This window comes from Nicotiana tabacum, chromosome 7 (genome assembly GCF_000715075.1).
Source record: "Nicotiana tabacum cultivar K326 chromosome 7, ASM71507v2, whole genome shotgun sequence".
Classification (NCBI taxonomy): domain Eukaryota; kingdom Viridiplantae; phylum Streptophyta; class Magnoliopsida; order Solanales; family Solanaceae; genus Nicotiana; species Nicotiana tabacum.
The window spans coordinates 163,134,749-163,278,927 of record NC_134086.1 but is presented as its reverse complement, the minus strand read 5'-3'; the positions used below and the strand labels follow the sequence as shown (position 1 = coordinate 163,278,927).

The 144,179-nt window shown below is 37.8% G+C and overlaps 8 protein-coding genes and 1 pseudogene across 14 annotated transcripts; 4 read left to right on the top strand and 5 right to left on the bottom strand.

Annotated features, from left to right (window-relative positions):
* Window positions 1–35,702: 35,702 nt before the first annotated feature.
* Window positions 35,703–37,939, bottom strand: LOC107821532 (L-type lectin-domain containing receptor kinase IX.1-like; annotated as a pseudogene).
* Window positions 37,940–48,972: 11,033 nt separating this feature from the next.
* On the bottom strand, window positions 48,973–52,411 carry LOC107821530 (uncharacterized). The gene is made up of 5 exons (XM_075218749.1): window positions 51,816–52,411; window positions 50,899–51,449; window positions 50,197–50,807; window positions 49,484–49,759; window positions 48,973–49,029 (listed from the first exon to the last, which is right to left on the bottom strand). Exons 1-5 carry the CDS (start codon window positions 52,409–52,411, stop codon window positions 48,973–48,975), a joined length of 2,091 nt encoding a protein of 696 aa, XP_075074850.1.
* Window positions 52,412–53,235: 824 nt separating this feature from the next.
* Window positions 53,236–59,807, bottom strand: LOC107791371 (putative F-box protein PP2-B12). 6 transcript variants are annotated; one of them, XR_012693642.1, is made up of 6 exons: window positions 59,363–59,807; window positions 58,454–58,572; window positions 57,984–58,369; window positions 55,975–56,099; window positions 55,729–55,852; window positions 53,236–54,594 (listed from the first exon to the last, which is right to left on the bottom strand). XR_012693642.1 is itself a non-coding variant. In XM_075217984.1 (5 exons), exons 1-5 carry the CDS (start codon window positions 59,669–59,671, stop codon window positions 55,799–55,801), a joined length of 993 nt encoding a protein of 330 aa, XP_075074085.1. In that variant the 5' UTR covers window positions 59,672–59,807; the 3' UTR covers window positions 53,236–55,798. The 6 variants fall into 6 exon arrangements, 2 of the variants coding, with proteins under 2 accessions (XP_075074085.1, XP_075074086.1); XR_012693643.1 differs by having other exon boundaries at window positions 53,236–53,770; XR_012693644.1 differs by lacking the exon at window positions 55,975–56,099 and having other exon boundaries at window positions 59,363–59,803.
* Window positions 59,808–74,133: 14,326 nt separating this feature from the next.
* On the top strand, window positions 74,134–74,526 carry LOC142162397 (uncharacterized). Its single transcript, XM_075218748.1, has one exon. It carries the CDS (start codon window positions 74,134–74,136, stop codon window positions 74,524–74,526), a length of 393 nt encoding a protein of 130 aa, XP_075074849.1.
* A 1,993-nt stretch (window positions 74,527–76,519) lies between these two features.
* On the top strand, window positions 76,520–77,908 carry LOC107791369 (protein FLOURY 1-like). The gene has a single exon (XM_016613419.2). The coding sequence runs from the start codon at window positions 76,904–76,906 to the stop codon at window positions 77,813–77,815; it is 912 nt and encodes a 303-aa protein (XP_016468905.2). The 5' UTR covers window positions 76,520–76,903; the 3' UTR covers window positions 77,816–77,908.
* Window positions 77,909–79,250: 1,342 nt separating this feature from the next.
* LOC107791372 (psbP domain-containing protein 1, chloroplastic) lies at window positions 79,251–83,590 on the bottom strand. The gene is made up of 4 exons (XM_016613424.2): window positions 83,293–83,590; window positions 81,057–81,160; window positions 80,222–80,653; window positions 79,251–79,592 (listed from the first exon to the last, which is right to left on the bottom strand). The coding sequence occupies exons 1-4, from the start codon at window positions 83,573–83,575 to the stop codon at window positions 79,371–79,373; spliced, it is 1,041 nt and encodes a 346-aa protein (XP_016468910.1). The 5' UTR covers window positions 83,576–83,590; the 3' UTR covers window positions 79,251–79,370.
* Window positions 83,591–86,915: 3,325 nt separating this feature from the next.
* LOC107791373 (methylmalonate-semialdehyde dehydrogenase [acylating], mitochondrial) lies at window positions 86,916–104,488 on the top strand. 2 transcript variants are annotated; one of them, XM_016613426.2, is made up of 21 exons: window positions 86,916–87,087; window positions 90,230–90,294; window positions 91,267–91,837; window positions 93,838–93,935; window positions 94,711–94,770; window positions 94,869–95,030; window positions 95,114–95,192; window positions 95,592–95,746; window positions 96,040–96,103; window positions 97,353–97,432; window positions 97,698–97,763; window positions 98,502–98,555; window positions 99,987–100,138; window positions 101,421–101,511; window positions 101,713–101,793; window positions 102,635–102,712; window positions 102,801–102,836; window positions 102,915–102,958; window positions 103,044–103,125; window positions 103,794–103,884; window positions 103,977–104,488. In XM_016613426.2, the coding sequence occupies exons 3-21, from the start codon at window positions 91,291–91,293 to the stop codon at window positions 104,393–104,395; spliced, it is 2,439 nt and encodes an 812-aa protein (XP_016468912.1). In that variant the 5' UTR covers window positions 86,916–87,087; window positions 90,230–90,294; window positions 91,267–91,290; the 3' UTR covers window positions 104,396–104,488. The 2 variants fall into 2 exon arrangements, with proteins under 2 accessions (XP_016468912.1, XP_016468911.1); XM_016613425.2 differs by having other exon boundaries at window positions 94,711–94,782.
* Window positions 104,489–106,108: 1,620 nt separating this feature from the next.
* On the top strand, window positions 106,109–115,314 carry LOC107791370 (methylmalonate-semialdehyde dehydrogenase [acylating], mitochondrial). Its single transcript, XM_075217983.1, has 19 exons — window positions 106,109–106,425; window positions 106,528–106,592; window positions 106,885–106,956; window positions 107,071–107,232; window positions 107,317–107,395; window positions 107,481–107,635; window positions 107,965–108,028; window positions 111,056–111,135; window positions 111,464–111,529; window positions 112,431–112,481; window positions 112,555–112,706; window positions 112,807–112,897; window positions 112,997–113,077; window positions 114,171–114,248; window positions 114,333–114,368; window positions 114,455–114,498; window positions 114,602–114,680; window positions 114,950–115,040; window positions 115,141–115,314. Exons 1-19 carry the CDS (start codon window positions 106,401–106,403, stop codon window positions 115,248–115,250), a joined length of 1,581 nt encoding a protein of 526 aa, XP_075074084.1. The 5' UTR covers window positions 106,109–106,400; the 3' UTR covers window positions 115,251–115,314.
* A 490-nt stretch (window positions 115,315–115,804) lies between these two features.
* On the bottom strand, window positions 115,805–118,516 carry LOC107791374 (uncharacterized). Its single transcript, XM_016613428.2, has 6 exons — window positions 118,320–118,516; window positions 118,076–118,102; window positions 117,804–117,926; window positions 117,371–117,635; window positions 116,684–116,770; window positions 115,805–116,515 (listed from the first exon to the last, which is right to left on the bottom strand). Exons 1-6 carry the CDS (start codon window positions 118,364–118,366, stop codon window positions 116,159–116,161), a joined length of 906 nt encoding a protein of 301 aa, XP_016468914.1. The 5' UTR covers window positions 118,367–118,516; the 3' UTR covers window positions 115,805–116,158.
* Between the last annotated feature and the right edge of the window lie 25,663 nt (window positions 118,517–144,179).

Genomic DNA, 144,179 nt, shown 5'->3' with positions numbered 1-144,179 from the left:
ATGGCCCTTAAGAGTCTGATTTTGAATTTCCTTTAAAAATTAAATTTGAGGTGCGTCGTGCCGAATAAAATATTAAAATGCATGGCCCTTACTTAATTAGTATTTTAATCCTTAGAATTCGAGGCGCGCCATTTAGCGAATTTTCCATGGCCCTCGCAAAGTTAAAAACGCATAATCGCTTTAGGCGCGTTGTTTTAATAATTAACTTCCTTAAACTCAGGTGTGCATTTCATGTGACCGAAATCCAAATCTTGACAACATTAAATAAAATGTGTTTCGGACTGCGGGTGCATTTTATGTGGTGTGGTCCAAAGACGTATTTTAGATGACGTTGAAATCTTCCTAAAAATGAATTAAAGTGGTTTTAAGCTAAAATGTACATAGACTCAAAAATGTTTTAAAATCATATAATTAGGCCAATAATAACAGTTGAGCGACCGTGCTAGAACCATGAAACCCGGAAATACCTAACACCTTCTCCCGGGTTAACAGAATTCCTTACCCGAATTTCTGTGTTCGCGGACTGTAATACAGAGTCAATCTTTCCTTGATTCGGGATTTGAACCGGTGATTTGGGACACCATAAATTATTCCAAGTGGTGACTCTGAATCTTTAAATAAATAAATCTCGTTTCGATTGTCACTTAAATTGGAAAAACTCCCTTATACCCCATTCCGATGTATAGGAAAAAGGAGGTGTGGCAACAGTGCCTCCACAGGTAAACACAGAACCTATTTGAGATTGAGCCTTGTGTGGGTCAGATAAATACCCAGCATCAGTATAACCAACAAGATTGGGACTGCAATTATTGCCATAAAATAAGCCCATATCGGTAGTCCTTTTTAGATACCGCAATATATGTTTGATTCCATTCCAATGTGTCCTTGTGGGAGTAGAGCTATATCTTGCTAAGACATTAATTGAAAAAGTTATGTTAGGCCTTGTAGTATTAGCAAGATATATTAGTGCACCAATTGCACTAAGATATGGTATTTTAGGACCAAGTAGCTCTTCATTCTCTTCTTGAGGTCGGAATGGATCCTTATTCACATCAAGTGATGGAACAACCATCGGAGTACTTAATGGATGTGCTCCATCCATGTAAAATCGTTTCAATACCTTTTCTATGTAGGCATATTGATAAACAAAAATTCTGTTTGCCAAAGGTTCAATTTGCAAACCAGGACATAATTTTGTCTTTCCGAGATCTTTCATCTCGAATTCCTTCTTAAAATAATCAATTGGCTTTTGGAATTCTATAGGAGTTCCAATAAGGCTTATGTCATCAACATATACGGCAAGTACAATAAATTCCGATGTTGTTTTCTTTATAAAAACACATGGGCAAATGGCATCATTTGTATAGCCTTCCTTTAATAAATACTCACTAAGACGATTATACCACATTAGTCCTGATTTCTTTGGACCATACAAAGATCTTTGCAATTTGATTGAAAATATTTTCTGGGACTTAGAACTATGTGCGTTTGGCATTTTAAATCCATCGGGAATTTTCATGTATATCTCATTATCAAGTGAGCCATAACGGTAGGCGGTAACCACATACATTAAATGCATGTCAAACTTTTCATGGACAATAAAACTAAAGAGATAACGGAACGTTATAGCATCCATAACGGGTGAATATGTATCTTCATAATCGACACCAGGCCTTTGTGAAAATTCTTGTGCAACAAGGCGTGCCTTATATCTTTGTACCTCATTTTTCTCATTCTTCTTGCGTACAAAGACCCATTTATAGCCAACAGGCTTAACACCATCAGGTGTTTGGACTACAGGCCCAAAAATTTCATGTTTTGCAAGTGAATTCAACTCTGATTGGATTGCTTATTGCCATTTTGGTCAATCACGTCTTTGTCGACATTCTCCAATAGATTGAGATTTAAGATCATGACTATCTTGCATAATGCTAGATGCAACATTATATGCAAAGACATAATCCACCACTATATCCAATTGATTCAAATTTGTCTCAATATCGATTGGATTTATTGATAGTTCCTTATTTTCTTGAGTCTCGGGCTCAGTGGTTTTTTTATGAATCTCAGAATTTATAAAATCGTGGATTTCTTCGTGAGACTCTTTCATAGTGTCATTTTGATCATTTGTTTTATTTTTCTAGGATTTCGATCCTTAGAACCTAATGGTCTTCCACGTTTTAGGCATGCTTTTGACTCATTAGCTATGACACTAGAAGATTGTCCAACAGGGACATCAATACGGATGGGAACATTCTCTGCAGGGATATGTGATTTTGTTATCCTTTTCAGATCCGTAAATGCGTTTGGCATTTGATTTGCTATGCTCTGCAAGTGGATAATCTTTTGCACCTCTTTTTCACAAATAGAGGCACGTGGATTAAGATGAGATAATGATGAATTTTTTCACAAAATTTCCCGTTTGGTTTCACCAACTTCTCCCCCTAATTTTGGAAAAAGTGTCTCATCGAATCGACAGTCTGCAAATCGTGCAGTAAACAAATCCTCCGTTAATGTTTCGAGGTAGCGAATAATAGAGGGCGATTCAAACCCAACATATATTCCTAACCTTCTTTGGGGACCCATTTTGCTGTGATATGGCAGTGCTACAGACACATATACTGCGCATCCAAAAATTCTTAAATGGGATATATTAGGTTCATGACCCAAAACTAATTGCAACGGGGAATATTTATGATAATTTATCGGTCTGAGACGAACTAGCATTGCTGCATGTAAAATGGCGTGACCCCAAACAGAAGTGGGCAACTTCGTTTTCATGAGTAACGGTCTTGCTATCAATTGTAGACGTTTAATTAAAGACTCTGCAAAGCCATTTTGAGTGTGAACATGAGCTACAGGATGTTCCACTTTTATCCCAACTGATAAGCAATAATCATTAAATGTTTGGGATGAAAACTCAGCAGCATTATCAAGTCTAATAGACTTAATTGGATTATCGAAAAATTGTGCCCATAATTGCATATTGCGAGATGACAATAGGCACACATGAGACCATCTAGAAGATGCATCTATTAAGACCATAAAATATCTAAACGACCCACTAGATGGGTGAATAGGTCCACAAATGTCCTCTTGTATACGTTTCAAAAACGCAGGGGACTTAATCCCAACCTTTGTTGGTGATGATCTAATAATTAACTTGCCTTGATAACAAAAAGTATAAGAAAATTCATTAGTTAAAAGAATCTTTAAATTCTTTAATGGATGCCCATTTGATTTTTCTATAATTCGTCTCATCATAATTGATCCAGGATGTCCCAATCGATCATGCCACAAAAGTATTGAAATCAGTAACCTTTTGGTTTGCGGTAGAAGATGCCTCAATTGCACTAATTCTTTTCCAATACATGCCACAAGATAAAGATGGGAACTTCTCAATAACCCTCTTTTGGCCAAAGACATTCTTGGTAATGATGAGATATTCAAGATTATTCTCATCTATTGTCTCAATATGATATCCATTTCGGTGGATATCTTTAAAACTCAACAAGTTCCTCTTGGACTTGGAGGAGAACATTGCATTCTCTATGATAAGTATTGTTCCCTTAGGCAGAGTTATAGTAGCTCTTCTAGAGCCTTCAATTAAATTACTACTACCAGAAATTGTAGTAACGTCTGCCTTACACATACTTAAATGAGAGAAATATTTCTTCTCTTTGAATATTGTATGTGTCGTACATGAATCAATTAAACAATTATTTTTACAATTGAACTTTGATATAAGTTTGTTTTGTGGGATATCCAAATTTACTTCCCATGGTTTGACGTAAAAAGAAATATACAAATAAATATTAGTATTTTCAGAGATAAAGAAAAAGAGACAAAGTGAAGTCAATAACTCAATAATGACTTATTCCAAAAGTGTGATGATAATTTTTCGTAAGACACAATCTTTGATTGAACAACTTAACTAAAAAACAAATATTGCATTTTAATAAAAATTTCGTAGTGTCAATTGATTTAAATCAATCCTAACTTATTGAAATGCTTTAGCAAATAGTTTCACACTAGTTTCATCCCTTTCGTTTGCAAGTTATAGTTTCACGCTAGTTTTCGTCCCGTGTATAGTTTCACACTAGTTTTCGTTTGCAAGTTTTCATCCCTTTTATTTTTATTTTTATTTTTTGTAAATTTTTGTAATTTTTTTTTCACGATTCTCAACTCCTAACATAAATTACAACTGATGCTGACTATAAATTTAAACCATTCTCAAACATTATTCAATAACAAATTATACTAATTCAACATACTAATTAAAACTACTACTCATGTAAACTATAATAATTACATGATGTTTATTCACTAACTAATACGGATAAGCAAAATAAAATAAAATCAAACTACTCAATCTTCTTTAACCACAGATCTATCACCGATCAAGTGGTCTATTTTTTCATCAGGGCACTCAAAGAAGTCTGCCACATCTAAGTGGGTGATGTCAAATTCATTGTTATAGACAAAATTAGCTTCAGGGCCTTTATACTTTAGAGATATTTGATAAAGCTCAACCAAATGTCTTGGTACACGATAAATATTTGCCCAATGCCTTTTTCCACCACAACGATAACATTCAGTTTCTGAACCATTCGCCTTTGACTTCTCATCTTTCCCTTTCCATTTTTGGTGGTTATTTTTCTTTGGGGGTGATTAACACTATCACACCTCCTTTTTGCGCGCCCTCCCCGAAGGATAAATGCGCAAGGGAGTTTTTCCAATTTAAGTGATAATATTCGAAATGAGATTATTTATTTAATTCAGAGTCGCCACTTGGAAAAGGTTTGGCTTTTGGTGTCCCAAGTCACCGGTTTATCTTGAATCCCAAATCGAAGAAAATATTCGACTTTCCAAATGAAGTCTGCGAACCAGAAATTCTAAGTAATGAATTTTGTTGATCCGAGGGAAGGTGTTAGGCACCCCCGAATCCCGTGGTTCTAGCACGGTCGCTTAAATTGCTATAATGGCTTAAATATCTGATTTTAATACATGTTATAACGTATGTGTTTTTTTTTATTTAAGTTTAAAACCGCTTTTATTATTATTATTTTTATAGAATTGCAACGTCGTAAAAATGCATCTCGAACCACGTCACAATCAATGCACCCGTGGTTGTTAACACATTCCGACTCCGTTGAGATTTGAATTTGGGTCACATAAATGCGCACCCGATTTTAAGAATGTAATTTAATTAAGTCGCGCCTAAAGAATCTAACGCATTATTATCTTTGGGGAAGGCAGTGAAATTCACTAAACAGTCCATCCCAAATTCTAAGTATTTATTATGATCAATTATTGAGGGCCCCGCAATTTGCATTTTTATTTGGCGAGGCTCGTCTCATTTTTGAAAGGATAAACCTACAGCGACTACATTTTTCTATTATGTTTGTCTCTAAAATGAAAGAAAGAAAAATATACGCTAATTAAATTACGAGCTTGGCAAGTTTGAGCCTTTTATCAATTATTGGGTTACAAAAATGCTAAACGCAAAATCGCAATCGAATTTACTCAAAGAAAATTTTTTCATGCCTTATTCTATAATTGAACATTACTAAAAAAAATGAAATTATAAATAAGATATAGAATTGACAAGCGCCATCGTCAAAACAAACCAATTATTCTTTAACTAATTTAAACCTCACATTATTAGAAAAATTGAACCATTGGAACTAATTTTTATTATTTGAAAATGGGCCAAACTTGACTACCAACATATTCGAAAGTTGTTAAACTTAATCGACACTTTGAAAATCTATTGCCTTTGAAAGAACTCTGACAAACCTGGTTCGAAACCAACCCATGCCTATTAAGTTCATAACCTTAAACCTTCCTACATCAAATCAAACTTCAAATACGGCAGACTTAACGATTCTGCGAAATTACTCGCTTAATATCCTACTAGTCTACGTCAACATTTAAACAGGTTTATTTTTCAAATCAACAACTACGGGATATGACCTTTTAAAACTATCTACATAATTTAAATTTCTGTCACAGAAATCTACACACCTAACAGTATTAATTATACAGTCATGTTTACAGTATTCATACAAAAATATAAAAAAACAGAACTAATATTAGATGAATCTACTTCGTTTGTCATCTATGAAATTGAAGGCGATAAATAACATCCACATGTACAGATTCGCTGCATAATCCTGTTTCAACTTCAATTCAAGTTATATCAAGGTGATTCGAGGTATGTACCTGGATGTTGAAACACAAAAACAAGAAGAAGAAAGCAGAAAAATCAGCAGCAGCAAAATGATGGCAGCAGCAACAGAATGGCAGCAGCAAACAACAAACACCGCAGCAACAACCAGCCAATATAGGAATGTTTCTAACCCAAACAACCAGAAAATTTCGACAAAAAAACCAACCAACAATGGCAAACGAAACAAATAACTCGGATAAACAGCACAATGACTCGAAAATCACCCAAGTGCTTTCAAAACTGAACTTAAATGTTTTGGAAACTTCACCAAGGTAAACTTGACCAGAAAATCAACTCAAACAGACCCAAATCTATTTTTTTTTGTTTTCTAATGTTTTTGTTTTGGATTTTTGAATATCAAACTTCAATATGGAAATCGGAGAGAAAGAGCTGTTTAGAGGGAGTTTTGATGGCTGAAATTTCTTAGTTTTCAGGGGTGTCCTCTTTCTTTTTTTTTGATCTTTTTGTCTGCCCCTTATCAGTGGAAACTTTCTGTTTTTTATAGCCAGGAATCCCCTCCTTTCCAGCCTGTTCGTATCCCATTTTAAAACTGAACTCCCCCATGTTCTCTTTTCTGTTTTTTCCACTCACCAACTAAAGAAAAGTATCCCTCCCATGAGATTCCCCCCTGACAGCCCTTATCTTTAATATTAAAAGTAGTTTTCCTTTTATTAAACTAAACAAAGTATGGGCAGCATGAATATGCCCTGACAGCACATGCTGTCAAGTTAATTTTAATCCATTAAAGGCTCCAATGCACATGCTGTCCACAAAAGTAGATAAACAGGGACAACAATTCTATATCAATTCGAATTGAACTCTGAAATCTATACCAAAACTAACAGCTATAACCAATCCTTAAGTGATTTTGATTCAACTAAACAGGCTAAACACAGTGCAATCAATTCTCAAAAGCCTCAGTAAACAAATCAACAGTACGAGTCAGATTAATACCATTCCAAGCTGAAACTAATTCACGACATGTATCGAATCGACTACGCGAAATACAACACATTCAATCAATACCCAATGAATCAGAATTGAACAGTATTAATATGGGGTGCAACTCGTACTGTCAGAACAAAGTTAAATCTGAAACTAATTAATCGACCAAATTTATTTTCAATCGATTATATAGTTTACACACATACACTCAATCAGTTAATAGAGAAAAACTCGACCAACTAAAAGGTCCGAGCAAGATGGACAGAATAGTCGACACAAAAATACAAAATAAATCAACTAAACATTTGGACACATGAACAAACATTTAACCATAACAAACAACATGAACTGACAAGGAAAAGAAAAAGAAATACCATAAAGAATTGACCCTGTCTCGAATTTTGAATCGAACCTCTTTTGGGAGTTGAACGAACTTTAATCGAAGTGTTCTCAACTGAGAACACTTCGATTAAGGTCTATTAGAACCCAACCTTCTTGTTTAATTGGACAAAAACTCAGTTTCTGGATTTCTAGGGTTCTTTGGACGGATTTGGGACTCGGGATTTTTTGGTTAGATTCGGACCAAACCAAGCTTGGTTTGGTCACGAGGGAGGTCGGGGGGGTACCTGACATGGATTTGGGGTGGTTTGGCATGGGTTGGGGTCCGGTTCGAATCTTCAAATGAAGATTCGAGACGGTGGGGGAATATTCGAGACCCATGGCTTGTGGATCTGTGTTCAGGGGGTCGATATGTACTAGGGGTGTTAGTCTGGGGGTCACCGGTGTTGTTGCCGCCGGGTTTACGGTGAGGGGAAAGGGGGGCGGCGCTAGGATTCTAAGGGGTTTGGGTTTGGTGATGGAGACGAAGAGAGGAGGGGGGGTCTGGCTTAGGGCGCAGGATGAGAGGGGCAGGTTTATATACGGGGTGAGTGAGTGAATCCAAGCCGTTAGATCTAATGAGATCAACAGTTTGGATCACTTTAACTATATGAAACGGGGTCGTTTTGTCTCAGAGGGGACTGGGTCGGTTTTGACTGGAATGGGTCGGGCTAATGAGGTGTGTCGTAGACCGTAGGATTGAACAAGATGGACGGCTCCGATTGAGTGTCGTTTGGTTTAAAATGGGAGTTGAACTGGACCGTTAGATATGTTTGATCAACGGTCCAGATCTGATAGTCCCTAAACGACGTCGTTTGGTGAGGCTATAGAGATCAGGGAAACGGATTGGGTCATGAAATGATTTGGGCCTGATTTTTGGTCTCAAATTTGAGCCCAAATCCGGATTTTCTCCAATTTAAACTCTTTTCTTTTCCTTCTTTTAATTTCTAATTTAAACAAAATTCCTAACTAATTTGTAAAATCAAAATAAAACTTATACGAATATTGATTACTACTTAAACAACAATTATCACACACATTAACCATTTAAATAAAATAAAATCACTTAATGACAACAAATAGAATAAAAGATGCATATTTTTTTTTGTGATTTTCCCTTAAAACCAAATTGTGGTTTGATTAATTCCTAATAGTAGAACGATATCCTAAACTTACACACGACATATATTTTTTAATATTTTTATTTGACAAAACTAAACAATCACAAACAAAACTACAAATAACTACCAAAAATGCCACGTAAATTCCAAAAATTGTACAACAAAACCATTTGTTTTATTTTTCGATTTCTTTTGGAGTAATTGTCGCGTAAACAAAAATCACGTGCTCACAGCTTCCCCTCTTTTTTCGAAAACATGCGAGGTTTTCGTGCAAAGATAAAGTGAGCGGATATGGGCGATTTTTGCCCGTTGGACTACTCCGTGTGAAGCACATTTTGAAATATTTGACCGAATCTTGCTTCAAAGATTTCCTACATATCCTGGGCTGAACAGGAATTAGGTCAAATGTAGTTCGGGAAACTTTGATAGCTGGGACTACCATGGGATTGCAATGCTTGATGTTACTGCTGTCGCTGTTGCCACTACTGCTTTACTGACCTCCTTATTACAACCAAAGGAAATTGAAACTGAACTAACTATTTATGCTTGTCAACCGCTAGTTACAAGATTCCTATCCATAATTCTTTTGCAACTTGATCTTGGGTCTTAGCTAATTCTGCTTGTAGACTTCGATTCAAATCTTGATGCTCGCAAGTTGTAGGCGCTTGTTTATTTCTGCAGTATTGAGTGAAAACGGATTGGCGGAGCTAGGGAATTTGATCAAATTTTGAGCGACCTGCCCTTTGTTTGTTGCAATATTTGGGAACATCTTCTTTTTGTTCTTTTCTTTATTTTGGATTGAGACTCATCCCGTAGGTCGTCTCGATCCATGCGCCTCGAGGTCAGACCTGCTGAGACAAACAAAACAAACGAACGAAATTTTTCTGCCCCAGTTTCACTAGGAAAATTTCGTGAGTTAATTGCCATAATAATCTATAGGATTGATGAGGGAATGGTAAAACTCCAGTCTAAAAAGCGCAACTCAGAGATTGGAGCCCTAATGTCGCAAAAGGTAAAAATGCGCAACTCAGGGATTGGAACCCTAATGCTGGCTAAAGGAAAGTTGCTCAACTCAGGGATTGGAGCCCTAATGTCGGCTAACAACAAACTGCTCAACTCAGGGATTGGAGCCCTAATGCTGGCTAAAGGAAAAACGCTCGACTCAGGGATTGGAACCTTAATGTCGGCTAAACAAGGAAAAACGCTCAACTTAGGGATTTGAGCCCTAATGCTGGCTAAAGAAAACTGCTCAACTCAGGGATTGGAGCCCTAATGTCAGCTAAAGGAAAAACGCTCAACTCAGGGATTGGAGCCCCAATGTCGGCTAAAGGAAAGTTTCTCAACTCAGGGATTGGATCCCTAATGTCGGCTAACAGGAAAAACGCTCAACTCAGGGATTGGAGCCCTAATGCTGGCTAAATGGAAATTGCTCAACTCAGGGATTGGAGCCCTAATGTCAGCTAAAAAGAAAAATGTTCAACTCAGGGATTGGAACCCTAATGTTGGATAAAGGAAAAATGCTCAACTCAGGGATTGGAGCCCTAATGTCGGCTAAAAGCAAATTGCTCAACTCAAGGATTGGAGCCCTAATGCTGGCTAAAGGGAAAAATGCTCAACTCAGGGATTGGAGCCCTAATGTCGTCTAAAAGCAAATCGCTCAGCTCAGGGATTGGAGCCCTAATGCTGGCTAAAGGAAAAATGCTCAACTCAGGGATTGGAGCCCTAATGTCGGCTAAAGGGAAAAACGCTCAACTCAGGGATTGAAGCCCTAATGCTGGCTAAAGGAAAAACGCTCAACTCAGGGATTGGAGCCCTAATGCTGGCTAAAGGAAAGTTGCTCAACTCAGGGATTGGAGCCCTAATGCTGGCTTACAGATAATTGCTCAACTCAGGGATTGGATCCCTAATGCTGGCTTAAGGGAAATTCGCTCAACTCAGGGATTGGATCCCTAATGTCGGCTAACAGGAAAAATGCTCAACTCAGGGATTGGAGCCCTAATGCTGGCTAAATGGAAATTGCTCAACTCAGGGATTGGAGCCCTAATGTCGGCTAAAAAGAAAAATGCTCAACTCAGGGATTGGAGCCCTAATGCTGGCTAAAGGAAAAATGCTCAACTCAGGGATTGGAGCCCTAATGTCGGCTAAAAGCAAATTGCTCAACTCAGGGATTGGAGCCCTAATGCTGGCTAAAGGAAAAATGCTCAACTCAGGGATTGGAGCCCTAATGTCGGCTAAAAGCAAATCGCTCAGCTCAGGGATTGGAGCCCTAATGCTGGCTAAAGGAAAAATGATCAACTCAGGGATTGGAGCCCTAATGTCGGCTAAAGGAAAAAACGCTCAACTCAGGGATTGGAGCCCTAATGCTGGCTAAAGAAAAAACGCTTAACTCAGGGATTGGAGCCCTAATGCTGGCTAAAGGAAAGTTGCTCAACTCAGGGATTGGATCCCTAATGCTGGCTTACAGAAAATTGCTCAACTCAGGGATTAGAGCCCTAATGGTGGCTTACAGAAAATTGCTCAACTCAGGGATTGGAGCCCTAATGTTGGCTTAAGGGAAATTCGCTCAACTCAGGGATTGGAGCCCTAATGTTGGCTAAAGGAAAAATGCTCAACTCAGGGATTGGAGCCCTAATGTCGGCTAAAAGCAAATGTTGGGGATTCTAACTAACCCACTTTTTTTGAATTTTCTCCTCACTTCCTTTTCGTTTTTTTATTATTTATTTATTTTTATTATTTTTTTTAATGAAATGCAGGAGAGAATTTGAGGAAACTCCCCTTTTGGGTTGAATCCCTATTGCAAAGCTGTTTCTTGCATTCACGTATTTCTTTTCTTTTTGGGCGGCACCTGCTTCTTGCACGGTTGCTTTGGATCACACCTGTTTCAATTTTCCAAACAAAGAACAATTGTCAGTTTTTAAATGGTGGTTGGTTCGATGGCCTTGATTGTTCCAATTGCTTTGTCCCGTCCTTATTCCTGTTGAGAAACTCTGCCATTGATTGGATTCACAGGAGAAACCCTTTTAAACTGCTCAGACTCGCATTTCCAGATTTTGTGATGATTTGCCTGTGTAAGGCTTTGGTTCTTCCATTCCATCCGGACTTAATGGGGATTTTTATTGGGGCAGACTCGTTGGGGATTTTTTTTTTACAAGGCAGACTCTGTGGGGATTTGTACAAGGCAGACTCGTTGGGGATTAGCTGGGGCAGACTCTTTGGGGGATTTTTACAAGGGGAGACTCTGTGGGAATTTTTACAAAGGGAGACCCTGTGGGGATTTGTACAAAGGGAGACCATGTGGGGATTTGCCGGGTTTTTTGTGTGTGTGTGGGTGTGTGTGGCTTTACTTCGAAAGCAATCAACATCATGATCAATCGGGACTGAACTGACGTACCGCTGAAGCGGGGTATTTTCTTCGCTTCTTACTAAACGGAGCTCCGTGAAACCGGTCATGCCACCTTTTCTTTCCAACACATCCGGAATTTAGAGTTAAAACGAAAAGGATTTAAGGAAAGGGTAAACAAAGAGCGGAGAAGATGAATTTTAAAAGAGAAGTGTCCCTTTCGGGACAAGAAAAACTTATCTGAGGAAAACATGCTGACTTTAAATTGACATGACATGCTTTTTGGACTGGATGTCCGACCTTCATGAACTTGCATTTCCTCATGAACCAAAACGGATCTATGTTTCCAAACCAGTGGAACCTTGCCAAAACTTTCTGACGTGGAATCATCTTTTCGGCCGACAGCGCCCTTTGCGGGTTTTCGCTAGTCGACCTCTCTCATTTCTCTCCTTGTTGTCGCTTGATAGCACTCTTTGCGAGTTTTTACTAAACAAGCTCTCTCATTTTCGATTTTTCTACTCCCGTCGCCTCACGGTGCCCGAAGGTTTTCACTGGCAAGACTCTCTCGTTTTATTTCTCTCAATTTTGAATGTACCGGCCTCCAATCATGATATCTCTTGGCTTCCCCTGCCCTTGGCAATTGATCCGAAGGACTTGTACTTGGCAAAAGAATTGTGGATGAAATTACAACTTCTGAACCATTTGGTGTACCCTAGTTTCAATTTCAGGGTAAATTGGATTTTTTTGGTGTGACTGAACCCCAAAGAGAGGCTGCCTACGTATCCTTTCGGAATCAAGTCAAACGTAGTTCAGGCCCTAATTTTTTTTTTATGTAAGGTAGCCAAAGAAATGTAACCGGCTCAAAGGGCTTGTAGAGAGAGTTGATAGTGTTTGGGTAGTGGGAATAAAACCTTCATCATCTCAAATGTGCCAAGACCACTGAAGTAAAACTCAGACATAATACCTTTTTGACGGCATCCGCATTCACTGCCGTTTCAGGATCATTTCATTCAATATCACCCAGATACAATGCTCCTCGGCAATATCTTCCTGATGATGTATGGGCCTTTCCAATTAGGAGCAAATTTTCCTTTCGCTTCCTGGTGATGTGGCAGAGTGCGCCTTAATACCAGTTGACCCACTTCAAAATTCCTGGGTCGTACTTTCTTGTTGTAAGCACGGGCCATTCTTTGTTGGTACAACTGCCCGTGACAAACCGCAGCCATTCGTTTCTCGTCAATCAAAGTCAACTGCTCCAATCGAGTCTTAACCCACTCGCTATCTTCAATTCCTGCTTCGACAATGGTTCGGAGCGAAGGAATTTCCACCTCTGCTGGTATCACAGCCTCGGTCCCATAAACCAACAAGTAAGGGGTTGCCCCTACTGATGTGCGTACTGTAGTGCGATATCCCAGCAATGCAAAGAGTAATTGTTCATGCCATTGTCGGGAACTCTAGATCGTCTTCCTCAAAATCTTCTTGATGTTCTTGTTCGCTACTTCAACAGCGCCATTGGCCTTGGGCCGATAAGGAGTGGAGTTCATATGCGTTATTTTGAACTGTTCGCAAACATCCCCCATCAAGTGACTATTCAGGTTTGCCGCGTTATCTGTGATGATAGTTGCAGGAATACCGAAACGACAGATAAGATTTGAATGTACAAAATCCACCACAGCCTTCTTAGTGACTGATTTAAGAGTGACAGCCTCTACCCATTTTGTGAAGTAGTCGATAGCGACCAATATGAACCTGTGCCCATTTGAGGCCTTTGCCTCGATCGGACCAATGACGTCCATGCCCCAAGCAACAAATGGCCAAGGTGCAGACATGGGATGCAGTTCTGTGGGAGGTGCGTGAATCAAATCACCGTGCACCTGACACTGATGACACTTTCGAACGAAGCTAAAACAGTCCTTTTCCATGGTCATCCAGTAATAACCCGCTCGAAGGATTTTCTTTGCTAAAACATACCCATTGATGTGGGGCCCGCATACTCCTGCGTGTACCTCATACATGATTCTTCCTGCCTCCTCAACATCAACACATCTTAACAAGTTGAGGTCCGGGGTTCTTTTATACAATACCTCGCCGCTCAAAAAGAAACCACATGCATGCCGCCTAATAGTCCTTTTTTGATATCCAGTAGCATGTTCGGGGTATTCTTGTGTCTTCAAGAACCTCTTGATATCATGGTACCATGGCTGGGTACACGATCCTGTCTCGATTACATTACAGTAACCGTGTCTTTCCTTGATTTGGATTTCCAAAGGATCGAAATGGGCATTGCCTGGGTAGGGTAACATTGACGCTAAGGTGGCAAGTGCATCCGCTAGTTCATTGTGACACCGCGGGATATACCTGAACTCTATTGATTTGAACCGCTTGCCTAGATCCTCCACGTGTTGTCGGTAAGGAAAGAGCTTGACATCCCGAGTTTCCCATTCACCTTGGGCTTGCCGGATAATCAGGTCAGAATCCCCCATTATCAATAAATCTTCAACATCCTGATCGATCGCCATATGCATGCCCATAATGCAGGCTTCATATTCAGCTGTATTGTTCGTGCAAAAGAAGCGCAGCCTAGCTGTAGCAGGATAGTGCTGACCAGAGGGTGAGATCAAGATTGCCCCAATTCCTACACCTTTGGCGTTTACGGCCCCATCAAAGAACATCTTCCAAACATGAGTGTTTTCCGAGACTACTTCTATGGTGTTTATTTCTTCATCTGGAAAATAAGTACTCAATGGTTGGTATTCCTCATCAATCGGATTTTCGGCCAAATGATCTGCTAACATCTGGGCTTTCATTGTCGTGCGAGTGACATAGACTATGTCAAATTCCGTGAGCAAGATTTGCCACTTGGCCAGTCTGCCAGTAGGCATTGGTTTCTGAAATATGTATTTCAAAGGATCCAACCTGCTTATGAGGTAAGTAGTATGAGCTTGGAGATAATGTCTCAATTTTTGAGCCACCCATGTCAAAGCACAACACGTTCTTTCCAACAAAGTGTACTTGGCCTCATAGCTGGTGAATTTCTTGCTCAAGTAATAGATCGCCTGCTCTTTCTTTCCGGTTATGTCATGTTGCCCGAGGACGCAACCGAAAAAATTTTCCAAGACTGTTAGACACAAGAACAGGGGTCTCTCTGGCTCTGGCGGGACCAAAACTGGAGGATTTGAAAGATATTCTTTGATCTTGTCAAAAGCTTCTTGACACTCAACCGTCCATTTGATCGCTGCATCCTTCCTCAATAGCTTGAATATGGGCTCACATGTGCTAGTCAGCTGGGCAATGAATCGACTGATATAGTTTAACCTGCCCAATAGACTCATTACGTCTTTCTTCGTTCTTGGAGGAGGTAGATCTCGGATAGATTTAATCTTTGTTGGATCTAACTTGATACCTCTCCTGCTCACTATGAACCCAAAAGCTTGCCCGATGGGACTCCGAAGGCGCATTTAGCCGGGTTCAACTTCAAGTAGTACTTTCTCAGTCTCTCAAAGAATTTCCTCAAGTCTTGGACATGATCGTCCTGAGTCCTGGACTTGACTATCACGTCGTCCACATACACCTCTATCTCTTGATGCATCATGTCATGAAAAATGGCAGTCATGGCTCTCATGTAAGTTGCCCCAGCATTCTTTAAACCGAATGGCATAACCCGATGTAGTGAAGGCAGTTTTCTCGGTGTCTTCTTCATCCATCAACACCTGATAATATCCAGCGTAACAATCTACGAAGGACTGTATCTCATGTTTGGCACAATTATCAACAAGGATGTGGATGTTGGGCAATGGGAAATTGTCTTTGGGGCTCGCCCTGTTCAAATCTCAATAATCCATACATACCCGAGTCTTCCCATCTTTTTTCGGCACTGGAACTACATTCGCCAACCAAGTGGTGTACTGGACTACCCGAATTACTCTTGTTTTCAACTGCTTGGTGATTTCTCTTTAATTTTATCACTGACATCAGTTTTGAACTTTCTCTGCTTTTGTTGAACTGGAGGACAATCAGGGTGAATTGGCAATTTATGCACCACTAGATCAACACCTAATCCTGGCATGTCATCGTATGACCAAGCGAACACATCTTTAAATTCAAAAAGGAGTTGAATTATCGCGTCTCGTGTTTTCTCGTCCGCGTGAATGCTTATTTTGGTCTCTCGGATTTCTTCAGGAGTTCCCAAATTAACTGGTTCAGTGTCATTCAGATTCGGCTTAGGTTTATTCTCAAAGTGTTCCAATTCTCGATTTATTTCCCTAAAAGCCTTTTCTTCGTCATATTCCGGTTCTTGGTTTATTATTTCACAATTAAACAGCTCGTTGTGATCTGGGCGTGAAGTCCGCAAGCATGTCATATTATTTAAAGCCGCATTATTATAACTGAAAGGAAAAAATAGCAAAAATCAGAATAAAAGAAAAAGGAGGAAATACTGATTTTATTCCTTGGAATTGGTAAGATAACAAGGTTTATAATTCAGGAATTCAAAACAAGAAACTAAAGAAAAACATCCGAGTTACATCCTAGGATAACTCGTGATGCAGGAAAGGTGGCAGGACAGGTCTACCCGGACTCCTCCCTAGTTGGGAACGGCGTGGCCTCCCAATTCCGAAGCTTGGCATTTGGCCCCACATATAGCATTTCACCGGTGCTTGTGCCTTCTCCCGGTTGAAATATGTGAGTTTCATATAGCATTCCTCTTATTGCCCCACATATCTTTTCGATCTCTTCGGCCGTAAAAACCTCGTCGTTCGATGTATTTCGGTCCGACGAAAGTCTCGTATAAATGTGGCAATGGGCGAGGCAGCTTCCAACCCTCATTTTTCCTCTTCCTTTCCCACTCTTCATCTTTTAGAGTGGGTTGAAAACCTATCCCAAAAAGTTTCTTGGTGGAAGGCAAGGTGATGGGTTCCATTATTCCTTGCAGCGTTCGTCCAAGCCCTTTCCCTGGCCTGAATCCATGTCGGATCATTTCTTTAGCCACCATGATTGAGGCGTTGGACAGGAAAGGTTGGGGGCAAGGTCTTCCTTCTTCATACTGCTCCGCTAGCACAACTTCGAAAGCCTGATAAACCGTGTGCTCGCTCCCTTCCCTTGCTTCAAGATATGGGATGGATGGGTCCCGATAAATAGACTGTTCGTCTTCTCCGTGAACAAAAATTTCCCGATCTTTATATTCAAACTTCACCATTTGGTGAAGAGTGGAAGGTACAGCCCCTGCCGCATGAATCCAAGGTCTGCCGAGGAGAAAATTGTAAGACATATCCATATCAAGCACCTGGAAAGTTATTTCGAACTCCACCGGTCCTATAGTCAACACCAAGTCTATTTCCCCGAGGGTGTCCCTCTTGACGCCATCAAAAGCCCTTACGCAGACATTATTAGGGCGGATTCTTCCAGTCCCAATTTCCATTCTCTACAGCGTGGAGAGCAGACAAATGTCAACACCTGAACCTCCATCCAACATTACCCGCATGACGTAGTAGTCTTCGCACTTAACTGTCAGATGTAAAGCTTTGTTGTGAGCTGCTCCCTCTTGAGGTAAGTCGTTTTTGCTGAAAGAAACCTGATTAACTGCAAAGAACCTTTCCGTCATCCGTTCCAGTTGTTCAACTGAAGTCTCAGCCGGTATGTACGCTTCGTTCAGGGTTTTGAGCAAGATCTTCTGGTGTTCAGCCGACCTCATCAGCAGAGATAGCATAGACACTTGCTCAGGGCACTTGCATAACTGATCCACCACATCGTAGTCGGGCATTTTCATCTTTTGGAAGAAAACTTCCGCTTCTTCAACGCTTACAGGCTTCTTGGGTGGGAAGCGTTTCCGTGTGGCGTTTTTTAACTCTTGAGTGTTTGAATATCTTCCAATGAAAGTATTCTCCGGATGTTCCCCCGTGACTTCTCTGCCTTTGTACGTAACCAATGTTCTTTGATAGTTCCACGGTACTGCGGACGGGTCTGTCATTGGCTTCTGTGGTACGCGTCCGATAACCACTGGCTCATTCAGCCGAGGTGGTTGAATCGTCCCCCGGACCAAATAGGCCTCTTTCGGTACGTACATTGGTTTTGCCCTTTTGACTTCGAATCTCTGCGGCTTCTCTGCTCGACCTCGTGGAACGTAAAGAACTTCATTCCTCGCAGGCACCATCGTTACTGTCTTTGTCTCGACCTTCTCTTCGAGCTCAACCTTGACATAACTAGTCTTATTTTCCCCTTTCTCTAGCTTCGGGGCGGTTTTAGGCTTTTTCCCTGCATCGACGATGGCGATTATAGCTTTTAAGGCAGGATCAAACTCTTTGTCCTCACAAATCATTTCAATCAAAGGCCCGTTATTGTGAGCGGGCAACGAATTGTTAGTCATATTTGGGACCTCCTCGTCCCTCAGTACTATCTTCCCCTGCTCTATTAAGTTCTCAACCACCCTTCTCAAAGTCCAGCAATCATTTGTATCGTTCCCTTCTGCTCCCGAATGATAAGCACACCTAACACCGACTTTGTAAGCAGGTGATGCCGGATTGTGCCTTGTCTGAGGGACTGGTTGCAGGAAACTCATCTGGACTAGCTTTGGGAATAAGGTAGAATATGGTTCGCCGATGGGTGTGAAAGTCCGTATTCTAGGTGGTTCCTAAGGGCGGAAGTTATTTTGAGGTGACTGTGGATTATAGTGGTTCCGGTAAGGAGGCTGATTTCTAGGAGTTGGAGCTTGGCCTCGATTGGCTTGCTGTGGTGGATGGACATAGGGCTGGGTATTCATGACCATGTAGGGTTGAGGAGCATAGGTCACATTTTGGTGGGGGTAGTAATGTTGTGGGGTTCTTTCTGGAAAACGGAGCCTAGGATTACGATATTCCCTCGCTTCTGATGCTGCCATGGACGTTTCTTCCTTTTTCTTTCCTCTTTCCATTCCTCCGGACCCGCTTTGGATGGCTTGGGAGGTTGCCCTTATGGCTGCCTGACTTAAGATTCTACCCATCTTCAAACCATTCTCTACCATCTCCCCGATCTTGATTGCTTCCGCGAAAGGCTTTCCCATGGTTGACATCATATTCTGGAAATAGTCTGATTCTTGAGCCTGGAGGAAAGTAGTGACCATTTCTATCTCGTCCATGGGAGATTTTACCCTTGATGCCTGCTCGCGCCATTTAATAGCATATTCTCTGAAACTTTCCGAGGGTTTCTTCTTCAAGTTTGACAGAGAATTTCTGTCTGGTGCGATTTCAATATTATACTGAAATTGTCTCACAAAATATCTGGCGAGATCATCCCATATATGCCATCGAGATATGTCTTGGTCCATATACCACTCTGAGGTTGTTCCTACCAGACTTTCCCCGAAGTATGCCATCAACAATTCTTCTTTGCCGCCGGCTCCCCGCAATTGGTTGCAATACTTCTTGAAATGAGCAATGGGGTCGTCGTGCCCGTCATACTTTTCAAACTTTGGTGTTTTGAAACCCATGGGTAGGTGCACGTGAGGGAACATACATAGATCGGTATAGGAAACACTCTTCTGCCCGCTTAAACCTTGCATGTTTGTCAAACTCTGCTCGAGGCTCCTAATTCTTTTTACCATCTCATCTTGTTCAGAAGCTTTGGGATTTTGATCTTGCCCAGGTGTAAACTCGTATTGAGGTTGTTGAGGATGAGTGCTGGTGGTGAACCGAGTTGGTTCCAGTGAGAAGGATGATGCTTGAAATGTGAATGAGGACGAGTCAAAATTCGGCCTATGTGTAGCGGGTTGTGCCACGATTGGACAGGGCGGTGCAGTGAATATGTTCGTAGCTACATCTGTTGTTGACATCCGGGGATAAGAATCAGAGGGTGATCCAGCAGACTGGGCTGAAATGGCCGGGTACCCGAATGGGGTAGTTGGATAGCTTATGGGGACGTTGGAAGTCCCACTTGTCCTGGAGAACAACTCAGGGAACCTATGGATTACACTCGGTGGCTCTTTCCCGTTATTCTAGTCATCCAACATTTCCAACATGCGGAGCCTCAGGATTCTATTTTCCTCAGTAGTTGCTGACACGGGAGTCGGGACGGGCGAGATTGAACTCTCTTCGGAGACAGGAATTGTCGGCAAAGGAATTTATGAAGACATCTCAATACTTCCCTTTGATCTTGTGAAGTAAGTGTGGATACTCCCTCTCGACTTAACAACGGGCAACTGAACACTTCCTTTCGACCTCGTGAAGTATGAATGTGAGGCCAGACCTCCACCAAACCAATCCACCTTTTCTAAAAACCTGGAACTTAGCAGCAAGCAAACGGTTAGTTTGAAACAAATAACAGATAGGTAATCTCACGTTGGGGCGTGATGCACCTATACAGTTAAGTGAATTTCTACATGTTTGCAACGAAGACATGCGTCATTCCGGCTTCTCTTTAGGCTTCCCTTTATTTATCATGTATATTTTTTTTTTATTATTTTATTATTTCCTATTATTATTTTCATTATTTGCAGTTAACAATGTGACCGGATCCGATGAGGATTGCCTACGTATCACGATGTCGCGTGAATCAAATCATTACGTAGTTCAAAACAAATGAGTGTAAAAGAAGCACACATTTTATTACTGAAACAATCTATTACAAACTAACATTTTTGAAAAAGGGGAAAATAACAAGCCTAAGTACAGAATCAACAAACTAATACACCCTGATGCGAAAAGATGGATAGAAGATGCTAAGATGGAAAATATAGACTCGACCTATGAATTCATTAAGGTTTCGAGAATTAGCGCCCGCGGGACATCGTTCGGCCTCGCCGCGGTCTTAGGTGTGAGGTCCCTTTCAAGTTGTTCCAGCTCATGCATGGTCTGTTTGACATAAATCATCACTGCCGAGAGAACGGTAATGCTGGTCATGTTTTCACATCGTAGACACCTTCTGATGATGGCATGGGCAATGATCTTAATCTTATCCCTGGTTTGCCTCTTTTCTTTGAGTAGGTACTCTATTTGATCATTACGGGCTGTCATAATCCGAGAATCCTGGAGGCATTGATTTTGCCACTGCTGAATTTCTACTTCCATTTGGGCTAAGAGCTTGTGGCAATGTCTATTTTCAGCTCCAAGGGTTCGGGTTTGCTCAAACGCTCTGTCCACCTTTCCTTTCAGATTGGCAATGGTTTGCTCGTGATCCCTTTTCAACTGCTGCAGGTACCGGTTACGCTTTTCTGTCCTTCTTGCCCAGTGTGCTTCGAGTCCTGCTATGGAATTTTCAAGATTTTCTGACTCACTCCGGCACTCCCCAATTTCCATCCTTAAACCTTTTATCAATCGTTCATCCGACCGGCTCCTTTGCTGGTTATCAGCGTCTATCCTCATCTGTTTGATCTGGGCCTTGAGCATCTCATTTTCCTGAGTCAACCTGTTCTTTTCTCCCAGATCAGTAGCAACTTGCACGTTGTGCTCATATTTTAGACCTTCAACTTGTTGCTTCAATTTGCTGATTTCGGCACGATAGCCTCTTTCTTTTGCTAACCAATCCCACTATTTTTGCGACGACTCGGCGAAATTCAGGATGTGGGGTCTTTTAGCTGACCTTTCGTGTTCAAGTTCTCTTCTATACCACGCAAGGTAACCTGGCGCCATTTCACTTTTGGCCCGATCCTGCACACAAGTATCCGCTTTCAAATATTGATATTCATTCCAGATCTGGCGGATTTTTGCTTCAGGAAATTGTCCGTCAGGGCTAATCTCAATTGTTTTAGCACTAAGATCTTCCTCGTGTGGCACTATCTGGCATCTCCCGAGTTGTCTCAAGACTCGGCAGGGCGCGTAAGGTTGAATACTCTTAAGTCCCATCAGTAGAAAGTGAGTTCTAGTTGCTGGCATATACATGACCTCATCAACATGCAACCATCCCAGTGTCCACTGTATTTGGCTGGCAGTGAGAGTCTGAAAGAATGAAGTCCATGCCATAACTCTGTTGGGAAGACTGATCTCTTTGGTTCTCGTGTAAAACTCTTCTATACAAGTTTTCTTCGAGGAACCATGGCTCAAAATTTCGGAACGATGGCAGAGATGTTCAGTCATCCATATTTGTAGCAGCAAGTTACACCCTTCGAAGAAATCCCCCCCGGCTTTGCAGGCTGTGAGAGCTCGAAAGATATCAGATACCACCATAGGCGCGAGAGTACTATCATTCTGAGTGAGCAAAGTACTGACGACCCCGGATATTTTCAGATCAATATTTCCGTCCATCCTTGGAAATACCAGAAGGCCCAAAAATGTTATCATGAAAGCCACCCGTCTGTGCTCATCCCACTTCTGACGACTACCTTTGCTGCATAGCTTGTTAATCGGATTATTGAATCCTCCTACATGACCATACCTGTCGTATATGAAGCATGGATTACAAAAACCGGCGGCCAAATCTGGGTTATAGACCGTCCTGGGTATTTTTAGTGAGTCTAGAAATCGATGCACCGTGACAGCTCTTGGGGCAACCAGGTATTTTTGCCTTAATGGAAGTTCAGCATTTCCGATGTACCCAGTCATTTCCTCCAGAGTCGGGGTGAGTTCAAAATAGGAGAAGTGGAAAACATTGTGCGCTGGGTCCCAGTAGGTGACCAAAGCTCTTATGATATCTCCCCGAGGCTGGATTTCCAATAAACCCGTGAGACCTTTCAGATATTTCTTGACCTCATCTTGCCCTTCAGCACCTAGATCATTCCACCATAACCGTAACTTGACAGGGATTTTAGTCATTATCGAAAAGTGTTCATTTTGCATTGTGCTCATCCTGCACATTTATTAAGGTGACTTTAAGCAAAAATGAATTGACTCAAAAAATATTTTGACTATATTTTTAAAAAGAAGATCCGATTTTCGAATACGGGCTTTCAGCACTTCGGGGATGAAGATTTTAAGATTGTGAGGGTCAACCGATCAAAAACTCTAAAAGATGACCGAAAGTGGCCGTTTATGCAAAATCAGCCTTCCGCCGTCCCTTTCGGGAACATTTGGCTATTTTTGACAAAAACAATCACTTGATTTATTTATGACTCTTTTTTTAGTAATGAACCAACATGGGGAACACGGCCTCACAGAGCCTCGGGGACGAGGATCCTAAGGCCGTTGGGCAATTTGGTCAGAAAAATAAAAATGACCAATAATGGCTGTTTGTGCAAAGTCAGCCTTTCGGCGTCCCTTTCGGGAACATTCGGTTATCCTTGACAAAACGGCATTACCCGACTCATTCATGACGAAATTAAAATTCTAACATTTTGGCTATTTTGAAAAGGGGAGGTTGGACCCGATGAGAGTTGTCTACGTATCTCGCACCCTGTGAGAATCAAACCGGCGTAGTTCGGGCTGATCAGAAATAGGGGAAACAAACTAAATCCTTTTTTTTGAATAAAATCTTTTAAAGAAAAGGAGGAAAACTATTTTCTGGATTTTTATATATATTTTTTTATTATTTGTTTTTCTTTTGAAAAGAGACGAAGACTAAGGAAATATTTTGAATTTTAAACTTCTTTTCACTCTTTTTTTTTTTGAAATTTCGAAAATCTTTTAAAGAGACTACAAATGAAACAATATATTTTTTTGAATTTTGAATTTTCCCCCTTTTGTTTTTTACTTTTAAATAAATACTTTTTTTTTTTGGATTTTGAAAGTGATTAAAAGAAATTTTTTTTATATGTTTTTTTTATATATAAATCAAACTAAAAGATAAATTTTGTTTTCATTTTTTTTTAGAAAATTCCGGCGAGGTTTTGATACTACTTGGACATTGGTTTTATTTTTCCAAAAAATAAGTAATTATCTCCCTACGCTGCTATTTTCTTTTTTTTTTTTTAATTTTTTTTTTAGAAACCGGTCAGCATGCAGAACTGAAGCAAATAAATGCGCAAAACAAACGGGATGCAGCAGGATGGTCTTTTCATTTCCGGTTGTCTGTCCTAGACGGATCCAACCCTTGTGTTGAGTCCCCTATGTCAAATGCAACATGATGCAAATAAGCGTTCCTACTAGGGATCCGGCATGAGGTTTTGTTATACTAGGTTTATAACCTGGGTATATGTTCTAGACTGTGTACCCGAGCGGATAACTCGAGTCGAGGAGGGAGCTACGTACTGGGGACCCGCGAGATCGTCCGGCTTTGTAACTTGTTCGGCCTCTTTCTTATTTCAGGTATTGACACTAATAGAATAGAGAGTCTCAACCAGCGAGCTTCTCTCCAGAGGTAAGAAGAGAAGGGTTTCGGCACAGTTTATATACAGTTCAGATAATATTAAAGCGGTAAAAGCAACATTTAGCACATTAGGCTCAAACATGCAATAAAATCAGATAATAAATAAAACCAATTATAACAATTATTCTAAGCTCGAATTCTTGAACCCTGAACTAGTGGTTCTGGGTTCAGTCCCCAGCAGAGTCGCCAGAACTGTCACACCTCCTTTTTGCGCGCCCGCCCCGAAGGATAAAGGCGCGAGGGAGTTTTTCCAATTTAAGTGACAATATTCGAAATGGGATTATTTATTTAATTCAGAGTCACCACTTGGGAAAGGTTTGGCTTTTGGTGTCCCAAGTCACCGGTTAATCTTGAATCCCAAATCGAGGAAAATATTCGATTTTCCAAATGAAGTTTGCGAACCAGAAATTCTAAGTAAGGAATTCTGTTGACCCAAGGGAAGGTGTTAGGCACCCCCGAATCCCGTGGTTCTAGCACGGTCACTTAAATTGCTATAATGGCTTAAATATCTGATTTTAATACATGTTATAACGTATGTTCTTTTTTTATTTATTTAAGTTTAAAACCGCTTTTATTATTATTATTTTTATAGAATTGCAACGTCGTAAAAATGCATCTCGAACCACGTCACAATCAATGCACCCGTGGTTGTTAACACATTCCGACTCCGTTGAGATTTGAATTTGGGTCACATAAATGCGCACCCGATTTTAAGAATGTAATTTAATTAAGTCGTGCCTAAAGAATCTAACACGTTATTATCTTTGGGGAAGGCAGTGAAATTTACTAAACAGTCCATCCCAAATTCTAAGTATTTATTATGATCAATTATTGAGGGCCCCGCAATTTGCATTTTTATTTGGCGAGGCTCGTCTCATTTTTGAAAGGATAAACCTACAGCGACTACATTTTTCTATTATGTTTGTCTCCAAAATGAAAGAAAGAAAAATATACGCTAATTAAATTACGAGCTTGGCAAGTTTGAGCCTTTTATCAATTATTGGGTTACAAAAATGCTAAACGCAAAATCGCAATCGAATTTACTCAAAGAAAATTGTTTCATGCCTTATTCTATAATTGAACATTACTAAAAAAATGAAATTATAAATAAGATATAGAATTGACAAGCGCTATCGTCAAAACAAACCTTTTATTCTTTAACTAATTTAAACCTCACATTATTAGACAAATTGAACCATTGGAACTAATTTTTATTATTTGAAAATGGGCCAAACTTGACTACCAACATATTCGAAAGTTGTTAAACTTAATCGACACTTTGAAAATCTATTGCCTTTGAAAGAACTCTGACAAACCTGGTTTGAAACCAAGCCATGCCTATTAAGTTCATAACTTTAAGCCTTACTACATCGAATCAAACTTCAAATACGGCAGACTTAACGATTCTGTGAAATTACTCGCTTAATATCCTACTAGTCAACGTCAACATTTAAACAGGTTTATTTTTCAAATCAACAACTACGGGATATGACCTTTATAAACTATCTACATAATTTAAATTTTTGTCACAGAAATCTACACACCTAACAGTTTCAATTATACAGTCATGTTTCCAGTATTCATACAAAAATATAAAAAAACAGAACTAATATTAGATGAATCTACTTCGTTTGACATCTATGAAATTGAAGGCGATAAATAACATCCACATGTACAGATTCGCTGCATAATCCTGTTTCAACTTCAATTCAAGTTATATCAAGGTGATTCGAGGTATGTACCTGGATGTTGAAACACAACAACAAGAAGAAGAAAGCAGAAAAATCAACAGCAGCAAAATGATGGCAGCAGCAACAGAATGGCAGCAGCAAACAACAAACACCGCAGCAACAACCAACCAATATAGGAATGTTTCTAACCCAAACAACCAGAAAATTTCGACAGAAAAACCAACCAACAATGGCAAACGAAACAAATAACTCGGATAAACAGCACAAAGACTCGAAAATCACCCAAGTGCTTTCAAAAGTGAACTTAAATGTTTTGGAAACTTCACCAAGGTAAACTTGACCAGAAAATCAACTCAAACAGACCCAAATCTATTTTTTTTTTGTCTTCTAATGTTTTTGTTTTGGATTTTTTAATATCAAACTTCAATCTAGAAATCGGAGAGAAAGAGCTGTTTAGAGGGAGTTTTGATGGCTGAAATTTCTTAGTTTTCAGGGGTGTCCTCTTTCTTTCTTTTTGATCTTTTTGTTTGCCCTTTATCAATGGAAACTTTCTGTTTTTTATAGCCAGGAATCCCCCCCTTTCCAGCCTGTTCGTATCCCATTTTAAAACTGAACTCCCCCCATGTTCTCTTTTCTGTTTTTTCCACTCACCAACTAAAGAAAAGTATCCCTCCCATGAGATTCCCCCTGACAGCCCTTATCTTTAATATTAAAAGTGGTTTTCCTTTTATTAAACTAAACAAAGTATGGGCAGCATGAATATGCCCTGACAGCACATGCTGTCAAGTTAATTTTAATCCATTAAAGGCTCCAATGCACATGTTGTCCACAAAAGTAGATTAATAGGGACAACAATTCTATATCAATTCGAATTGAACTCTAAAATCTATACCAAAACTAATAGCTATAACCAATCCTTAAGTGATTTTGATTCAACTAAACATGCTAAACACAGTGCAATCAATTCTCAAAAGCCTCAGTAAACAAATCAACATTATGAGTCAGATTAATACCATTCCAAACTGAAACTAATTGACGACATGTATCGAATCGACTACGCGAAATACAACACATTCAATCAATACCCAATGAATCAGAATTGAACAGTATTAACAGGGGGTGCAACTCGTACTGTCAGAACAAAGTTAAACCTGAAACTAATTAATCGACCAAATTTATTTTCAATCGATTATATAGTTTACACACATACACTCAATCAGTTAATAGAGAAAAACTCGACCAAATAAAAGGTCCGGGCAAGATGGACAGAATAGTCGACACAAAAATACAAAATAAATCAACTAAACATTTGGACACATGAACAAACATTTAATCATAACAAACAACATGAACTGACAAGGAAAAGAAAAAGAAATACCTTAAAGAATTGACCCTGTCTCGAATTTTGAATCGACCCTCTTTTGGGAGTTGAACGGACTTTAATCGAAGTGTTCTCAACTGAGAACACTTCGATTAAGGTCTATTAAACCCCAACCTTCTTGTTTAATAGGACAAAAACTTAGTTTCTGGATTTCTAGGGTTCTTAGGACGGATTAGGGACTCGGGGTTTTCTGGTTAGATTCGGACAAAACCAAGCTTGGTTTGGTCACGAGGGAGGTCAGGGGGGGTACCTGTAAGCACGTGATTTTTGCTTCACGGACAATCGCTCCAAAAGAAAATAAAAATAGTGACAAATGGCTTCGCTGTACAATTTTTCGATCTTTCCGTGACATGTGTTGTTAGTCGTTTGTGAGTCTGTCCATTTTGCATCTAGTCATTATCAAACAAAAATACAAAAAATATATGTGTCGTTAAAAGAAAATTCAAAAATATAAATATATGTGCGTCGTTCGTTCTAGGTTGTGATTTAACTTACTTAATATTTTCGTGATAATTGTGTGGGAATGTTACATTATTGTTGATGTTAATTTCATTATTTTATTTTTGTTTAAAAGAAAAAAAAAAGCAAAAGAGTGAGGGATTAAAATCGATTTGGGCCCAGAAATTGAAACAAAAAAAAAAGCCCAAAAACGGCACTCAGACCCAGTCCAAATCCGACCTGCCCAAACGTCGATTCAAACGACGCCGTATCGGCATCCTTATTAGAGCCGTTGATCGGATTCAAACAAACGGTCTTGATCAAGCCACTCACTCAACCCCAAACGACGTCGTCTTAGGTGTTTGATCTGAGCCGTTCAACCCCTTGATCCAACGGACCCCGGCTTTCCCCCTAAACCCGTCCAGTTTTGACCCGATCCAGCCTTACCCGGCCTCACGCACTACCAAAACCCAAACGACACCGTCTTCCCTAAGTGGATAGATCCTGGCCATAGACCTCATTTGATCTGACGGCCAGGATCTAAAGCCCTAGACCATATATAAACTCAACCCTTCACCCCACGCCCCCTATCCGAACCCCCCCTTCAGTCATCTCCTTCCCCGAACCCTGAAACCCCCAAACCCTAACGCCGCCCTAGTTTCCTTTTCACCTAAAGCCAGCGGCACGAACGCCGGTGACCACCCCCTTCACACCCCTAAAGCATCCAACCACCCTGAACATGAATCCACTAACCACGAACCTCGAATCACCTCCTATCGTCTCGAATCTGGATTTGAAGATTCGAGACAAAACTCGATTTCTACCAAACCTCACCATCTTTGTATCAGACACTCCCCTGACCTTCCTCGTGACCAAACCAAGCTTGGTTTGGTCCGAATCTACCCAAAACTCCCTAAAAATCAGATCTGGAGATCCAAAACCTAGAACACTAATAGCCTTGGAATCTGGCCGGTCTTAACAAGGGTTTGAGGTCTAATAGACCTTAATCAAGGTGTTCTCATGTGAGAACACCCTGATTAAAGTTTGTTCGGCCTCAAGAGTTCGAAGTTGAGTCAGATTGGGGTCAGTTTGGTTTAAACTTTTTCAGTAAGTTTTCTTTCTCTTTGTTTTAGTTTTGATTGAATGGTTAGCATGCTTTGTTGTGCCTGTTTGTTATTGTGTGATGTTTTCTTAATTTCTCCCGTCTCTGTCAAAGACCATTTATTTGGTCGTTTGATTTTCTATGTGTGCTCTGATTATACTCTGTGATATACATGTTCGTCAATTAGATTAGTCGTCAAAAGAGTTTAATTCATCTAGGTTCCCAGTGTTTGAACAAATTTGTCTGAAATCATTCGGGACTCTATACGTGTTGTTTATATGAACGATTGATTGTTATGTGTTACGATTAATATAGTCGAGTCGATATATGTCGTCAATTAGTTTCAGTCGTTAATGGTAACAACTTGATTCGTATTGCTTATTTCTGCTGTGATCGTATTTGAGTCCCATTAGGAACTAAATTGTATTGCCTATTGATTTTGTTCAAATTGAATTAAAGAACATCTAGGGGAAAAGTTATAATGGCAGATTCAGACTTTGATTTTAAAACACGATGCCATTTGGTTTAGACCGTGGGTAGCATGTGTATGGTTAGCTTTAAGGGATTAAAATAATTGGACAGCATGTGCTGTCAGATTATATTCCTACTGCCCATACTTTGGTTAAATAAACAAGTGATTAGTACATTTTAACAAAAAAAAAAGAGAGGGACTGTCAGGGATTTGATGGGAGTTTTGTTTATTTAAAAGAAGTGAGTGGAAAAACAACGAGGAGGGGGCAATTTTGAGTTATAAAACAGACTGTAAAGTGTTAAGGTTAGGCTATAAAAGAGGAGACCTTCCATTAGAACAGGGGGATTATTGTTTGAGTCTGGAGAGATCTTAGGAGTAAGAAAAACTGAAAAGGAAAAACAGAAATAAATTTCAGAACATTGTGAATGAGTATTGTCTAGAAGAAACTGTGCAAGAGTCCAGTTTGATCAGGTTTTCTGTGGGGTTTTACTTTTCCTATTGTCTGCCAAGCTTTCTTGTGGTCATTGGATTTCTGTTGCTGTTACATTCAACATTCTGGGCTGTTGTTTCTTACTCTGTTCTTTTTCTGGGATTGTTCATTTGTTGCTCGACTCCTTGCTGAGCTTCACCATTATTGGCTGGTTGTTTGTTGCTGTGTTGTTGCTGTGAATCTGTTGCTGCTGTGTTTGTTGCATACTACTCAACTGATTACTCTCTTTCTTTCTTTCCTCTCTATACCAGGTACACAACCAATGCACTGTCAAAATGTAATTGGAAAAAATGAGCATGAATACAAATGAAAGATCCTGAAGAATGTCTCTTATACATAGATTGTCACATTAAATATTCATGCAATGTGTAATAGTTTTACATTTTTGTTCTGGGTACTAGAGGTAGTCTTCATGCCTATAAATGTCAATGCATGGTAGTTGAATGCTAGAATGTGTATATAGGTTGGTGATGAGAGTATGCCCAAGGCAGTAGGTTGTATCTCATATTTAGTTCAATGGTGTAGCATAAGCCTGTAATGTATGCCAAGCATGAAATTCGTACACTGTAAATAAGTTCTTTCCTTTCCAATGAATTGCTATATATAACTCTTGAAACCATGTTTTAAGATCAAGAACACACATTCAGGGCCTCAACCTCATGAAGGTCGAGCCCCGGCCAAAAACAGCCCAGGCAGGCCCGCATCGAACGAGCAGTGGCCCAGGTCTGGCCTATTGTGCATGGGCTAGAGTTGGGCCCGTGATTATTTATTCAATTGGCTATGCACGCAGCCTCGTTCCTGATTTTTTAAGCATTTCCGAATCCCGCTATAAGTAACCTGCAAACATGTAACTAAGTAGGATCATTGCTTTCATTAGTAGAGACAAACATAATAGAAAAATGTAGTCACTATAGGTCTATCCTTTAAAAATAAAAATGAGACGAGCCTCGCCAAAATAAATCATACATCGCCGGGGCCCTCAATAAAATACATAACCATTGACTAGACTTTGGATTTGGCCGTTTAATGAACCTTCACGGCCTCTTCCTAAAATAACAATACGCTAGTCGCTTTAGGCGCGTCTTAATAATTTATTCTCCTTAATTCGGGTGCACATTTATGTGACCCAAATCCAAATCTCAACCGAGTCGAAATATGTCAACAACCACGGGTGCATTGATGTAACGTGGTTCGAGATATGTTTTCACGACGTTGCAAGTTCTATAAAAATAACAGTGAATGATAAAAGCGGTTAAAAGATAAAATTGGCACATAAGTTCTCACTTGTATAAAATCAGATAATCAAGCCGAATATAACAGTTGAGCGACCGTGCTAGAACCACGGAACTCGGGAATGCCTAACACCTTCTCCCGGGTTAACAGAATTCCTTATCCGGATTTCTGGTACGCAGACCATAATATAGAGTCATTCTTTTCCTCGATTCGGGATTAAAATTGGTTACTTGGGACACCCTAAATATCCCAAGTGGCGACTCTGAAATAATTAAACCAATCCCGTTTCGATTGTCCTTTAATTGGAAAAAACTCCCTTGTACCCTCCCGGGTGCGTAAAAAGGAGGTGTGACAGTACCTGGCATGGATTTGGGGTGGTTTGGCATGGGTTGGGGTCCGGCTCGAATCTTCAAACAAAGATTCGAGACGGTGGGAGAAGATTCGAGACCCATGGCTTGTGGATCTGTGTTCAGGGGGTCGAGGTGTACTAGGGGTGTTAGCCTGGGGGTCACTAGTATTGTTGCCGCCGGGTTTACGGTGAGGGGAAAGGGGGCGGCGCTAGGGTTCTAAGAGGTTTGGGTTTGGTGAGGGAGACGAAGAGAGGAGGGGGGTTTGGCTTAGGGTGCGGGGTGAGAGGGGCAGGTTTATATACGGGGTGAGTGAGTGAATCCAAGTCGTTAGATCTAATGAGATCAACGGTTTGAATCACTTTAACTATATGAAACGGGGTCGTTTTGTCTCAGAGGGGACTAGGTCGGTTTTGACGGGAATGGGTCGGGCTAATGAGGTGTGTCGGAGACCGTAGGATTGAACAAGATGGACGGCTCCAATTGAGTGTCGTTTGGTTTAAAATGGGAGTTGAACTGGACCGTTAGATATGTTTGATCAACGGTCCAGATTTGATAGTCCCTAAACGACGTCGTTTGGTGAGGCTATAGAGATCATGAAAACAGACTGGGTCATGAAATGATTTGGGCCTGATTTTTGGTCTCACATTTGAGCCCAAATCCGGATTTTCTCCAATTTAAACTCTTTTCTTTTCCTTCTTTTAATTTCTAATTTAAACAAAATTCCTACCTAAGTTGTAAAATCAAAATAAAACTTATACGAATATTGATTACTACTTAAACAACAATTATCACACACATTAACCATTTAAATAAAATAAAATCACTTAATGACAACAAATAGAATAAAAGATGCATATTTTTTTGTGATTTTCCCTTAAAACCAAATTATGGTTTGATTAATTCCTAATAGAAGAACGATATCCTAAACTTACACGCGACATATATTTTTTAATATTTTTATTTGACAAAACTAAACAATCACAAAAAAAACTACAAATAACTACCAAAAATGCCACGTAAATTCCAAAAATTGTACAACAAAACCATTTGTTTTATTTTTTGATTTCTTTTGGAGTAATTGTCGCGTAAACAAAAATCATGTGCTCACAAACACCAGGAAAATTTCTTCCTTTTCCACGGCCACGACCACTACCACGAATAGGGCCATGGCCTTTTCCACGCTTAGCATAATGGGAATACACCTCATCCACTTTAGGCAATGGTGTAGACCCAGTGGGTCGATTTTCGTGATTTCTCATGAGCAATTCGTTGTTTCGTTCAGCCACAAGGAGAAGAGAAATCAACTCAGAGTACTTCTTGAAACTTTTCTCTCTGTACTGCTGTTGCAGGACCATATTGGAGGCATGAAAGATTGTAAAGGTTTTTTCAAGCATATCATAATCAGTGATAGTATCTCCATAAAGTTTCAATTTAGAAGTAATTCTGAACATCGCAGAATTATATTCAGAAACAGATTTAAAGTCTTGGAGCCTTAGATGTGCCCAATCATATCGTGCTTGTGGAAGAGTGACGAACTTTAAGTTGTCATATCTTTCCTTTAAGCCATTCCATAAAATAAGTGGATCTTTGACTGTGAGATATTCTATTTTTAACCTTTCATCAAGGTGATGGCGCAAGAAAATCAAGGCCTTAGCACAGTCTTGGGTAGATGCTTTATTTTTGTCTTTAGTGACGTCTCCGAGACCCATTGCATCTAAATGGATTTCAACATCCAACACTCATGTCATATAGTTCTTGCCCGAAATTTCAAGGGCAACGAACTTTCTTTTCATAATGTCAGTCATAATTAAAAAGAGAAGAAAAGTTATACCTTAATCTTCTCAAAGAGCTTCTTGAGGCGGTAGAGTCTCATGCTGATAACGTGTAATAAAACAATAAAAGTAGAATAATATTGCAGAGAAAGAGAGAGTAATTCTTATTGAATTTTGGGATGATATACAATGGGGTAAGATCCCTCTATTATTAGGGGAAAAATGACTTAGCCACAAAGTGAAACTCTCTACAAGATAGACATTCACTCTAAATAGAATTCTATTCATAACATTTGACTAATTAATTTAAAAAATACTTTTGAGCAGTAATTAGAGGCGGTTTACCTCCAACGAGGAGAGGCGTAAGCCCTAAAACATGGGGCGTAAGTTCCACGGATCTTTAAATTTTACTAATTTAAAGAATTTCAAGATAGTATAAATAAAAAATAATTATAAAAATTACAAAATTATGACAAATAATCTATTTAAAATATTTATAAATTATATGAATAATAAAGTATGGATTATTATATAATAAAACGTAACAAAATTAAGTTAATAAATAAATACTTTTAAATGAAAGATTTATTTAAAATTTACTATCATAGCAGTCTTAGTGGATAACGTGCAATAATTTTTATTTTAATTATCACATAAAATACTCTCAACTTAATGATTTGTGATTAAGGAAAAAAGAATTTTGAATAATCAACGATTTATTAAGAAAATTTGAGGATTTACAAGATTAGTTACACACAATTGCATAAAGTTCTATTAGGCGAGTCGAGTACAACGCTGGGCGTTGGGCGTAAGCCCCGACGGCCGAGGCGCAAGTCTCACAGAACTAAGCCCCACACATAAGCCCATAGGCGTTTTACGAGTGTTCCACCTCAGGGCGAGTCCCAATTCTGCCTTTTAAAACAGAGGTCCTATCTTACTAGGATTAAAGAAATATTTAGAGCACAAATTCTATATTTTGTGCTATGAAGACTTTATGAAAAACATGAAAAAAATCCGAAAAACCCAAGAAAAATCGAGATTGAAAAACCCGACTTTTATTGATTTGGTTTGGTCTTTAGATTTAATAACCCGATACAATTGATTTGGTTAGGTGATTAGAAAACTTGAACCAACCCGACCTCTATTCACAAGCAAAATTTCAAAACGACAACTCGCTAAAACGATAGGCGACTTATAGCCTGTTTGTCCAAGCTTCTCTAGACAAAAAAGTGCTTCTTTTTTTCAAAAGCACTTTTTTTTTCTAATTTGAGGTGTTTGCCCAAGCTTATTTGGGAAAAAAAGTGCTTTTGGGAAGAAGAAGAAGAAGAAGAAGAAGAAGAAGAAGCAGTTTCAGAGAAGCAGAAAAAAGTAGTTTCTTTCCAAAAGCAGAAGCAGAAGCAGTTTTGGCTTTTCTTCTTACCTAAAATACCCTTAACAAAATATAGTATATACCAAAATAACCCTTAAACCTAATACCTAGGATATTAATTTATAAATATTTCTTCTTATTTTTAGGAAACTTTCTAATATATAGTATCTTTAGGGGTGAATGCTTTTATATTTGTTGAAGGAATTTTAATATATTTAACTTATATTAAAAGAATTAAGTACTTTTTAATTTAATTTTCATATTTTACTTAAATAAAATGATTTTTTTTTAATTACTGCATGTAATAACAAAATTTTGATATTATTTATTTACTTATAATATTAATTATAAGTAAATTTATTCATATTCTTATTCGTAATTTGATACTTAAAAGCACTTTCTAAAAAGTTTGGTCAAACACAAATTATTTCTTAAAAGTATTTTTCAGACTGATTAGCCAAACACAAACTAATTCTCTCCAAAAGTACTTTTTTTAAAAGCAATTCTCAAAATAAGGTAATTTCTCCAGCTTGGCCAAACAGGCTATTAGGCCAGTGCAATTTTTGAAATATCCTTTCTCTTGGCTGACACACCCTTGCTCGTAAAACCCCAAAAACGAAAACCCCGCCCTTTTCAGATGTCATTCCCAATGTTTTGAGTCGTCAATCCAAATAGTTGAAATCTGAAATTATATCAGAACCATTAAAGATTAATGATACAGATAAAAGTTTTGCATTACAGCTTGCCTTTTTCTCTAAAAGAGATCAATTTTACTTTGTAATTTAGGGAGATTATTTTTGTGGGGCCAAAAACGGCAATGAATTGTAAAACATGGATTTGAATGAAACCGGCTTTCAACAGAAAGAATGAAAAGTTAGAAACAAAAAGAATAATAGCCTGGATTGTAAGATTCACTAAGATAGTATCAGTTGAGCGAATAAATAATGGAGCAAATATGTTATATATGCCTATAAACCATTTCTATCAAGAACTTACTTAGCAAAAGGTCAACTAACAACCTCCAATAACTTCAACCTTTCAAAAGATGAAAGAGCCAAAATCATAAATGAAAAATAAATTTCCTTTGTTTTTGCTGTCAAATGGATTTGAATTCAACTTCTAACAAAATCTATAACTCAATCATCCATGAGAAGCATTCGGTTCTGTTAATCGTCAAAGTCCTTAATTGCAAGAGAGGAAAGTTACATAAAATTCAACTAAGTGAAACAGACAGAAATGAACTCATGAACAAATTCAATATAAAAAAGGTACTAGTCATAGTTACAAAAGGGATTTTGTCGACGACGCAGCTGATGATGTATAAACACTTGAGGATTTAGTACAGTTATAAGTGTAAGTCATAGTCTGTTCCTGCTCACTCCCCACTGTTTTAGTTTCATAAGTATGTGAAAATGGAGGCTAAAACATATTCAATGGAGGGGGAGAATACGTCGCAACAGGCATTCTTGTAGGGAAGAATAGGTAACTGAACTTCAGAATTAAGAACACGAATTGCTTGCCTAATCGATGGCCTGAGTTTGTTGTCCGGATGAGCACACCAGAGACCGACAACCATTAAACGTTCCATTTGTTGCTCATTAAATATCTTATTCAATCTTGGATCAGCTGCTTCAACTAGCTTTCCCATTCCATAGAGATTCCACACCCATTCTACCAATCTCACTTGATCTTCTGCTGCTTTGATATCTATTGATCTTCTTCCACTTGCTATTTCCAATGCTACTATTCCAAAACTGTAGACATCTGATTCCTTACTAGCTTTTCCATTCATAACACATTCAGGCGCCATATACCCCACTGTCCCCGCCAACATTGTTGTTTGAGATCCTTTTTCATGATCGACAAGTCTAGCCAAACCAAAATCGCCTAATTTTGCATTGAAGTTTGAATCCAACATGACGTTACTTGCTTTTACGTCCCTATGGACTACACATTGTTCCCACTCTTCGTGTAAATATAGCAACGCCGAGGCCAATCCTTGAACAATTTTCCACCTGATTTCCCATACCAACAATGACTTCTCCTTGAAAAGATGCTTATCTAAGCTTCCATTAGGCATCAATTCATAAACAAGATGCAGCTGCCCTTTCTCGTGACACCAACCAATAAGTTGAACCAAATTTCTGTGTCTTAATCGACTGATGATCTTCACTTCTGATGCATACTCCTTTATCCCTTGTTTAGAACCGTTTGATACTCTCTTAACAGCAACATGTGATTTACATTCCTTCAGTAAACCTTCATAAACTTCACCAAATCCACCTTCTCCAAGCTTCTGTCCCTCAGCAAAGTTGTTCGTTGCACGAGCTAATTCACCATATGAAAACTTCTTAGGGCCAGTACCCTTTTGAAATTCATTGTCCATACTCAGATCAGTAAAGACATGGTCTTTATCATTCCTTTTCCTCTTTTTCTTCAATAAAAAGCAGCTGGCAGCAATCAATCCGAAAACCAGAATAGGTAAACCTATACTTGATCCAACGACTAGTCCCTTATTTCCTTTTTTTCTGGTACTGATTTCTTGATTAGAAGGAGGAGCCTTTGAATCTTGAACTTGAGTAATAGGAGGACTTGCACTAGGCTGTTCAGCATTTTCTGGAACTTTGTTAGGATCAAAACTCAAACTTGAATTGAAATCCCAAGACTTGACATTGTTTTTCTGAAACAATTGTCCAGTTGATGCTGAGAAGCCAAAAGTAACATTCTCAGGCAAATAATTCCTCAGATCAATCAATAAACTAAGCTTGTCCTTGTAATATTTATTATTTGTAAATCCAGTGAAAATAACTTCAAGACTGTGGGAACTAGAATTGTAACTAATCCAAGCATCATTTTTCTTCCCCAGTGTAATGTTATTCCTCCATACTTGAGTAACAGCAGACTCCATAGAATTTACATTGATACCAACATGTAAATAGGGTGGGTCCCAGGTATTGAGAAATGTATCGAACTCAATAGCAACAAATGGCTCAGGGGATGAGCTGCCTTCTAACTCGGCCTTGGCAAGACCAAGGCCGTTACCTGCTGAACCAATTGGGATACTGGAACCAACAGGAGCTAAGAAAAATGCAAGTCCATCAGCAAAGCTATTGTTACCATTTGAATCAATAACAAAGGAGAAATGTGTAGTAAAATCTGCCAATTCTCCTGTAGCCTTATTCCATAATTGTAGCGGCTCAATAAAATTAGCTCGACCAGTTTTTCCACCTAATGCCACGTTACGTTCATCAGGGGTGACTTGGATGCCTTGGTTCGATATATAGGCGTCTCCAGTGACATTGATAGAACGATTAGCATCAGAAGGATTGATGCTGGAGAGGTTAAAGTTCAATGAATAGAAAGAAGGGATAACAAAAAGTACTAAGAATAGCAAGATGTTCAAAATTTTGCTGAAAACCATGGCTTGGATTGTGTAAGATCTTTCAGACAGATGACTGTTTATGTATACATAATTCAAGAGGAAAATAATATATTTTTTTAAAAAGAAATTTTTGACAACGTCGTTTCATTTACGCACTGTTTACAGTCGATTAGGAAATGTTTGTTTTGTGAATTTGTTTTGTCTTTACCTTTTGTTTTTGCGACAATATCAAGGATAGGCTATGGCCGGCTTTGTTTTGTCTAAACGAACGCAGTTATCAGAAATAGCCTGATCTACGATTGTTAATTGAAAATTAACTCTAATTTCAAAATTAATCAAAATTTAAGCCACTTTTTCACGTCAATAGAATCTGAACAAAAATATCATTAAAATCCAAAAAAAATCTAGCATATGTGTTGCAATTCATAATATGTTAGAAGTTTATATATAAGAGTTTATTATATTGCTAAGACTTTTCGTGTTTTTGCTTGGGTACTTTGGACCAAATTTTATCTCCACGTTATATAGTGGCTACATTTCAATAACTTTGCAAACACTTTTTCATAACCACCCGTAAAAATAGGAAAATTTTACCTCCTATAGCAAAGGTATACACCCTATTTATTATAAATTAAAATTATTTTAAAATAGTATTATTTTATATAGCTACCTTTTATATTTTATAGCAAACTAGGTATTTATGGTATATACTACTATTGAGGCATGAAATACCTTTTTATGTGTTTCCTCTCTCTTTCTTTCAATTAACAAAAGATTCTCTCTCGGATTTTTTCTTCTTTCTCGCTCTTTCGTATCTCTCTCTTCGAGCAACTCAAGCCCTAGTATTGATAGCCGATGAGAAAGAAGAATCTCTCTCTTCGAGCAACTCAAGATGCACGCCCTATTATTGATGGCCGATGAGACATTAGAATAGAGCAGAAGGCAGCCAGGAAACAGAAAAGAGTGAATTTTTCGAATGGAAAGAAGCAATGTGATGAACTCTTATCATAAATTTGTTGTACGGATCCGACGAACTTTTTTCTCTTCTTGGCCGGAAAACTCAATCTCCGACGAACTTTCTTCTCTTCTTTGCTATTTAGTCACATACAATGATACAAATACATTGTATTCTGTACAAATTCACTCAAACACATTGTATTTTTATATAAATACATTTTTTGCCTGAATTTTATGTATTACGAAGATCTTTATTTTTTTAATACAGCTGAATACACTTGTATTCATGCATATTGTACATTTCAGCATTCATGAATACAAGATATAAACATTGAAATACACTGAATACAAATATTAAAATAGAACAAAATATAAATAGTGAATACATTTAATTTTAAAATACAGTAAAATATACTTAATACAAATAGAAATACAGTGAATTCAACCAATGAAATATACTAAATACAACAATAATAAAATATATTAGGAGTAACTAAAATACTGTTAATACAGATATATTTGAATATACTGAATATAAAATATCGAATTATAATTGAGTGGATAATGAGGCATGTAATTGATTTTGTTGAGTTATATTAGGAGTGTATCACGCTAATTAATATTATTTCCGTTATTAGATAGATGGACATACCTATTTTTAAGGTGATTGTCTTTACTGTATTCATGAATACATGCATGTACAGCTGCACTGCCCTGATTTTATGCGCTTTTTGCTGCTGTATTCATGAATACAACAGCACAAATACAATGAATACACTACAATAACAACTGAATAGTAGCTATAGGAAGTAATTATGTATATGATAGCTATAGGAAGTTAATAGTCACTAAATAATAGTAGTTTCTGAAAATTCCTCTAAAAATAGCTATGTCATACCATTTTGACAATTTTATTTATTTGTTAGATCACGAATATTTTTGGTAATCTTATAGGCTTAGCTTATCAAGCCCAATAGGCTTACTACAAGCCCAATAGGAATTGAGAAAATCTCACTTTATACCTATTAATTCCAACTATTTAGCCTTTAATATCCAGACCCAAACTATTTACTACTCCTACTCATACTCCCCGAACTATTTACCGCTAGTTGTTCCCAGAGTCAAGGCTTCAATCACAAAAAGCTTAGCTTAAGCTTTACTAAAATAAAGATTGGATACAGATTCTCTCTGAATAATCACTGTTATGTACAAGAGAATTTTAACATACATTAGAAGGTGACCAATTAATAACCGCAATCGAGGTTATTTGAAAAAATTGAACTAGGCTCTGGCCCCTTCCTCCTTTCTCTAATTGAGTAGTTTTCATGAACCATACGATCAGAATTACATGTGGACAAAACTTACAAAGCCATGGTTTGGATACTTCATTAAGTACAAGAGCAGATTACATCTCAAATCTAAATTTTTGTATGTATTTGAATATCCACCATTGTTGGGCTTGAAACTCAATTTTATTTTTGAAGATTTTTTGTTTGATTCAAAGTGGGTACTGTTAAATATTGTTTATAGTACCTTCTAGAAGTTCATACTGAAATTTGATAGCATTTGGACCTGATTTGAGGTGATTGAGATCGAAATTTTCAATTGAAAATCGAAGAAGAACACAGCTACAGTATACCACTACGGTATACAATATGCTGTAGGAGTATATAGCTATACTGCAACAGTACACTATTATAGTTTACAAAATAGTATACCGCTACAGTATACTAATATACTATAGGAGTATATAGTTATACTGCAACAGTATACTATTATAGTATACAATATATTGTTATGGTATACTGTAATAATATGCAAGATAATGTAACAATATGCTATAATAGTATACAATTTACTATAATAGTATACTGATTACCCATAAATTCACTTGCCTTTTTCCTTTTAATTTGTTTTAAGCTTTTACCAAGCGTGAGGGGCAAATTAAAAATGGCAACAAAAAAAAATAGAGTATGCTATATGATGTAACGGTATAGTCTTACAATTAGATCCTTTTAGAATTTTTAAATTTTTTTATTGACAATTGATATTATTTTAGTTTAATAATTAAATTAATTTTTTTTAACTCATTGCGTACAATTGTATACCTTGTTGGTATAGCTATATACTATACTGGCATCATGTGTTAGTTAATATTTTTTTGGTTGTATTAGCTACATTTAATTGGTACACAATTTGATTTTTCTTTAGTAATAATATTAAAAAAAAGAATAATAAAAAAATAGTGAAAACAGTAAATGAAATTAGATTATGAAGAGAAAAAGAATATAAAAAAAGAAGTTAAATGAAATTAGAAATGGAAAAAAGAAAAAAATAAGAAGAAAACGAGAAAAAAGAAAAGGAGAAAAGAAAAGAAAATAAGCATAGAAATAAAAAAAGATTGGAGAATAAAGAAAAAATTCTCCACAAAACCTACTATGGGTAGGAAATGTAATTAATTTATGGTTAGGAAAACAAATTGATAGACAAAGAATAAATAGTTTTATTTTTGTGGGTAACTGTGTCAAAACCCGTTTTTAATTACTTATTGAGCGACTTTTTGCCTTTAGCATCCAAAATCCAAAATAGTTGACTTCTTGGAACACAAGTTTCCTGGTAATGACGTAATTTAATAAATACAAGAGCACATCCCAACAGGAACCGATACAGCTAATTACTCCAACTAATCCGTTCAAGAATATCAGTAAGTCAACGCATAACCTATAACAATTCTTCACTCCCAAGACATCTTAAAAAGGAAATATTAAAACAACCTTAATGGGAATTACAATTTCTGTTCAAAATAAGTGGAGCTTCTCAAAACAATAGTCATCAATTTAACAAGTCAGACATTTTGTCCATTTTTATTTCACACAATAACAAAGTTACTAACATGTCATAATAATAGCAAAACATAGATGAGATACTCTGGATCAGAAACATATGTTTCAAAATAGTCGACGTCGACGTAACCATTTTTTAGTTTCTAAATCCTCCCACACTGGAGTTTTTATCTCAGAACCAGCATTATCATAACAGGGCAAAATGCAACCACTTCTCATATCATACTGTCTCCAACCATCAATTCCCTTATGAGTAAAATAGACACAGTTATTTCTGCAGCCAACTTGACTTGCAGCAACTGAAGCGGAGCAATTAATCCCCGCAAATAGCGTTCTGTCTCCGAGATTTTCCAGCTTTAACCATGACAAATCTTCAATCTGCAGCTTAAACACTTCTACTTTGTCCACCATCTTGTTTGATCTTTCTGAAATTAGGAAAATGAGCAAGATTTCCCCATTAGACTCAAGAAAGCACTCTATGAAATGCTTTGAGTAGCTCGAAGGAATGGCTTGTTTTCTACTTAGTCGTGTAAGTTGAAACTGAGATTCGTCACTTTCTTCTATTATTGCCAGAGTCCCCTGCAAACTTAGTGCATAAAACTTCCCTTCAAAGATAATGGCGTTACTGAATTGTATCAGTTGCCCCTTAGGATCATTTGGATCAATTAGGCCATTTTGACTGCTTTCTTGTTGCATCCATTTTTCGTTTTTTCCTAACCGATAAACCACAAATCGTGGAAAGCAACAATATCCGCTACCAACAAAAGAATAGTAGTGAGAATGATAATTTAGAAAGGGAGACATAAATGATTTTCCATCATTGTATAAGGAAGTACCCCAACGAGCATAGCCTTTGGAAGTATTCAGAAAACAGCAATCAATAGGTATATTTTCTCTATTCAACGAAGGCAAGACGTAATGAAAATGCTTCCAAGGATCATAACGCGGCCTTCTTCTACCATGCCACCAATAGCAACCAGGTTCTTCAAATGAGAGGTTGAAGGAATGCTTCTGAGTTTTGCAATAGTATTGAGGTTCATTTGAAAGCTCAAGCCACGGTGATTGTGCGATGGAATCACATTTCTTGGATGCAAATCTCCATGATTTAGAAATACCAGCAGAACCTATGGATTTTTCTAGAGTTGAATGTGTTGGTTGCTTTTGGAGAAAGATGACTAGCTTTTCAGGAAGATTTTGCCATGGTTTCACATAAACAGACTCTTCTTTAGATGAAGTTTTCTGTTTCCTCCTATCATTCGGAGCCATGTATAGATAATGGATAAAGGAAACAAGGACTAATTCTGGAGCTTCTCTGACAATCCAAAAAATGCATTTATAGTCTAAGTCTCCCTGTTCCAGCTGTTTATTTTATTAGACTTGGGCTCCAAGAATCAAGATAGTTGACTTCTTCAAAAACTATTTTTTGTTATCAGTCGGATATATATAAATATACAATAAGTAGTAGAGATCAAGTTGTGATTTAAAGGAATTCTTTTTTATAGGCTGAGTTTTCAATTCCTCCACTTCCCCTTCAAAGGGGGCTAAACTTGCAATTTACATATTCAATCTTACTCCAACTTATCTTGAATGGAGTGATTCTCCATAGTTTTAACTTTTTGTTGACTCCCTTGATGCTTTTATTAACACATTTCATTAGCAAAGATGATCCTAAATTTATTTACTCCAAAAACAAAGACTAAATTGGTATGATGCCAGGTTATTGATGAGTAGCTAATTGTAAATAATGGCATTGAATTTAGACCACTTAGGTTACATTTAAAAAGCGTGTGGATTGTCCTTGAATCGAAATGTAGGTAGCATAGTGAAGAAATTGATGCCTTATATTGTTACATGCAGGACATGGTTGCTGCTACTTGCTATCAAATTATGAACTTTTCGGAACTAAGACGATATTTGAAAAATAATTTTTCTGCATCTCAAAATTACAGTTGTCCAATCTGGAGGCCATATATTACTCTCTGCACTACTACTTTTTTCACAGTGAGTTCCAGATAGATGTTAAATTAATAAGGCATCTAAATGGTCAACTCAATTATTTAAGCGAAAGAAACTACCACTAACCTTGTGCTCCAATAGATCAACTAACTTGAAGTCTACGGTTACTTGGTGGCCACATCTGATCTTGATTATTTTAAGCCTGCCTCAAGCTATATTCCCATATATTTCCTTCTCTAGCTCTCATTTCTGCACAAAAAAAGAGCATGTTTCAAAAAGTCAAGAAGGATAAGAATCAAAGTTCACCAATGAAAGAAGCCAATAATAGCCCAAGGCCATGGCCAAATCTTCCCAAAGACCTCACCAGTGTAACTAGTAAAGTTGATGTCATTTGACCAGGAGGTCATGGCTTCGAGTCGCGGAAACATCATGTTGCAGAAATGCAGGATAAGGCTGCATACAATAAACCCTTATGGTCCGGCTCTTCCTCGAACCCCACGCATAGCGGGAGCTTAGTGCACCGGGCTGACCTTTAAATCCGTCCCTTGCCTCTTTGTTCTTGTCAGAAAAACATAAAGCCACCAGCAAGACACCAAAATAACTTCTTTTTGATGATGGTAGACAATGACGGATAAAGAAAGATATACATACTATTAAAAATAAGACGACCTTCTCAACTGGATTTTCCATTATTTATTCGCTCAACTGCTACTATTTATTCTTTTTGTTTCTAACTTTTCATTCTTTCTATTGAAAGCCGGCATTTCCATGTTTAACAATTCATTGTCGTTTTTGGCCCCACAAAAATAATCTCCCTATTACCTCCTATAGATTAAAAAGTAAAATTGATCTCTTTTCCCATCAGTAATTAAAGAGAGTTGATGTTAAAAGAAGAAAGCGTTTTAAGATGCTTCTTCTTTTCTAGCTTTAGGGAAAAGACAATCTGTAATACAAAACTTGACCTTTCATATATTAATCTTTAACGGTTCTGAAAGAAGAAATATAATTTCAGATTTCAATTATTTGGATTGACGATTCAAAACATAGAGAATGACCGCTGAAATGCGCAGGGTTTTCGTTTTGGGGGTTTTAGGGAGCAAGGATGTGTCGGCTAAGAGAAACGATATTATAAAAAGGAAATTTTAGCACCTATAGAATAGGTTAGTACCCTAATTATATTCTATAAATACCCTTTTAAAATATTACATTTTATAAATACCCTTTTTAGTTTATAGCAAAAAATCTAAATTTAGTTCCATCCTAAAATTAAGGCTTAATATATGCTACAAAATATTTTTTAATCTCATTTTTTTTATTTTCTCTCACCTAATTTGCGTATATCTCCTCTCATCAGCTTTTCTCTCTCTTCTTCAATACACTTTTCTCTCTTCTCCCACAAACACACGTTCCATACACTTCCAAAACCCTCCTCCGCCATTATCGCCCCAAAGGCTATTCTTCTTCGCAAGCTTCACAGTTGTATTTTGGAAATTTTCTCCCTGTAGGTAATTCTTCTTCGCAATTGCTTTTTCATTAGTTTGTTTCTATGAGTTTTCTTAGCAAATTTACACAATTTTCTGATATATCTTCCATTTGTATTGTTAATCACCAGGATTCTTTGAGTTTTCTCTCTAATGTCGGATGCAACGCCACTCAACAGACTACCCAGAGGTATACCCACCAAAATTCTCTATTTTGATGGGCCCTCTTTCTCGTTGCAACTGACTCAAGTGGAGAAAGATTTTGCAGGTTTATCAGCATCCAAAGTTGATGAAAGAAGAAGTAAAATACACAAGGACAAGTTGAAAGAAGTCCAAGTTGATGAAGCTTCAAAAGAAACCAAAAATCAAGTTGACTCAAAGAGGAAAAAACCTATGAAAGATTCAAGAAACCAAAAGGTAATTGGTATTTGTTACATGTATTCTGTTGTATTCATATCTATCTTCTTGTATTTTTGTACCTTTTTGTATAGTGTAGTATGTTTCTTCTACAGTATGTTTATGTATTCATATGTATTTGGTTGTTTCCAACAGTTCATTTTTAATGTAATCTTACCTGTATTCATATGTATTCATGTGTATTTAGCGTTTGCTAATATATATTTGCGATAATTCAATTGTCCAGTTTGACCTCAAATGTATTCATATGCATTCATATGTATTCAGTTGTATTTATCTGAAATATTTTGTATTATATCTGTATGTTACAAAGTATGTTAGCATATATTTAGCCTTGTCACTGTATCTAGTCTTCTGTAAGTGTTTGTAGTTGTCTGACATGCATTTGGCTTTGTCATTGTATCATGTCTTACATGTATTCCAAAAAATCTTAATATGTATTTTTGCAATGTATTCATCTGTATTAACATGTATCTTTTAATGTTCATTGCAGGGAATTGATTTGTTTGTGAAACACCAGCCAAAATTAGCACCTCATATTAGTAGTTACACTAACACTGATATAGTATCCCAGCTAAAAGATAAGCTTACTCCCGATCAGTTCCAACAATTCGGCAATACATGCTTTGGCTCATTTCTTCAAACGAAGCGATTTGATGTTCAACATCAACTCTTCAGATGCTTCATGGCTCGACAGTTAAACGGCACTCCAAACAATGTATTTGCAGTATACGTCAATGGTACTGAATTACATTTCACATTAAGGGAGTTTGCGCTTGTGACTGGCCTCAAATGTGTAGGTAAAGATGAAGATTTTGAGTTTAGTGAAACTCCTCCTAACCGGCTTATTGCGACTTATTTTGGAAGTGCTAATATTGTAAAGAAGAAACACTTGAGACAATGCTTCAATGACAAGGCATGGGGCCCCGACAATGATGAGGATGCTTTGAAGATATCTTTGTTGTATTTCATCCACACCTTTATATTTTCATCTGAGAAGAATAGTGCAACTATACCGAGGCTAGATTTTGACTTAGTAGAGAGTGGGCGCTATTCTGAATATCATTGGGGTATTAAAGCATTTGAGCTGTTGATAAACTCGATTAGCAAGAAGATGGATGCTTTGAAGAAGTATTACAGGATAGTTGGGATGCCCCTAGCTATGCATGTGTGGTTTTATGAGTGTTGTTCTTCTGTTGATTCCAAAATTGCAGTCCGAGTCTGCGACGTGGTCCCCAGAATACTCAATTGGAGAACCACCAGAAATCAGCCAACATTTTCTTATCTGATGAACGGCATGTTCAAAGACACCGGAAACACGGTAATATACAAATGTTATCAATATTCTGAAGATAATTGAACACAAATACATCTATAATTTGCATACATTTGCATTCAGTTAGAGGGGAAGCCTACTGTTGTATTCATTGGATTCATAAGCTTATATACATGAATACTTGCATACATATTAATACATTTTAATACATTCAGAATACAATAGAGTTAAATACACCTGAATATAGCATTATACAGTTATGCATTAATATGTTTTTTGTAAGTCATAACTTATTTTTGTTCACAGATTGTGTTCAAGGACATCACTCCTCTAGATATAGAGCTTGCTGTTTTTCAGATTCCTCAAGTGTGCGCCGATATTGAGAAAATACCTACTCCTGCGCATTCAGACAAATCAGGACAGGATACAGATGACTTTTCTCCTACACCCAATCTTCAATCTAAGAAGAAACATGTTGAAAGTGTTGGTCCATCTTCATCACCGCCACATAGAAGGTCAAGGAACAACCCAAAATTCCTACAAAAGAACCAGAAGAACCAGAAGAACAACCCTCCTGTTTGTCTTTCTGACATTGGACATAAAGTTGTGCATGACCATCAGCTCCCAGAAGGCCAAAATGAGGACCCATCTTCTTTGAGGAAAGACCTAAAATCATTCAAAGAATACGTGAGTATTTACCCACCGATTAATCAATAAAGTTTGATAGCTATGTGTTTTAGTATTTTTCTAACTATTTTGTACTGTTAAGGTTGTTGGAGAGTTCAAGTCTCTAAGGACATTGATCAATGATAACTTCAAGATGCTTTCAGACCAACTTCAACAAAATCAGCAAACTGAACCCATAGTGAGACATGATGGTGGCATTGACACAGATGTCGGAGATAATAATGAGGTATAAAAGCAGTTATCATATTGAACATATGTATTTAGCTGTATTCATATATGTTTTAATCTAGCCATTTTACTGATGTATTTAACTGTTATTCAGCTCTATATATATGTATTCTGACTTTTAAATCTTAACATATTGAGCATATTTTTTAAAATGTATTCATAACTGTGTTACACTTAATCTGTAATATCACTTTAAACTGCCGTATTTATTTTTATTTCAACTGTATTTACATGTATTCTGCTTGGCTAATCTGCATTTTCTGTAATGTATACTAGCTACTTATATGTATTTAATCTTTTTTCTAACATTAAGTTACCATGCTAACAATGATACATACATCTACCACAAAATTATTTCAGAGGTACCGTCCATCATACCATCTACCACAAACCAAGAGGATGTATCTAAAGAATTCTATGTTTCTCAATTTGAACTGGACGACAAATTTCTACCCAGTCAAATTCCAGAAACTAGAATAGTTGTTCACGCAAGTGCAAAAAAAGATGAAGCCACACCAGTGCAACCTCAACGAAATAGGCGACCAAGTAGATGGAACTCTTCGCCTTATCAGTCTAACTTCGACTCAGGAGGTAAGTGATTTTACAAACGTAATAATCAGCATTCATCGTGATTATTTACAGCATGTTTTATTTACAGCATGTTCCTCTGTAAAGTTGACACCCATCTTTGAAAAAAGACACCCGTTTGAGGAAGATCCAATAACGGGTCCACATCCTATGTTACTCATTCAAGAATATGACAAGTGGGTTCGTGAAGGTCTTCTAGCAAGACATGATCAGAAGTGAGTTTTCCCTCGTTCATTGTATTATGTTTTCATTCTTTTAAGGTATGTACATAATGAGTTTTATATCATACTTGTAGAAGTAATCTCGACGACCATTACAAGAAAAACAAGTCTATACTTCACATTCCATTGGATTTTGGAGCTGATCAAGTTGATTCCAAAAACTGGTTTTACCTTCTATCCATTTACGGGAAGTTATGGGATGACAATGTGAGTCTTTCCCAAAAAATGATAATTTTATCTTTAAATAATAACATGCTGTTTTATTAACTTGTATTTAGTTGTATTATTCAGCTTTATTTTTCTCTTATTTCATATGTATTCAGCTATAGTTAATTGTATTCACCTGTATTATTAACATATAATTAACTTTATTGATACTGTGGTATTCAACTGTATTGAACAATTGAATTACCTGTATTCATCCAATGGCAGTTAAATTCAATTGTTTCAACCAGATGTCCAGATCCGTATTCAACTGTATTACAGTGTATTCCACCAAAGTCAGTTGAATTAAACTGTGTTATTAACCTATATTCAACTCTATTCTACATGTTATATTCACCTATATTAAGGAATTGAATTAGTTGTATTCAACTATACTAAGATACTCTCACAGCCAAATCATATATATTTATATATATAAAAATACTTCAACTAAATAAATTCATAAAATATTAACGAAAGTCATTCCACAATATATTACTTCGAAAAAAGAATTCATTATAGCTGATAATGTCGAGTCACCAATACATGTCAGAATACAACTATTTATTACGTGGAGCATTCCTACAAGTTCGCTTGTTATGTCCTCCCTGCCCACATATGCTACATGAATGTTGATTTTTCGGCAACAACAATTCACTTAAATTTTTGCCGCGCTTCTTTTTTGGCCTTCCAGGAGGTCTTTTCCATTTGGGTGGTAGTACAACCTCCTCTGCAACATGCTCTGGTATATTCCAGTCATTTTTGTCCGGTAGCGGGTACACTGGCACATCGTATGTCATTACAATTGTACTTGGCTTGTAATAGCTAGAGCAATATTCTTCAGGCATTAAAAACTTGCTCTTCAATACAGCCCAGGCATGTGGGCATGGCAATTCATCAATTTGGAATCTCCCACAAACACATTTTCTCTCGAGCAGACAGACTGTGTAATTCCTCCCACCATCGTTAACAGTATGTAAGTATTCAGTTGAGGGTACCACCTACATTTAAAAACAGAAATATACGTTTTGAACACATTTACATGAATTAACAAATATATACTACTGAGTTAAATGGTTACTATCAACTTCAAAAATTGCAACTTCATTCAATTTCAGTTGAATTCAGCTGATTCCAGCAACTCTATGCAACTGTATTCAACTGTATTACTCTACAGTCTGCATTTGTATGCATTTGTATTCAACCTTTTTTAGCAGATGTTTTCAGGTATTTCCAATCAATTTAAACTGTATCAATCACCTGAATTCCATTGTAATCATTATCACATGCATACAGTCTTAATAATAACATGTATTTACCTGTATTCATCTATATTATCTACTAATTCAAGAAAATATTCATAAAAATGCATACCAGTAGTTCTGCCTAAAAAAATGTATTCAGTTGTATACAACAATGCCATAAAAAATTAACTTACAGTCATACGGGTACACATGGTCTCATTCAACTCCAGCATTTCCTGGTATTTTTTCCCAAGCGTCTTGTATGTCTGAGTAGCTTCTTTACGGTTACTACAATTCCAACGACCAAACATCTTCCTAACTTCTTCGAGGAAGTCATATATTGGCAATTCCCTTGCTGAAACTAGTGCTGCATTGATTGACTCAGCGATATTTGACGTCATTGTCCATCCCCTGTTAACAGGTGCATACAACCTAGCCCACTTTTCGTAACCAGCTAACTCTAAGTATTCTTTCACCCTAATATCTACCTTCTCAACCTTCTCCATCAGACTATCAAATTCAGTTTGTCTGTATGTTTTTGCCATCGAGAAATATATCTCACTCAACTTGGCATGACTCTTTTTGAATTTCTTGTATACGTTATTCCATAGATGCCATATGCAAGCACAATGCGGTAAATCCGGATATACTCTCGATACAGATTTAATGATGCTCTCATTTCTATCCGAAACAATGCACATGTTTTCCCTTACACCGTACGCTATCTTGAATTGCTCAAAGAACCACGTCCAAGCAGCATCGTTCTCTGAATCAATAACACCGTATGCTAGTGGCAATATATGACCTGTTTAATACAATTGAATATAATTGTTTTTAAATACATGTTTTCCAATGCTTTAAATATTAACAAATTGTATTATTATTGAGGTACTCACCTGCCCCATCCAACGTGCTTGCAGAAACGAATGTCCCGGTGTAGTAGGATTTTAGATGACTTCCGTCCACTACAACAATTGGTCTACAATGATCAAACACCCTTATAAATGCATACAAAGATATATACACGTACATGAATTCATTCTTTGACGATTTTTCCATTCTTATGTGAGAACCTGGATATGTCTTATCCATTGTATATAAGTATCCTGGTAATTTTTTGTATGAATCAGTCGGTTCACCTCTAAGAAAATTCATTGCCTTTTCTTTAGCCCTCCACGCCAACATATAGCTAACATCAACACCTAGATCTGATTTCACGTCATCAATAATGTCCCTCGGAGTGTATTTCCTCTTATGGTTTGTAAGCTTTGTCCTTATAATACCACTTATAAGGCTGCTACTAGCTTGCCGCTGCTCGTACACTTTATCCTTCAGCGGACATGTATGGTTGTCATTGAATTCTCTCACCTTGAATAATTCCGATTTGTTAATGCTTGAAGCCTTAAACCTCCAATCACAATCTTCTGAAATACATATTAATGCATAGCTGGACAGAAAAGTTCATACATCAGACAACTTAACGAATCTGACATATATACTTCCTATTCATAAAGTACCAAATTGATATCTGTGTATATGTAATTTTGTATACTAACGAATTCCAATATTGTTAGATGTGATTAAATACAATAAATACAACTAAATACATTCGTATGAATAATCAAACACTTAGTAACATTATAGACATAATATGAAAATAATCATAGCCACTGTTGTATTTTTTCAATAGTAAAATACACCTGAATACATATTATTAAGAACACTAAACAAATTTAAATTTTCAAAGGTGTTCATCATCTGGAGGAAACACACAACTACAACTAAATACAACAAAGTTAAACAAATATCAAACCTGACAGCATTAGACCGATCAACACGGAATTGAAACCTTTGAGCTATAGCATAATTATTCATCACCTCTTTCAATGTAGCCTTATCCTTATACACTTGTCCAGCCATAACCTCCTTTTGATTAGTTTTTGAAATTATCAAATCCTTGTGGAGTTCGAACACTCCAATCGCTTCTCCTGAATTGGCAAGTTCTATAGCTAGTGTATAATATGTATCGGAATCGTACATTTGAACTGCTTCGTCTATCTGCACAATGTCGCCTTGATTTAAACCATCTCCAGAGATAAGCTCTTTTTCCATAGTTGTAATGCACAGAGGATACATCCCAAATTCTCTGTTCTCTTTTTTCAATTTTACATACACTCTGTAACCCATATCATTGTGTATTTCCATTGGCGTGCGATTGCCTTCAACATTGTATTGTATTTTAATGGTATTTGTGCTCAAATCTATACCCAGTTGATTAGAAATTGAACAAACTAGATCATTAAAGGAAGCATACTCCTTAATCAGTATTCCCTCAATTGAAAAGTCGATATAATTGCCCTCATCGTTCCACTTTCCAGAATGACGCAACAAAACTGTCAAGCTTGCCATATATATAGAAGAGTTATACCTTCTTCTGTATATAATTTGTCGCAATCGATAAGGAGGAGAAGAAAATCGCACAATATAGAAGCAAGCTGCTCTGTTTCTTCGCTTCTTTCACGTTTCTGTATTTTTGACTTTGAGAAGAATACAGATTGATGGGATAACTTTTAAGTTTGTTGAGTAAAATTAGGGAAATCAGAATTGATTTGATTTCCTTCCGTTTTTAACATCTTCGTCGACCCAGATATTGTGCAGATACGTTACGTATTTAGCGCTACATACGTTTGAATACAGGTAAATACATTTCAGAAATAGCTGGATTTCCTTTTTGTACGCCGCTAATTTTTGTTGTATTATTAAATACACTACCTTAAATACATTATATAATTGCATAAAAGATATCTATAGGACGTAATATAGCAAAGGGTTTCTATTAATTGATAATTAGGACTAAAAGATGGTGCTTTGCGAAAAATTCTCTTATAAAAATACCCCTGGAACTATTTAACAGTACGTCGCTTATTGTATAAGCAGGTAATTTCGACTATATTTTGTTTGTGAATATGGTTGAGCGACTTCTTGCTTTAGCATCCAAAATCCAAAATAGTTGACTTCTTGGGACACAAGTTTCCTGGTAATTAAGTAATTTAATAGTAATACAAGAGCAAATCTCAACTAGAACCAATATAGCTAATTACTCCAACTAATCAGTTCAAGAATATCAGTAAGTCAACTCATAACCAATAAATTCTTCACTCCCAAAAAATCATCTTAAAAAGAAAATATAAAAAACAAACATAAAGATTAGGATGAACAATACGGCTGCAAGATTACTTTCTGAAACTTGCGCATAAATCACGAAAATTTTCTTGTCTCGACAACAGATTCCAAGATTAATGGGAATTATAATTTCTGTTCAAAATAGGTAAAGCTTCTCAAAACAAGTCAGACTTTTTGTTCACTTTTATTTCACACAATAACAAAGTTACTAACATGTCATAATAATAGCAAAACATAGACGAGATACTGGACAGAAACATATGTTTCAATATCGTCGACGTCGACGTAACGATTTTTTAGTTTCTGGATCCTCCCACTCTGGAATTTTTATCTCAGAACCAGCACTATCATAACAGGGCAAAATGCAACCACTTCTCATATCATACTGTCTCCAACCATCAATTCCCTTATGAGTAAAATAGACAGAGTTATTTCTGCAGCCAACTTGACTTGCAGGCACTGAAGCAGAGCAATTAATCCCCGCAAATAGCGTTCTATCTCCGAGATTGTCCAGCTTTAACCATGACAAATCTTCAATCTGCAGCTTAAACACTTCTACTTTGTCCACCATCTTGTTTGATCTTTCTGAAATTAGGAAAATGAGCAAAATTTCCCCATTAGACTCAAGAAAGCACTCTATGAAATGCTTTGAGTAGCTCGAAGGAATGGCTTGTTTTCTACTTAGTCGCGTAAGTTGAAACTGAGATTCATCACTTTCTTCTATTACTGCCAGAGTCCCCTGCAAACTTAGTGCATAAAACTTCCCTTCAAAGATAATGGCATTACTGAATTGTATCAGTTGCGCCTTTGGATCATTCGGATCAATAACTCCATTTTCACTGCTTTCTTGTTTCATCCATTTTTGGGTTTTTCCTAACTCATAAACCACAAATGGTGGAAAGCAACAGTATCCACTACCAACAAAAGGAGAGTAGTAAGGATAAGAATTTAGAAAGGGAAACATAAATGATTTTCTAGCATTGGATGAGGAAGTAGCCCAATGAGCATAGCCTTTGGAAGTATTCAGAAAACAGCAATCAATGGGTATATTTTCTCCATTCAACCAAGGTGAGAAGTAATGAAAATGCTTCCAAGGATCATAACGCGGCCTTCTTCTACCATGCCACCAATAGCAACCGGCTTCTTCAAATGAGAGGCTGAAGGAATGCTGCTGAGTCTTGCAATAGTATTGAGGTTCATTTGAGAGCTCAAGCCATGGTGATTGTGCGATGGAATCACATTTCTTGGATACAAATCTCCATGATTTAGAAACACCAGCAGAACCTATAGATTTTGCTAGAGTTGAATGTGTTGGTTGCTTTTTGAGAAAGTTGAGTAGCTTTTCAGGAAGATTTCGCCATGGTTCCACATAAGCAGGCTCTTCTTTAGATGAAGTTTTCTGTTTTCTCCTATCATTCGGAGCCATGTATAGATAATGGATAAAAGAAACAAGGACTAATTCTGGAGCTTGTCTAACAATCCAAAAAATGCATTTATAGTCTAAGTCTCCCTGTTCCAGCTGTTTATTTTATTAGCCTTAGGCTCCAAGAATCAAGATAGTTGACTTCTTCATAAATTATTTTTTGTTTGTTGTTTTTGTTAATCAGTTGGATATATATGAATATACAAAAATAATTTATGAAGAAGTCAACTATCTTGATTCTTGGAGCCTAAGGCTAATAAAATAAACAGCTGGTGTTGCTCTGATGGTAAGCAACCTCCACTTCCAACCAAGAGGTTGAGAGTTCGAGTCTCCCCAAGAGCAAGGTGGGAAGTTCTTGGAGGGAAGGATGTCGGGGGTCTATTTGGAAACAGCCTCTCTACCCGAGGGTAGGGGTAAGGTCTGCGTACACACTACCTTCCCCAGACCCCACTAAGTGGGATTATACTGGGTTGTTGTTGTTGTTGTATACAACAAGTAGTAGAGATCAAGTTTTGATTTGAAGGAATTCCTTTTAATAGGCTGAGTTTTCATTTCCTCCACTTCCCCTTCAAAGGGGGCTAAACTTGCAATTTACATATTCAATCTTACTCCAACTTATCTTGAATGGAGTGATTCTCCATAGTTTTAACTTTTTGTTGACTCCCTTGATGCTTTTATTAACACATTTCATTAGCAAAGATGATCCTAAATTTATATACTCCAAAAACAAAGACTAAATTGGTATGATGCCATGTTATTGATGAGTAGCTAATTGTAAATAATGGCATTGAATTCAGACCACTTAGGTTATGTTTAAAAAGTGTGGATTGTCCTTGAATCGAAATGTAGGTAGCATAGTGAAGAAATTGATGTCTTATGTTGTTACATGCAGGACATGATTACTGCTACTTGTTATCAAATTATGAACTTTTCGGAACTAAAACGATCTTTGAAAAATAATTTGTTTTATGCATCTCAAAATTACAGTTGTTCAAACTGGAGCCCATATATTACTTTCTGCACTACTACTTTTTTCACAGTGAGTTCCAGATAGATGTTATATTAATAAGGCATCTAAATGGTCAACTCAATTATTTAATTGAAAGAAACTACCACTAACCTTGTGCACCAAGAGATCAACTAACTTGGAGTCTACGGTTACTTGGTGGCCACATCTGATCTTGATTATTTTAAGCCTGCCTCAAGCTATATTCCCATACCATTTCCTTCTCTAGCTCCCATTTCTGCACACAAAAAAAAAAAAGCGCATGGTTCAAAAAGTCAAGAAGGATAAGAATCAAAGTTCACCAAAGAAAGAAGCCAATAACAGCCCAAGGCCATGGCCAAATCTTCCCAAAGAACTCACCAGCTTAATCTCAAATGAACCGAGTCTAATGGAAAACATCAGTTTTGGTGGTGTCACCAAGTCATGGAGATCAGCACACTCTAAAAAATGTATCCCAATAAGAAAATCCCTATGGCCACAACTCACTGAAATTCAAAAAAACGAGAATCATTCTCACTGCTTTCATATCTGGTTTCATATAGGATATTACTGGCCTTATGGTAGAAGATCGCGGACATGGAAGGACCCTTGGATATATTTCAAGGGTCACTCTCATGGTTCACTAATAGCAGTTGGACGCTGTCCGGATGATATCTTATTGTGGAAATCCTACAGAGAGACCTACTGTCACCTTCCATCTTGGGATACCCGCGTTCCATTCAAGTTTGCAACTTTATCTACATTTCAACCCATAGGTCTCAATGATTATGGAAAAACTTGTATGATTATGGTGCTAACAGGTGCTGCTTCTCCAGCTTTTGTGTTCTGTGAAACGAGGGCCGGAAAAGAACGTGTGTGGAGGAAGCAAGACTGTAACCTCACTGACCCCTTTGGCTCAGGTGAACATTTGCAGTTCATAAATGCCATTGGCTTTAATAGAAAATTCTACGCGTTGAGTTTGCAGGGGACACTTGCAGTTATTGAAGAAGTTGATTCTAGCCTTAGAGTCTCTGAGATGAGTTCAAGCAGGGCTGTTCCTTCTGTTATTTCAAGGCAATTCAGGGAAATTTTAGTTGAATCAGAAGGGGAGATATTACTGATTTTCTTGATCTCTAAAAGATCCATAAAAAAAGTGGATGATGTTGAAGTTTACAGGCTCGATATTCCAAAACTGTTGTGGGTTAAGATGGAAAGCCTTGGGCATAGAACATTGTTTGTGGAGGAAGAATGTTGTATGTGGATTAATGGCAGCAAGCTAGGATGCAGGACCAATTGCATATATTTTACTGAGCAAGTAAGTGGAAACTGGTGGCTGTTTGACATGCAAGCAAAAGCAATATCACCTGCTCCTGAAAGCAACCTTTTTGGTATTGAATCTTTAATGTAGAATTGATCACCAGGAGCAACCAGTAATTTTCTTCTTCCTGATTAATCACTATAATATTTAAATTTTCCATGGGAGCAAAGCATGGAAAATGGTCACTTTGTTTTAACACGACTATATACATGTACAGTTCTTCAGATTCTTATGTAAATTATTCTCTCAATACAACATGAACAATCAACCAAGCAACTATGACTCAATCCCCCATAATAAAAATTTTGTATCATTATGCTATACACGACATGGTATTGCTACTTATTATCAACTGTGAACTTCTCAACCTTCGTCCAAAAATTGCACTGTGTACATAGTAAAATATTACGTTTTAGAGGTATGTTTTAGAGGTATGTAACACATATTGAACACCCTTTGCCGGAAATTTTTTTCATTTCTTTTAAATTTGAACACCCTTGGAGAAATATCTAGCTTCGCCACTGGGTATTGCTTGTTAGTATCAACTATGAACTTCTCAACAGTAAAACAAGGATGATTCTTGAAAAATAACTTGTCTTCTGCATCTTATGCTTACAATTGTTTAAACTGAAGTTCATATATTTTCTGCACTTATGCTTTTTTACTACATGGTGGGTTTTAATTGGTCAAACATGTCATCTAATTCACTGAGCATTTCACTAATAATTGGCAGTTTTCTGAAATGGAAATTGCAAGCCTAGTTTGTTAACCTGTTTATATGATTATGGTTCTGAAACAATAAAGTCTAGTATGGGTTTATACACAACAAGCCAGTTACCATAGCACCAAAACATACTTGAAATGGAGGAGTGCTCCAAAAAGAAACATGTTCTATTCGGAATACATGGTAGCTGTATGTCAAAAATATTTTCTAAAAAATGTGATAATTAACCCATTCTTGGCCTTATCTCAATTCCTTCAACAATAAGGCCTTCTTTTTGAGATACACTGTCATTCACCTCTTTCATACTCATTAATATGCAATCATCTTCATTTTCAGTAAAAAACTCACCCAATTGTATCTCAAACCAGCCGTCATCTCTAAGTTTAGGACGTTGAATATCAGATTGCAAGGGAGTAGAAGCATCCTCCGGCAAACACCTAACCACATCAGAGGGCGGAGTATAAACTGGCTCCTCATAATCATCATCTGACTCCACATAGCGATTACGCCGTTGAGGTCTACCATCTGGCACCAAAAATGCAAATCGTTTGTCGAATTCAACACCAGAAACTCCAACTGAAATCTCTGAGGGTCGATAATGAAACCCGAATTCATCTTCCAACTTGTAAACAAGGTAAGCTACATAGGAAGTCTGTGGTGACAGAATTCCAGCTCTTATTGTGCCCCAAATTTCAAGCCACCAAACAAGTATGAGTTCAGCCACCTCTGGAAACCTGATTAGACAAACAATTGTCATTAATGCATGTACTATCTGTTTCAAGAAAAGGATAGTAGATATCCGCTAAAAAATGGCAAACCTGGACTCTTGTAGTGAAGTCCATTTCCAATAGTCTGGTGTATCACCCCATGCAATATTAAGATCCCTTGCACCTAAAAAGTAGCATTTCTTTCCAGTCCATTTTTCCAGTGAGAAACTCTGTTGAACAATAGCATAAAATAAGAAACGCACAACTAATGAAAGACGACAAGCTTAACATGTACCTATAGTGGATTAACAAGACGACAAGAGATGTCTTAAAGGATAAATATAAAAAGCACTAAATTTTGAGGCAAACAGGGGGAAAATTTTACTACCAACTTAAGTTTTCATGTTAATTTTTGTTTTCTACCCAAGGGAAACAAGTATGGTAGGATTTATAAGCAATAATTTAGTAGTTACAAGTTGACAATTGACACCCCATGAGTGAGAAAAAAAGATCACAAGCTTACTTTATAAAAACATATTTTATGCTCCCTCTGTCCCAATTTATACAATACACTAGAATTTCAAGAGTCAAACTTCTTATTTTATTAAATTTATTAAGTAATATATTTTTAAGGACATCCTCCATAGTCAATCCCATGCTCTTCACAATAGTCCGCTTATAGTTCGGTAGAAGCTAGTACTTTCGGCAATATTTGTGTTAAAAAATTTCACTTAATGTGTAAAAATAATTTATCCAGAAAGCTGATTTTTCTAAATTCAGAACCAAAAATTCAAAATCTTAACTTCCCTTCTCGGACCCCCAAACCCAAAATACCTCGTGAGATTGGGATTGCAGACAAATTCAGTTGCCTTTTTTTTCTTTTCCATGTTTAGAAGTGTAATTACAATCCTTTTGTTAATGTATCAACAATTATAGCAGAACTAACGAATGATGTGAGCATCGAAAATTAAGAAATCAATGAAGCATATTTTTACTAGTTTTTCATTTTTCATTTTATACCTTGCGACCTGCATCAATTAAGAGGGGATGATGGCATAGATGAACATAGAGATCCTTCTTTGAATGAAAATCGGGTATCGGACTCATTGATCCGGCAACGATGGACTCATAATCGGAGGGTAAGAATTTTTCCCAAACGGAATCCGACTCAGCCGCGGGTCGAACCGGTTTAGAGACTAAAGAAAAACGGCAAACGTCCAGAGGGCTTGTAAAGGCCAAAATCTTCGCAATACAATCCTCCGGTAGCATCCATAGACAAGTAGTAATCCTCTCATTTTCATATTCACCATTCGCATTCGAATTCTCCATTAAGCCAGGAGAAGAAAGCAAAACCTATACAAGAATGATAGACAAATCTAGAATTTTATTATTGGAATAAGCTCGGCATGTTATTTTGGTGTTAATAACGATCCCTAATGTGTTAAAATTAAGTTAGAAAACTTCCTATTAATTAGAAAAGAAAATAATCTGCTGAGTAGTGACCAAGTAATTAGGTTGATATCCAAGTATAATGAACAGATATTCTGATTAGGGGCGGTAATTTGAGCCCAAATTCATCTAACCCGCTAAGAAATTAATGGGTTGGGTTACATAATTTTAGTTTATGGGTTAATTTGGGCTGAGCCCAAGTTAACACATTATATTTTATAACTCATTAAGCAGCCCAAATAAAACTCATGAAACTCACCCAAAATAAAAGGTATCTCAACACGACTTATATAGAAATTTATTTAGTTGCCCCAATTTTACTTTTTTTTTTGTATTTTAATTTTATGTTCTTTTATTTTTCTGCATCATCCATCCCCCTGCACTCCTCCCTTTAAAAGAATATTTTTACTTTATTTTTTGTATTTTCAATTTTCTGTTTTTCTTTTCTGCACCACCAACTCCCTCACCCTTCCACCACCCCATCCGGGCAAACCCTCCCCCCCCCTCAAAAAAAATATTTTACTTTTTTTTGTATTTTCAATTTTCTGTTTTTTTCTACAACACCCCTCCACCCTGCCCCCTGCCCCCCACTCCTCCAGCGCGCAAAACCCCCTCCCCTCAAAAACAAATTTCCTTTCTTTTGTATTTTCTATTTTCTGTTACTTTTTTTTAATTTTTAATTTTCTATTTTCTGCTTTTTTTTTATTTTTCTGCATCACCCACCCGCCCCAATCCCCTCCCCCCACCCCACCCCCCAAAAAAAATTTTAACTTACACATTTTAAGGTAAAAGACTTTGTATGCAAGATGACCATGGTTTTAAAAACATGGGTCAAGTTGGGCGGATTGGTTATGACTCATTGTTTAGCCCATCTTAACTTAAGTACACTTTAGGTTGGGTTGGGCAATGACCCATTTATTGACCTAACCCATCTTGACCCGCCCAAATTTAGCCCAACCCGCCCATTTGCCACCCCTAATTCTGATTATGCAAATTAAATTTAATTTGTGTAATCAGGTTGCCTTAAATATATTTTAAGGCTCTTAAAACGATTTAATTTGCATAAATTATAAGTATTCTTTTCCTTTAAATTTATGTCTTACTAGTTTGACTAGTTCGGGTTTTAATAAATCATAAAGCTTTTTTATCTTGATTTTAAATTAAAAATGCATATAATGTACCAAAGTATCATTTATAGTCTTAAACATGCCATGTAGGATATTAAAATTAAAGAATTACTAAATATAAAAAATAATATTATATTTTAAATAGCATGCCAGTGCCTAAGACGCATATATATATATATATATATATATATATATATATATATATATATATATATATATATATATATATATATATATATATATATATGGTAATTATAAAAAGTTAATAGTTAGAGTAAATATTTACATGTATAATCAGAAGCAAACGTTGAGTTTGGACATATGGCCTCAAACTTAGTACATCATTTCTAAACACCTATCTTCAACTAAGCTATGGGTAAAAATTTCTAAATTGTAGCTCTTTCTTCAATGTGCTATGTATACTTCCTCGACAATGGACTTCACGTATAATCTGCCTTGTGATATCCCCACTTCCTCTCTTTACTTGTTGAAAAACTCTGCAGTTCCTTTCAATCCATACATTATATACTGCACCATCCATGCTCAACCTGTAGAGTTCTGCTTTAGCTCCCTTCCCAGTTACATTTTTTGTGGCCCATTCAACTTTATCTTCCCAGCTATAAACTTGTCTTGTTATTCCCAGCCATGTTAGTACCTTACTCCATATCTCTGTCGAGTACAGACGCATATATTGATTGTTTGGTTAATTGTGATGTCATTTATTGGTATGGCAAAAGATTTTTTTCAAAAAAAAAATAGGATTTTCAGAAAATAAGATTCCACTTAAGTTAGCTTATTAGAATTATTTAGTAAATTTCTATTATATTTGGGAAAAGTTGTGTAACTTTCAATTTTTAAAAAGTAGTTACTTTTCTAATACTTGTACAACAAAAGACAAAGTGACAAACTAGATTTGACGTATTGTTCCTTTGACAAGCAATTATTGGTAATACAATAAGAACAACAACGACCCAATAAATTCTCACAAAGTGGGGTCTGGGGAGGGTAGTGTGTACGGGAATCTTATCCTTACCTGGTGGGGCGGAGAGACTATTTCTGATAGACCCTCAACTCAGGAAGACATCAGCAACGTTAGCAGAAACCATAGAAATAGTAGTAGAAGCATAAAAACCATAAAATAGATGACATGCAATAACAATATCGAGTAATTAAGCCCCAGGGCTATGATAAATAGAAAGGATAGTGAGGACTCAAACATTAACCCCTAACCATTTAAGAAGTATTGGGGTAAGGTAATCAGACAAGACATGACACGATTACAGATTTATGAGTACATAACCCTTGGTAGGAAGGTGCGAAGGTGAATGCATTTTTTATTGACAATTGAAAACTGAGTTTGACACATTTTTTCTTCTTACGAGCAATTATTCTCCACTATTGGCTCTTCCCATACTGGACTTCTTGTTTGACAACCATACTCATCAAAACATGGCAAAATAGTATCACTTTCCATTTCATAAAATTGCCACGTATTAGTCGCATCCTCATTAAAATAGACACAGTTGCTTTTGCAGCCCAGTTGACTTGCATTAACTGACATACAAGAATTACTCCCTACAAATATTGTTCTATTTCCAAGATTATCCACTTTTACTAATGATAGATCATCCATCTGTAGCTTGTATACTTCCACTTTGTCCACATTCTTAGTTGATTGTTTTGATATCAAGAAAATCAACAAGATCTCTCCATTGGATTCAAGAATATACTCTGTGAAGTGTTTTGAGAAAACTGCTGGAACAGCGTGGCTTCTGCTTAACTTAGTGACTTGAAATTCATATTCAACCTCTTCAATTACTGCTAAAGTACCCTGCAAACTTAATGCATAAAACTTTCCTTCAAAGCCAATAGCATTAGTAAGTATCATAAGTTGTCTTTTTGAACAATTTGGATCGACAAGACTGTTTGTTTGTTTAATCCATTTGAATTGGCGCCCCATCTGATAAACCACGAAAAATGGATTGGAACAGCCAGTTAAAACCATCACAGAGCAGTCCTTGTAATTTTTTGAAGGATTTGAAGACAGAGTTGCAAACTTGAATGGAAAGTGGTGTCCCAAAGAGGAATAGTCCAATAACTGGTTACTGCTGTTGGAACCATGAGATTGTAATCTGCTGGATTTTTTCCTCCAGCGACAATCAACCCGTGTGAACAACCATGAAAATGAGTCCAAGGTTTATCCCATGGTCTTCTACCGTACCACCAATATTCACCTGGTCGAAATGAGATGTTGAGAGTATGCTCTTGTTGAGTCTTGGACTGGTAGTAACCTTTGCTATGAGAAAGTTCAAGACATGGTAATCGTGCATTGGCGAAACATTGCTTAGATGCTGCTCTCCATGATTTAGTAACACCGCGAAAGCTGATGTTTTGCATTCGATCAGGTTCGTTAGGATTTTGCCTTCCAATAAAGTTGAGGAGTTGTTGAGGGAGATTTGGCCATGGCTCGACTAAGTTTTTAACATTTTGTTGAGGTTTGACTAGCTTTTCCTTCTTCTTTTGACGACCCATTTTTGGGGAAGGAATGAAGCAGATAAGGGTGACTTTGGAAGCTAAAATAAGAACCTTTAAATAGAGTTTGACTCCATGTTCCTGCTGATTTTTATATTGAAAGAAAAAGAGCACCACAAAGGCAGAAACCGTAGGCTCCAAGATAGTTGACCTCTTGGGGACACAAGTTTGTGGTAGTTTTTATGATTAAATAGTTGAGTTGAGTTGACCATTAAGATGCTTGACATTTGACAACCCCACCCCACCCACCCATATAGAACTCACCATGTAGTACAACAACATCAGACTCAGTATAATCCTACAAGTGTGATCTAGGAAGAATAATTGTACGCAAACCTTATCTCTGCCTTGTAAAGGTAGAAAGACTGTTTTTGAACAATTGTAACTATAAGATGCAGTTGATAGCAAGTAGCAATACCATGTCGTGCAAGTAATAGCATACTGCAGCAGATTCTTTAATGAATATAGGCAGAATAGGCTAATAGACTTCTTCTTATTTCATTTTGATATCTCCGTCCCTATCTCAGTCCTACTCTATAAAGTTTTAATCAAGCACTTGAACTCAACCAAAACATAAGTTTTAAACACCTCCTATAGTGTGTGCTGCTCACTCGCCCTGACATGAACGACATATCATATCCACCTCAAATTATTTAATGCCACATCATTATATATTTTAATAACATATTATTTTTTATAAAATTCCCAATTTCATCTCCTTTTTCTCCAACTAAAAAAGTATCCCAACCTTCCTCCTCTCTCTTTTCCCCATTTAATCTCTTCCTCCTCCACCTACAACCACCAGCACACACCACCACCCTTTTGTCCTCCATCTGAAAACACACAACCAAAACCACTTTATCTTCTTTTTGTCATGATTTTTCTCCATTGTTGTAAGTCTACTCTACCATCTTTGCTAGCCTCTCTACCTCACCTCTTATCTTCTTTACCTTCACGTCACCTTCTCAAAATCCAGGAATCGAACGAGTCAATGTCCATGACAAGCGAGTAACATCATAGATCCTCGAAATATCGAACATCACTAGGAGATCACTTCGAATCTCGAGGGACTTTGATGGAAGAGACTCACTATGGAGACCCTTCTTTTGCCTATTAAATTCCAACTTTCACAAATACCAAATCTCAATACTACAAATATCAAATATGTCCACCTCTTAAAATGAACATTTCCTGCTCCCACCCAGAAAGAGAGAAAGAACACGCTATGAAAAAAAGATTTATTTGCTAAGAAACTATGGTTAAAAATACCATGGTTAACAGATGTTTAAAAGTTTTTTTTAAAACAAATTTGAGATAAACTAAATGGGCAAGCACAAAAAAAAAACAAAACAGAGAAGAAGAGACTAGTGTAAATTGATTGGCAGAGAAGCAAAAAAATGTAGCAGCTCTTGATGTTATGGTGGAGACAGAGAATCGAATGGGCCAGGGGAATAAGAGGGAGGGGAGGGAAAGAAATTTGTTTGGCATTACATTTCTTATCTATTTAATATTTTTTAATCAAAATTACTCAATCACTTGTTTTTTGGAACGTGTAATCACACACTTTGTCTGATTCAGTAAAACAAGTGTCACATCAATTTGGTCAACGGTCATAAGGGTTTAAAAAAATTAATTTGTACAAGATCAAATGTCTGGTTGAAACTTCATGAAATAAGGGGATCGGGATATCAAAACGGAATAAGTAGAGGTGTCTACCAGGCTATTCTGCCTTGAATATATACGGGATTGTGTCGTAGTTTGTATACGGCCAAAATCGAGGAGTTCGACTTTGGGGCTACTGTGGCACTCCACGCCCAACCTCGAGAAGCTCGAAGCAGAATGTGAAGTGTGACCACGAGGTGCGTCCCTCGATGGAGCACATCGAAGGTTCACTATGGCCAATCTCGAGGCAGTATAAAACAGGTGACCATTATGGAAAGGCGGAAAAATCCCAATGACGTGTGATTAGAGCTGACAGAGTCTACGAAGACAATACAAGCCCGTACAAGTCTGTTATATAGCTACACCAATAGCATTTTCCAGTCGTGATTTGACTTGTATTGTGCTGAGACTCACTCCTCATATATAAAGGGGACCCAAACATTCTTTGGGGGGGGGAAGGACTGTTTTACTTTGTAACACACAGAATATTGAATACAATAGGACATTCTCTGCTTTTCTTGCCAAAAATACTCAACAATTACTCTACAAATTTATTACATTGTTCTTCATTTATTACTTCTCATTTATTGTATTTGTTCATTTGTTCTTCATTTATTACTCATCATCAACTTTCAAAGGCTGCCCTCGAGGTCTCATACTGTTGAGCTCGAGGCTCTCGATCTTGAGACCACACTAGTTTGCTTATTGTTTCTTGTTCATTTATACTTAGCATTATTCTCATAACAACTAGTATTAATATAAATTACGTACTTTTAGAACCACAAATTAATTATAATTGTTAATACCATTTTTAAGGTAAACAGTTTGGCGCCCACCGTGGAGCTAAAAATAATAGTGATTGTTTTGGTGCTAGTTTTCTCATAACACACGTTGCTCTTCACACTTTTTCTTGTCAAAGATTCTTTGATTTCAGGCTTAATCATGTCTAGCACAAAAAATGCACCCCTTCACAACAGCGAGGGACTTGGAGAAAACAGTGGCATAGGGCTCAATGTACCACCTGTAAATCCTGAGGGAGTGCCAAACGTAGGGTCAGTTGATATCAACTCCCACAACGCTCTGAAAACGGAAGCAGGCGTAGACCCCGCAAGGAATGGATGCAGGGAAGCCCAGGCTAGAGGCGAAGAAGCATGAGGAATGGAAGAAGGAGGAGTCAGCCTCCAAGTAATATTCGAGATGATGAGGGAATTTGTATCTCGTCTCCATATAGAGCGAATGGAATTGATGTCGGTCGCCGATGATTGGGCATTGCGGGCCTACACTCAGGGCTTGAACGAGCGAGGCTTGATAGCTTCGAGGCAGCTAAAGCAGAACTTGGTTGAGTATCCCGCTGTGACTTGGACAGATGTACGCAACAGATGCCAATCAAAAAGCAGGGTCGAGGACAACCAACCGAGAGCCCCCTCCGGCTCAGTATATCCTAGCAGGCTTTTAATAATGGAACAAAGGTTTATAGAAAGAGAGTCGAGACCGAACAAGCAAAAGATAACAGTCGTATTGAGAAGATCAAAGAAATGCCCCGAGGCGTAATGCACCTCGAGGCAATCAAAGGACAGATCGAAGTCAAAGTTCCCAAGGACTTATGAGTAAAGCTGGATTCAATAGGGACACTGGACCGGCAGAGGCACCCTGGTTATCGAGTACAACTTCAACATCGATGTATCGGACATCGTATCGGTCATAGGTAAAATCAGAGATACCATGTGGCCAAAACCCACACTCTCAGATCCTTCACAAAGGAACCCTAACTTGGTATGCAAATATCACGGCACTCACGGTCATAGGACTAAGGATTGCAGATAGCTTCAAGAAGAGGTAACCCGACTGATCATGGAGGGCACCTTCGGGAGTTCCTCGGCGACCGAGCTAACAACCAATTTCCGGAAAGAGAGGCGAACAAGAAAAAAACGAACTAGAGAAAACACAACACATCATCCACATGATCATTGGAGGGGTCGACGCCCCACAAGGACCCTTTGTCAAGCGAACGAAAATATCCATCGCTAGGGAAAAGCGAACTCGGAGTTACATACCAGAGATGCTCTCGCATTCAGCGAAGAGGAGATCGAGACATTGTCTCAACCACATAATGATGCAATGGTAATTTCTTTTCTTTGGAATAACGTTCAAATTAAATGTGTGCTCGTGGATCTAGGTAGCTCGGCCAACATAATCAGATCGATTGTGGTGGAGCATCACAGACTGCTCGATGAGATCATACCCACCTATTGAATACTCAATTGATTCAACATGGCAAGCGAGAAAACAAAGAGAGAGATCAGACTCCCAATCAACGTGTCTAGTACAATTCAAGACACCAAGTTTCATGTCATCAAAGGTGACATGAGGTACGACGCCGTACTTGGGAGGATGTGGATCCACAACATGAGGGTGATACCATCAACTCTTCATCGGATGATAAAGCTCCCAACAAAATATGGTATAAAAATGGTATACGGGGAACAACATGCAGCAAAGGAGATGTTCGCAGTGAACGACATAGCACCAACATCGATTCTCCCCGTCCAGGATGAGTTAGGAAACGAGTTGAACCCTTAGGAATAGGTGGTCTGTGAACATTTGAATGAAGATGGCGAGGAACACTTCCTCACTCCTTGAACCTTCGTTGCCCTCGAGGAATCGGACGCAACAAAATCAACGGTCGAAGAACTCAAACAGGTCATCTTGATTGAACATCTTCCAAATCGAAAGGTATACCTAGGAATGGGATTAACCCCCGAACTCAGGAAAAAACTTATCCAATTTCTCATTAACAACATTGATTGCTTTGCTTAGTCCTATTTAGACATAACAGGGATCCCACCGGAAATAACTAACCATCAACTAAGTGTGGATCCCAGGTTCAAACCGGTTAAGCAAAAAGAGAGGCCTCAGCCCGAGGTAAAATATGCGTTCATCAAAGACGAGGTAACAAACTCCTAAAAATAGGATCAATTAAGAAGGTGAAATACCCCGATAGGTTGGCTAACCTAGTGGTGGTTCCCAAAAAGGGAAATAAATTGAGAATGTGCGCAGATTATAAAGACTTGAATAAAGTTTGCCCCAAAGACTCATTCCCATTGCCCAACATCGATCGCTTGATCGATACCACGGACGACCACGAGATCCTCACTTTTCTCGACGCCTACTCCGAGTATAATCAAATTCAAATGAACCCAGAGGACAGGGAAAAGACTTCGTTCATCACGGAGTACGGTACATATTGTTATAATGTAATGCCCTTTGGGCTAAAAAACGTAGGAGCTACTTACCAACGCCTAGTTAATAAGATGATTGATAAAAAACGTAGGAGCTACTTACCAACGCCTAGTTAATAAGATGATTGAACATCAAATAGGCCAATCTATGGAAGTTTACATTGATGACATGCTAGTTAAGTCCCTGCGCGCAGAGGGCTATTTGACTTATTTGCGGGGAACATTCGATATCCTTAGAAGCTACAACATGAAGCTCAACCCTGAGAAATGTGCCTTCGAAGTAGGATCGGGAAAATTTTTAGGCTTCATGGTATCGAATAGAAGGATCGAGATCAGCCCCAACAAAATCAAGGCCATTGAAGAAATCACAGGGGTGAACAATGTAAAGGCCGTACATAGGCTGACCGGACGGATAGAGGCCCTAGGCCAATTCATCTCGAGATCATCATATCGGAGTCATCATTTCTTCTCCTCGCTCAAAATGAAAAATAGCTTTGAGTGGACTCCGGAATACCAACATGCTTTAGAGGAATTAAAGCGGTATCTCTCGAGCCCGCCTTTGCTCCATACCCCGAAGGAAGATGAAACGTTGTACCTATATCTGGCCGTATCCGAAGTAGCGGTAAGCGGTGTGTTGGTTTGGGAAGAACATGGTCTCGAGCTGGCCAAGAGCCTAGGAGCAGAGGCCATCGAAGTGAAATGCGACTCCCTTCTGGTAGTCAATCAAGTACACGAGAGCTTCGAGGTTTGAGAAGACAGAATGCAAAGATACTTAAACAAACTCCAAGTCACATTGCATCGCTTCAAAGAGTGGACTCTGGTCCACGTACCTCAAGATCAGAACAGCGAGGCCGATGCGCTCGCGAACCTGAGGTTGACCGTTGAAGAAGATGACATACTCCCTAGGGCTATTGTACAGTTATCCAAGTCGGTAATTGAGGAAGGCCACGCCGAGATCACTCAGCAAGTTTAACATGGGATTAGAGGAATAAATACGTTGACTATTTGGTATACGGGTCTGAGGCCTTGACACCAGTCGAGGTCGGAGAGCCAAGCTCCAGTTTCCGACATGCCACTGAGGACTCAAAAAGCGAAGCCATGACTATAGCCCTCGAACTACTGGCTGAAAAGCAAGAGGTTGCACTAGTCCGAATGGACGCCCAAAAATAGGGGATCGAGAGATATTAAAACAGGAGAACAAACCTCCAATACTTCGGATTCGGGGATTTAGTCCTAAGGAAAATCACCTTCGACACTCGAAACCCAAACGAAGGGAAGCTAGGCCCAAGCTGGGCAGGACCGTACCCCGTCCTCAGAGTAGTAGGCAAAGGGTCCTATAGACTCGGCACCATGGATGCGAGCAACTTCCTAGCAATTGGAACATATCGATGCTCAAATGCTATTATTGCTAAGGTATAACCTTCTCCCTTTTTCGTTTTATGCATCATACCAATTTCTTACAGGCGTTCGATGGGAGACACCAAAGTACCCTTCGACTCGAAGACCTTGGGTTTTAAAGCATGTATTGCATTCTTTTTTCCCTTGATTGGGTTTTATCCCAAATGGGTTTTACTAGCGAGGTTTTTAATGAGGCAACATCCACATGCTACCCGAGGAGAACTCATCAAGTATTCAAGGCTTCTCTCCGATCAACCTCAAATACTGGGGGGGCACCATCCTGAGAGGTCACCTCCTCAAAGAAATCGAACTATGCCTAGGAGGATCTCGACAGGGGAATGTTGTATTGGGCCAAATAGTCAATGAACCATGTACATATAGAATAATCGAGCCTCCAAAAGCAAAAAACATGTACGCATATATCAAATAAATGAGGAAGACTCTTTTCTTATCAAAACACTCTAAGAAGTTCACTACTTTCACGCAAAACTGCTTAAGGGCAAAAAATCCTCGAACACTCGGGGACTGTCATCGACAGTCAGCTCGTCAAGCTATCAAAAACTCAAATTCGTAAGACCTCAATAAGGCAACCTCGAGCTCGTAAGCCCTCAGCGAGGCAACATCAAATCTGTAAGACTTCAACAAGGCATGCACAAACTTATAAGACCTTAGAAAGGTATAACCCCGACATTAAGGCTGAGGCTTTATATCAAATAAGACCCCTAAAAAGGCATACCCTCGATACAGATGCCAAGGTCATCTTACCCAGGGGCTAAAGACTACGGCTGAACATAAAGACTACGGTCATCTCAAAAGGCTTCAGCTGTAATAACGTGGCTCGGAGACGTCCGATCGCCACCATAAAATTAAAGGCCTCCAAATACTTCGAAAATACTTCGAAAAGAACTGGTTAATGAGGCTACCCTCGGCATAAGCAAAGGAACTTCGATATATCAGCTCCGAATAATAAAAGGGCTTCGAAAATAATCATCCTCCGATGAAAAGGCTTTGAAAATTCAGCCTTCGAGTGAACCTCCAGAGGTACTCAGCTATCGTCACATATCGACTCATAACCAAGGTTCTCGTTTGAGCCGTCGAAGAGTCGGACAAACATAAAACATGCCAAGGCATAATCAAAAGTCTTTAGCCAAAATAAGGAAAAACTATATCCATCTTAGAGGTCGCATCGACCCAATCTAAAAAAAAGCCTAAGGGCCAATGTGTAAGAGCCTAAGGGCCAGCCTAAAGAGCCTAAGGGCCAACACATAAGATCCTAAGGGCCAGCCTAAAAAGCCTCAGGGCTATCTTTATCTCGAGTTCGAGCAAACATTTACTCCACTATCAAGCCCAAAGGCTACCTGAGTTCGAGAAAATTCTCACTCGAGGACTGTATATAATACTTTAGGGCTATCTTTATTTCAAATTCAAACAAATTTTCACCCGAGGACTACCCCATTCGAGCAAACTCTCACTTGGGGACTGTTTGTAAAAGCCTAAGGCCTATCCTTATTTTCAGATGATCGAGCAAACACTCCCGGTTGCTAAGTCCAAAGGCTAGTTCGAGAAAACTCTCAATCAAGGACTATCAACGAGGCCTAAAAAGGCTAGCATTATTTCAGAAAAATTGAGACCCAGCTCTCACTTAGTTCGAACTTAGAAGTCCCGATGACCTAAGTTTGCATCAAATCAATCCAAGCTTAGTCAAAGAGATAACAAAGGGCTTTAAGAAGCATCATATCAATCAATTAAAAACCTAAGGGTTTGTTATGTTCCGGGTCCAGTATTCGGACTAATCGTTAGAGTAATACACTTGAATTTTTCACAAACTAAGTCAGAATGGGGCTCAACACAGATCGATGGCGAAATGAAGAAATTCTTGTATTGGTAAAAGATGTTTACAAGGCCCAGAAGAGCCTTTACACAGAAACAAAGGAAAGCCTATTCCTCGGCCGAAGTCACTTGGTCGGATAAAGTTCCCTCAAGAGTTGCGCCCTCGACAGCTCGACCCTCGGCACCCTGGTCATCAACGGCTTCTTCCCCCTCGGGGACTTCTTCTTCATCTTCACTGCTCTCTGAGCCACTAGTTGAATCCTCACCAGAAGTAAGCGGAGCTGCTGACTTTTCCTCTAAGGCCTTCACCTTCTCGATCTCAACGGACAAATCGATGCCCCATGCATATACATCCTCGAGAGCCTGTCTTCGAGATCTTAATCGAGCACGCTCCAAGGCTTGGGTCAACTCAAGCTCGGCCTTTTCAGATATCTTCTTAGCTCAAGCATTGGTAGCAGAAACATCGTCTCAGTATGAGGATATGAGCGCATCAGCTTCGGACTTGGCTGCGGATAGCGCGACAACCGAGTCAGCATGGAGACCCTTATACTTGCTACTATCCGCCCTTGTATCCTGAAGGTGATGCTCAACCAAGGTCAACTTTCCCTGGAGGGTATCTCTCTCAGAGGCTATCTCGTATACACACTACTTGAGTCTGAGAACCTCAGTATCCTTGGCTCTAAGCCTCTCTTTCATCAGGGCATCTTTCTTCTCAAGCTACAAAAATCAACCCAAAGGTATTAAACGCTAAAGTCGGATAAGCATGAAAATAAAGGCATGCAAAGACCGTATTACCTGCTCGGCAAGACCGGTCCGCTCTCGAGACATCATCTCCAAACGAGCCCGAAGGTCACAAAGTTCTTCCTCCCTCTTGGTAGAAAGAACTCTGAACTCGTCAGCCTTTGATGAGAGCCTCCTACACTCTTTCTCATAGTGGGCCAGCTTAGCTTGGGACATAGCAAAGGCCTGATTGTAAAGCACTATAACCTGAAAGCATAAAAGAATAAAATTAGGAAGATGAGGATCAGAGCTCAGAGCATAGTCGACGAATGATTACCTGTTTGCTGAGCCTCTCAGCTTCCTCGAAAATGAGCGAGGCGTTAAGCTTAGGGCTTTCTCCGACCCCAGTGAAGTGTCCTTCAAACAAGTCGTTCTCCTCGAGGGATGCCCCCGCATTGAAAGTCTCTCTATTATTGGTATCTCGTATCTCCATCGGAGGAAATGTCGGACCCGGCGGAGAATCACCCACGTCAATAACTCCGGCTAGGTTGATTGGGGATTTTTCTTTCCTCCGGGGAACTTCAGAACTGGGCTCCCCTAAATCATCTACCAAACACCCCTCGGCTCGAGAAATGTTTTGGCCGTCGAACGGCTTAGGGACATCATCTGACCCACCCTCGAGAGCCTCCTCGGCCTGAGGTTAGACAACATCTGCAACTTCTGGTTTATTTGTCGTCGGCTCAACAGCCATCGGCTCAGCAAGATCCGAAGCTATCATGCTTCCTCCTTCCCCGGGCACTAGTGGGGAGTCATCTTTCTCTTCGCCCCTAGCTTGGGGGCTCTCTGCTACTTCCGAAGTTAAGGCCGCTGAATCAACCTTAAGCTATTGAACTTTAGCCTTCTTCGGCTTCGAGGACTCGGCTGGTGTTTTCTTTTTTCTCTTTTTCTCTTTGGCAGGCTTCAGGATATCCGCTTCCCCAGACGGGGGTTCCCTCATCAAAACGGCCTCTCCAAGGCATGCATAAGCATAAAGGGTAATAATTCTATAAAAAAATATCTTTTCTAACGAAGCTCGAGTATGGCAAAAATAAAAGTTCACCATGGTTTTTGGCCTTCCAACAGGTCTTAGCCAAATCGCGCCACACGCGCTTCACACATGGGCAGACCGAATCAAGTTGTCGGACCTAGCCTGGGAGACTATTGACATCACTGGGGTACCACTCGACAGCTGCATCATCAAAGGGAGTTAATTTGAAGGCGAGAAAAGATGTTCGATTAGCGAAATATGTTTACTTACGTTTTATATTCCATTCCTCGGGGAATGACATTTTCTCAGCAAGGATCAGATCTGAGGTCCTGACTCGGACAAAGCGGCTTATCCACCCTCGGTCCTTGTCCTTGTCAAAGCTAGCAAACAAGGGCTTAGGGGATCGACGTTTTAACTTAATCAGACCACCTCGATAAAGTTGGGAGCTATACAGTCTAATGAGATGATCAAGGGTAAAAGGCATCCCCTCGACCATGTTTGAGAGATACCTAATCAGATAAACGATGCGCCAGAATGATGGATAGATTTGTCCCAGCGTCACCCCCCGATATTGTCTACATAAATCAAGGATCACTGGGTCTATCGATGGCAAAGAGGCTTCTACCGGGCCTAAGATGAAAGGATATGTGTATACACTAAGGAAACCAGTTTTGTGTTTGGTTATGTCTTCTTCGCGTGAAGGAATCTCTACTTGCACTGCCTCCCCCCAACGGCAGTCGACCTTCACTTTCTCAATCTCCATTATTAGGCTGATATATCGAGACATATGTTCACATCGTCCCGGCTATGTTATATGGAGCTGAGTGTTGGCCTATCAAGAAGTCCCATGTCCAGAAGATGAGCGTGACTGAAATGAGGGTGTTGAGATGGATGTGTGGACATACCAGAAAAGACAAGATTAGGAATGAAACTATTAAGGACAATGTGGGAGTAGCATCCGTGGAAGACAAGTTGCGGGAATCAAACCTACGATGGTTTGGGCATGTGAGGAGGAGAGATATAGATGCCCTTGTCAGGAGGTGTGAGAGGTTAACCATGGCGGGCTTGAGGAAGGACATGGGTAGGCCAGAGAAGTATTGGGAAGAGGTGATTAGACAGGACATGTCGGTGCTTCACCTAATTGAGGACATGACTACCGATAGAAAGGTGTGGAGGTCGAGGATTAAGGTGGTGGGTTGACAGGTAGTTGTGAGTTTCTCCTAGGTTTACTAGTAGTACTAGTAATATTCTTGTTGTTGGTTGAAAGATATTTTCTTCTAGTTTATTATTATATCTGGTACTTAGCAACCACGTCCATTGTTTTTGAAAATTGCTACTGGAAATTGTAGCTTCCTGATTGTTACTATTTGATGCTATTTTTCTCCCCTTTTTCCTTATTGTGTTTTTTCTACCTCTTCTTTGTTTCTTCCCCCTCTTTCTTCTTCTTATTCTTCCTTTCTCTTCCTTTCCACTTTTCTTGAGCCGATGGTCTATCAGAAACAGTGTCTCTATCTCTTCAGGTAGGGGTTAGGTCATTGTATATACTATCCTTCTCAGACCCCATTTGTGGGATTATACTGGGTACAGTGGCGAAGCCAGAATTTTCATAAAGGGTTATCAAAATAGAAAAATTAGATATAATACATAAAACAAAGAAAGTTATCTATTAATATAGTGTAATTTTTTGGCGAAGGGGTGTCGACCCCTTGGTTGAACGTGGCTCCGCCACTGACAGGGTATGTTATTGTTGTTGTTAATTGATCCAGCTCAAAACACCAACAATCAAACCTCTTTTATTCCATGGGAATGTCCCAATTCCAGCTGCCTTTGTTTCTGATGACAACATTTACAGTTGCTCTTAAAGAAGCTCATAACTTTTGACTTTTGAGTAGTGAAAAAACTTTGGGATCTAACCTCAAAAGTACCTATTTCTCGTGCTTTTATAGTATGGCACTGAATTTCTTGTTTACCGTCCTTCAAGTGTATACGAAGCTATGGACATTGTTTCCACACACCCTTGTGACTTACTTCTAAACAAATTTGGCACTCAAATAATTTAATATTTACACTTCTTTCAATGAAAGGTAGAACGAAATTATCTAAAAGAAAAAAGAAGAAGGCAAGTCAAACTACTATTGACGAAAAAAAGATAATTTTCTAAAGAACCTAAAGATATAGAGAAAAAGATAATATTAACAGTATCCCTAAAGTTAGTTTGTGAAATCCAAGTAAATTTATTTGAGACTGAAATTCATTTAAATAGTTTCAGAAACAACCATATAACCAATGATTTGAGTTTGAATGCAATTTTGATAATTGAAGTACAGTAAAACTTTTTCTTCTTTAAATAAGCACTCTAATATTTTTTTGGGGCATACCAGTCCGGCAAACAATAATGTTTGACACTATGTTAACTTCTGACAGATATTCCGTTAGAGATTTTATATTAACTTCTGACAGATATTCTGTTTTTATCATTATAATAATTAAATATGCTGTTGCATATATTTCTGTATTTCTTTTCATGTGTAAATGAATTTGATACGGTTATAAGCTTAGGCAAACAACAAACTAACGGTCACTTCATTTCATCCATCTTGCATAATCAACAATGTTTTCACGCTTTTTTTCCTTCATCAAATCAGATAAAGCAATTAATCTCCGTGTTCATTTTCATTTTTTTCATGAAAACAAACTTCACATATGCTTATTAAAGTTTTTTTTTGGGAGAACTCATGGGGAAGAGGAATGTCAAATTTCCTCTTTTAAATTTATTTATTTTGATATCTTCTTGTAATAACATAAACGTCCCTCAAACATTTTATATGATATATCATAGGAGTAATATTTATCTGTGACTTAACATCATATTTAATAAATAACAGCATGATTATTATGTTTTAATAGCTCCATAGTGTTTTATACAACAACGACGACAACAACGAACCCAGAAATCAGAACACAGAAGAATGTGCTTTATCCAAAAAAAAATCCCGAAATGAAGAACTAATACAATGAATATCTAAAAAATAAATGAAATGAAATTCATATCTAAAAGATTAGGAAAAAAACTAATACAACGGATTAAAATGGATATTTTGGTAATCTAGAAATAATTCTAACAACATAGGATTATAGTAACCTTCTAATTGCCCCCGCATAGAACACTGCAGAGACATGGTACGCTATAGTAAATTACGAAAAAGTACAACGAAACGTAGCATCGTGGCCGTATCATGCGGCATTATTCAGCAATCTTTCAGTCCGTTGCTGACTTATAAAACTGAGTGATGGCTGCCTTGTCCCTCGATCTCTTCACCTTTATTTCTCACTTCCCAATAGTCATTCTCCTATCTACTCATCTTCTCCTCCTCCTTTCCATACCCAAATTTACACTCGTCTTTTTTCACTCATTCTATTCTATAGTCTAGTCTATACTATTCAGCAACAAAAACCCATATCTCGAAGCCAAAAAAGAAGTGTTATTCATAGTTCTTTGCGCTTGCATTTTTTTTTTTAATTTTGGATTGGGTTATTGGTATATACAAACAGTGGCATTTAAAACTTTGAGACCCACATGCAGATTATGCGTCTTGTATGTTTTTTGTTCATTTTGTGCGCAGTCTTTGACTTTAATAAAAGATTTCTGGGTTATTTTCTGGATTTATTTTTAATGGACTGTGTTGAAGGGCTGAAGCATTTGTGTCTGAATGCTGATTTTGGGTTTGGGTTTCTGGTATTTGGGTGGTTTGGGCAAGTGTATAAGGTTTTGGGCTTGTTCTTGTTGTTCGGTTTGGGGTTAAGGGTCTTGCAGTTTAGTTGGTATTGCAAAGGTTGGAACCGTTTTCTTTGTGATTTTTGTGGAAAATCAGGTGAATTGAGAAATGGGTATTGCTCAAAAAATGATTTTGATGAGAAATGCAGTGCAAAGATGAAATTTTGCAAGAATGGGTTATTAGAAGAGGAAAAAGTGAAGTGTGTTTCAGACGATGAATTGAATGATGATGAACAAGAGTGTTGTGATGAAGATAAATTGTTTGATGTTTTGTCACTGAGAAAAATGGTTAAGATTGAGAGGCAGAGAGCAAATGCTGCTTCTTTGGAACTTGAGAAGGAGAGAATGGCAGCAGCAACAGCAGCTGAGGAAACAATGGCAATGATTTTGCGGCTACAGAATGAAAAGAGTTTGGTTGAAATGGAAGCAAATCAATATAAAAGGTTGGCTGAGGAGAAGCAATTACATGACCAAGAAGTAATCCAATCATTACAATGGCTTGTACTTAAGCATGAATCAGAAAGGAGTATCTTGGAAGACCAACTCAAATTATGTTGTAGAAAAAAGTTGAAGTCTTTTGGGAGAAGAGATGATGAAGGGGACCACTCAGAAGTAGTAGATGAGGAAAATCATAGTTCTCTCAACACCAACTTGGATGATGCTTTTCACTATACCCTCTTTAGCTCTCTTGACGTGGATTTGTCACCAGAGTAAGTATTTTTTATTACTTGGGAAAACACTAAAAATTGTAGATTTGCTTCCCTTCATTACAGACAAGAACTGTTTGGCAAAAGCTCATAGGAGTCCAAGACAAGAGATATGGGGGGTCAATCATTGGAGAGTACATCAACTCGTCCAGTTAACCAACATCAATAAGTGGTGCATATACTTTTACTTTTTGATGGTTATCCACTATCACTTGCTCTATGAATCTCCAAGCAACTAATTGGTCTTTCAGTCTTTGAACAGTGAACCAGCTCCTCCTTTGTGTAGTGGAATTATGTTCAGTTTTTACTTGTAAATAATAGTAGTATTATTAATATAGCAACTCAATTCATCTGTTTAGAAAGCAAAGTTACTCTGATCATGAATATTTGACTGTCATTTTTTTTGTGCAAAGTGTTAGTACTTGAATAAAGTTAACAAGATTTTCACTGTTTGCATCACCAGTTAACCAACATCAATAAGTGGTGCATAACAGTATCTAGATTGCTCCATAATGTTGTCACTGATAGCCCCAGAATTTAAGGAACTCTAGGCATCACCAGCTTCTTTTTTTCCTTCTGTATATGTGTGGGAAAACTAATTCGGTCTATCTTTATCCGTGAGATGATGATATCAATTGCCTATTTTGCCATGGGAAATTGCTGAAGCTGCTTATATCATTTTAGAATCTGTCTATTCATCACCTTGTCGCGTTCTATTCTCTAGCAACGTGACGTGCTCTATGTCACAGTATTCCTCCAATCTTGAAAGAAATTGAAAGAATAGATGCTGGACAGGCTCATTTTTATAAAGCTTTTTGTGTTATCTTGTATCAAAATTTCGTATGAATAATCTGATTAGCTTCTATAGTGCTGAGCTGTCCTTAAAAAGTAGCCACCATAAAATGGTGACATAGATAGTATTTTCTAGTTTTCAACTGTACGACTTTGATCACAAGACAAATACTCCATTAATGAGTATTTCTGCAAGGAAAAGAGACCCCTTCTGATAAAACTTTTGAAATACCAAAATACAACAGAAGACAGATTCTCCGTTCAGATACTCCCTATTATCAAATGACAGCCATCTTTTTCTCCAATCCAAAATCAAAAGATTATCACTGCTCACCCTGTTTTCCTCTCCTTTTCTTTCTAACAATTCAAGCAGAATGGATTAAAAGTATTTTACTTTTAACTCAGGTAATACTTTTATGTAGTCTTTTTACTGTCGGCACAAACTTTAACTGAATCCCCAGCAGTGGATTGTGGAATTGTAGGCATTATTTCCTTTCTGTTGATGCACTTGGAGCGAATATTCATCCACTGTTTTATGTATGAAATTTATGGATCAAAATATATTTTTTGCTTTGATTTCCCAGACAAGGGAAAAGTAACGTTAGGACATAAAATAAAGACCAGAAGCAACAGACAGCAAACCAGATAAAAGCCATGAATAAGAAACTGAAATAAAACCAATGACTAAACAGGCGTCAATGTTCTCATGTGATCAAATCGAATCTTGAATAATTGGCTGTCGAAACGTTTCTTTTTGAATAAAAGGTCTATCAAACTTCAATCTTGTTTACTCGGAAGGAATCCATAATTGCACGAATGTCACTTTCCTCATCTGCAAAGGTTTTTTCAGGTGTTTGTATTCTCAACTCATATAAACGGTTGTTTTCCACTCCAAGAACTGAAAGGTATCGCCTATCCCATTCCAGACGAGCAACTCGATCTTGTGGCATTACAGCCAACTCATTATTGTTAGCATATGACTTGATATTCACCTACTCATCACAGCATGACAGAATCTGGTATTAGAATCCAGAAATACACTGGGAAAAAAATGTAAAACATATCAACTAAGAAGAATGAAGCTATAACAGGAAGCTATTAATCACCAAGGTTTGGTGGTATGGCTAGGATCATGGGCGAAGCTACATGTTATAAAGGATGGTCAACTGACCACCCTTCATCGTAAAATTACACTGCATATATAGGTAAAATATTAGATTTTAGAGGTATATAACATATATTGAGCACTCTTTCTTGGAGAATTTTTTTCATTTCTTTCAAGTTTGAACACCCTTGAGTAAATTACTGGTTTCGCCACTGGTTAGGATCCAAACCATACCCTAGGAACATAAAACTTTCAAGTATGGAGCAGTATACCCTCCTTAGCGGGCCTACCTAGCATGAATTAGAATTAGTCGGGCCAATGGGCTTTGGATACCAAATGGTTAAAACCGGGAGGAGAAGAAAAAACTGGGACCTATTCTCCCCTCAATAGGCATGATACAACTTATGTACGAACAACATGAAAACTAAGTCACGTATATCTAGACGCCTTTATCATCAGAAAGCGAAAGGACCCGAAAACCATTCATAACTAGCAAAATGCGGAGTAATATTTTACCTCAACTTCATAATACAGCTTCCCATCATCAGCTACCCTGGACGAAGTAGAAAGAACACTTGATTCACGTCTGACACCAAGTCTGGTGGACATAAATTCAGTCAAATATTGTCTAAGGACTCCCTTTCCAGCTTTTTCTGGTGGACCCAAATCTTCTACACTTTTGTACGCAGACGATGAAGGAGATGATATGTTCATTGAGAGATTTTCATCTAAAACAAGAGGATCCCTGAAAAATATGTCAGCACCAGCACCACGCACTTGAATCCAGTTTCGAGGATACATAAAGGAATAGCCGTCAAAGGTGTCAATATATTCCCTGAACTCAGTAGATTGAGCATATGCAACTTTGGGCAATTCATAATTTGAGAGCACTAAACTTGAGAATATCAGGGCCATCGCCTTTCTCCTTGGAACTGCAAAATCTTTTTTCTGATTATATATCGGAAAATTCTAGTGAGAAACTGTGCAATAATAACGGCTTTCAGAAAATAACCAATGGTCTAGCAGAAAACATATAGTGACAGACAATGAAACACATAGCGCCATGATTTGTGTAAAATGGGATCATTTATGTACCAAGGCAGGGTATAAAAACTCGGCCATTGCAGATCTTTGACAATACGCTTCAAATACTTGCAAACTTTTATACTTAAATTGTATACAATATGTTGAAATGGTTTTTACCCTTGCTATATGATGACTTTGAAAAGTCAAAAACAATTGATTACTTTAAATTGAGGGGCTACAAACTGTAATTTAGTATCACTTCTAATCATAATATTGTAAAAATTAATAGCCCGAGATTTAAAAAATAAAATGGACATGGGAAAACCTCTAGAACAACTGAAGTTCCTTCTTTCACCATATCTCCCTTCTTCAAAGTATGCTGCTCTGAGAACTTTCTTGCTATCTGAACAGGTTTGTCCAATGCTTGTCCTAGAATTGTAGCAAAAAGAGAGAAGTATTAACAACATCTATCGATATGAAATCGCACATCCAAGAACCAAAAGAAAAAGTTGCAAGTAATACTGGACAACAAGAAATCATGGACTTGGGGCTAGCAAACCATTAATTGAAGATTCATAACAGAAGCCAATTCTGTTAGGCAAACACCGCCTTATCACTTACATTAGTGCATGGGAGATGTAAAGCTTGGACCTTGAGGGTTTTGGGAAACACCTCAGTCTAAGCAGATGCCCAGGCAACAGATGAGTAAGGAAGGAAGAAATGCCAAATGGAAGCTTTCTGGTAATGGGCGCTTGAAAACCTGTTCTTTAGTAACTATATTGCATCTCCAAAGAACTCTAAAATTCAGACGCCAAATATTAGCATAGTGCTTGTTATTCAGAATCTCTCGTGCAGTCAATTGAATTTCAAGGTCAGAAGCAAAATATATAAGCTCCTTATTTGTTTACAGATAATAAATATTAGTAGAACTTTGCAACTGGCCTTAAAACTCAGCAACTTTGAGTATTTCAAAATTGTCGTGTATTTTTTCTGCATCTAAGCAATAAAACTAACTTGAGTTGACATCCTAGGAGTCAGTTTTGGGTCTTTATAGGTATTGCAATAAGCATAACGGTATTAGTGTTGTTGCACTTATGACATGAAGCACAATTTCTTCGTCAGTCAGATAGAACTCCAGTCCATAAAAGAGTTTTGTGAGATGCGATTGTCATGTAACTAATTTCTTCTGCTTCTAAGCTTTAAGAAGCTTATGAGCTCACAGCCAAAACACAAACAAAGCTGATATTAAACTACATTTGGAGGGTTTTTTCTTATGAGCAGATAAAACGTCGTTAAGAAAGGAGGGGAGCCCTGTATACGATGAGTATATAACTTTATGCTCTACATCAGAATGGTCTCACAAAAAATCATCCAAACATCTGTACAACTTGGGATATCCATTATTCCAAGAATAAGCGAACCACTGCAAAATGTTACGAATTTGGGAAAGTATTGTCTCTGTTGACATTTCTATCACCTTCTTACCAAATCATCCAACCGACTAGTTGGTGAGGGAAACACCTCGCTGCCCTGCCTTCTTCTGAGTTCTTACTTCCAACCACTCCCACCCAACTTTTTTAACTTTTGAATTGTTGAAGCAAGAACTTAATGTGAGAGTTGAAGCCCCAAAAAGAGAAATGAGAATTTTTCTCATAGGAGAACGGAGCTTTCTATGTTGATGACATATATGCATAAACAAAAATGTCACCTTTCCAATAGGTTAAGCTTTTAAATAAGGGGGTGCATACAATTCATAATCAAATCACAAATGTCCTAGCATTCAAGTCTCATTGCTACCCATCAGCAGATCATATTTCAATCAGTCGGCCTTCCGAACCTAAATAAACAAACAAAAATTGTTTCCTCTCTAACAAATTAAGTTTTCAAATAAGATGGTACATAATTCGATAGGTATGTTAGTGTTGGGATCGAAAATAACAAGGCGTCATGCGGAAGCTTGCAAAGCAAACCTTGGCCACGATAAATCAGATAACAATAAGAATTGTACTAAAAATTGCATAAATTTTACTATGATTTGGTCAAGTGACCTACATCAATCTACTAATATAAAATAAATAAAAATCTATCGAGAGAAAAAATTCTCCCCCTAAACAAAACTTTCTTAAAAGTTACATTGTGGAAGCAATTATATGTTCTAGTTATGAGAAGGACGTCTTCAATTTATAGATGTCCATAGAATTATATTTTCCTTTCGGGAAAAGTAAAAGCAGTTATGGTAATACTTTGACTTTTCTTTGAGAAAAAAGTAAAACTCAAATATGGTAAGAAAATCAGGCAAAAACACTATCAGTTAGTTGAATTTACGTTAAACACATTGATAGTGTAAAAATTACTACTGTATAATTTAAGCTATTATAGCAAGTTAGTTCCCGACTTATCATAGAGATTTACCTCTAGTTAGAACTTACAAAAGGAGGTTGAGTGAGCTCTGCCTATAAATTGCTTAACGGACTCAGTGAAAATAAAGATGCAAAAAGATAGAATGAAAATGGAACAACTTTATGCAATATATCAAGTTCAAAGTTGAGACTTTTTAGTACCTGCGGCTATGGTGGAATGGCGCTGAGTGAAAGATTTGGGGCGGGTAGATATGGATAGAATGCCAAAGCCAACACTGTAGGAGGTGGAAGCCTGAAGAATTCTCATGGGGGAAGAAAAAGGGTTGCCTTTTCTGGGTTTTCCTAATCGGTAAAAAGATAAAGATCCAAGCTTCGAACTCCGAACAAAGAAAGGGGGGTAATGAACACTTTTTGAGCAGCAGCTGTATGAGTAAGGGTGAGGCTGTGGAAAGACGATCAAAATTCTGTCCAATCCACACTGCATTTTGCCACGCTTTTAAATGGAGTTAGTTATTTTGTGAATCAATTTTATCGTCGCCTAGTGTTGTTATTTTACTTCTTCCGTAATTTTTTTTTTTTTATAGTAATGATGTAACTAGATTAATAAATTGTATCTAAGCAGTATTTTAAAAGTTTTTTGGGGACTTATTCCGGGGCGAGACACTATGAAAACGTCCCGAGGCTTATGTGTAGGGCTATTTGTTCAGGGCTCGCCTAATAGTTCCTACTGCAAATCATGCATCAAATTCCCTAACTAGCATTGTTAATACTCAAATTTCTTTATCATATGAATAATGAGTCATAGTATTACATATTTACTAATTGAGAACATTTGAGAGTGAATATCATTTGAATAGCCAAAATTTACATTTTCACTTATTATATGTATTCATATTTTAGTTCTATATCTCTCAAAATTATTAAACTTTTATTATTTTGCTACCTGAAAGCAATTTTATATTTACTCGTAAGAAGTAATATCTTCAATTATATTATTGATGGAATTTATTGATTATTAACTTTTAGAGAGGTAAATCATATAATTTGATAATATTTTTTAAAATATTTTTATCTTTTAATCGTTTGAAAGTCAAGACGTTCTAGTTGATTTTTATCTTATAGTAACTTTAACACTATTGCATTATTTATATTTAAATACTAGGTATTTTTATTTTTGTGATTTTTTTAATTTCTTGAACTTTTAATATACTTTTATATATTTTTTGTGATTATTTTGCTATTTTATTAATTCATATATTAATAATTTAAATATTTGTGGGACTTACGCCCCGTCTCGGAATTTACCCACCGCCACATGTTAAGCAAAACGCTCCGTCTCACGCCTCCGCCTTTTAAAACACTACTCATAAGCACATCGAATTTTCAATGCTATAAAATAATGTGTGTGTGTGTGTATATATATCTATTTGTATATCTCTATCTATACATACTTCTATATATTATATTAAAAGCACGAAGCTCCTAAGAGAAATGTTATTTGCTTTTTTCACCCTTTAAAAATATATTTCACACTAGACAAAATAGTCATTTAATTATTTTTCTAATATTTAAAACTTTGAATTTGCAGGAACTCCTTTTATTTAGAATTTTAAATCCAATAAGATTTTAATTGTATACAAAAATTCCTTATTTAAATTTTGTATAAGATTGAATTTCCGTTTCATTTTTGGCCCGATCAGGCTTCATCTTCTTATCGGGATAGCCATTTAGCTTGATTTCCTGGGACTAGCCTTGAATACTAGCCATTTTATCATCGCATCAAGAGGGCTTTCAAAGAGAGGGCTCCAACCCTTTATAATCGAGTGATGGTGAAATGACCAAGCCAGTTCCCTCAGGCTGGCTTTCTCCAAGGGAAGTTTTGTCATGTCCGCTAGGATTGGTCTAAATGTGCGGGATCGATACATCGGTAGGGAGGCTCGGCCCTTTAACCGAGCTATTGCTTTGTTTTCCTTAATGATGGCCTTCTTAATACTCCTTGTCTTTTCAAAAAAAAAAAAAAGAACTATTCAAGGACTGGTCCAATATTGATGGAGTATTTGAATTTGTATAATTGTAGTCTTAATTTGAATACCGCTTTATGAGGATCTTGAAGAATATATTTTTTTAATCCAAGTAAAAGATAGGCATACATCAAGATCTAAATTTTGTATAAGATTGAATTTCCGTAAAGACTACAACCCGAGGGATCGGTGTTCTAAATTAAACTTTTAAGTAATGAAGAACTTTTAAGCTAGGGACATAAAAGGCCTCTTTGCCATAAACTTCCTTTTTTTCCTATTTATTTTATTTTTGAGAATGATTGAAACACTTCTGCAAAACAAATACAAAATAAAACTACCATCAATACAAAATAGAAGTTCAATGATTATTATAGACCTATAAAATTAATTTTTACTTATTTGGTAAAAAAAAGTATAAAGATAAACAGAATTTATAGAGGCATTACCAAATTATTCACAACCGACAAAAATAATACAAATTATATTGACTACATTATTTTTAGACATCATAAAATAATTTATAGTTATACTTAATTAGTCTATGGCTCCGGCTGCTAATATTTTTATATTGAATAAAAAATAAATTACCACAAATTGGAGTTAATACACGTTATACTTTTTTTATAAGCGTTTCAATAATTATTTTATTTCACGTTATTAGCGTCTCAAAAAGCTCTTTGAGAAGACTAAGATATAATTTTTCTCCTCTTTTAATTAGGACTGATATTATGAAACGAAAGTTCATTGCCCTTAAAATTTTGGGCAAGAACTATATATCATGGGTGTTGGATCCTAAAATCTATTTAGATGCAATGGGTCTTGGAGACGCTATTAAAGATAAAATAAAGCATATACCCCAGATTGTGCTAATTAGGCCTTGATTTTCTTGCGCCATTACCTTGATGAATGATTGAAAATAGAATATCTCACAATCAAAGATCCACTTGTTTAATTTTGCAAAATGGCTTAAAGGAAAGATGAAGGATTGTTATATCTTTCCTTTGAGCCATTCCACAAAACAAAACGGATCCTTGACTGCGAGATATTCTATTTTCAATCCTTCATCAAGGTGATGGTGCAAGAAAATCAAGACCTTAGCACAATCTTATTTTATTTGTATCTTTAATGGCGTCTTCAAGACCCATTGCATCTAAATAGATTTCAGCATCCAACGCCCATTACATATAGTTCTTGCCCGAAAATTCGAAGGCGACGAACTTTCGTTTCACAATATCAGTCATTGTTAATAGAGGAGAAAAATTATACCTTAGTTTCTCGGAGAGCTTCTTGGGACGGTAGAAAATAAAATAATAAAAGAAACTAAGAATACTGCAAAAAAAGAGAGATAAAATTCTATTAATTTTGAGATGAATTACAATGGCATAAAATCCCTCTATTTATAGGGAAAAAGTAATTTAGCCACAAAATAACAAACCCTAAAACCTCTTTAAAAGATAAACATGAACTTTGAACACAATACTAAAATCTCTTTAAAAGATAGTCATGAACTTTGAATACAATACTATTTATAAACATAAGTGATTAATTTTATTTTTAAATGAAGTGTTTTAGTGAAATATTTTGATGAATAAAGTGCTCTTATTTTTTTGAAGGGTATCCTTCATACCAATATAGGTAAAGAGAACACGGTTGAATATTAAACTATTGTTGGTATTAGGTTAGGACAAAAGCACACATGTATAGCAAAAAACTACTCTCTTCTTTTAATTTATATTTAATTTAATTAATATTATTTAACTAAGACGAAATTTTAAGAATTTTTTTTAACTAAAATAAAGATTTGTGTCGTTATAAATCATCTGTTTAAATGAGACGGAGGGAGTAGTGGTTTCTTCTTCCTCTCACGGAACGTACAAACCAACCGGATACTCACCGCACTTGCCGACTGGGAAATACGATCGGAAATCCTAACGCATCCCTATTCCGTTCGCCGGTAGCGTCATCGCCGTCTCCGGTAATAGCAATGTTCATTAGACATTTAGAAAAGATTTCTGCTTTGTTTTAGTTAATCCCTCTTTCATGAATCGATTCCCTTTTTGTTGTTTCGGTTTCAGTTGCTCAAGATAGAGTTAAGCGTATGAGATTGAATTCAAGATTTTGCAGTGCTTGATTAGTTCTTTTTTCCCTTCCTCTTAAATAAATTGATTGCTTAAGTAGTTTCTTTCTTGTAGGTTTTGATGTTTAAAGTTTGCAACTAGAGGTTTTGTGCAGTCCACACTTTGTTCTTCTATTTGCTCCTACATTGTATTTGAGTGGAGCGAAAGGAGGGGCAGTTGGTATCACTAAACCGTCATTGGTCTAGTCACAACCACTTTAGTCACTGTATATCCTGTAGTTTCCAGTCAATGGGTGCATGTGGCCAGTTGTGATAATTGGCTTATGATTGTTGCTAGTTTGATTTTTAAGAAAAAGCCTATGGTGGTGTATGTTTGGAGATTAATGTAAAAGGGTGCACGGTCACTAAAGAATTTTATGTTTAAGGTGTGTTGCACGGGAGATAATACTCTTTGGTGTAGAGTGGTAAGAAGAAGGCATGTTTTCATCTGAGCTTTGGGGGAGAGATATGGAATCCTGTAGTAGTATCTCCTCTAGAATTGGTGATGGTCATTGCATTCTTTATTTTTTATTTTATTGATCTGCACCAAGATAGTGACATACTACCTGCCCTTGCATTACTAGGAAGAGCAGTAGATGATGATCATTTCGTTCTTACTCTTCCACTTCTCCTCTCTATCTATTGTATTCATGATAACTTGAATATTGGGCCTTAGTAGACCCAACATACTTACAAGATGAATGTTAAGATGGATGTACACTTATATTTTATATTGGGCTAGAATAGAAATAACCATATTTGGCAGAGCGGTAAGTAGCACACATAGAGGACGAATGAGAAAATCACCAGAGATGGTTTGACCATGTCATCCATAGATCTCCGGATATGCTGGTATATAGGTGCGACAATATAATGATTAAAGTTGATAGAGCGAGATGAAGAGTCAGGTTTATGAGACCTACAATCTGTCAAAACCAATGCAGATTAGGGTTGCCATGCCTTCCAGTTGGAATTGAGGTTTAGTTGCTATTATTATACTTCTATTGGGTCCAACATTTGTTGGGAGCTTTTTAGTTTGACTACTTAGGGAGAAGTGTTAGGTCTAGATTCTCTAATTTTAGAAAAACCTATTTGCCTTGAAAGACAAATTGTTTAGTATTAGAATAAAATGGACCTGAATAGAGTGAATACTGAATAAATACAAATGATCATACAATCGATCGCAATTAAAGTTGATTGCCTGAATGCTAAAGAGGCTTATGGTCTTATTTTATAAAATTTGTATAATACCAATTTTTCGGTTATTCTATTATGGATAACCAAAATTAGAATATCCAAAACCGTCCTGATCATGTTGGTTTCTCTTTGGTATCGGTGTGGTTCGGTTAATTTTCACTATTTTTTTAAATGTCATATAAAAGTCACCAATAGAAGTAGAATGCAATAACATACGTTCTTTTATAGGACTTAACAAAACTCTCTAGACATTTTTACTGCTTAAAGGGTGATGAACTAAAAAAACAAACATGAAAGATGGATAAAGCAACGTAAAATAAACCAAGCAAAGTAAAAGAAAATATAAATCATACGAGTGGAACGATATTAACCAAGCTGGGACTCAAGAATAAAGTCTATAGAAGATTAAATATTCAAAAAGATAAATCTAAATTATACGAAAAGAAACATATTCAATACATTGTAGTTTGCTACTCGTAATCGCTAAAATACTTTGTGTCTTGCTAATGAAGATACTGGAAATTATTTAGTTTCAGTAGAAGTAGCATAATAGGAATTAGGATTTTGAGTTTAGTTACTTGTTGGTTTGTAACCATTTTCATAATTCCAAGACCCAAAGAAAAATTTAATGCTTTATTATTTTTAAACTTACTATAATATATGTTTTACATGTAAATTTATTCAGTACGGTTCGGTATTTTTCCGGTTTATTTTTATTTAATAATAAATCTACCCTAATTATAGGTACGGTTATAGATTTATATAAAAACCTACATTTTTTTAAAAAATAAACCTAAAAATCGGTTCGGTTCGGTCGGTTTAGTCGGTTTTTAAATATCCATTGACACCCCTAGCCTTAATGCTAAAGAGGCTTGTGGTCTTGCTATCTTTAAATGTCTGATTATCTAAGATTTCTTCTTCTTTAGGGTGAGGCAATATGCTTCCAAATCCTTCATATCTTATATTCCTATTTGTTCTTCCTAGTGCTCCAAACATTCTTTTGTTTCTCTCTTTTAAAACAAACATTTCTTTCCCGAATTAAAGTTTTTCTGGGTTATTGGTTGGGTAGATTAATGATTTTTACTTGATACATATTCAAATACCAGAAGTAAATTTGTCTGAACTGGTCTATGATGCTGCAAAATAATACATTGTGTTTATTTATATTCGTTCTTTTACTTGGTTCCACTTGTTGATGAAAGAAATGTTTATTGATTTTCTAGTGGAAAAAACCCCGTATATGCCAAAAAATAGAAAGCCTAGACAAAGATATAGTTCTCTACAACAAACACCCAATCAAAAAGAGTAGACAGCCAATCATCTATGCCCTCAGGAACTTTGTGGATGCTCCAATATTTGAAAAAAATAAAACAAAAAGCAAGCCTTAAAATGTACAAAGTCAGATTCCCTCTCCCAAAGCTCTCCTATTCCCTTCTCTCCAGAGTACCACTTGAGTGCTAGCGACGCAACATCCCGCGCTCTGCTTCTCCTCCTCCTCCCTCCCTCCTATATGTCCAACTATACATCACTCCTTCCACTCCTCCCTCCCTCCTATATGTCCAACTATGCATCCAACATGTTCAAGGTGGTGCTGGATACTAGCTTTGGACCTTCTTCTTATTTATTATGTGAGCAATTAAGTTTGCTTTGTATCTCTCTCAAATAAGATTTGTCTGTATGGTTGTCGGTATCTATCTCCGTAGTGCGCCTGCATGCATGCTACTTGTGCATATTTTTTCTTTTACTGATGTATTGCTTCTTCAATTTCTCTATCTGATGCCAAATTGTTCCATGTTTTCTGCAGTTGTTAGAAATTTCACAAGTCTAAAGCATGCCCATCCATGAGGACATTGTATAGTAGATCATGTGGTGAGTCTCTTGGTTCTGTCTCTCTTCCCTTTGCTTGTTTCCCCTTAATATATCCTTTTATCTAGCCAGCTTCCGTGTTCATTTTTTCACTTTTTGCTTTGGTCTTCTGATGACTGTTATTGTTGGTTTGAAATCATCAGGTTATTAAAGGTAACCATAGTCATTTGAAATCATCAGGTTAATGGTAAAGGTAACCATAGTCATCTGAATGATGGTCAAGGTATATATACCGGAAAATGAATTGATTTGAGAGTAAAAGTTTCAGCTTGGCATGGTCTCTGTATGATTGGAGAGAATTCAGGCCGATGGTGAGGCTATATGTAGCATATGTATCCTTGTAACTTTTTTTATAGCATCTATACATTTCGCACTATTAGGTATTCAGAGGATTCTCATACTTAAAACTATTTTATGTTGGTGGAACCTACTGGAACCTTCTTCCTTGTCCGGGTCTAAGACCAGTTATGCTTTGAAAAGCTCATATGGGTGGAGTTATCACCATGCATCTAGTTGAACTAAATTTAATTGGTAAAGAAAGGAAGAAAGACGGGGCCTTATATTGCTAGTTGTAAATTGTCCTGTATGTTGATCTTCTCTTTTCTACCATACTTCTGACCCATTGTTCTGAAACCTAGAAGTATGCGACAGTTAAATGCTTCAACATTTTCTAAACGTGTTTCATCAAATCTTTGGTGGTCGTGTTTATACTATTTTCCCCTATAAGTGACAACTGGAAATTTGTTTCTAATAGAATCATTGGAAATGGGTACTTTATGTTTCTTTTCTTGATCACTTTCTTTACTATTTATCTGGAAGATTGGTATAAGACTTGAGAGCCGATACTGTACCAAACAATTTGATAAACTTTGCCTGCATCTTTTATGTAGCTGTGAATTGTACCTGTTTGAGTTTTTGGTCAATATTATTAGCTTTGTGGTGCTACTTACTGTATTTTTCTTATTGCATGTGCAGGTATTTTACTGTTAAATATTAATCATGGAAAATACTTACACGGATCCAAATGAAACCCCAGAGATGTTACCACCTCCACCAGGGAGTTTTATTGATCGTGAAGAACTCATTCATCATGTTGGGGAGTTTGCACTGTCCCAGGGATATGTTGTCACCATCAAACAGTCTAAGAAAGACAAAGTGGTAGTACTTGGCTGTGATAGAGGAGGTGTTTACCGGAATAGGCGTAAGCCTGTCGATGAGACATCCAGTGGACAATCTCGAAAAAGGAAGATGGGATCTCGGTTAACAAATTGTCCTTTTGAGCTTGTGGGTAAGAAGGAAGATGGCTTGTGGGTTCTTACAGTAAAAGATGGATCACACAATCATGAAGCCTTAAAGGACATCTCGGAGCATCCCTCTGCTCGACGTTTTTCAGAGAAAGAAGTAGTGTTAATTAAAGAGATGACAGATGCTGGTTTAAAGCCACGTCAGATTTTAAAGAGGCTTAGGCAGACTAATCCAGATCTTTTGTCGACACCAAAGCATGTTTACAACGTTAAAGCTAAGCTACGGCATGGAAATCTCAACGGTTGAGCCTTCTTTACCATCCTTATCCTCTAGTGCTTACTTTGTTTATCTCCTATACTCTCGTTCTAATATTGGTTATTACTATTGGGGTGCATATTTGGTTTTGATGTGATTATAGTTCATTGCTCTTTTCTTGTTAAATCCTTACTATTTTATTTTGCATGCCTTAATATATGACGTTTCTCATTGGCCAGTCTCTTTTGCTTCCTACATTTCCTTGTAAAAAAACGTTTCTCATCATTTACTTGGAACGTCAAAATCACAATCACTTTAAGGAAGAAGTGTTCGGCTAGACTTTTACCGTTATCTTACCTTTTCATGTTTTCCTGAATGAGCACATGATGTAATGGTCCATGGCTTGTGGGCTGTGGCAAAAGGCTGAAGTTCTTCTCCAAGAAATGTCAAGAGGCTGTAGAATTTAACAAATTATGACTTCTTATAATGTAACTTCTTGGCATGTCGCAGTAAAAACAAGTTTTTCCCCAAGAGGGTTTGAGATTAACACCAGAAGGCTGAAAATATGGTGCTTGGCCACCTACAGTAGACCCCTCCATGCAAAATAAAAAAAAAATTAATTACAAAATCAGCTACTAGGCTATGGTAGATCATTACCAGTTTATCTAATTTAGCACACCTGTCCCCATCTCTTATAACTTATTCAACTAAGTGTCAGCTTCCTTTATGAAAGACTGAAAGGTAGAAAAGGATATACTTCAAACTTTTGGTTAGCAATGTGCTTTGGGGTCCCTACCATATAATTTACAACCCACCTTGCAGCTGCATTGAGATGGGGAGCTGCCTTTCAATTGAAATGCTTGTAATCAATGTAGACCGTCGAGAGTTTATCTAATTTTTTACATCTGCCTCCATCTCGTTTAACTAATTCAACTGACTGTCAACTTCTTTTATAAAATATAAGGTAGAAAGGAGATACCTCGAATATTTGGTTGACCATGTACTTTGGGGCCCTACCATATGATTTACAACCTACCTTGCAGCTGCCTTAAGACGAGGAGGTGTTTTTCCATGGGAATGAGTGTTAACCAACTGAGCCTGCAAATTGAAGATTCTTAAATATATTCCAGGCATGGAATAATTTTCCAGACGTGTGTGGCATGCTATCGGTATTAGATGCCTGTTAGAGCCATTAGATTATTGATGTTCAAATTTTGTCACATCAGCTCCCTGCATCCCCTTTTTGCCAGTAATTTTTTTATATTTTTCTTCTTTTATTTCACAGATGTGAAACTCATTTCTAATTAGTTATTAACAAATATTAAATGTCAGACCTTAGTGTACTAGTTCAGTAATACCAAATTCACTTGTGATCTATTTTTCTTCCTTATAAAAAATGAGCTTGTGATACATCTTATGAATCTTTTCTTGGATCAGTAAAAGATATTTTTATTGATGCCGCTTTGAGGGTAATGCTGGGGGGTATGTATGGTATAGCCATTACATATTGTGTAATGAGCTCAAAAAACATATCAACTAGAATAAGCATAGTCATAGAAAAATATGAGCTTACCTATCAAAATAAAAGAAAAAAGAAACGAGATTTATTGTGCATAAATTTCCTGGATTAATGAGTTACTGTTTGCTTGAGTATCAACTTTGTCAGGATGTGCTAACGAGTTACTGTTTGCTTGAGTATCAACTTTGTCAGGCTGTGTCAACTTGGTTATGCGATTATTCATGTTTTGCACATCTTAAGCATGTTTTAAAATTTTATTTACTTGATAAAAAAAATGTTTTGCGCATCTTAAGTGATTCCATGTGAATTCTATGTGCTAGTATCACTTTCATTTTGCTGCCATTGAGTGGGACTGCTTTTGATGCATAAAAAATTACTGATGGCCAAAGAGTTTTTGCCTGAGTTACATAAGTTTTGGCAGGTTGCTATAAGAGACTTCTATTCCCTTCAGTTGAAATCTGATATAGCTACTGGTATATCGTGACTGTTATTTTCACATACTGAATTATCCTAAGGTGCTATTTTAGTGAGGAGATTCAAAACAGTGAGGCCTTGTACATCTGTAGAAGGGAACACGCAGCCCGCAATGGCTACTGAGCCTTCTTGGAGGAAACGCTGTCCTCCGGTAAGGTTACTTGAATCTAATCAACCATATTCCAAAAGTAACTGCCTTTTCTTGCTCTTATTTTTCTTTTCTTTTCCTCTCCTTGTTCTCAAGAGAGCGTTGGTGTTTTGAAATTTATTCTGGTAAGCTAATTAATATAGCATATCCCTCAAGAAGAAACATTTTGAACTTCCAATTTCCTTCTAACCAAGGAAAAGTGTGAAAGAGTAAAGTCATCCCTAGTCACTCGCTTTTGGTAGTTGCTGTCTAGTGCATTAGCTTTGATAGGGAAATAATTATATCATCTAACATGTAGGCAATTTCAGTTAGGGGTGTAGGTCACCTACCCTTCTTAAATTACACCCAATAGTGACAGCTTTCTTTTAAACAGTTTGAGAGTGTGAATCGACTTATGTGTGAACCTAGAAGAAATGTCTAACAAGTAGTTTTGGTAAGAAATTAAGGGATGAGCTCTCTGCTTCTATCTTGTTTGTGTCAATATGTGATACTGCTTAATCACTCCAGGATACTGCTTTTGATACCACATATGATTCTTCATTGATAAGGGATAGCATGCGCTAATATTACTTTCTACTAAGGAAAAAGATTTTTTCTTTTAGTTTACAGGGTTTTTTTTTGCTTTGCACTTCTCAATATCCCTCCTTCCAAATCCTAATTTCTTATTGGTTCATGGGATCTGAAAGTTGGTGCATAATCCTCTTTGGGATGTAGGCATGATAAGTGTTCCAATCTTTGAGTTTAATGGATGTTTCTTTTTCCTAACTTTTCTTTGCAGAGGAACCCTAATCTTATTGGTGGTAGATTTGTTGACTCGCAATCATCTGCATCCGTTGACGTACTAAACCCTGTTAGTGCAGCTGCACAAATATGGACTAAAATTTTGTTTGGTGGAACTCTTTTAGCTTGCTTTTTGTGACTGAAATCTAATGACAGGCAACACAACAAGTGGTCTCACAAGTTCCTTTAAGTACGGGTGAAGAACTTAAGGCTGCTGTGTTTGAAGCAAAAAGAGCTTTCCCATTGTGGCAGCACACACCAGTTACAACCCGTCAGCGGATCATGTTCAAGCTTCAAGAACTTATCCAGAGAGATATTGTCCGTATCTTGGGATTTCGGCCATTCTTATATGTTATACATATTAGGGCTTGCTTATAGAACTGTTCACAATTATCATGTAGGATAAGCTTGCTTTCGCCATAGCTACTGAGCAGGGTAAGACTTTGAAGGATGCATACAGCGAAGTGCAACGTGGGCTAGGTGAGTACCTTTTAACATTGTCCTTTGCGTTATTCATGATTAAATGAAAGGGGGACTTGCTCATCTCGATTCCTTTTGAATTTGAATTCTTGCCATCTAATTGAATTTAATATTTTTTCTAATTATAAAGTAACATTCTGAAAACCTCACATTAAAAGGCCTCCCTTTTACATTTTCTTGCGAGGATGTTTGTTGTTAATGAGTCTTCAGCTAACATGTATTGCCATTTTTATCTCCTAATAACTTCAAAATTTTGAGGGAACAACTTTCATTGTCTTCCCAAATTGAGAGGACAACTTTGAAATCCTTCTGGTGCTAGTTATGTATTGTTTTTTGCCTAGCTGATCTGTAAGAGCTACTGAGCTAGTGCTTTAAAGTGGTGTGGATTTGATTTTCCAGAAATAGTGGAGTGTGCTTGTGGTGGGGCAGCACTGCAGACAGGGGAGTTTGTTTCAAACATGTCAAATGGAATCGATACTTTTAGTATCAGAGAGCCTCTTGGAGTTTGTGCAGGAATATGCCCGTTCACCTTCCCTGCTATGATTCCATTGTGGGTAAGCCTCACTACAGCTGCTTCTATGTCATATCCTCGGGATCTACCATGTCTCCTGGATGATCCTTTTCGTTTGATTATCGAAGATGTTATGAACCCTGATTTGTTTATCATCAATTAGCCCTTAGAGAAGTCTAGCGGAGGTTTTGTCCAAAAGAAGCTTGGGCTTAACGGCCACATTCTGTCTTCATACCAATTAATTTATTTCTTCCCTCTGAATTTTCAGGGTTGGCAAGTTGTGGTAATCCAATAATGTTAACTAATTGATGGCTTTGATGGTGTGTTCTTTTGCAGATGTTCCATGTTGCGATTTCATGTGGTAATACATATATTCTAAAGCCATCTGAGAAATCTCCAGGTAATTGGTTATGGTTTAGATGAAAATTTCAGGTCGAATAGCTCTGAAGGAGGTTAGTTTTACTGTAATTACTTAGAAGAAACCGGCATCCATTTCGATTGATTGAGTTGTGACTTTATTATGGTGACCATCTTATCAGAAGAAACTAGTATGGTTATTGACTGCTTAGAATGTGTCAGTTGGTTTCTTCTCTTCCATAAATGAAGCTGTATGGATACTGTAATGACTAGTATTTCCATAACTTAATGAAAATGCAGTGCCAACTGTACTGGTCATGTAAATTACAAATAAAATTCTTCTTTAAGCGTATCAATTGATATATATGATATGTAGACACCAAATGTAGGATACAACCATAATTCAAATTTTGAAACTACTCATAGTATCCATTCCCATATCAATGTATTTAACCTCACTGCATCAGGGCAACATATAAACATTCTTAGAGAGGGAATTTGAAGATACATTCATTATTTATATTGCATGTCTTGTCAAATATTTTACCTTATGCCCTATTTTTGTTGCACTATGTCACGTTGAAGACAAATTTTATATTTTAGCTGTTTTCAAAAACTATATGTTAAAATTTCTGAAAATCAGAGCAGCTGAAATATTCATATAGTTAACTTTTCCAGTTTTATTTTCAAAATGTGTATAATAGACATAGATATGTACAAATTGAATCTTCGTGACCTCAAATCTTAACTGTGCCACATGGCGGAGGGAGTGGATAATACCACACGTCGTTTACCCTTTTACCAGTATAATATGAATATTTGAGCTAATAGAGCAACGGGGAACTTCTTAGTTTCTTCCCATAATACTTTCATTTTAAATGCTTGGAAAAGGTCTTGATGCCTCTTTTCCCTTTTTCATTTTGAAATCGTTGAGTTAAAAGAGAAAATTAGGGTCTTATTAATAGCACTCTTTCTGTCATACATACTCATAAGTGATTAGGAGCAAAATATCTGATAGACTATTATTAGCCAGGTTAATTTTCAAAATGTAATCTCAACAGAAATAGTTTAAGAGATTTCACATTATGTTTTTCTCCTGTAGATTAATTTTGGTGTTTAAAAGTATACTCCCTCCATTTCAATTTGTACGATGGTGTTTCTAATATTTCATCCTCATGCTTGCATCTATAGAATTGTTTAGTTGTTCCTCTTTCTGTATATCTGGATATGTACCTTAGAGAAGGTTCTGATTAATGTATGCAGTACTTATGATTGTAGCGTCTTTCTTTCAGGAGCTTGCAAGATACTAGCAGAATTAGTATTGGAAGCTGGTTTGCCTAATGGTGTCTTAAATATTATTCATGGCACCAATGTAAGCTCCAATTTCCATGATTAACAATCACTGTTGGCTCATTAACTTCCTTAATTGAGGACAAGAACACATTTCTGATTGTTAATTTGGACTAGGTCTCACTCTTCGCTTGCATGCCTTGAATTGTTTGATTTGCTGACAAACCAGTTCTCTAAATTTTGGAAGCTGTATTTGACCTCATATCAAAATGTTTGCTATCCTCTATTGTGATAGAACTTATTCTTGGCACCATGTTTTTGATAAACATGATACTTTGTTGGTGCAGGACATTGTCAATGCCATCTGTGATGATGACGATATTGAAGTTGTGTCTTTTGTTGGTTCTGATGCTGTAAGTTTGACACTCGCAATAACCACCTTTGATAGTCTGAAAATATTGCATCTTTTTTTGTAAGTTCTTTGGGGTTTAAAAAGTCCTCAAGGTAATGGTGTATAGATACAGTGCTTCATTCTGTGGATCTTTGACCCTTCCATAATTAGTTCTTTTTCTTCACTCTAATTGTGCCTGTTGTATAATGACTGACTTATCAAAACAAAAAGAGGATAAGCTGAGAAAGTTTGGAAGGGAGTAATCAATTAAAATGTTTGCTAGAAGAAATTTAGTCATTAAAGGTAACCAACTGTAGCTATGTAGCTACAGATCATACTTTGATACTCCTCCTATCCCCAACTGAAGGGAAAACAGAAAGAAAATGAAAAGCTGCAGGATCTTATTGTAAAGGTGATTTGCACAATTTTAACCAAGAATGAACAAAGATGAAAGAAATGAAAGAGCCCATGTTAGAAAAAGGAAAAAATTTGAAGGGACCGCAACACCAAGTATGGTGAGAAGATATCGAAGCAACTATGCAAAAGCAAGTCTGTGGGTTCGATTTTTCAATCCTCCCTGTTGCGGGAGAGGCAATATTTTATTTATAGTGGTAAGGTCGGATTCCAGCTATAGGCTGCTATTAACTGTGAAACTCTACAATCTTCATGCCCTTCCCCTCTTGATTACGTTCCACTTATTTAAGCCTGGCAATTTGCATCTTCTTTATCCTGTAACTAACATATTCTTGTCATAATCAAGGCTCAACTGTATATGCATGGAAGACCATTGGCGAACAACAGTAAATGTGTCAAGGTAAATGCAGCTACTCTTGCTTGTTATGGTTGCTCCATGGATCATTCGTTTGTCTTGAAGTACCACGTCGAATAGGTGCGATATGGCTGTGGGTGCTTTATGCTGATTCCTTTTTTCTTTTAATTTGATAAGTCAGAAGAATTTACTTACACTACACCCAGATGGTGTGATCCTTACATAAGTGTTTTAAGTGGCTTCTCTCACCGTACTCTTTAAGCTTCCCCTGATTGTGGGACGGTAGTGTATATATCAAGCCTCCCCAAAAGTCTAACCAACTCTCTACACAAATTTCATTTTACACCTAAGTACAAAAGAAGTAAAAGAAAAACTCTTGAGTCTTGACCCTCACTAGTGAACTTTCTATTCGTTCAAAAGCTTCCTGTTTCTTTCCCTCCACAAAATCCAAAATTGCAAAAAAGGATAAGTCTTCCCTAACTGCTTTTCCTTTCCCTCTCTTTCATCATCTTATTCAACTTTCTGGTGGTGCTATGTTTTGGAATCAAATACTAACTCCATCTCCAACAACAAAATCCAAATTTTGTAACAGAAGCTTCCATCTTTGACAACAATATGATCAAAACATTGCCTCTCTCTCTTCAGATTTCATACTAGACATGTCCTTTATGCGCAAAAGTAGGCGTAATCTCCACACAAGTCACCTATCTGCCTGTACAAGTTTACACACTAGAGAGTGATTGGGATACCAAGCAGGCTTGACGCAAAGATTCCACTCATTTTCTCCCGATCAGTGCGCCTAGCTGGAAGCCCAGTGGTACAGTAGCAAGAATTGGTCCGCCGTCCATCTCTATGCAGGCTCGACACTTTCAAGCCTGCAGGCACTCACCAACTCTGAGCAGCCCTCTACAATGTTTCCAATGGAACCTAGTTGAATCATATAATGGAACCTACTCTGCATTGAAACATCTACCTAGGCAGGTTTCTCGAAACTTCAGTATGCTGTCTCTTCTCTTGACACCTTGAAAAATCCCTCCCTTTCTGGCTAGAATCCTTTCTAGGAATAGGGCCGGGCAGGTAGCTACCTCTCTGTAGGATCTCACCAGTTTCATGTCATTCAATCTAGTGAGCAATGGGACGTATATATTTCTCTTCATGATATTCTAAGCTTACATTACTCAGTAGTCAGCACAATCAGATCGCTCCAGATTTTCCATAGAAGTTTCTGTGATCACCGGGGTACTGCTCTGGACTTGATTTGGCTGGCAAAGTCTAGAGAGAAAAGAGGGTTTCTGTCTCTAACTAGCTGCTTACTTTATGTGGATCTTTAAAATATACTGGACATCAGGAAAAAGAAAAAGCTGCATGCACACGTTTTGGATACTTGTACATACCCATATTCAAACATACCAGTAAACGAGTCCATGTAATATAATCCAATTGTTGCCAACTTGCTGTTATAACTGTTCTCCTCAGGCCAATGCGGGAGCCAAGAATTATGCTATTGTCATGCCTGATGCAAATGTTGAAGCTACTTTGAATGCTCTAGTTGCTGCTGGTTTCGGAGCAGCAGGCCAACGCTGCACAACAATCAACATTGTGGTTTTTGTTGGAGGCTCAAATTCATGGTACTCATATTAATTCTCCAGTTTTTCATTTGATCAAATCTCTTTTCTGGTTTTTGCTTAGTCCAGCTTCTCTCTCGTTAGTTGCTGAGGCAAGAACTTCCAGTTTACTTGAAGGTCGACTGTATGCTTATCATATTCTTGTTTTGATCAGATAAAGTATATTTTATTAAAATCAGTACCAAGAATGTACTATGTGGAGTGCACCTGAATGCTTATCATACTCTTTGCTGATCATTCTTGATATCAAAATGATAGTCAATTTTTCTGGTATGTATTACTCTCTTCTTGTAAAGGAAACTCCACCTCCCCCTCTAAATAGTCCAAGAAATCGAATGCTATGCATGGGAAGGATAAAAGCATCCAAAATTGCAACAGTTAACATGCTTTAAATCTTATAGGTATATAACCTCAACTTTCTTCGACATTTCAATTTAAAGCACTTTTATAACAGACAAACTTAGATGCTACTTGAACTTCAGATAAGTGGACAATCATAGTTAAAGTAATGAATTTAGAATCTTAAGACTTATGATAGTGTGATGGGAATTTTTCTGACTTAATAAAGTGAAAGAAAGATTAAACAACTCCATTCTTTGCTTAAAATATAAGCAACTGATTGCGAGTGTTTACAAGTCAAAAGTTTTTTGATAGAGTTGAGTCAAATTTCACTAGCAAATAGTAGGAGCTTTTTATTCACAGATAGCAGCACTTCAATTTATGGTGAAAGAAGATGCCGAGAACTTTAACTCTAAGCAATCCTTACATTCTTTTCAACAAAGTAGTGAGTAGCTAAGCACAAGAAATCCACATATGGAAGATAGAGTGAAAATTTTCTCAAAAATAAGAAACTAACTCCTAAAATTTGGGCTATTGTTGTATTAGCAGTATACAATGACAAACTTTTTCTGTATTTAAGGCTAAATATGTCCTGATTGTCTGTAATGTATGGAGAGGAAGTCATTGCTAATTGTTTGAGGAGTTGGATTATAGGGTGTTTTACTCTCCCTTTTCTGATGGTAAATAGGGCAGAAAACCAAAAGGTGGGTTTAAGTTCATTAAGGTTCAAGACAAGGCAAATGATTTGTCCATTTTTCACATTTTAGTGGTGGACTTGTATATCCTTTTCCAAGTTCAAGTTAATCTTGTACTTTTTACCACTCCAATCTTTACCTCAGGGCTCAGGCTTTACAAGATTGCATTTCATTTGTTGTTGCTTCTCAGTTATTTGATTAGTGGATGTTAGCTGTATTTATATGCCGAGCTTCTTAATTATTACTGACAGGGAAGATAAACTAGCAGAACGTGCAAAGGCACTCAAAGTAAATGCTGGAACTGAACCTGGTGCAGCCCTTGGACCAGTAATCAGCAAACAGGTACATACTTTGACCGTAATTTCTACTCTGATAGGAGATTTGCAGTTGGGTTACTGGCGCCACTCGAGCTTGTACTGCAAAATTACCATGCAGTTATTCCTTTTTTGTCAAGTAGCTTCAGTTCTTTGATGAATTCTAGTGCTACTTTAAGTTCACCTTCTTGGATTAATTTATTGTGATTATTTGTTGTGGCATCCATAGGTCAGGGAACATATATCCAAGCTAATCCAAGCAATTGTTGATAGTGGCGCAAGACTAGTTCTTGATGGGAGACAGATTGCGGTACTTTCACTTTGTTTTGTGTTTTATCAATTTTTATGTTTCCAGAGATGGAGATATCCTTCCACCTCCGATACAAAAGGGACTCTAGGTTGAAAGAGACCTGAACTGACTGAAAAATATTGAACTTGAAACCCTTATTGAAAGAAAATATTGAACTTTTCTTACAGCTGGTATTGTAGTAGTTGTATAATATACTGGATTGTCCTGATAGTTCTACCTCATGAGTTATACTTGCGTCTAAGTTGCAATATTTCTTCTGAAGACATACAAATAAAACTGAATGCAATAGGAGGTCAAATAAAGTCATCTTTCTTGTCTCCACTTGTAAGAGGGCTAAAGAAGATAAGCAGGGTCAATTTCTCATAATCTTATTTCTTTGATTGTCGTCTTCTTGAGCTGAGGGTCTCTCGGAAACAGCCTCTTATCCCTCCGGGGTAGGGGTAAGGTCTGCGTACATTCTACCCTCCGCAGACCCCGCTTGTGGGATTTTACTGGGTTGTTGTTTCTTTGATTGAGGTCATGTTTCATGTCTTGAAAGCAGTAACTTCCTTAAATGGCTAATCTATTAGATTCTTGTTTGCGTTTTCTTCCAGATTGACCAGACCTATTAGTTTGATTCCTTGGATCATTTTTTTCTGCTAGAAAAAAAGGGTAGTGTTGCAGAGTTTTCACCATTAAAATATATCTTTTGGATGTCAGTTTCCGTGGCAGTGATTGCATTTTCATTGAGAAACTCCTAGAGATAGGAGAAGGAATGTGGTCTAATATGGAGTTCTTTTTTGCAACTTAAAGGTACCAAAGCTGCTTTCCTCTCTCTTAAACATTTGTGGATGACAAATAGGTTTCCAAATATGAGTCGGGCAACTTCTTTGGTCCCACAATATTATCTGATGTCACAGAAGACATTGAATGTGCCAAGGTATCTAGTTTTCAATCTAATTCCTTGAGTACTTTCATGCGCGTGCAAAAAGTGTATTACTAAGTGCTATTGTTCCTTTTGTATGCAGGAGGAAATACTAGGTCCCGTTCTTCTTTGTATGCAGGTTAGTCATATGTTTCTTTTGCTGCATTTCTTGTGAATTCACTGAAATTTTCTCACCTCTTGGTCTTTTTAACTGCAGGCTAATAGCATAGATGAGGCCATTAACTTAGTGAACCAAAATAAGTATTTCCCATTACTTCCTTATTAAATCTTTGTGTGAAGTTTTCTGTTTTATTTTTATCTTATCATTTATGCTGCTTTTATGAAGAAAATATTGCAATGGAACATCTATCTTCACGGGCTCCGGGGCACTTGCGAGGAAATTCCAGATTGAGATCGAAACAAGGCAGGTAAGACATTGCAATAGGGAGTAAAAATAGGTGGGATATTTTTGATAGATTTTATTCAGGTTGCATCTTTATGAAGGAGAAGGAATGGTGAAGTTCAGGAATATGAGAAAATACATTCTGATTAAAGTTTTCAATTCAGAACTGATACAAAATAAACACTAAATTTTAAAAGGTCAAGAATATAAAAAGTATATTTTAAGTACAACTTAAAACCACATGTGTTATTTAACCTAACGAGAAGAAATAGCCTTCTGTAAGAAGAAGAAGCCTCAATTAGTGAACAAATTTAATTATTATTGAAATAAATGAGGGGCAATTTAGTCCACTCACAGAAAGAGTAACAATTAACAACTACAATTATCAACACTCCGAAAAAGGTCTGACAAGGAAAGATTTGAAGTAAGTTGTATTATGGAGAAACTGAGGCATCCAAGGGTGTGGCCTAACAATCAATAAAGCGGGTGAAAACCATGAGAAATAAGAGTTACCCGGTACCTGTGCTAGTCAAAGGTAGCAGGTATCCAGTGTAGTAGTCAAGTTGCTCACAAGCTTACCTAGACATTGTCGTTAGAAAAAAAATAACAATAATAAATGTATAAATTGAGAAACTTGTACATCCAAATTGGTGTCAGAAAATTTGATAATTTTGCGCATATTGATGAACTCAGGTTTGCATAAATGCTGCTGTTCCTGCTCCTCTTCCCCTCTTCTCTCTCACATGCTCAGAGTTGTCTCTTGCTGGGGATATCAATGCCAATGGTAAACATACTTGTAATAAATGCCTTTGTTCCTATTATCTACTAATTTGTCCTGCATCTTAGTTGTCTTAATTGGAGCTGTGGGCTATGTAGGCAAAGCTGGTGTACAATTTTACACCCAAATAAAGACAGTGACTCAGCAATGGAAGGAGTTCAGTAGTGAAGGAGGACTGCCACCCTTAACATCAAACTACCCCCAAAGTGATGATGGATTATCTCAGGGACTGCAAGCTTTTGAATATCAGAGTGGCGCTGGTGATTATCAAAGTGGCGATGGTGTATCTGAGGGATTACAATCTGTTGATTACCAGAGTGGTGGAGAACTGCTGGCGTTACATTCAAGGGATTTCTCAAATGGAGATGGAGTCCATCTGGCTTTACACCCAAAGGATTTCCCAGGAGGTAGTGATGGTGAATCTCTGGGAGAACATTCAGGGGACATTTCAAGTGGTAATGGTATATCCCCAACAATACCAGTACCTGATGGATCACATTGGACATTGAACTTTTGAATAGTAATTATTTTCAATTGGAACTAGAAAAATGTGAATAATAGTTATAGTTTTGTTTGCTAAAGGATTGATTTAAGGTTTTGTTTTTCTCGATATCTTTTCCTGAAATGATTAGCTGAGCTATTTCTGTTGGTTCCTTCTTTGTCTGATGAATCTGGTCCAAGAAGTGACGAGGATCATATGTGAAGATTGGTTGCTTGGTAGGCTAGAAACAATTTCCAATGCTAGAAACAACGAATTTGACGTTAAAATCGTGTGCATATTTCGTTGTAATCTTTGATGTGAGAGCTATATACTGTTGGTGCTAATGGAAGTATAATCTGAACGTCTATGAAAATGTTGAATGATTATTTTGCGTTTTTATGTGGCTACATTTCTTTTCCCGTTAAACTGCCTTCGGTTGGAAAGGAAAACGTAGACTGACGAGATGTGAATACAAAAAGTGCTGAGATAAGATTTGTTTCTTAACAAATGGACGGTAAAGGAAACTAACAAGGCTTATAGTTTATTGAGACTCTTGGTAATTTCCCATACAGCAGTTGAATTCTTACTTCTTTTCTGTTTTCCTTCCCCTTAGTAGAAAAGGTAAGAGTCCCCTTAAGAAAATAAATTCATTCGTTTGGATCTGTTTCATTCTACTAAACTATTGTACAATCGTTTGGATTGATTGCCGGATAGAGTTATGCAGGTATTAATACATGGATTAGTTATGCAGGGATTTTTTTTATTTTTTTATTTTATAATAATTGTTTTTTGTTGTATTAAAAATTGATATACATTATATAAATTTTAAAGTAAAATACTTATTTACTGATTTTGTCTCTAATAGATTGAGAAGAGGAAGAACCTAGCAGTGAGGCATAAGTATCTCCATGCTTGTTCTCCAAAGGGTCTAATACAAATCAATCTATAGAAGGAAGCCTTTATATGTAAAATGATAGGGGTAATTTATCACTTTAATATTTTATTCATGTATTACTAATATATGTATTAGTTATTCCATCTTTTACCTCACATAAATAATACACAGATTGACTCATAACTTATACATATATTATTAATGTAGAACTGTAAAATGACAACCAAACATGATATTAGTTATGCCAATTTTATACAAAATAACTAATGGCTACCAAACATTGTATAAGCTATGTTACTTTCTTCTCCTAACCAGCTATCAAACAACGACCTCTTAATGTATAGTGCCACTAATGATTAATCTTAAATGCCACTAATTGGTCTTGTCTATACATCTGGTTCCAATTGTACATTTGATGGTGATTGACATGATCAAATCCCAAATACGTATGTTAATTGCACGTTTTCGTTAGATGTTATCATTCGAATATTGCCTATCTTTGTAGGATCACACATTCACTTAGACATCTACATTTCCATAGGGATGATCATCTTGCGAATATTTGTGACTTATAAACCTAATACTTACTCACATATAATATCGATAATTCTACAACATTCTTAAAAAACTTGAATTTCATCTTAGGTGAATGTCTTCCTATCCCGTAACAATGTTATAACACTTTTCATCAATATTTAATATGACTTGAAAATTTGTGCTCTATTCTGAACTTCATCAATCATGAGTGGTTTTTGGAATATATTTAGAGAGCTAATTAATTGGTTATTTCTCCTTTAAAAATCTTTTCCATATTTTAAATAGGGGTTCTTAACTTTTAAAAAACAAAAGATACCCGACACAGTATGACAAGTGATGTGGCTGATCTCCAAACTGGATAGCTTCGAAAAGGGCAAAATTATTTACCTACCAAAATTTTCCATTTTAAAATGCAGCGAGGCAATTTTTTCCTAACTCCTTATCACTGACTATGATCTTCATCATCAATCATCAACTATCCGATAATCTCTAAAATAATTTGTGAAATCGATAAAGAGTTAGAAAATTGCAATAGCATTGCTCTTCTCTGCTCTTTTAAAAACACCATTTTCTTGGACCAAATATATAGCAGGGTTAGTCTGAGGAACAATGATGCAGTTTCCAGTCCATAGAAGTAAGATTTCCCCAATTTATAGAATACCCTTTTTATTATTTTCCATATTAATCATGTCTGTTAATTGATATTAATAACCCATAAATATTGTATTTGTTGCAGTGAGGAAATTGAGGTCTTTGACTCCAAGGGTTTTTGCTCTCTCTAATCACCACTTCTCAGTTGCTGTCAGTACCTCTTTACCCCATGTTTTAATTTATTCTACTTTTTTTCTTAATTAATCAGTCTTGATTTTTTTTACCCTATGAAATGAATGGAAATGAAGCGAGTTGAAGCTTAATTAATGTTGAAGGTTCCGCCTTTCAGATATGAAAAATAGCCTTAGTATAATCATGCTTTGTTCTAATACTTTCTGTTTATATAATAGCTTGGTTCAATTAGAGAGGCAGCTTTTAGTCTATTTAAGTTTTTTATGAAGCAGTGTTTTGAGCTAAGAACTTTCTTGGTTTTATTTATCAGAGAGTTCCAAATTTAATTGGTGGCAGCTTTGTAGATTCAAAATCATCAGAATTCATTGATGTTATAAACCCAGTAAGTGAATCGCGCTAAAGTTGCAATTTTTACATTATATGCTAATATGTTGGGTGCAAAATGTTCTTGGTTCCAGTTAGGGGAAATTTTTGATTGCTTGAATTTTGGTTATAGGCAACACAAGAGGTGGTTTCTCAGATACCTTTAACCACAAATGAGGAGTTCAAATCTGCAGTTTCTGCAGCCAAGGAGGCGTTCCAGTCATGGAGGAACACACCCATAACCACAAGACAACGGGTCATGCTCAAATTCCAAGAGCTTATTAGGAAGAACATGGTTTGTTTTTGTTCTATTCCGGTATCTTTCTGCAGTTTTTGCTTGTGATCTCTGTTCACGTCATTTATCATATGTTTGTTCCAGGATAAGCTTGCCTTGAATGTGACGACTGAACAAGGAAAGACATTGAAAGATGCACAAGGCGATGTATTCCGTGGTCTTGGTTGGTTCTTCACTCACTAAGGCATAGGGAAACATCTTCTACATGATGACTGTGAACTTGAATTTCTTTTTTCTGTTTTATGAAGAGGTGGTGGAGCATGCATGCGGAATGGCGACTTTGCAGATGGGCGAGTATATGTCTAATGTATCAAATGGAATTGATACATATAGCATAAGGGAACCTCTGGGTGTTTGTGCTGGGATTTGTCCGTTCAACTTTCCGGCAATGATTCCCTTATGGGTAGGCATATCTTATTTTTTTTGCTCCTTTCGCAGTTTCCATACATTTCAAGTGCATTTCTCAAATCTCTTTATTGTTTAGTCTCTGTTCGAACTTGGTTGCCTTCTCTTTGACTTCTAACTTGCTTGAGGAATCAGTCTCATTTTCTCATTTCCACATAACAACACTATGAGATCAAGAAAGTTTTTGTTTGTGATTAGTATGAATTTGTTTTTTTCTTTTCTTTTCCTTTTTTTTTTGTGTGTGTTGGGGGGTTTGGGGACGGGGTTAAGCTTAAGTTTCAGAAAATATGAGTATCTTTATGTAATTTATATCTGAATTTGGTGCAGATGTTTCCTGTTGCAGCTACTTGTGGTAACACCTACGTTCTTAAGCCTTCAGAGAAGGACCCAGGTACCTGTTCTCATATCTATCAATTATTGACTTATTTTGTAGCATACGACATTTGGTGTCTGTATCCGACAACCAGTTCGGGTTCATGCCGGATCGTTCAACTACGGAAGTTATTCACCTTATTAGGAGGTTGGTGGAACAGTACAGGAAAAAAAAAAAGAAACAAATAAATAAAAAGACAACAACTACCTAGTAAAATCCCACATAGTTGGGTCTGGGGAGGGTAATGTGTACGCAGACCTTACCCCTGCTCCGGTAGGACAGAGAGGCTGTTTCCGATAGACCCTCGGCTCAGAACGACGGAAATAAAGAAAAACAAGAAAAGAAAAGAGAATTCATTAGTAACTCCAGTAAAAACCATTATAGTAACAGAAGCATAAAAATCAAAAGATGAATGACTTGCAATAACAGTAACCAAAGTCTAAGGAAAGGAATCTAAGATAAACAACAAGAATAGTGTGGGTTCAACATAAACTGCAAACCATCTAAGATCAACCCTAATCCAACCCCACCTCACCCCCGACATGCAGTAAGGAAAGCTCCACTACCCCTATCCTACAACTCTAATGCTAGTCCTCCAGGCCTTCCTATCAAGGGCCATGTCCTCGGAAATCTGCAGACGAACCATGTCCTGCCGAAAAGTACGTCTGCCATCTCTGCTTAATCTGGGGATCTCCCACCAATACTCTACCATCCTCATCTTTGATGCACCTCACTTGGTCCAGATCCCGGGCCTTCCTCTCCCTCGCTTTAGCCAGCCGAAACAACTTCATGTCCCCTCCTTTCTCCCCTAATTCCTCGTATAAACGGCTAAACGCTGCATTCTTAGCCTCCGTGACCGCCAGCTTCGCCTCTTTCCTAGCCACTTTGTACCTCTCTCTATTCGCTCTCCTCTCCTCCTCGCTTGAGCTCCCTGCCAACTTCACGTACGCTACCTTCTCGCCTCCACTTTACCTTGGACTATGTCATTCCACCACCAGTCTCCTTGGTGCCTGCCAAAAAAACCCTTCGATACACCTAGCACCTCTCTCGCCGCCTTCCTTACATAGTTCGCCGTAGTTGACCACATAGTGCTCGCGTCTACACTACTCCTCCAAGCTCCCATAGCAGATAACCGCCCCTCCAATTCCTGGGCTTTATCCTTGGTTAAAGCTCCCCATCTAATCCTTGGTCGGCCACGAGCATACCTCTTCTTCCTCTTCATCATAATGCCAATGTTCATCACTAAGAGCCTATGCTGAGTCGCGAAGGTCTCTCCCGGGATAACTTTGCAATCCTTGCACAACCCTCTATCACACCTTCTGAGGAGAAGGTAATCGATCTGAGTCTTCGCCGCCGAACTTCGGAAAGTAACCAGATGCTCCTCCCTCTTCAGAAAAGTTAAGTTCGCAATCACCAGCTCGAAAGCCTTAGCGAAGTCTAACAGCGAAGTACCTCCTCCGTTCCTATCCCCAAGGCTAAAGCCACCATGCACCTCGCCATAACTACCAGCAGCCGCCCCGATATGGCCATTAAAATCCCCTCCAATAAATAACCTTTCAGTAGGAGGAATATTACGCACAATCTCATCCAGGCCCTCCCAAAAGCGCCTCTTAACCTCCTCATCCAAGCCCGCTTGCGGCGCGTAAGCGCTAACTACATTGAGGGTGCACTCACCAATGACCAACTTAATAAACATTAGCCTATCATTCACTCGCCTAACCTCAACCACAGACTCTCTAAGATCCCTATCCACCAAGATACCCACTCCATTCTTACCCCTCACGACTCCAGAGTACCACAACTTATACCCGTCCGCATTCCTCGCCTTCGACCCTGCCCACCTAGTCTCCTGGACACAAGCTATATTAACCTTTCTCTTCTGGAGAATCTTTGCCAACTCAATAGACTTACTCGTCAGCGTGCCTATGTTCCACGACCCGATCCTCAATCTACAGCCTCCCTCTTTCCCCTTACCCTCCTTTCCTCTCGTCCCAACCCCTGACCCGCTCCCCACCCCCCTTCTCACCCCCGGCACCCCTCGAGGACATGACCTTACTCTACCATCCCACACCACGGCCACTATACCTACGACATACTTCGGAAGGCCCAAACCCGGGCCCAAACCAGAAAATAGCCGGTTGCAACTACAAGTATACTAAAAATACTAAAAATACGCTTAAAATGGTGCTAACTAGATAGCCACAAATTATCTAACACAGAGAAAGAGACAAGAAAACGGGAGGTACCAACTCCCGATGGAAAGAACCTGGAAATATGACTTGATGCACCCGGAGATGCTCCGCTCTACTCGCCCGTATGCCTCGCGCTTGCCTGGGCAGCTGCAGCAATTCCCGCAAATATAACCTGGGTGCTTTGGAACCCGACATCCAGCCCTTTGTGACTGTCAAATGGCCTGCTCCGCTATGCTTGTCCGTGCACCTCCCACCTGTCACCAAACAGCCACCAAATGTGCTACCTGCAACACACACAGCAAACCCCGAGGCCAAGAAAAGGGGGAGGACTGTCACCAGAACGGTCACCGGAAAACAGTGCCTGCCCGAGAACTAGAGGTACGCCGAGGCAAGGTTTGAAGAAAGGGGAAACACAGGGGAGGGTGGTGTGGCTGGGCCGGAAAAGCAGAAGATAGCTTGCGCCGGTGGGTCACCGGTCGTCGGCCTAGCTGCTGCTAGGGTTAAAAGAAAGGGAAAGGAAGAGAGACCCGACAGAGAGAAAGGAGAAAGAAAGGAGAGAGAAAGGAGAGGAGAGGAGAGAGAAAGAGAGGGTCGAACTTACCTGGTTCATCTGGACGAATCGCCGGCGCTGAGATTTGCCGGTGGAAATGGCAGTGTTACCGTTAGAGAGACAGGCGTGGAAATGGAACTGTGTACTCGAGTAAGATTTTTTAAAAATCCTTTTAAAAATAAATAAAAAGAGAAACCAAAATAATTGGCTGGAGTCATTTTATATAATAATAGACCCATCTAAAATAGTATCACTTATGCTCTTCTGAATTTGACTTATTTTTGTTTCACCGTTTGGTTTCAGGGGCTTCCATGATGTTGGCAGAGTTGGCAATGGAAGCTGGCTTGCCTGATGGTGTTCTAAATATCGTTCATGGAACCCATGTAAGTCTTTTCCTATAATTGCTAGTGATATGTCTTTTCTGATTCTTTGTAAAGTCCAGTAAACGTATTAAATTCCTTAATAGCCTTCTTATCCTATATCTTAAGCAACACCATAAGATTGAGTAAAACTATGTAATGAATTTGCCTTTTATCCCACAAGATAAAAAATATATTGATGCTTCCAAGGAAGGCATTTTTCTTGGCCACATTCCATCACATCCATACCCTTTTAAAACACAACTTAGTGGTATTAGTAGTTGAGATATGTTTGGGTCTTTTGGTGGTGTATTTTATGTATGAATATTCATGATACCTCTCTGTCTTACAGGACATTGTTAATGCTATATGTGATGATGACGATATCAGAGCCGTATCATTTGTTGGCTCAAATCAAGTAAGTACCATTGTTTTTTTGACAATTTAAGCCACAATTCCTAAGTGCTTTATGTGTAGTTACAGATACAGGACATTAAGTAGTACAGTGTTCTCAAGACCAAATGAATCTATAATTTGCATGGTTTTGATCTTCTGAATTCTGTAGCTTGGTTTGGTTATGTTGTCTAGTGCTGGATCAGTAGCTGGTTTGTTATAACTATTTGTGGGTGTCTTCTTTCTTCTTCTTTTTGTTTTTTTGTTTTGCATATTTTTTTTGGTTTGGTTTTTGGGTTGGGCATAGCTTGTCTCTGTATGCTTTTTTCTAGTCATGATCAGCCGCTATCTATGTTTTCTGGTTTTGGAATTTTTAGTTAAATACCCAAAAAGGTGCTGTTACTCTATAAATTTAGAAACTATTTCAAACGCGTTATCATTTATCAGGGAACATGAGCAAAGAAAGTTTGCCCCTTTTAATGGAAAATATTTTCTGGTGTTTGGTGTCAGGAAATGACTTATTCTCTAAAAAATGTTTTCCGTCATCCCAAACATGCCCTAGATGCTCCATATTTTATCTTTAAAGATTCGCTTAGTGGAATTTTACATTTTCTTTTACGCTTAATATTTTGGTAGTTGTCTGATGTCTCATGCTTAGTTTTTATGCTTTATAGTTGGTTGGTCAAGTCTCTCCCATTTGTCTCTGCCTCTTATGGCTTTCACCCGTAGGTCATCAGTAAGGTTTTGACACATCACAAAGGCCAGGGTGGATGGTTGTCTATACTAAAAGTTTAACACATCAATGAATGAAATCCTGGTTTCTTTTTCGAATGAAATCAGTTGTCAATAGATTTTTCATCTATTTTGTATTATCTTGTTCACCATGTGGTATATTGAGCATTCCGTGCTTTACTATTACCTCCCAGGCTGGTATGCATATATATGCTAGAGCATCAGCTAAAGGAAAACGTGTTCAGGTTAGTGCAATATTACCAAACCCCTCTCACTTATTTGGTTAAAGACATGACTAACCATCTGAAAATGCCTTAGTCCAATATGGGAGCCAAAAACCATGGCGTCGTCATGCCTGATGCAAACATAGATTCCACGATAAATGCTCTAGTGGCGGCTGGTTTTGGTGCAGCAGGACAAAGATGCATGGCATTAAGCACAGTGGTCTTTGTTGGGGAACCAAAACCTTGGTAATACGTTTCACCTTGCTTATTAGTACTCTACTTCTCTTTTATCTTTTAGTTTACCATTGACACCTTTGAGGCATGGTATTACTATTTTATCTTGCAGGGAAGAAAAGTTGTTGGAACGTGCAAAAGCCCTAAAGGTCAGTGGTGGAACAGAACCTGATGCAGACTTAGGTCCAGTAATTAGCAAGCAGGTGGGTGCATGGTTCAAGATTGCACAAACATGTTACACAATGACTTCTGCTGCTTGCAAATTTCCATGTTTATGATTCTGGATTTTTCGGAGACCACAGGCTAAAGAACGAGTATGCCGATTGGTTCAAAGCGGCGTTGATAGTGGAGCGAGATTGTTGCTTGATGGAAGAGATATTGTGGTATCTGCTTTTATCCTGTTTGTCTTCTTATTTGTGTTCTGATAGCACCCAAATTTCCATTGAGATGTTCTTTTTCATATGGATGTGTGCAAAGGGGTGAATAATCAATGATAAAGAGGCTCTAGGAAATAATTACTTTAAAAGTAGGAGAAATGAATATCTGAAATACATATCGGACATTTGTCAATATCCGCTTAAATTCAGTGTGTAAGTTAATCAGTTTATTAGTTCAAATGGTTGCTGGAGTTCAATATTCAGATAGTCATCATAATTTTAGAAGTAATGGAGCTTCTTAACAATCAAACGGGGTAATGTTTGGCAAGTCCAATCCTATTTCACTGCCCTTTATTCCGTTCAGCAAAATTGATCTTATTCTTGTGCTACTTTTGGATTTATAAATCTGACATAAGGCAAAGCAACGAGGAGGTGCATTATGCTATGTCCCCAAAACTGATCGACATGGCAAAGTTGATACTTGATAGGATAGGTTGATTTGGAATTAAACTGCATTTTAGCTAAATATTGAGTACAGTCCCTTTATGCCCTGATATAAAGGGAAAAAATTACTACTTATCAGGAAAAAAGAAGTTAGTTGTCAAACAAGAAAAGAAAAAATAGCTTTATCCTTCTTTTTCTTGCATCAGTAGTAGGAGTGGCAAACGGGCGGGTCGGATATGGTTCGGGTCGAACACGAGTAATGAAAAATCGGATAAATTATCCGACCCGATTCATTTTTAATACTGATAAAAAACGGGTTAACCGATACCATATTATCCATGACTTCTTGCATATGATCACTTTTGGGAGGATTCTTAGTCTCCCTAACTTGAGGAATCCCCAATTTGAGGTTTACAAATGTAAAAGTTAAGACACATTGGTTATCCATTTTCTAAATGGATAATATGGTTCTTACCCATATTTGACCCATTTTGAAAAAGTTCATTATCCGACCCATTTTTTAGTGGATAATATGGGTGGTTAACTGTTTTCTCTTAACCATTTTGCCACCCCTAATCAGTAGCAGTTTCTGTTTTTCATTATGACATGAGCTGTGTCTGTAAAGTTTAACTTGTTTCACCCTGATGCCTAATAGGTCCCGGGATATGAAAAAGGCAATTTTGTTGGTCCCACAATCTTGTCTGATGTCACTCCTGATATGGAATGTTACAAGGTAGCCGTCCTACATTCTCCAATCTCCCTCTTGAATTTCAGATTATGGCATATTAACCACAAAGAGTATATGCCTTTTTTGTAGGAGGAGATCTTTGGCCCAGTTCTTATTTGCATGCAGGTTAGTTGTTAACCATTCTCCATGTCGCATTACCAATACTTATCAAGTGATGTACTAAGCTAGAATTGTCATTGTGCTGCTCTCAGGCCAACAGCTTAGACGAGGCCATTAACATTGTTAACAAGAATAAGTAAGTCCTGTACCCTGTTCTGCTTTCTTTCCCTCCCACCCTCAAACTCATGTTCCGTTGAAGTGTGTTTGCGTCCTATACCAATGTCATCCTGCTTTTGCAGGTGGGGTAATGGTGCTGCTATCTTTACTACTTCTGGTGTAGCAGCAAGGAAGTTCCAAACAGAGATTGAGGCTGGCCAGGTATGATATTTCGCTGCATAAACTTGGTAACCTATTTGGAAAGAAAAAACAACTATGGTGATAAAATCCTCACTTAAAAACGTAAGAATTATTGGATAGAGAATTATGCTTCACTCTGTTTCTCTCTGTCTGTAATCCATTTATGTATCATTTGACATACCATTTTAGGTGTTGCATAATGCAATAAAGCAACATGTCCGTCGTGTAGTTTTTGTGTGTTTCTGCTTGCTGATAAAATTGTTGTGTTTTTCTTGTGCTTCCTTTTGAAGGTTGGGATCAATGTTCCTATTCCAGTTCCACTACCATTCTTCTCCTTTACCGGATCTAAGGCTTCTTTCGCTGGTGACCTCAATTTCTATGGTAAGGAACAAAGATATTCATTCTAGTCTTTATATGTATCCGCGTCCTGCTCAGGAAATGGTACTCAATTTCATTTTATTGTTTGGGATGTGCATTGTAGGCAAGGCTGGAGTTCAGTTTTACACGCAGATTAAGACAATAACACAGCAATGGAAGGATTTGCCAGCTGGCTCTGGTGTCTCTCTAGCAATGCCAACTTCTCAGAAGTAATAAAAAATGTATTGATTAACTTCAGAATACCTTTTCTAGAGTGCAATAAAAAAACTTTTACCGATATTCTCTCTCTCAAACTAGCCCCCTCATGTCCCCTGTGTTATTTTCTGTTACCGGATTTTCAATTCCTCCGGCTGAAAGTGCTCAGTTTCCCTCTCCTCCCCTTTTGTATGTTTGTGTGATGCCCTTAGAAAGGGATACAATCAGAACACCAACTACAGGAGATCAGGGTTTAGATCCGGTAGAGACAAACAATGCAGACCAATTTTTTCTGTCGAAGCCTTGGTAGGCATAATTTTCTCAGTATCAGTGCTGGTGGGAGGTAATAGGTACCCCAGAGAAATAGTCAAGGTGTGAGTTTATATGTAAATAACTCTTTTAACACTCAAATTCTCCATAAGCCACGTGATTCTCTCAAAACTTACATGGAGATTAATTAGTGAGCAACTTGGAGGCTTTTGAGACTTATAAGGGCTCGTTGCACATTTCAACAGTTTTCAGATGCATAAAAGTTGATAAAATAAAACTGAAATAGAATAACAGAAGGCTGACTAAGTAGCATTAAGAAGCTTTAGATGCTACCAGATAATACATATTAAAAGCTTGAGTTCTATGCACACTGACAGTTTGGAATTTTTTCACACCATCATAGATTAAGTCTACCTATGACAATAGGTAACTTTTCATAGCAAACCTGCTATGACCACTATCTTGAAAATATAGTAGTAATAACTAGCTATAGTCAGCTGGTTATATTATATTGATGGTGTAAAATTCTTAAACTGTCAGTGAATATAACTGATCCATATACTAAATTGATATGTCACCTATTGACATAGACCACCAGAACAAATCTGTCTATAGGTATGCCCCAATTTGAACCAAAAGCCAAATATGGAAATACTCTAAGAAGCTCCTGCATTAGCACCAGCAAAAGTTTCTTGAATTTTTGCCAAGTGCTTCCTCCCCTTAAGATGTGCAATCATATCAATCTCTCCAGAGCACCTCAAGTTACAGAAATGGCACCATAGCTTAGCCTCAGCTCGATGTCTTCTCCCACGAATATGAGATTGTAGTGTAAACACAGAGCTGGTTGTCACTTGACATATTGCACAAGTCCACTTATCCTGGAATTTTTGTACAAAAGGAGTCTCTGGGATTTTGATCAATTCAGCACTTACTGGAATGGTTGGTTCATAGACCTGTATAGCTAAACTTGCTTTCTTCTCAATCTGAACTAGTTTTTCAACCATAGTTCCAACCTGCAATTTTGCAGTGGACATGTTAATCACCAAGTTGCTGATTACATGCTCGGTTTATGAACAAAAATAGCGATAAGAAATCTGGAATCTAATGAGAGAGAGCTTGAGGAAAATAAGGGAGTATCAAATTAAACTTGGGGATTTCTTCAAAGGATTAAAAAACATAACCTGGTTTGGTTCAGCTGCATCACCTTTTGCTGTGCACTCCATTACCTCGATCTCTCCCAAAACCAGGCCATCCCCATTGCACTCGGGCTGTATAGGCCATAAGATTATTAGTTGGTGGATTTTCAGGATTGTATGTATACGCAGACAGAAAAATTCGTATTCACAAAGTAAAAGAATGATGTATGATCTAACAAAAGCAAAAAGTCAAAAATCTTGTACTTGGACTGCTAATTAAAGAGAAAATCATCGCTACGAGTATATTATATACTGAATACAAGTTGAAAGTTCCTAATTCGTCTCCCAGGAGATATATTTACATATGTGTATTTTTAAAATCTGCACCAGAAAGAGTCCAATTTTTGATAACTGAAAGTTATTGGCAATCTCACTTGTCAAATAAATTAGCCAGTTAATGTACTTATTAGAACAAATGAATATCTGATTTGACAATGAACCGACTTTTCTTGCGAAATAAATTAGCCAGTTAATGTACTTATTAGAACAAATGAATATCTGATTTGACAATGAACCGACTTTTCTTGCCAAATAGCACTAAGCTTACAGTGCAAAGGATCCGTAAGCATTAATAAGTGAGATTAGTAACCTAGAAAATGAGACACGTTACCGGTCAAAGTACACAAAGTTGTAATAATTCTCTATAATGTCAATGTATATAACATAAATCACCTTGCTTGCAGTAAGTTTTGCCAGACGTTCAGATTCATTCTCTTCAAAAGACCTGTCTGCTACAGCCAGAAACTTCTCTTTCTTGATAAATGAATCTTTCTTTAGCTCATTAAACCATTCAGTGACATTATATAGGTTGACATCAAGCAGTTTTACTTTCGAACATGGAAGAATAATATTTTGGTAAATGTAGAATGCCCCATTGAACTGAGGTATCACCAACCAAAAGATAGCAACTAATCTTATATATGGCCACAGAGGCACCCTGCAATGGTAGATAAGAAACATCAGTATATTGTCTCCTGCCTATTAAATTCTTTATATTGTTAGTGTATATAATTTTTGCGGAAATATATAGAGTACGATTTATAGAATGAATTTAATTCTTTTTTTATTATATATTACTAGCTATATATAGAGTAAACCAACTTACCATTTAATAAGATTCTCAAAAACTTGCTCGAACAGATAAATAAAAGAAAAGATGATCCAATATGTTACTAGCTTCTTCAAGTCATAGTTGGAGCCAGTCTCAATGGTTCGAATAGACACATATCTGAAATAGTACCACACAAAAGATTTGTTAACATTACCGAAAAGTGCACAGCTTAATTTAATCGTTAAAAAATTGTGGGTATTGTGCAAATTGGTATATCGAGAAGAAAAGAAAAATCAATTGTTGTAATGAAGAATTTCGAGTCTTACAGAGGATATCCTAGAGCAAGTATCGGCCTGCAAAAAATTAAAAGCAGAAAAAAACGAAGTAAAGAAATACTATGAGTATGCAATCAAAAATACATGCAAAATACATACTTGTATACTATACACGCAACATGTACTTGAAAAATTCCCTTCTTATTTCCAACTTAATTTATAAGATTTTGTATGCTCAGTTTCAATTTCTGAAGCAACAACAAAAAGCATGGAGAAATTAAGAAGAGTGAATTACCAAGCTAGAAAATCCATGCATTGGAGAGTTAGAGTGACAAGACCCATTTGAGAAAATCTTTCTTTTTTCTTTATTTATATTCCTTCAATTTTCGCAGCTTTGAGTTGTTGTGAAGTTTATTGAAATTTTTATTATGTGATCAGCCAGAACTTAGACGGCCTTTGAAGAGGAAAATTAAGAAGACGAAAGGGTATGAAAATAGGAGGTGCATTTGCTTTGTAATAAAGGACCTCGTGATTAGTGGAAAATGGATGTCATTTTCGGGAATCTAATCCCTCCTATGTTCCCATTGGAACCACATGTAACGTTTACACTAAACTATACTACAAAATCGCGGGCTATCATTTAACTTTGTGTTCATTCATGGGCGATCATTTAACTTTGTGTTCATTACCCAAAAATTACTTTTCTTTCTTTTGTCACGCCAAAATCATTTTACTATGATCTAGTTATCACATTAGTCACTTTGATCAGATTTTACAACCTTTCACCTGAAATGTTTATTATGTCCCTGGCATTATAAATCCTCCTATTTATGTAAGATCTTCTATATTATATGCTATATAATATACTTTTATCTGGGTATTTTACTTACAATTAAAATAATTTAATAATATTTTATTTATTAAATTATAATAAATTCACACTTTTAATTTTTTTTCTTTACGTTAATTTCAAGATATATAAGTAGAATTATTAAATTTATTGGTAACATTACCATGAACAAATATCAAGTCCACATTCTTATCTATGCTTAATGAAATATTTCTAATGGAAATTATAAAATCAAAGCTCATTAATTTATCTGCCAAGCCATACCCATTAATTCAATAAGTAAAATACCCACATTTAGCAAAATGACATATCAGATTAATACTTTAAATAAATAATATTAACAGATAAAGTTTTAAAAAACTTAATATTAAACACAAATATCTTTGAAATTTCTTTTAAAAATTTTATTGGCTATTAAAATATCATTTGTTAAATAAATATATTTTTATTATTTCAAATAAATATTAAAAATAAATATTTTTTTATTATTTTTATATTTAAAATATGTTCATGTTTGAATATGATTAATCAAATTAAGTATCATGGAAAGACTAAATGTATGGATATATCAAAAAATAAATAAAATGATACTTATAAAGTTATTTTAGTTATAAGTAAAATACTTAGATAAGAATATATTATATAGTATATAATATAGAGGGTATTACATAAATGAGAGAATTTATAATGTCAAGGGCATAATAGACTTATCAAGTAAACGTATTATAAAATTTGGCCAAAATGACTTTAATGATAAATAACAAAAAGTAAAATGATTTTTGTGTAACAAACGGAAAAATAATAATTTTTGGGTGATGAATACAAAATTAAATAATTTTTACGTAACAAAAAGAAGAAAAAATAACTTTTGCGTATAGAATTTTGAATGACCACCCACCAAAATTACTTTATAAACTGAGGTGACAATGTGTATTAATCAACTATAATTTAATAATAATCATATCTGTGATGAATGTGTTAATATTCATTGGATTGGTGCAAATACCTTGTATCAGTAACTTTTACTGTTGTGATTTACTCTCCTCTTAGAAAAATGAAATGAGGCCTGAGGTTTCTCTTCTGTTTACTTTGGTTTATCCTATGGAATTTAATAATGATAAAAAAAAACACCCTAATTAATGAAGTTTGGTGCAACTTAATCCGATTCATCCTTTTTTGCTTTTCCCTTTGTACAGTAATTTGTATTTTCATTTTCTTTGTAAAGTTTTTGTTTAGTCCCATTAAAGTATATTTTGTTTAAAATCTGTTATATATCAATGGAGAAATTTACAAAAAGCAACCAATACGCGTGTTGATCCGCTCACAACTCTCTTTATTAGACCAATATATACTACAAGGAAACTGTCACGATCCGGATTTTCTACCCTCGGGAGTCGTGATGGCGCCTACTAGTGAAAGCTAGGCAAGCCAACTAACTGAACTATTTACCTTGTTTCTATTTTTAGTCCGATAACAGGTAAGAGCCAACAATTAGATAACAACAGAATTGAATAAGCGGAAGGCTGCATTGTAAAGTTTTAATCATACTACTAATACCAATCCATAACAAATTTACCCAAGATTGGTGTCACAACTTCACAGACTGTCTAGAAGTACTACAAATAAAGGTCTGAAAGAAATAAATACAACATTGCCTCTAGAAATACATGAAAGAAACAGGAATAGTAGATAGAAAGAGACGCCAAGGCCTGCGGACGCCTGCAAGACTACCTCGGGTCGCCTGATGAACAAGAAACAACAATCTCACTGCGGTCCGAAGTCTACAGCACATGAATCTGCACAAAAGAGTACAGAGTGTAGTATCAACACAAACGACCCCATGTGCTGGTAAGTGCCTAGCCTAACCTCGGCGAGGTAGTGACGAGGCTAGGACAAAACTACCAACTAAACCTATGCAGTTAAAGTATATATATAGCAAGTAATAATAAAGGAAACTAGCAGTTAAAGAGGGGTAGGGGACATGTTGTGGAGGGATATCATTTACCAACAGTAACTCAGGAGAAAAGTATAAAGAACAATTTAAAATTCACAGCAGAAAGAAAACGGAAACAGTAACCAAATCAATATCCACTTTTATCCTTTATTGTTGCGGCGCGCACCCCGATCCAAATCATAAAACACTGTTGCAGCGTGCAACCCGATCCAAATCATAAAACACTGTTGCGGCGTGCAACCCGATCCAATCATAATATTTTTGCGGTGTGCAACCCGGTCCAATCATAATATTGTTGCGGCGTGCTACCCGATCCAAATATAATATTGTTGCGACATGCAACCCGATCCAAATATAATATTATTGCAGCGTGCAACCCTATCCAAATATAATATTGTTGTGGCGTGCAACCCGATCCCAATATACAATTCAACCCCAATCACAAAGGAGCCCCGACAAGGGAATAATAAGGGAACAACAATATCCCCGCAAGGGAATCAATAACATCATAATAAAATCAGGTAACAACAGAAAATCAGTAAATAAACGTAAAGGACAACATAACTCAATTATCAGCAAGATTCAAGAAAATCAAGAACAAGTGCACAGTATCACCCTTCATGCTTTAACACTCTCTTACCAAAACAATAATCACAAGAAATAAGGGCAAGGAAATAAATAAAATCACAATTGTCACACCTCCTTTTTACCCGCGCCGCAAAGGCACAAAGGGAGTTTTTCCGATTAAAGGACAATCGAAACAGGATTTGTTTATTTAATTCAGAGTCGCCACTTGGGAGATTTATGGTGTCCCAAGTCACCGATTTAATCCCGAATCGAGGAAAAGAATGACTCTGTTAACAGTCTGCGAACCAGAAATTCGGATAAGGAATTCTGTTAACCTGGGAGAAGGTGTTAGGCATTCCCAAGTTCCGTGGTTCTAGCACGGTCGCTCCACTGTCATATTTGGCTTAAATATCTGGTTTTTATACGATTATGAACTTATGTGCAAATTTTAACTTTTAGCCGCTTTTATTATTATTATTATTATTATTAATTTTTTTTTAAGAATGTGAACATCAAATTTTAACTTTTAGCCGCTTTTATTATTATTATTTTTTATTTATATTTTTTAGAATGTGAACATCGTTTAAAACATGTCTTTGGATTGCGTCACATGAAATGCACCCGCAATCCGGAACACATTTTATTCAATGTTTTGGGATTTGGATTTGGGTCGCATGAAATGCACACCCGAGTTTAAGAAGGTAAGATTATTAGAATGCGTGCCTAAAACGACTAGCGCGTGGTTATTTTTTGGAAAAAGCCGTGAATTTCGCTAAGCGGCCGATCCCGAGTTCTAAGTAATTAATACATACATTTGTGAGGGCCCCGCAATCTATACGTTTTGCTAGGCGAGGCTCATCTCATTTATTTTTTAAATGGACAATCCTAAAATGACTACATTTTTCTATTAAAATTAGTCTCTAAAATAAAGAAAAAAATCCTAATTAATTAGGAGCTTTCAATAAATTAAGAAAATCGTAACATACTAATTGCTAGATTAAGACAAATATTAATGGAAAGGAATTTTATTACAAAAAAAATCGAAATTATAAATAAAATAAGAAATTCGACAACTAATATTCAAAAGAAATCAAATATAGCTAGATTGAAGCTCGTATTGTTATATATAAAAAAACTATTGGAATTAATTATTCACAACCATTTGAAACTAGATTTAACCATAATTACTAAAGCTTATTAGAAAGTTTATTAAACTTAAACATTATCTAGTCTTGTTTGGCCTTAACTAAATTTAGCTACCCATTCATGATTAACCTACTGTTGACCATATTAAAACCTTCATAGCTAATGAATTAACCCGTTTTGCCAAGCTGATTCACTAAAGACCAATTTATGTCATTTTCCTCTTATTCCAATTATTAAACAGTAATACATGAAATAGCCTAAATACAATCAGTAAAAGAAACGAAGAAAAAGAGAAATTAAAACTTCAAAGCTCCATTCTTCATATGTATTTATGCTTTCACATTTTTAGCTTACAATATCGACAAGGTTACAGCCATGTACCTGGTATTGAATACAAGAGAAAAGGAAGATGAGAATCAGCAGCAGTAGTAACAATACAACACAACAACAACAGTCTAGCAACAGTAATAGCCCAGGAACAGAGTTTGCAAACCGGTGGAGCAGTAACCCAAAAACCAACCAAACTTAGGAAAACCAAGTAAAGACCCGAAAATCTCAATAACTTTCACAGACAAGATAGAATCAACCCAAAAAGACCGAAGAGACTCTGGGATAATTTTGATTTTTGTTCTTTTAAGATTCGCAGTCGAACACTCTCAAGATTAAAAGTCTGTTTTTATCTCTTTTTGGTTCTGAAATTTCTATCTCCAAATTCAGTCCTTTTCTTCCTTTTTTCTTCTTCTTTTTTCTAAGTGTTAAATGAGTCCTCTTATACCCAAAGCAAGACTCCCTTTTTCTTTTTACCTCTCTACTTTTCCCCCAATATTCTTCTACTATGTATAACTTTTAACTTTTTATTATTACCTATACTATTTCTGATTTTTACTTAAGTAAAAGTAGTCAACACAGACCCCACCGTTCCCCCTTTTTGAATGGTCAAAGAAGACATCATCATTAACCCCCTCTTTTTGCTTTACATCATTTTGTCTTGTCCCCCACTACAACATTTTAATATTATTAAGCCTAGTGGACGGAGCACTTCAAATTAAATAAATCTATAATTGGTTAATTTCCGTATTACCCCTAAAACTACTGTTACAAGTCTGATTCAAAAATCTGTTCAAACTTCAAAAATTATCTAAGAACTAAAATCAAATTAACAGCTATAACCAATTCACCTAATCAATTAACCAAAATATAGCAACTATAACAAATTCTTAATCAAATTCAATCAACAAATTCAAACTAAATGATGAACAACAAAGAAATAACTGGAATTATTTTGACTAAACAATATCTTTAAACAACAAGCCTACTTTCAGATTCAACAACAATATCAAACAATCATATTCAAATTACTGAGTTCAAATTAAAATTAAGCTTAAACAGAACAAATAAACAAATTCAAATGACTGAACTAAATAACCAATTGAACCTCAAACTGAATCTAACAATATTAGAGTCAAGATGAAGGATTCAATTTATCAAACTAACATATTTTTATATTAAAACTAAATCCTTTTAAATGAATAAAAACAAACTAAAGAAATAATTAATTGAACTTCAACTTAAATCTAACAATATTATAATTAAACTAACAATTTCTATATTAAAAATAAACTAGAACAAATGAAACAACCTGAAACAATAATCAAGAAATGATAAACACGAACAAAAACAAGAATCAAACATCTACTAATTTCAAATCAGAGAATATCAAACAAAATACGGACAGAAATGAAACTTAAACCCACTAACCGGATCAGAACGACGATGAACTCGAACGAAAACAAATCTGCCCAGAAACAATTATCGCACCAAAAATAATTCGACGACGAAGACGACCACGAACGGACGATTCATGACTGGAAGATCTCGTCTAGTGAGGACGATAGGTGAGGGTGATGTGCGATGAAGAAGGCGAAGCAGTAGAGCAGCCATGGACTTCGAGGAAGCTGCTGGTCGACGTTACTGAGAGTCGTTTGGTGGTTGTCCATGGCTGGATGTAGCAGAAGCAGCAGAAGCGAGCTGGCTGTTGGGTCGTCCATGGTGCGATGATGGTCGTCGACGATGGACTATTTTAGTTTGACGGAACTGCTCGTCGTTTGGACTGGTTCGCAGGTGCCGAAGAAAGATGACGTAGCAACGGCAACAGCAGGTGGTGACGTTGGGCAGTCTGTTGCTGGAAGAGCTGGACGTCGACGAAGGCGAAGCATCAACGATGGCTGCTTGTCGTGGTGGAGTTGGACGATGAAGCACGAGGGGGGGGGGGGAGCTATGGCAATGTGGTGATGAAGGTGGTGAAGGGGTGGTCGTGGTTGAAGGAGGAAGACGGGGGGAAGGCAGCCATAGGAGGGGTTCTTGGTGAAGCTCGGAGAAGAAGAAGAGAGGGGGGGGGAGCTTTAGGGTTTTGTTTTTTGTTCAAGAATGAAAATAGAAAGGGTAGGGTGTGGTTTTGGGTTATGGACTGGGTTGACCCGTTTTGAAATGAACCGGGTCGTAGGGGAAGGTTGGTTATCTTTGGGCCTGTGACTTAAAATTGAAGAAAAGGCCCAATCCGATCTCTTCTATTTTTGTCCTTTTCTATTTATTCAATTTCCTAAATAATAAAGCTAAAATGCTAAGATTAAATTATAAATCCCAAAATTATATGGAAATACTAATTAACTCTTAATAACAATTAACACACAATTAAATAGCGATTAACGATAAAATCACACAATTTGGACATTAAATGCTAAAAATGCAACGTACATTATTTTTATGATTTGTTTTTCATTTTGTAAAACAAACTTAATTAAATATCAAATGCAAATGTGACATATTTTTATATATATATTTTTATTATTAATTTTAACACATTAACATGGACAGGCAAAAATACAAATAATTATCCAAATGTGCCACGAAAATTCCAACATTGCACACAAAGGAAAATTGTTTTATTTTAAATTTTTTGGGAGTAATTCTCGTATAGGGGAAAAAATCACGTGCTCACAGCTGCCCCTCTTTGCCCGAAAACACAAAGAGTTTTCATGCAAAGATAAAGTGAGCGGATACGAGCGATTTTTGCCCGTTTGGGTACTCTGTGTGAAGCATTTTTGAAAGATTTAACCGAACCTTTGCTTCGAAGGCTTCCAACATATCCCTGGCTAAAGAGGAATCGGGTTAATGTAGTTCGGGAAGTTTTGTTAGCTGGGACTACCAGGAGACTGCAATTTGCTGTTACTGTTGCTGCATGCTGTTATTACTACTTACCGATCTCCTTATTACACCGTGATTAAAAGAAAAATCAAGAAGCTAGGCTAGACTATGGATTACAAGATCCCATCTATCTTCCATTTGTTCTTGATGCCCTGCTTTCTTGTCGGCTTGCGTCTATCCCGGTGCTTCTTTCTTCCGAGAAATGACGGGGATGACACCAGCCTCTTGCTTTCCTGAACACCAGTTTGCATCATTTTATTCTGTCCGCTTGAGGATGCGGCTTCCTGCATTATGATGTGGATCTTTTGTTGTAACCTTCTGGCTTTCGGTGGGTTACGGATTTCAAGACCTGAAATGTAAAGACTAAAAAATATTCCCTCGTTATACAGGTGGGCGCCTAATGCTAAGACATGAAAAATATTCCCTCGTTATACAGGTGGGCGCCTAACTGCTAAAGACATGAAAGTATTCCCTTGTTATACATGTGGGCGCCTAATGGTAAAGACATGAAATGTATTCTCTTGTTATACAGGTGGACGCCTACTCGGTAAAGACATGAAATGTATTCCCTTGCTATGCAGGTGGGCGCCTAATTGGTAAAGACATGAAATGTATTCCCTTGTTATACAGGTGGACGCCTAATCGGTAAAGACATGAAATGTATTCCCTTGTTATACAGGTGGACGCCTAATTGCTAAAGACATGTAATGTATTCCCTTGTTATACAGGTGGGCGCCTAATTGCTAAAGACATGAAAAGTATTCCCTTGTTATACAGGTGGGCGCCTAATTGGTAAAGACATGAAATGTATTCCCTTGTTATACAGGTGGACGCCTAATGGTAAGACATGAAATGTATTCCCTTGTTATACATGTGGGCACCTAATTGCTAAAGACATGAAATGTATTCCCTTGTTATACAGGTGGGCGGCTAATTTCTAAAGAAATGAAATGTATTCCCTTGTTATATAGGTGGGCGCCTAATGCTAAGACTGAAAAGTATTTCCTTGTTATATAGGTGGGCGCCTAATTGGTAAAGACATGAAATGTATTCCCTTGTTATACAGTTGGGCGCCTAGTTGCTAAAGACATGAAATGTATTCCCTTGTTATACAGGTGGGCGCCTAATTGGTAAAGACATGAAATGTATTCCCTTGTTATACAGGTGAGCGCCTAATGCTAAGATTGAAAAGTATTCCCTTGTTATACAGGTGGGCGCCTAATTGGTAAAGACATGAAATGTATTCCCTTGTTATACAGGTGGGCGCCTAATTGCTAAAAACATGAAAAGTATTCCCTTGTTATACAGGTGAGCGCCTAATTGGTAAAGACATGAAATGTATTCCCTTGTTATACATGTGGGCGCCTAATTGGTAAAGACATGAAAAGTATTCCCTTGTTATACAGGGGGGCGCCTATTTGCTAGATAATAACTTGAATTTATTTCCTCGATTCTCCGAGAAAATTTTCAACTGTGGCAGAAAATTTTCTGCCCCAGTTCTGGCGATCTTTCTTATGGTGTGTCTTTCGGCCATCATCAACATTTTATTTTCCTGTTCAAATCAAAGAAAATTTAGTTAGTTTTTTTAAAATATGGCGAGTGGTCATGTCACTCCTGATGGGGGATGATTGTTCCCTTCCCCTTATTCCTGTTTGGCGTTCCCAAAACTTGTTGGGGATGACGTTATTTGCTATTCTACTAGGGATGGTTTTTCCATTTATCCCTTCCCCGTTCTGTGTCTCAAAACTTGCTGGGGGTCATTTTGCTGAAGATGGATTTTCCTTTCTTCCTTTCCCATTCTGTGTTGTCCGACCACCTCGAAACTTGGTCGATAATCGGTCGGGGTTCTGCTGGGGATCCTCTTGGAACTTGACCCACAATTTCCTCAACATGCTATTTTTTGGGTTCTTCCCCGTACTTTCCTTGCCATTTTAGACCAATATAATTCGGTCTTGCAACTAACGTCTTTTGTCTTATTGCCTTGTCTCTGGCCTGTCCTCTTCACATTTTGTGTTGTACCATTTTGGCAACTGGTAGTAAGCTCTGAAAGACCTTTCTCAAAAATAAATTTCTGGAAAAAGTCTTTTAAACAAAGAAATGAAAAGATGGAAAAAGAGAAAATCTTTCTGAACAAATGCTGGGGAAAAGAAAAGGAATGAACTTATCTGGGTGGTATAACCGATTCCAACGATCATGTCGTGCATTCCGGATTAATCAACCCAGTCTATTTGTGTCGATCAATCTTTCTGATGTCTTCACTTGCTGGGGATAAATAGGTGCCCACCTCTTCGCAACATGCGAATTCTTTCCGCCAATCTATCTTGTCGCCTCATAGTGTCCTTCGCGGGGTTTTCACTAATAAGACTCTCTCATTTCTCTCAGTTCTCGTCGTCTTTGGGTGCCTGTGAAGGTTTTCACCGATAAGACTCTCTCATTTTGCTTCTCTCAGCTTACGTCGTCTCATGGCGCCTTTGAAGGTTTTCACCGATAAGACTCTCTCATTTTGCTTCTCTCAGCTTACGTTGCCTTATGGTGCCTGTAAGGTTTTCACCGATAAGACTCTCTCATCTTATTTTTTCTGCTGGGGATTGGAATGTTACTGGTAAGATTATCTCTGCTGGGAATTCTTATGGCTATCAATTCTTTCAGCTCATGATCCTCATTCAGTTGGGGACCAGCGTGTTATTCTCGGCTTTCATTTGCCTGTCTTGGCACCTCTCGGACACTGATCGGGAGGTCTTTTTTGGACATCAATATGGGTTTTATGTGGGGCTTAAAAGAAAAGGATATAAAAATTCAAAATAACTTTGATGGGTAAAACATTACAACTCTTGGAATCAAACCCTTTTTTTTTCAAAATTTAAAAACATAACTCCTGCCCCAGTTTTCTTGTTTGGGGAATTTTTGATTTTTGTTACATTATGACCGAGCCGTGAGGCGCCTACATATCCTCTTTGAGGAATCAGGTCGAACGTAGTTCACTTGATTCCTTTGTTTTTCTTGCGACCTTCTTTTTTTTTTCTCTTTTTCATTTTTCCTTTTTCATTAATGATTCCAAGAGAGGGGTATAAAAGAATAAGTAAGGCTCAATGGGGTAAAGCAAAGGTTAAAAGTGTTTGGATAGAAGAGAGAATTGCCTCCGTCATTTCATTATCCGATAAGCACCAAGTACAAACAAACAAATAAACAACAAAAGAAATTACACATAATATCTCTTGACTGCATCAGAATTGATAGCCATGTCGATGCATCTTCCTTCGACATCTTCCAGACGTAAAGCGCCATTGGATAATACTCTGGTCACAATATACGGCCCTTGCCAATTCGGGGCGAACTTGCCTTTTGCCTCAATTTGATGTAGGAGGATCCGTTTCAATACTTGCTGCCCTACTTCAAATTTCCTGGGGCGCACCTTCTTATTGTATGCTCTTGCCATTCTCTTCTGATATAACTGGCCATGGCATACTGCTGCCAATCATTTTTCATCAATTAAGCTCAACTGCTCCAGTCGGGCTTTGACCCATTCATCATCATCAATCCCGGCCTCAGCGACAATCCGAAGGGATTGAATTTCAACTTCTGCTGGTATCACTGCTTCAGTTCCGTATACCAACAAATAAGGAGTGACACCTACTGATGTACAAACAGTAGTGCGATAACCCAACAATGCAAACGGTAGCTTTTCATGCCACTGTCTAGACCCTTCTACCATCTTCCTCAAAATCTTTTTTATGTTCTTGTTGGCTGCCTCAACTGCACCATTCGCCTTGGGATGATACGGGGTGGAATTACAATATGTAATCTTGAACTGTTGACATATTTCCTTCATCAAACTGCTGTTAAGATTAGCACCGTTGTCCGTGATGATCACTTTCGGGATCCTAAATCTACAGATGATATGGGAATGGACAAAATCCACCACCGCCTTTTTGGTCACTGACTTGAAAGTCTTGGCCTCCACCCATTTGGTGAAATAATCGATGGTTACCAGAATGAACCTGTGACCGTTTGAAGCTGCCGGCTCAATAGGCCCAATGACATCCATGCCCCATGCCACAAATGGCCATGGTGCTGACATTGTGTGCAATTCCATTGGTGGAGAATGAATCAGATCTCCGTGTATCTGACACTGATGGCATTTTCGTACGAAATTGATACAATCATGTTCCATGGTGAGCCAATAATATCCCGCTCACAGAATCTTCTTTGCCAATACATATCCGCTTATATGGGCCCCACAGACTCTAGCATGTACCTCTGTCATCACTATCGTGGCTTGACCCGCATCTATACACCTCAATAATCCCAGATCTAGGGTTCTTTTGTACAATGCTCCTCCACTGAGGAAAAATGCATTTGCCAATCGTCTAATGGCTCTCTTTTGATCTCCGGTTGCCTTCTTCGGATATATCCCAATCCTGAGGTATTCCTTGACATCATAAAACCATGGTTCGCCATCCATTTCTTCCTCTATCATGTTGTAATAGGCATGTTGATCACGAACCTGAATATGCAACATGTCAACATGGATCTTGTCTGGATGGTGTAACATTGATGCTAAAGTGGCCAAAGCATCGACAACCTCATTGTGAATTCTTGGGATATGTTTGAACTCCACTGATCGAAATCGCTTGCTTAGATCGTGCAAGAATTGCCGATATGGTATGAGTTTTAAATCCCGTGTTTCCCATTCACCCTGGATCTGATGTACCAAAAGGTCCGAGTCTTCTTAGACCAAGACGTCCTGGACATCCATGTCCTCAGCTAAATGTAAGCCCAGAATGCATGCCTCATACTCAACCATGTTGTTGGTACAATAGAAACGTAGCTGAGCTATAACAGGATAGTGATGTCCTGTTTCAGAAATAAGTACCGCTCCTATTCCAACTCCTTTCGCATTCGCAGCCCCATCGAAGAAAAGCTTCCACCCTGGTTCCTCAGTTAGTTCTAACTCCTCTATATGCATCACTTCTTCATCTAGAAAATACGTCCTCAAAGGCTCGTATTCTTCATCAATAGGATTCTCAGCCAAGTGATCGGCCAATGCTTGGGCTTTCATGGCCATCCTCGTCACATAGACAATGTCGAACTCTGTGAGTAGTATCTGCCATTTTGCCAATCTTCCTGTGGGCATAGGCTTCTGGAAAATATACTTCAATGGATCCAGGCGTGAAAGAAGTTAAGTAGTATGTGACGACAGATAATGCTTAAACTTCTGTGCTACCCAAGTTAGAGCACAACATGTCTTCTCAAGTTGAGTGTACTTAACCTCATAGACTGTAAACTTCTTGCTGAGATAATAGATGGCTTCCTCTTTCCTTCCTGTGATGTCGTGTTGCCCCAATACACAGCCAAACGAATTCTCCAGGACCGTTAGATAAAGGATTAATGGTCTTCCCGGCTCAGGTGGAACCAACACAGGTGGATTTGATAAATATCCTTTGATCCGGTCAAATGCCTCCTGACATTCTGCCGTCCATTCTATCGCAGCATCTTTCTTCAGTAGTCGAAATATGGGTTCACAAGTTGCTGTGAGTTGAGCAATAAATCTGCTGATGTAGTTCAACCTTCCCAACAGACTCATTACTTCTATCTTGTTCTTCGGCGGTGGCAAATCTTGGATAGATTTGATCTTTGACGGGTCCAAATCAATACCTCGCCGACTGGCGATGAATCCCAAAAGTTTCCCAGATGGAACACCAAATGCACATTTGGCCGGGTTGAGCTTAATATCATACCTTCAAAGTCTTTGAAAAAACTTCCTCAAGTCTGCTACGTGATTTTCCTGATGCTTGGATTTTATGATCACATCGTCCATGTATACCTTAATTTCTTTGTGGATCATGTCATAAAACACAGTGGTCATCGCTCTCATGTATGTTGCCCCAGCATTTTTCAAACCAAATGGCATTACCCGGTAGCAATAAGTTCCCCATGGCGTAATGAATGCCGTCTTTTCCGCATCTTATTCATCCATCTGAATCTGATGATACCCAGCATAGCAATCTACAAAACATCAAATCTCACGTCCGACACAATTGTCAATCAAGATATGGATGTTGGGTAAAGGAAAGTTGTCCTTTGGAATCGCCCTGTTCAGATTGCGGTAATCGACACACACCATGATCTTCCCATCTTTCTTCGGCACCGGCACCACATTAGCCAACCAATCAGGATATCGAGTGACACGAATAACCTTTGCTTGCAGCTGCTTGGTTACTTCTTCTTTAATCTTCACACTCATATCCGTTTTGAACTTCCTCAATTTCTGCTTGACGGGAGGGCATGCCGGGTCGGTAGGTAATTTATGAACTACTAAATCCGTGCTTAACCCCGGCATGTCATCATATGACCATGCAAAAACATCTTTGAATTCAATAAGTGTTTTGATCAATTCCTCCCTGATATTTGGTGCAACGTGGATGCTTATTTTAGTTTCCCTGATATCGCCTGCATCCCCTAAATTGATGGCTTCTGTGTCATTTAAGTTGGGCTTGGATTTTTCTTCAAACTGGCTTAACTCCCTGTTTATCTCCTCGAAGGTTTCATCCTCATCGTATTCCGATGCATTATCATAATCGACCTCTTGTATAGTTAGTTCGGAATCGGATTGATCTTTTAGACTAGGTTGAAGATCCGTTGTGCATGCCATATCGTTAGAACCAGTATGAAAAGAACTGTCCAGAAAAAGAAATGAAGGAAAACAAAATTAAAAAATAACATATAAAATAAGGAATAAAGAAGAAACTTTTTCGTTTTATTGAATTATGGGATAACAAGGTTTCACACTTTGTTGAGCAGTAATAGAAATAAAAAGGAATCTGGATTACAAACCTGGAATAATCCAGAAAACAAAAAAGAAAATCAGAGCCAACTACCAGGACTCCCTCCGAGTAGGAAGAGGAGTAGCTGTCCAATTGTTGACATTGGCCCTAGGCCCCACAAACTGTATGTCTACCTTACGGGAACCCTCTCCAGCTTCTATTGTATTTGATGTCTACGAACATTCTTTCTAAACCCTCATTCAAATCTCCATCTGGCCCGATCAAGGGTCCAAGAACTTCCGGTACTGGCAACTTTCTGCACCCTGCTTTGATGAATGATCTGGACAGGCATGGGATTGGCTTAGGAAGAACCCAAACTTTCTTCTTCATTTTTCGAGCTTGCTTTACATCTGCTGCAGTTGGTTTGAATCCCAATCCGAAAGTCTCTAAATTCTTGGGCAAAGAAACAAGTTGAACAATTCCCTGGAGCTCAGCCCCCAGACCTTTTCCTGGCACAAACCCATTACTTAGCATCTCCGAAACTATCATGACGGTTGCGGAAGCTATCCTGGGCTGTGCAATGCTTTTACCCTCGGGAATCTTGTTTGCTGACACTGCATCAAAAACCTAGTAAACCTAGAGACCTTTGTCATCGTTAATTTCTATGAATGGCACAATGGCACCTCCCATGGTGCATGCAGTGTCTTCCCCATGCAGCACGACATCTTGTCTGTCCCATTCAAACTTGACCATTTGATGCAATGTGGATGGCACTGCTTTTGCCGCGTGGATCCACGGTTGTCCCAACAAAAGGTTATAAGATACCGCGACATCCAATACCTAGAACTCCATAGTAAACTCGACCGGGCCGATGGTCAACTCGAGTATAATATCCCCCACGGTGTCTGTTCCACTTCCGTCAAATCCTCGGACACAAACGCTGTTCTTGTGGATCCTATCATGGTCAATCTTTAACTGGTTCAGTGTGGATAATGGACAAATATTGGCACTTGAACCGTTATCCACCAACGCCCGAGTAACTGCCGAATCTTCATATTTGACAGTCAAGTAGAGAGCTTCATTATGTTCCGTGCCCTCCACTGGCAAATCGTCATCAAAGAACGTTACCCTGTTTACCTCACAAATTTTGTTGGAAATCGTTTCAAGGTGGTTCACTGAAATCTCATTGGGCACATGAGCTTCATTTAGTATCTTCATCAGGGCCCGACGATGCTCGTCCGAATGGATCAATAGTGATAACAACGAGATCTGGGCCGGTGTTTTCTTCAATTGTTCGACAACGGAGTAATCCTGCACTTTCATCTTTTTCAGGAATTCCTCCACCTCTTCTTCTGACACGGGTTTCTTTGTTACTGCTGGGTTGGACCTTCTCAATTCCATGGGAGTAAAACACCGTCCCGATCGAGTCAGTCCCTGCGCCTCACAACTATCCTCCTCCACTTGCTTTCCCTTGTACATTACCACTAATTTTTCATACTTCCAAGGCACGACCTTGTTATCAATCACTGGCAATTTGACTACCGGCTTTATGATGACCGGTTCCCTGTAGACCCCTTTCACAACAACTACGGGTGCAGATGATGCTCCCGATACTACCAATATGGCTGGCTCTGGTTTCTTTGTAGCGGTGGATGAATTCTTCCCTAATATCACCACTGGCTTGACATCTTCCCCCTTCAACTGTACCCCTGCTTCCCCACCGATCGATTTTTCTTTCGGAGTGGCACGGATCATCATCACTGTCTGTGAGGGTTTCTTTGGCTTCCCTCCTTCGTGCACAAGCTCGATCATGTGGGCTTCGTGGTGCGCTGGCAATGGGTTCTGGTTAATGTTGGGTGCCTACGATGCCAGTACCTCAATCTTGTTGGCATCAATAAGATCTTGTATCGCATGTTTCAACCTCCAACATTTCTCGGTATCATGTCCGGGAGCTCCCGAACAATATTCACATCTTACCGAGTGATCCATATTTTGGGGTAAGGGATTTGGAAACCTAGGCTCAACAGAATTTAATAAACCCAACTGCCTTAATTTGTGGAACAAGGCAGTATAGGTTTCTCCCAACTTAGTAAAGGTTCTTTGCCTCTGCAGTCTTTCATTTCTGGAAGATGGATTTCCCCTGAAACCCGTCGCTGGAGGGTTCCTGTCGGCTCTTGGAGGTGGATAGGTGTTTTGTGGTGGTGGGTATGTATTGTGGGGAGCTGAAAAGCGCCATTGCGGGCGAGCCGGAGGTTGGGTATATGTCTGGGCTTGATGGACGGAGAAGTGTTGTTCTTGTGGTGGGTAGTAGGGTTGTGGAGGGTAATTTAGAATGTGTGGGTAGTTTGGATGATGGGGTCTGGGTTGGTAACGAGGGGAAGGACCTCTAGATTTGGACCAATTGCTTGCCTCTATTGTCGTGACCTCTTCTCTCCTTTTCTTTCCGAGCGCACCTCCCGTGCCGCTCTGAATGGCCTGAGTTGTTGCCTTAATTGCTGAGTAACTCAGGATCTTATTGGACTTAAGTCCCTCTTCTATCATACCTCCCATTTTCACCACTTCGTTGAAGGATTTGCCAACTGACGTCACCAATTGACCGAAGTAAGTTGGCTCTAGAGTTTGTATAAAGTAATCTACCATTTCTCCCTCTCTCATTGGAGGATCAACTCTGGCTGCCTGTTCTCTCCATCGGAACCCAAATTCCTGGAAGCTCTCCCCGGGTTTCTTCTCAAGCTTTAGCAATGTGAGACGGTCTGGGACTATCTCAAGGTTATATTGGAAGTGTCCTGCGAAAGCCTGTGCCAGATCATCCCAGGTGTACCACCTGCTCGGATCTTGTCTTGTATACCACTCCAGTGCCGACCCGCTCAAACTCTGGCCAAAGCAAGCTATTAGTAGCTCATCTTTGCCCCCTATCCCCTCATATTGCTACAAAAGCCCCGTAGATGTGCCATAGGATCGCCATGCCCTTCGTATAAATCGAATTTGGGCATCTTGAACCCTGCTGGTAATTGGACGTCAGGGAAAGGGCATAGATCCTTGTAAGCCACACTGACCTGGTTGCCTAACCCGTGCATGTTCCTGAAGGACTGTTCCAGGCTTTTAAATTTCCGCATCACCTCGTCCTGCTCTGGGCTCTTAGCCGGCTTTTCAATCTCCGCCGGGACTTCAATGTGGGGATTATAGGTATGTGGCTCGGGTGCTTTGAATGTGAGTTCAGGGGGCTAATATTGTGTATCGTGAGCCTGAAACAATGGCTCACTAGATGATCTATGCAATGGGGCTGGGGCAGGTGCCATAAAGACGGGAACATTTGGTGGAGGAGGATTCTGATTGGGTGGTGGAACTTGGGGATCATAGGCCTCTCTTCCCTTATAGTAGTGATGGCTTGGAAACTCGTTGAAGGGCCGGTGGAGGGGTATTCCGGCGTGTGTCCTAGTAGGAGAGTAGGAGTAACGGGTAGTTCATGCCCCTTTTGGTCTCTAGCTAAGGCTATCTGCATTTCATTCATTTCCAGCCTCATCTTTTCCATTTTTTCCGTGGCCTCCTTCAACATCTGATTTGTCGTCTTTTACGACTCAACACTGTTGTCTGAGCCAGTCATGCTTTCTGGTATGGGCCCTTTTGATCTTGTTTGATAATGGTACGGTGCCAGTAAACTTTAACAAACTAACTGGTATTGATTGGAAAAACAAGAAACTTGTCAGTGTTAGAGTCTTAACAGATATTGTAATTGCACGTCGGGGGATGCAATGTTCTTAGGCAGTTAACCATTTCTAATATGCTTTTGCTCTGACCGCATGTATCATCCCGGCTTATTTTATTTGTGCCTCTTTCGAGTGTTTCAGAGACCTCTCTTTTATTCTTCTCTCTCTCCCTTTTTTCAATTACGGTCGAATCCTATAGAGATTGCCTACGTATCGTGACCCCGCACGAATCAGACCAGGCGTAGTTCGTGCAAGAAATTTTTTTCATTACTTAAAACAAACTATTACAAACTAAAACCCTTTTTGCAGAAAGAAAATAGCAAATGCAAACTAAGGTCAAATACAAGTTCCAATACTACAGAAATACTTTGGCGCGAAAAGACAACGGACAGACAAACCACAAGCTAAATTTTTTTTAGAGAAATACAGACACGAACTACGCATACTCTAAAGTTTCAAATATGGGTGTCCACGGGGCATCGCTCGACCTCGCCGCGGGCCTCGGTTCCAAATCCTTTTTGAGTTGCTCTAATTCATTCATGGTCCGCTTCACATAGATTAGCACTGCTGAGACAAAAGTAGTAGGGGTCATGTCCTCACAAGCTCGATATCTTCTGAAAATGGCACAAGCAATGGCTCCAATCCTGTCCCTTGCTTGCTTCTTTTCTATAAGCAAACGTTTTATCTGATTACTGCATGTCTTTAACGCCTGAGAATCCTACATATGCTGATTCTGCAGTTGCTGCACTTCTACTTCCATTTGGGCCAACAGGTTGTAACAATGTCCGCTCTCCATTTGGAAATCCTCAGCCTGCTTAAATGTTTTACCCTCAAGTGTAGCCACCTTTCTCTCCATATTGGCAACAGTTTTCTCGTGGTCCCATTTCAATTGATTCAAGTATCGGCAACATTTACCTGCTCTCATAGCCCACTGTGCTTTGAGTTCTGCCCTGACATTTTCAGACCTTTCCAACCTATCCCGGTATCCCCTGACTTCATTTTTTAGCCCTTTTATCAATTGCTCATTTGATTGACTCCTCGGTCGTTTATCAACGGCCATTCTAGATTTCCAGATTTGGTCCCTAATTGTTTCATTTTCCCAGGTCAATCTATTTTTTTCACCCCGATCCTCATCAATTTGCGCGCCGTTCTCGAATTTCAGACTTTCAACCTGTTGCTTCAACTTACCAATTTCCACTCGATAACCTTCTTCTCTTGCCAGCCAATCCCATTGTGCTTGAGATGATTCAGTGAAATCTTGGACGTGGGGCCTTTTGGCAGGCCTCTACGGAATCAAGAACCTTTTTCCAAACCAAGCATTGTACTTAGGGTCTACCTCGCCCTTAGCCCGATCTCGCACTATGGTTTTGGGCTCGAGGAACCTACATCGATTCCGGATTTCACGGATTTTTCCTTCAAGAAAGACATCTTTTGGGCCTAGTTCAATCACTTGCTTGCTTAGATTTTCGTTATTGTGCACAGTTTGAAACCTTCCCAGTTGACGCAAGACCCTGTAAGGGGCATAAGGTTGGATACTTAGAACTCCCATTAAGAGGATGTAGGGAACTTCAGCTGAAGTATATATAACTTCTGTATCAGGAAGCCACCCTAGGGTCCACTCGATTTTGTTAGCAGTTAATGATCTCAAAAGCGATAGCCAAGCCTCTGTTCCTTCGGGGAACTCAATGCCTGTTAACTGAGTCCCAAATTCTTCAATACAGCTCAATCCCGTCAGTCCATAATTTATGTACCCAACTCGATGGCAAAGGTGTTCCTTCATCCACAATTGCAGCAACAAGTTGCAACCTTGAAAGAACTTCCCTCCCTCTCGGCATATAGTTAAAGCTCGATAGATTTCAGCTACGATTAAAGGAACCACTCTGCCGTTGACTCGTTTGGTCGCAACATCCAACATTCCAGCAAGGCCAATCTCTATGTGACCGTCTTCCCGAGGACAAACCACAACTCCCATGAAAGCTACCATAAAAGCCAGAACCCGCCTGGCCTCCCATTTGTCTTTGTTTCCAGTGTAAGTCAAACCAAGTTTGGGCTCTTCAAAGCCTCGAGGGTTACCGTAGCGCCGATACAAAAACTGAAATGCGCAATACCCGGCTGCTAACTTCTCTTCCTGGGCACTCCGGCTGATACTTAACAAGTCTAAGAATTTGTGTGGCATTACCGGCCTTGGTGCCAAAGGATAAAGAGTTCTGAAATTTGGGCTGAGACCTGCATAACCCGCTATTTCCTCCAAGGTGGGTGTAAGTTCAAAATCAGAAAACAAGAATATGTTGTGTGCAGGATCCCAAAAAGGTACCAGCGCCTCAATAACATCCACCTTCGGCTCAACATCCAATAAACCGACGAGGCCACCCAAAATTTTTATCACTGCCTTTCTGCTATCGGCTTCTAAATCATTCCACCACATGTGGAGCTGCAGAGGGATGTCTTTAAGGGCTGTGAAGGGTTTATTTTCGGTCGTGCTCATCCTGCACATTTATTAAGGTGATTTAGACAAAAGGGAAAACCTATATTTGACTCAAATATAAAACAAAACTTCTTTTCCATTTTTTCCAATTTTAAAGAAAAAGAAAGACTGGTTTTCCGAGCACGGCCTTTCAGCGCTTCATGAACAAAGATTTCAAGGCTGTGAGGGTTGACTGGTCAGAAAAATTCAAAAAAACAAAAATGACCGCTTGATGTAAATTTTAGCCTTCCGGCGCCCCTTTTGGGAACATTTGGCTACTCTTAACAAAATAGCGTCACCCGATTATTTTTAAGGCTCTTTTCCCATTTTTCCCAAAATATCATCCCGTCATTTGAAAATACGGCCCTACAGAGCCTCGAGGACGAGGGTTATAAGGCTGTATGGGCTAACTAGTTAAAATTCAAAAGATGACCCAAAGTGGCCGTTTATGCAAAAGTCAACCTTTCGGAGTCCCTTTCGGGACAACCTGGCTATTTTTGACAATAACGGCGTCGCCCGACTTATAATAACATTTTTCGACATTTTTGGGTTATCTTTTGCAAAAAGGGGAAGTTGGATCCGATGAGGGTTGCCTACGTATCTCACATCCGGCGAGAATCAAACCGACGTAGTTTGGGCAAATAAACTAACTAATTTTTGAAAACAAACATATCTTTTCCTTTTTCTTTTATAGCAGAAGAAACTATTTTTTCTTTCCGTTTTTTTTGAAAACAAAGCAAACTAAAATAAAGGACTCTTTCCTACACACTTTCTGCTTTTTGGGTAAACAAACAATTTTTAGAAGTAAACTATTTTTTTTTCAAAATTTCGACAGAGTTCTGACAGTACTTGGACATTGGTATTTCTAAATTAATCATCTAACTCTCCACTTACTATTTTTCTCTTTTTCTCAATTTTGTTTTTCCAAAATTTTCTAACATTCCTCTAGATTCAGAAGCCGGTCAACATGCGGGTTCGAAACAAATAAATGTACAGAGCGTAAGTAGGATGCATCAGGATGGTCTTTTCTGTTTCAGGTTGCTATTCCTAGATGGACCCAACCCCTGTGTTGAGTCCCCTAAGTCAAAAATGCACATGATGCAGATAAGCGTTCCTACTAGGGATCCTACTAAATTTAGCTACCCATTCATGTTTAACCTACTATTGACCATATTAAAACCTTCATAGCTAGTGAATTAACCCATTTTGCCAAGCTGATTCACTAAAGACCAACTTATGTTATTTTCCTCTTATTCCAATTATTAAACAGTAATACATGAAATAGCCTAAATACAATCAGTAAAAGAAACGAAGAAAAAGTAAAATTAAAACTTCAAAGCTCCATTCTTCATATGTATTGATGCTTTCACATTTTTAGCTTACAATATCGACAAGGTTACAGCCATGTACCTGGTATTGAATACAAGAGAAGAGGAAGATGAGAATCAGCAGCAGTAGGAACAATACAGCACAACAACAACAGTCTAGCAACAGTAATAGCCCAGGAACAGAGTTTGCAAACCGGTGGAGCAGTAACCCAAAAACCAACAAGACTTAGGAAAACCAAGCAAAGACCCGAAAATCTCAATAACTTTCACAGACAAGATAGAATCAACCCAAAAAGACAGAAGAGGCTCTGGGATAATTCTGATTTTTGTTCTTTTAAGATTCGAAGTCGAACACTCTCAAGATTAAAAGTTTGTTTTTATCTCTTTTCGGTTCTGAAATTTCTATCTCCAAATTCAGTCCTTTTCTTCCCTTTTTCTTCTTTTTTTTTCTAAGTGTTAAATGAGTCCTCTTATACCCAAAGCAAGACTCCTTTTTTCTTTTTTACCTCTCTATTTTTTCCCCAATATTCTTCTACTATGTATAACTTTTAACTTTTTATTATTACCTATACTATTTCTGTTTTTACTTAAGTAAAAGTAGTCAACACGGACCCCACGGTTCCCCCTTTTTGAATGGTCAAAGAAGACATCATCATTAACCCCCTCTTTTTGCTTTACATCATTTTGTCTTGTCCCCCACTATAACATTTTAATATTATTAAGCCTAGTGGACGGAGCACTTCAAATTAAATAAATTTATAATTGATTAATTCCCGTATTACCCCTAAAACTACTGTTACTGGCCTGATTCAAAAATCTGTTCAAACTTCAAAAATTATCTAAGAACTAAAATCAAATTAACAGCTATAACCAATTCACCTAATCAATTAACCAAAATATAGCAACTATAACAAATTCTTAATCAAATTCAATCAACAAATTCAAACTAAATGATGAACAACAAAGAAATAACTCGAATTATTTTGACTAAACAGTATCTTTAAACAACAAGCCTACTTTCAGATTCAACAACAATATCAAACAATCATATTCAAATTACTGAGTTCAAATTCAAATTAAACTTAAATGGAACAAATAAACAAATTCAAATCACTGAACTAAATAACTAATTTAACCTCAAACTGAATCTAACAATATTAGAGTCAAGATGAAGGATTCAAGTTATCAAACTAGCATATTTCTATATTAAAACTAAATCCTTTTAAATGAATAAAAACAAACTAAAGAAATAATTAATTGAACTTCAACTTAAATCTAACAATATTATAATTAAACTAACAATTTCTATATTAAAAATAAACTACAACAAATGAAACAACCTGAAGCAATAATCAAGAAACGATAATCACGAACAAAAACAAGAATCAAACATCTACTAATTTCAAATTCCAGAATATCAAACAAAATACGGACAGAAACGAAACTTAAACCCACTAACCGGATCGGAACGATGAACTCGAACGAAAACAAATCTGCCCGGAAACAATTATCGCACCAAAAATAATTCGATGACGAAGACGACCACGAACGGACGATTCATGGCTGGAAGATCTTGTCTAGTGAGGACGATAGGTGAGGGTGATGTGCGATTAAGAAGGCGAAGTAGTAGAGCAGCCATGGATGTCGAGGAAGCTGCTGGTCGACGTTACTGAGGGTCGTTTGGTGGTTGTCCATGGTTGGGCGTAGCAGAAGCAGCAGAAGCGAGCTGGCTGTTGGGTCGTCCATGGTGCGAGAATGGTCGTCGACGATGGACTGTTTTAGTTTGACGGAACTGCTCGTCGTTTGGACTGGTTCGCTGGTGCCGAAGAAAGATGACGAAGCAACGGCAACAACAGGTGGTGATGCTGGGCAGTCCGTTGCTAGAAGAGCTGGACGTCGACGAAGGCGAAATAACAACGATGGCTGCTTATCGTGGTGGAGTTGGACGATGAAGCACGAGGGGGGGAGGGAAAACATGGCAGCGTGGTGATGAAGGTGGTGAAGGGGTAGTCGTGGTTGAAGGAGGAAGACGGGGGGAAGGCAGCTATGGGAGGGGTTCTTGGTGAAGCTTGGAGAAGAAGAAGAGAGGGGGGGGGGGGCGGGTAGCTTTAGGGTTTTGTTTTTTTGTTCAAGAATAAAAATAGAAAGGGCGGGGTGTGGTTTTGGGTTATGAACTGGGTTGACCCGTTTTGAAATGAACCGGGTCGTAGGGGAAGGTTGGTTATCTTTGGGCCTGTGACTTAAAATTGAAGAAAAGGCCCAATCCGATCTCTTCTATTTTTGTCCTTTTCTATTTATTCAATTTTCTAAATAATAAAGCTAAAATGCTAAGAATAAACTATAAATCCCAAAATTATCTGGAAATACTAATTAACTCTTAATAACAATTAACACACAATTAAATAGCGATTAACGATAAAATCACACAATTTGGACGTTAAATGCTAAAAATGCATCGTTCATTATGTTTATGATTTTTTTCATTTTGTAAAACAAACTTAATTAAATATCAAATGCAAATGCGACATATTTTTATATATATTTTTTTATTATTAATTTAACACATTAACATGCACAGGCAAAAATACAAATAATTATCCAAAAGTGCCACGAAAATTCCAACATTGCACACAAAGGAAAATTGTTTTATTTTGAATATTTTGGGAGTAATTCTCGTATAGGGCAAAAATCTCGTGCTCACAACAATAAAATCCCAGCAAGGGAACAACAGTAGAACAATCGAATCGCGACGAGGGAACAATATAAAAAATCCTCTTCTCTTTTCCTTTTCACATTTACTTCACAACTTGTGCAAATGCTCTATTAGGTTCAATTGCCAATTATACTTTCACAATTTATTTTACAACTTGAGCCAATACTCTTCAATTTTCAAATACCAATATCACTTCCAAGTGCCTTGCTCAACAATAGAAATCATCACAAAAGGCATGAACAATACAAACGGAGTCGCATTAATCATAATATAAGTCTCACGGGCATGCTTGACACCAACGTATAGATACTCGTCACCATGCTTTATATGTCGTACTCAACAAATAACACATAGCAAATAGGATGCAACTCCTAATCCCTCAAGCTAAGGTTATACCAAACACTTACCTCGATGCCACGAACACAACTAAAGCCTCAACTATCGCTTTACCTCTTGATTCCATCAACAACTCGCTTGTATCTAGCCACAAGTTACTTAATTATATTAATAAATACTTAATGAATCAATTATAATGCTTGGAAATAAGTTTTCTAAAGTTTGTTTTCCAAAAAAATCAAAAATCGACCCCGAGCCCGCTTGGTCTAAACCCGAAATTCAGACCAAAAACCGATTACCCGTTCACACCGAGCCCGGATATATAATTTGTTTTGGAATCCGACCTCAATTTGAGGTCTAAATCCCCAAATTTCAATATTTTTAGGTTTTACCCAAAATTCCCAATTCCACCATGAAAACCCTAGATTCTTGGATGAAATCTTATAAAAAGAAGTTAAGGAATAAAGAAAATGAGTTAGAAATCACTTACTAATGTTTTGGAGAAGAAAGGTTGTTTAAAAAATCGCCTCTTATGTTTTTGGGGTTTTGAAAATGAAAAATAACTGAAAATTTTGTTTAAATATACCCCGCTTAGACCCTCTGTGCAGACCGCACAAAAAGGAGTGCGGCCGCGGAGCTCACAATGTTGACTGCAGTGACATGCTTTAGTATTTTGGCCATAACTTTCTCTACAGATGTCCAAATTTTAATTTCTTTACCTTTCTGGAAAATAGACACGAAGGGCTACAACTTTCGTTGTTGAATCATCTCAAAATCCCTTGTAGATCTAGAGGCTTTCGAAGTCAGACCAGTGAATCTGTGCGGACCGCACAAAATTGAGTGCGACCGCAAAGGCGGGTTCAGAGATCTGCAACATCTCTGAACCTGCAACAACTATGTTTTAAGCCTAAAACATCTGGAACCTACCTGAAACTCACCCGAGCCTTCGGGACTTCAAACCTAATGTGCATTCTAACTCAAAAACATCATATGGACCTACTCGTGCGATCATATCATCGAAATAACATGTAACCATGAATTAAACCTCAAAACTCATCATTTTCATCAAGAACACTTAAAGTTCATAACTCTTCAACCGGAAGTTCAACTCACGTCAAATAG

Excerpts from the sequence above, each read along its gene's own strand:
- LOC107821530 (XM_075218749.1), bottom strand. The coding sequence starts at position 52,411 with ATGGCAAGCTTGACAGTTTTGTTGCGTCATTCTGGAAAGTGGAACGAT. Across the intron at positions 51,450-51,815 it reads GATCGGTCTAATGCTGTCAG|CTATGCATTAATATGTATTT; the intron begins GTTTGATATTTG and ends TTTTCTGTCCAG. Across the intron at positions 49,760-50,196 it reads CCATGTGTACCCGTATGACT|GTGGTACCCTCAACTGAATA; the intron begins GTAAGTTAATTT and ends TTTTAAATGTAG.
- LOC107791371 (XM_075217984.1), bottom strand. The coding sequence starts at position 59,671 with ATGGAGAATTCGAATGCGAATGGTGAATATGAAAATGAGAGGATTACT. Across the intron at positions 58,370-58,453 it reads ACTTCACTACAAGAGTCCAG|GTTTCCAGAGGTGGCTGAAC; the intron begins GTTTGCCATTTT and ends TTGTCTAATCAG. Across the intron at positions 56,100-57,983 it reads CTGGTTTGAGATACAATTGG|TGAGTTGTGGCCATAGGGAT; the intron begins GTGAGTTTTTTA and ends TTTGAATTTCAG.
- LOC142162397 (XM_075218748.1), top strand. The coding sequence starts at position 74,134 with ATGTTATATGGAGCTGAGTGTTGGCCTATCAAGAAGTCCCATGTCCAG.
- LOC107791369 (XM_016613419.2), top strand. The coding sequence starts at position 76,904 with ATGCAGATTATGCGTCTTGTATGTTTTTTGTTCATTTTGTGCGCAGTC.
- LOC107791372 (XM_016613424.2), bottom strand. The coding sequence starts at position 83,575 with ATGCAGTGTGGATTGGACAGAATTTTGATCGTCTTTCCACAGCCTCAC. Across the intron at positions 81,161-83,292 it reads CCATTCCACCATAGCCGCAG|GACAAGCATTGGACAAACCT; the intron begins GTACTAAAAAGT and ends CTACAATTCTAG. Across the intron at positions 80,654-81,056 it reads GAACTTCAGTTGTTCTAGAG|AAAAAAGATTTTGCAGTTCC; the intron begins GTTTTCCCATGT and ends ATATATAATCAG.
- LOC107791373 (XM_016613425.2), top strand. The coding sequence starts at position 91,291 with ATGGAAAATACTTACACGGATCCAAATGAAACCCCAGAGATGTTACCA. Across the intron at positions 95,747-96,039 it reads CTGCTATGATTCCATTGTGG|ATGTTCCATGTTGCGATTTC; the intron begins GTAAGCCTCACT and ends GTTCTTTTGCAG. Across the intron at positions 103,885-103,976 it reads TGGGGATATCAATGCCAATG|GCAAAGCTGGTGTACAATTT; the intron begins GTAAACATACTT and ends TGGGCTATGTAG.
- LOC107791370 (XM_075217983.1), top strand. The coding sequence starts at position 106,401 with ATGATGCAGTTTCCAGTCCATAGAA. Across the intron at positions 106,957-107,070 it reads TCATTGATGTTATAAACCCA|GCAACACAAGAGGTGGTTTC; the intron begins GTAAGTGAATCG and ends TTTTGGTTATAG. Across the intron at positions 111,136-111,463 it reads ATATCGTTCATGGAACCCAT|GACATTGTTAATGCTATATG; the intron begins GTAAGTCTTTTC and ends TCTGTCTTACAG.
- LOC107791374 (XM_016613428.2), bottom strand. The coding sequence starts at position 118,366 with ATGGGTCTTGTCACTCTAACTCTCCAATGCATGGATTTTCTAGCTTG. Across the intron at positions 117,927-118,075 it reads CTTGCTCTAGGATATCCTCT|ATATGTGTCTATTCGAACCA; the intron begins GTAAGACTCGAA and ends GTACTATTTCAG. Across the intron at positions 116,771-117,370 it reads CAAAACTTACTGCAAGCAAG|CCCGAGTGCAATGGGGATGG; the intron begins GTGATTTATGTT and ends TGGCCTATACAG.